The sequence below is a fragment of the Pipistrellus hanaki genome (genome assembly GCF_964339955.1).
Source record: "Pipistrellus hanaki genome assembly, chromosome: 19".
Taxonomy (NCBI): domain Eukaryota; kingdom Metazoa; phylum Chordata; class Mammalia; order Chiroptera; family Vespertilionidae; genus Pipistrellus; species Pipistrellus hanaki.
In genome coordinates this window covers 7,809,561-7,926,238 of record NC_140521.1, presented here as the reverse complement: position 1 = coordinate 7,926,238, position 116,678 = coordinate 7,809,561, and the positions used below count along the sequence as shown (strand labels likewise).

Here is a 116,678-nt window from a genome sequence, read left to right as displayed (position 1 = left end):
GGCGGCGGCGGCAGCTGCGCCGCCAAAGCCCGGGCCCGGCGGCCCCCCACCCCTCGCCCGCGCGCTCCCACACCGCTCCCCCCTCCCCGGGGGGAGAAGGCCTTTTAATTTATTTATTCTGCGGGGACCTGGGTGGGGGGCTCGGCGGGCGGGGCGGGGGTCTCCCCGGGCTCTGCCTCCCGCGGCCGAGGCTGCTGCCCGGGGAGCCGCGGCGGGCGTGCGCCTCGGGCCTCCACAACTGTCTCCAAACTGCCAAGGCCCCCGGGGGTGGGCGCGTGGGGGTTCGGGGGGGCACAGGGCTGGGGTTTTGGGGTGTAATTGTGTGTCTGGACGCTCGAGCTGCAGCGAGGGGGTGGGGGGAGGCAAGACGACGAGTTGCAATCGAGGTATCTCCGCTCCGGGCGGCTTCCTCTTCGGCCCGGCGACCCCCCTCCCCCCTCCCGGAGCGGCGCTCAGGGAGGGGAAACCGGGATTTTCACCAAATTAGCATTCCCGTGCCTGCCGGGGAGGATGCAGCCCTTCGCCTGGACCTGGCTGATACAACCTTTTTTTTTGCTCTTGTTTTTTATTTTTGGAGAGCCAGAGAGCCCTGTAATTGTCCAGAACACATGCTTCTCTTCTCTCTCTCCCCCACCACTCCACCCCCTTCTTCTTCCTCCTCCTCCTCCTCCCAGCCACCAGCGAGCGGAGAGAGTCCCCCCTTTTTTTGCATTTCTCTCTTCCTTCCCCTTTCTTTATTAAAGGTCCGGGAGAGGCGGCGGCCAATCAGCGCGCGGCTTCCATCTTGTGAGTCCGGCGCCGCGGCTCCCGGGCTGGGCGAGGGCGCGTTCGCGGCCCCCGCGGCCTCCCCGGTCGGGCGGGCCGGGGCCCGGAGCCGCCCCGCCGGGGCCCGGCGGGGGTGTATCTCATGTTGGGGCTCTTTTCGGGGTTCGTAATCCGGCCGTGGGGAGGTAATTGGCTGGAGCAGGGCGGCGGGGCGCGGCAGCCAATGGGCGCGCGGCTTCCATCGGGCTCGAGTTCTTAGACGCTGATCTCCAAACATCCTTCATCAGACACCAAGGAGAGGCCAACAGATGAGGGGAGCCATTTTTCTGCAATGGAATTAAATGGCCAAGTGGGTTTTTCCTTTGTTGCAAATGGGGGAGAGCGCTTTTCCTTTTGACTTCCACCGTCCAGGGCAGGACGCCTCACAGTGTTGTGTGTAGCATTGGTCAACAAGGCTAAAAGGACTCTCACAGTTGGAAGAATTGGAGAAGACGTTTCTAAAAAGATCTGGATTTTTCCTTTATGACTTGGAATCCATCTTTGTCTTGTGTAACTAGGTCATAGCACACCATTAATGTCAGCAGTTAACAGTTTTGAATTCCAAAAAAACTAAGTAAATGACATATTTAATTTCTTTTCCTCTTTTTTTTTTTTTTCTTCTTGGGTGGGTGGGTGGGGGGAGCTTGGAGCTGTCTTAATCTGTATTCTCTTAACTGAACAATAAATTTTTAAATATATATATATATAGTTTCCTCTATTAAACACTTAAACCTGGCCATCTTATTAACTCCTTTCTCTCTCTTTTTTTTAACAAGGTAATGTTTTAAATGTAATAGTTTTAGAACTAGCGAAATGGCAGCAACAAAATAACTGTAAGCAGTTGTTACTTTTTTTTAAGTTTTTTTAAAAACCTTTTACATTGTAAGTACCCAGTCCATTCTGTCCTTACGCCTTACGCAGTGCAGTTTTCATGTTCATGTTGCTGAGATATCCTTAATTTTCTGAGCCTTCGTCTGCATGTCTGTCTTTGTCGCTCTTGTCTAACAATAAGCCAGCTAAGAATGCTTTTAGACGATGTTGCTTTTTATCAAGCTAAGGCTTTAGCTTTTGAAGCGTTTGGAACTGTTTACAGCCATAAATGCCAGTCAGCTTTCTTCCCAGTAACATGGACACTCTCTCTGAAAATCGATCTGTTTGGAGGAAAACAGCTCTGGGTTTTTGTGTTTTGTTTTGTTTTTTCTTTCTGGTCTGGATGGAGGGGTGGGCGAGAGAAAGGGAAGACCTCTTTGTGTAGAGAGACGAAAAGCCGTCGCAGGAAACTAGATTAAAACTGGAAAACAAGTCCTGGCTGGTGCGAGCCAAACACCAACGTTTAACTCGTGGGTATTTGCTATGGAGGTTGGGACGGCCGCGTGTCTCTCTGCCTTTTGTTTGATTTGATTGTGTGTTTTCGCCTTTTGTCTCCTAATGACGGTCCCACCATGGCCACAGCCAGAGCAGTAAACAGTCCTCAGCGAAGCCGCCTTCTGCCAACCCAGCCCTGGGAAGGTCACCGCAGTGGAAGGAGCAGAACAGGCCATGAGAGTTAACTGACAGAAAGGTAACAACAACGAAAGGCACCACCATTGCCCCCAAGGTCCCCAACAGTCTCCCACAAAGCTATATTTCTTCCCCAGTAACAAATCTCCCAACCCTCCGCCCGCCCAGCTTGCTTTCCAGACTCCATGGCACCGGGCTGAACGGGTAAGTTATTAAAAAAAAAAAAAAAAAAAAAAAGTGCCTTTTGCCCCTTCGAGGAAATGTGTTTTTCGGAGCAGGCCAAAGGCTGCGAACGTGGGGGAGCCGAGGGGAGAGGGTGTGTGGCGCTTTCTGTGTCTGACAGCCGGGCCCGGGAGGGGTTGGGGGGCCGGGGAGGGCTCTGCTCTGCGGGCCCCGCGCCCCTTCCGCCCGGAGGCGGCTCCCCGGCGGCCTCGGGCCCCCATGCGGCCCCGCGTTTTCCTGGACCGGAGCCTCGGTGGGGAGGAGAGATGGAAGTGCTTTGGAGATGGGGGTCCCTCCGAAGACGAGGAGACGTCCCCGCCAGGCCCAGGGACCCTCTCCCCTTTGGGCTGGGGGGGGGGGGGTCTGGCACCCCGAAGCCGGCCCCCGCGCCCCGGGCGCGCCTGCGCTCGCTCAGCCAGAGGACAAAGGCCGGCGTCCATGTTGGCACCATGACGCAGCGCCTCGCCGCCTGCAGCCTGGGCCGCCGCCCCTCCTCCCTCCCTCCCTCCCTCCGACACGAGTTTATTTTCAGGTTCTGAGCCGGGCCTGGCGGCTCATGGCGGCCGCTCCGCTCTGCTCGTCCTTCCTCCTCCGGTGGCCGTTGCGCGCCCGGGGAGGCGGGGGTCCTTGGGCAGGGCCAGGCCCCGAAGGACGCGGAGGCCGTGTTTGGGGTCCCCCGGGGCCGGGGCTCCGGATCTCGCCTCCGCGGGGCGCGGCGCACAGCCCGGCGCCATTTCGCGCGCCGCCCGCGGCCGGGGCGGAGGCGGCCGCTGCGCGCCGGGCGGGGAGGGGGGAGGGGGGAGGAGGGAAAAGGAGGGGGGAGGAGGGAGAGGGAGGGGGGAGAGGGGCCCGGCGCGCCGCCGCCCACGCTCCAGGCCTCCGCCTCGGTGGCCGCCCCTGGCCAGGAGGCCTCGACGCCCAGCTCGGGCCGCGCAGCTGGCTCGCACCCCGCACCCGGGCCGGGGAGCCCCCGCGCGGGAGCCAGTAGCAAAGGGCCACGGGGCCCGATCGGGGCCTCGAGGCCGCCCCCGGGCTGCACCCCAGGGCCTCGGCGCCCGGGCCCGGCTCGCAAGGCGCCCTTGGATGGTGGAGCCCGAGGCGCAGGGGCCCCCTTTGGCGAGGGGCCCTCGTGGAAGCCACCGAGGCCTGATCTGGGCGCGCAGGGCACGCCCTCCCACCCGCGCTCCGGAGGCTGAGGCCGGGGGGGGGAGGCCTGGGAAAGCTGAGCTGGCTCTCCCCGGGGTCGCCCCCAGGCGCAGGGCTCCTGGGTAAACAGCTCCGGCCCTGGGGCTGGGGGAGGGGATGTGGCCGGGGCGGGCCTTTGGAAATGCAGATGAGTCGCCTCCTGCTGCTGGTCGCCCCGGGCTGAACCGGGTGACTCAGCCACACATTCCCCATCCCCCCACACACACACCCTTAACCATTCCGAGTAAGGCCGCCCGGCAGCTAGGCAGGGGGGAGAGGGGATACATGTGTAAGGATCCCCTGTCGCTCAGGAGGTCCTGTCCAGGTTGTGGCCGTCAGTTCCCTAACAAACCCTCCGGCTTCTCCCTCCCACCCCCCAGGCTCTTGGCCAGAGACGCGGTGCCCCCAGAACGGACCGTCCTCCTCTGGGCAGCAGGAGCGGGCCTAGTGTGGCACTGACAGTGCTCTCCTGAGGTAGGTGAGCCCTTTCCCAGCCTGCAGGGGAAGATCTGGGGTCTCTGGCCTGGAGCCCGGGAGGGCGGACCCCTCAAACCGGCCAGGCTGGTTCCGCAGCCCCTCCCCTGCACAGATGTGTAGGCGTGTGTGTGTGTGTGTGTGTGTGTGTGTGTGTGTGTGTGTGAGAGAGAGAGAGAGAGAGAGAGAGAGAGAGAGAGAGAGAGAGAAATGGGCGGCCTGCCCGGCCCATCCATCCCCGCCTGTCGAGCTCCTGTTGTCAGGAGTTCGGGGCTGGCAATTCTCTGCCGTATTTAGTGGCACCGGGGAGGCGCCCGGGCCAGGGTTTCCCCGCGGTGTTTGTGCTGGGGGGAGGGCCCTGGGTGCCTCTGAAACACTCCTCGGCTGCCAGGAAGCCCCGCCCTGCCCGGTCCCTTCCTTCCTGCCCCCCCAGCCGGGGCAGAGTGGGGTGACTCCGAGCTGGCCTCTCCTCCTGCCGGCCTGGCTGCCGGGGAGGGGAAGCACAGGCCCCAAGGCCTGGACGGCTTCCTGGAAGGGATTGCTTGCCTCTTCTGCTTCCCGGGAATTCCCACGATCTCCTTTGCCACCCAACACCCGAGCCAGCCCCGTGTCTAGCGTCCCACCAGCCGGCCAGCTGTTCACCTCTTGCCTAGCGCGGGCTGCGCAGTCCCTGGGCCCATCTGCGAAGTGGGGGTAGGTCGGCGGTCCTGGAACCGGCTCACCGCCCGGTCCCACAGCGGCACGGACTCTGGGCCTGTCCTCGAGTTTCCCATCCAGTAGGTGGGTCCCAAAACGTGCATTTCTAACACGTCCCGGGCTGGTGCCGACTCCACCAGGTGGGGACACGTTTGGAGAGCTTTTGGGGCCAGGTAACACCTGGGGTGTTGTGAGGATGAGACCCCGGTGCTTGGCATAGAGGCGCTGGCCTCGTAACACCGGCAGCTCTTCCCGATTCTCCCAACACGAGCTCCGTGCACGCCTGTGCCCATTTGCTTTGCCTCCGGGAGGCCCCACAGCTGGAGGCGGCGTGGCCCTTGATCCCGGCGCCTCCCCCAGGTGGTCTCTGGAAGGGGGTGGCTTTGATGAACCATTTGGGCCCAGGTGCCCGGCATGGAACTGCCTGCCCGCCCCTCCTCCCCCGTTTGGCTCCCCGCTTGGCTTCTGTGTCAGGTCAGCCCTGCCCACTCTCACACCCCCCACCCCTCGGCGTGCGGGCCGGCTGGTCTGAGGTCTGGGGGTGCCTGTCGGGCTGGACCGGAGGTTTTTGTCCTGCGCTTCTCGTGCTTCCTGGAGGGAGGCCCTAAGTCAGGCAGCTGCGGGCCTGGCTCTCCCCGTAGCTGGTGACCTTGGGCGCGTCTCCCGGGAAAACGACGGCGATGTGTGCCGAGAGGGGTGTTGGGAGGATTAAGTGCGATGGCGGGGGGCCGGCCCGGCTCGGAGGCCTCACACTGGTCGGCCTCCATTCCGATGTGGCCGGAGGGAGTGGAGCAGGAGGGAGTGGAGGCTGGCCGCCTTCCAGCTCCTCCCCCACCGGCCGCCCCGAGCACGTGGCCGCGCCTCCGGGCGGAGGGGAGGCTCCTGCAGGGAGCCGGGCGGGAGCCGGGTCCTTCCTCCTCCTGTGGTTTGAGTCCGGAGGGCGGCCTGCCCCCCTGCTCTATGGCCAGTCGTGATTTGGGGGAAAGGGGGTCGCGCCCCCCCCCCCCCCTGGAGTATAAGTTACCCAAGGTCAGGAGGTCACCGCCGGCACCAGGACCGGCTTCCAGGTGTCTGGACTAACAGCCAGCGCCTGTGTCCGCGGCACCCCCTGGCCCCAGCTGTCTGGGTTATTTTGGGCGCCCTCCTGTGCCAGCTGTCTGCTGGCATCACTCTGGGAGCCGGGAGAGCAGTCTGGTGGAAAGCAATCCGCGCGGTGCACTCGGCTCCCGGCCCCCGTGCCTCTCCGGCCCCGGATGCGCCGGTCCGGTCCGTCCGGTCCTCCGCTCGGGGCGGGGGTGCACCCCGCCCGCCTGCACCCGGCTCTCCCCGGGCTCTTTGTGAAAGCGGACGAACCCCTTCCCTCCCTCGGACCTCTGGTTTCCATTCAGTCCAGCTCCGTCCCTGAGGAGTCCGCTCCACTCTCAGCCCTCCCCCAGGGGCGCTCCGGTGTGGGGTCTCCACCTCTGCGGCCTCGGATTGTTAATGGGCTTGAACCCTCCCCCACGGGAGGGCCACAGCCAGTTCTTCCACTCCCCGCCCTGGGACCAATTAGGGAGCAATTAGGCGCTAACCTGTGGTCTGGGTGTGATTCTTGGAAGGGAGAGGTGTCCCCATGACCTGGAAGGATCCTCTCCGGGACACCTTCCCCCTGCTCCCATTTCTCCTCCGCCCCTTCCACGTTTTCTGTGTTCCCGCCCTCCCCACCCCCAGCGCCTCCTGTCATTGCTCCTCGCCCAGAGGACAGCCCGTCCCCGGTCACCCAGGGGGCGAAGGGCGGGCGCTGGCGACGGAGCCCGGAGGCCGCCAGACCTGCCTCTCTTACTCCCGGCCGCCCGCGTCCTGTCTCTTCCGGCCCCGCTGCCGGGAGCCCCGCGCGGACTCTGACCTTTTGGACCCTCTGGGTGGAGGCGGCCGCGTGGACTGCGGAGAGAGTCCCATTTCAAGGCCATCTGGGTCCGCCGCTGCCTCCAGCTGGCCTGTGCCCTTGGCAGGTCCCTGCTCCGCGGGGACCGGGGGTCTCCCCCAGTGAACCAGGAGGAGGAAGTGGGTGGGTAACCCTTTGAGCCGCTTCTGCGTCTCGGGAGGTTTTCTGGGGGAGCACTGGGTATGGCAGTGACTCTCCAGGGCACCCCCGGCCACCGCCCGTCTCTGGGACCTGAGAGGATAGTTGCGTCTGTGAAGGCTCCATGTCTTCAGCCTCAGGTGGAGTGGATGGCCCCTCTGGATTTTCTGAGGCTCCAGGGAAGTAGGCCCCACGGGCACGTCAGTAACCATCCTGCCCTGGGCTGGCCGAGTGAGTTCGCCCCACAAGTGCCACCTGGCCAGCTCCCCTTGGATGGAGTCTGCGGCAAGGAGCAGTTAAAAGTATCTTTCTTGTCTTCCTACACCTCTCCAGGAATTCCTGGTGAATAAGAGAAGAATGACATGGGTCCCCAGAACATCTCCCAGGTAAGGAAGCAGGGCCCCCCGGCTTGTGCGAGTGCCCAGCTCCTCAGCTGGCCTGCCCTGGCCCTGCCACCTCGGAGGAAGCCTGCGCAGCTGGCCTGGCTGCTGGGTATTTTTAGCTTCAGATCCAGCCCCTACACCACCCTGGAGCTGGGTCCAAATCAAACACGCTCCATGCTGGCTGGGGCTGGGTTCTGCCAGCCTCTTGGCCAGGCAGGGGTGGGTGGGCGGGCAGGCGGGCTGGGGCCAGTGTCAGCTGTTCTGCCTGGACCCAGACGGGGCTGGACAGACTCTCCCTTCCTCTCCCCTTCCTCTCAGCCTTGTGTACGTGGTGTGTTCTGTCATAAGTTAAAATTGCAGCCCCGTTTCTCAGACGGAAAGTGGAAACTGAGGAGTGAGGATTTTGAGGACAGCCGGGGGCCCTCCCACAGGCCTGTTTGCTGAGAGTGGGGTGACCTCTCTGCGGGAGTGCTCCCCCAGCCGCTCCCAGATGAGAGCGCATTCCTCCCCCGACTCTCCCAGGCCCTCCTCCCTACACCTAGGGTCCTTGCTTTAGGGTCACTGCTGCAGCAGGCCTGAGATGAGAAGGTTGCAAAGATATGTGGTTCTCCTTCCTTCCTTCCTTCAAAACCCTCTTCCATCCTCCCACGCCTCCTGTGGGCCTTTCTGACATGTGTCTGGACCTGGTCTGTTCTGCCAACTTCAGGCTGCCTCACCAGCCAGTCATAGCTCCTCTGAAGAGAGCCTGAGGGTCCAGCTTTGGCTGGGCCAGTTCAGGAGCCTTCTGTCCAGCGCCCCCTGCTTGAGCCTGACAGCTAGGCCCTCTGTGGGCTCACCCTGGTTACCTTGACAACAGCGTCTGGCCTCCATCCTCACTCCCCAGCCACTGCCAAACCTGCTGGGGTTTTCCAGCCACCGTGTATCTGCCCAGGCTGGGTACCCATCTGGCCTGCCCTCCCAACACTGCCAAGCTTAGTTCACGTACCAGCCAGCTCTCAACCTCCTCTGAGCTCCTTACAGGTGGGAACACAATTCCCTTCAATAAACTTGTATTGAAAAAAAAAAAAAAAATGAACGAGTTGCTGTAAATTTTTCTGAGGGTGCTTGACCCAGCTGATGCCACCAATAAGCTGAAACAGCTTTCACTTGCCTGCTCTTCCCAGCTCTGGCTCTTGGGGTTTCCACGGGCGGTCACTGCTGCCCTCTGGTGGTCAGACCCTGCCTTGCATCTGCTGGGGAAAAAAAAACCCGACCCTGCCTTTATGCAACTGCCAGGTTGGCAATTTCCTGCCTGAAGTAAAGTTTACCCCATCTTTGCTCAGACCTTGAAAGTTGGTAATCTTCAGGGTGGGGTAAGGGCAAGAAGATCCTGAGTCCTGCCAGTCCCTCTTGGAGGAAACTCCCAGAGGTCCTACCCCAGCTGGGAAGGCCCTGCTTGCTCACTTGGCCATGCCCCTAAACCTGCCTGCCACTCAACGGCTCCAGGGGTCCCCTGCCGCTCCTGCCAGCGGCCTGGCTTGTAAAGAGAAAGTCAGCCCAGGGTCGCAGGGAGGGACGGGATGGAGGACCGGTGATAGCAGCTACCCACCCCACAGTACCTGCACCTGGGGAAGAGCTCAACAAACAGCTGTTTTGGCCAGGGGGGGGAGGATTGGGAAGAGTCCTCGGGATGAAAGACGCGTGGCTGCTGGCTGCAAAACAAATTTCTGGGTGGAGGTAGGGGTTACCGGTCTCAAAGGATCCTGACCTTCCTCGACAGTGTCCGGCTTGGCTAATGCCTCCAGCCCCTGCTAGAAAGAGGTCCTCGCCCACGTAATGAGGGCACCTGTCGCCCAAGTTCAGGCGGTCGCCCGGCAGAGGGCGCCCGAAGTCTACTTTGCGCCCCTAGGGAGGTGGGGGGGAACCACTCTTCCCCACCGCCATCCCGCGTCTACACCGGAGACACAGCTCCCGTGCCAGCATCTCCCCCTGGCACCGCCGACCTGCCTCCTGTGGGGAAACAGCCTGAGGCGGGCCTGCCCCAGGCCCTCACCTGGCGCGGGCCAAAGCCGGGGGAGGGGGGGGGGGGTTCTCCCCAAGCCTGGAACCAAGGCTCCACAAACCGGGGTGCTGAGGCGTGGGGGCGACCCGCCAATCAAGGAGACCCTGTCCGTGCCGGCCAATCAAAGAGTTCCTGACAGAAGGCGGAGCCTGCCAATTAAGGGCGGCCCCCCCAGGAGAAGCGGCCGAAACGATGGGGTGTTGGCGGTGGTGGGCGCGCCGCGAGGAGCTGGGGAGCGGGCAGGAGCTGCGCTTGCGGCCGAGCCTCCCGCTTCTCGGCTTCCCTGCGCAGGAAGGGCGAATACCCCGAGCTCGTACCCTCGCCGGAAGGAAACTGAGGCCGCAGGGTCGGCCCGGGCGGCTGCCTGACGGAGGCGGTGCCGATGGGGGCGGGGCTTTCCATGACCACGCCCCCGTTCCATGACCACGCCCCCTCCGCGAGCCGAGCCCCGGCGCTCAGCCCCGCGCGCGCCGCCGCCAGTACCGCCGGCTCCGGGCCATGGACGCCCCGGCCCCCGCCGCCCCGGGCCCGGGGAGGAAGGAGCTGAAGATCGTGATCGTGGGCGACGGCGGCTGCGGCAAGACCTCGCTGCTCATGGTGTACAGCCGGGGCTCCTTCCCCGAGGTGCGGCCCGCGGGGGGTGGGGAAGGGGCGGCGCGCGGGGGTCCCCCCTGGGGGCGAGGGGCGGCCCTCCGCCTGCACCCGAGCCTGGGCCCTCAGTCCCCGGCGTCCTGCGTGCCCAGAGGCGGCTGCCACCCCGGGGCGCCCCCTCGGGAATTCCAGCGCCTAGCGGGGTGCGTATGGGGGAGTTCCGGGGGGTTGAGCCGGATGGGGTGAAGGTGGGAGGTGGGGACCCCGCCACCCCGCCGCTCTCGCTAAGGACCAGCCCTCCCCCTTCTCCCTCCGACAGCACTACGCCCCATCCGTGTTCGAGAAGTACACGGCCAGCGTCACGGTGGGCAACAAGGAGGTGATCCTGAACCTCTACGACACGGCCGGTGAGTGCGCCTGCGCGCCCGGGGGCCGAGGGTCCGGGCATCCCCGCCGCATCCCCGGCCGCGAGGCCCTGGCAGCCCATCACCCCTGGAGGCCGCGGGGTGGTGCTCACCGTCTGGCCGGGGTGGGGGTGCTGGTGGCATAGAGGACCCCAGTCAGGGCCCCGTCTGTATGTAAAAGGAGGGTATTTGGGCGAGATGAGCTCCTGGCCAGCACCCAGCACTGATGCTCTGAGAGCCCACGGCTTCCTTCCTCTCCTGTTTCTAGAACATCCCGGGTGCTACCTGCTGTGGGCTCCTAAGGCTCTGTGGGCTGCACGTTTGGGTGCCCTGAGGCTGGGCTGCATCTCAGGGTCCTATGCTTCCAGAATATTCTGGGCTGCAGATGAGAGCCTGTGACTCCCAAGATCCTCTGCTCCAGGGTCCCGTGGACCCAGGTTTTGACTCCCACGCTTCTGCTTCTGGGGTTCTGGGTTCTCCTCTGTGGAGCCTTCTAGGATTCTGTGCCTTCCCGGTTCCCTGGAAGGAACCGGGCGTCAGGGAACTGGGGGTGAGGTTCTGTCACCTGCAGCTCCTCGGGGGTTTGTGCTGCCCGCCTCCCTCCCTCCCCATCGGAGGCCTGCTGCTGGGGGATGGGCGGGAGGAGCACAGCCAGCGAGAGGGATTGAATGGCGCTGTTTGGGGAGGGGGGTGCCTGCCCTCAGGGAGTTTCCCTCTTTGCCTCTGGACTGAGTAAAACATGGGGAGCAAAGGGCAGGAGTGCCAGCCTCTGTGAGTCAGTGCTTAGTGACCTGCGGGGAGCCCCGTCATCAGGTGCCCCCTCCCCGAGGAAGTCTGGTGTGTGTGCGCGGTGCCGTCCGGCTGGCTGGCCTCGGATGGAGCCAAAACCCGGAGCTGCCTCCCTTGCCAAGCTGCCAGCAGCGTCTCTCATTCTACCAGGACCTGGAGGATAGGGCCGGCTGACCCAGCCCCAGCCCTCTCCTGGGTTCTGGTATTCCCCCCCTACCCCCCCTGGGGTGACCTCTAAGGACCTCCCCACCTTGTGGGATGAGGGCCCTGCGGGGCTGCCCCCAGAACGGGGATGTGCTTCGGAGGAATTCCCAGGGGTGTGGCCGCCAAGAGCAGTGAAGATCGCATGGTCTGGGGCCCTTGGCTTCACACGTTTCCACGCGGTGGGTGGGGCGCTGGTGGGACGGCAGAGCCCAGGGGAGCCTGTCTCTCCTCCCGCCTGCCCTCAGGCGTCTCCTCTCGGCCTCCCCACCCCTCCCTTCGCCCCTCGCAGGGGCCCCGCTGGCCTCGGTGGCCGCGACCGGAGGAGGATCCTCAGGGCCCTCGGCAGGGCGGGCTGTCGCGGGCAGGCCCCGGGGAGCTTCTGGGGGCGTTGAGAAAGGATCTGCTCTGATCCTTTCGGGAGGGAGGGCCGGGGGGAGCGGCGCCCGGCTCTCAGAGCGGCTGGGGGGCCTGACCTTTGCTGCGAGCAGCACCGGGCCGCCAGCCTCGCCTGCCTGCAGCCCCGACACCCTGAGACAGGAAGCTGCGGCGAGGTCTGAGTTTCCTGGCCGGGGAGGGGGAAGCGGGGGCGAGGTGGGAGGTGAAGACACCAGCCAGAGACCGAGCTGTCTGGGCCTCAGGCTGGGGCGTCACGAGATGGGGTGGGGGGACTGCCCGGGAGGTGGGGAGCCCGAGATGGAACCCAGGAAAGGTGTGGGGTGGACGGGGAATCAGACACAGAGGGGAGCCGCAGCGGCGGGTCCTCAGGCCCGTTTCTCGGCCGCGGGTGGTGCAGCCCGGCCCCGGCTGCTCCGGTCTCTGGGGAGGACCTGCAGGTGGCAGGCACGGGAGCACTCGTGAGAGAGGGTTCCCTTTCAGCAGCTTCCCCTTCTCGTGCTGCCTGCAGCCACCCCGCCCAACGCCCTGGCGGGAGCCGGGACCCACCTGCCCCGTGGGTGTCCTCCAGCCGATCCGGGGACCACCGAGGCCCGATGACTCCCTCTGCCTCCATCCAGCGCCACGCCCTAGACCCCCACCCAGAAAGTCCCCGCCGGCCACAGCCACCCTCCCGCCCACAAAGGAAGCACCCTCTCCTGAGCCTCACTTCCTCCCTGTCCCGCGGGCCTTTCCCCGCCCGAAACCACCACCTCCTTTCGCACAAAACTCGGGGCCTTTTTTTTTTTTTTTAACATCCGAGGCCCATCTGCGGAGGCCAGAGTGGGACACCTGTGTGCCCGTAGACAGGCGACTTGGCCCCTGTAAGCCTTGGCGTTACGGGGGGGGGGGGGGGGGGGGGAGTGCCGTCTTGTGGGTGGTGGGTCTTAAAGAGCCAGGGTTAGAACCCATTCCTCTCCCTCTCACGCCGCCTCCCCAGGACCCCGCTTCTATTTCGGGAGTAACAGCTCTCACCTTTGCCCAGCATAGCCCAGCCTACAAGCCCTTTACTTTCAGCACCAGGGGCAGCGTTACCACCCCCTTTTCCAGACAAGGAAACTGAGGCCCGGAGAGGGAAGGTGCCAAAGCCACGGAACAGGGGTCTGTGGGCACCTGGCCCTCCTGACTCATACGGGAGGTGTCTGTCTGGGACACCTGCCCCGCCCGAGGAGCGGGAGGGCAAAGTCTGTCGCCTGCGGAGTGGAGGCCCGCTCCGCGTCCTGCGGAAAGCCGAGCCGGGCACCGCTAAGCCAGGAAGGCAGCCCAGAGGAGGAGGAGGAGGAGGAGGAGGAGGAGGAGGAGGAGCTGGGATCGGGGCTGGCCACCCCTCCCCTCCCAGAATCCCTCTCTCCCTGAGATTCCTGTGCGGGGGAGCTCTCACCTCCCCTGGTCAGGGCTGGGGTTTGTCGGGTGAGGCCGGCTCCCTATCCTTTGGGGAAGGAGTGAGCGGGAGGGGCCCCGATAGTCCTCCCCGTGGTCTTCTGCGTTTCGGTCTCAGTTTCTGCGTCTGTGAAATGGGGTAGCAACAGCCCTGCCTTGTAGGATCCTGGTGAGGCATGATGAGTCAATGCAGGTGAAGGGCTCTGGCCTAGAGGACCATTGTTGTTGTTATTGTCAACAAGGCTCGCTGCTTCTCGCGCGTCCATTTCACAGATGAGGAGCCTGAGGTCCAGAGGTCAGTTCCAAGGCTGGGGAAGGCCTCCTGGGGGAACTGGTGCCGCTAGCAGGCAGCTGCCCTTGGGCTTGGGGGCTGAGTTGGTGCTCCAGCTCCCAGGGAGCCTGTCTCTGACCTTGAAACGTGCCCCCTCCGCCACGTGGTCTCCTAACAGGAAGAGCCCTCCCCGCCAGGCCCACTTCCCGGGGTGGCTGCTTAAATGGGCAGAGGCCGTGGAAGCGAGGTGCCCTGGCAAACATCTAAGCCTCGGGGTCATCACTGCACCTCGCTCACTCACTCACTCACTCGTCCATCTGCTCATTCATTCGCCAGGGGACTGAGCTCGCCAGCGTAGCACAGGCAGAGAAGGCCCCAGTCCTGGGGGGGGGGAGGGGGGGACGACAAAGCAAACAAACGAAAGCCCAGAAGGAAAAGAAAGCCACCACGGGGAAGGAGGCTGTTTCAGAGCGATTCTCTCGGAGGAGGGGCCCCTCTGCGGAGACCTGACGGAGAGGAGGGGCCGAGCCGTCTGCTCCCTGGGGAAGAGCCTCCGGGGGAGGTGACACCCAGGGCAGTGTCTGGGGGGGGGGGAGCCAGCTCGGCCTGACCTCCCCCCCAGCCCAGGGCCGTCGGACTGCTGCCCTCGTCCGCTGCCGGAACCCTCACGGCCGGATGCGGCGAACCTCCCAGCGCATCTCGGCCCTGGTCTCCACCTCCACGAGGTGAACAGCTCCAACCAGCCAGCACTGCCTGGGCACCTGCCGGGCACCAGGAACTATTGTAGTATTTAAGGACAGACGTGGGCCCTGCCCTCGGGGCGCCTCCAGTCCACGGGAGACGGGCAGTGCCCAGCACACACACACAGGGACAGGTGTGAACACACAGGGCGGTGCACTGGGCTCCAGGCAGGGTGAAGAGACGTGGGGACAGTAGGCCCCGTTTTGCCCCTGGGCTGTCCCAGCCGGGCGTCTGAGAGGGCGGGAGCGGGCGTGTCTGCACCACAATTACGAACCGCCTCATGCACGGTGGGGGCCGGGACCCATGTCTGCACAGAAGCAGGAAAGCGTGTCTGCGTTTTTTGCGGAAGGGACGCTGGATTTGGGGTTGCAGGAGCCGGGGCGGGGTCCTGGCTCGGTCACGGACACAGTGACCAGGGGTAGGCTAGTGCCTTCACTTCCCCGAACCTCAGCTTCTTCCTGTATCGGTGGGAACGCTCCCGAGTTCCCTGACCAGCTCGCCAGGTGATTTTGCTGTCAGTTTGTCTTAATCCTGTACAGTAGATAGAAGCACCCCGAAAAGGGCATGAGTGAGGTATTGGGGAGGGGGGTGGTATCACGTGGAAGCAGAGAGAAGGCGGAAGGAAATAATGTGGACGGTCAGTCCGAATGCTTGAAACGAAACGCTAGAAAGAAGACGGGGAGGAGACGAGGGAAAAGCGCTCCAGGAACGGGGAACAGCGAACGCAGAGGCTCTGAGGCCCGAGGGTTTCAGAGGCGGCCGCCCCGGCTGGACCTCCGGGCGGGAGGGGAGTGGAGGAGGGAGAGGAGGCCGGGGCCAGGGGAACCCAGGTCCCGGGACCACAGGAGAAGCTTGGGTTTTATTAAAGGGCCACAGGGAGCCACTGCAGGTGTTTCCGTCGGGAGAAGGCAGATCTTGGTGTTTAAGATCCACCCAGCGGCTGCGTGGGGCACGGGGCTCATTGAGGGGCGGCAGGGAGGGCAGGGGGGGTGCCGGGATGAGGACGGAGCCGTGCTGGGCACTAGAACATTCTGTGGCGACGGAAATGCTCTGTGCCTACGCTGTCTGTTACAGAAGCCACTGGCCCCGAGCGGCAGCCCATCCCTTGAAATGTAGCTAGTGGGATGGAGAGAGAACCTGCATTTTTAATGTTAAATAGCCCCCGGGGGCTAGAGGCTACCCTGTGGGACAGCAGAGGTCTAGTCAGGCATGCCCAGAGGTTAGACGCGGGGACAGTTTGGGACAGAGAGGGGCAGGCATGGGCTGGATGGCACGCTGGGCCGGCTCTCCATCGTCGTCCGCAGATTTACCCAGCTCTGTGGCGGTGCGCACAGGAGGGTCTGAGTGCGCCGGGCCCTGCCCGCCCCTCGCCCCTTCCCCAGTGTTGGGGGATTTCGGCTGAGTGACAGCACGGACAGTCCTCCTGGCCCGGCCGTAATGACTGTGGCAGCCATTCCCTGCAGAGCGGAGTGAGTGGGTGGGAGCGGTCGCTGTGCCCTGTGGTCAGTAGGCGGCCTGCTCAGTGGAGAGGCCACTTGTCTGGAGGGCCGTGGGCTGGAGGGAGGGGCGGCGGGGACTCCCAGGCCGGGCCGGGCCTCCGAGTCCTGGTCAGTGGGAGGAGGTCACCTCACCTCGTGCAGAGGGAGGCTGGGGGCTGCCGGTGAGCCTGAGAGGCCTCAGCCCGCACTGCGGGCGTTTTCCCAGAAGCCGGTGTGACAGCGGCTGCAGGACGCACGGGCAGACCTGCCTCTGGGCCCGGGAGGAAGAACCAGGGCACATTTGGTGACAGGAGCATGGCTAGTGGATCGGCTAGAGCCGTGGTCGGCAAACTGCAGCTCGAGAGCCACATGTGGCTCTTGGGCCCCTTGAGTGTGGCTCTTCTACAAAATACCACGGCCTGGGCGAGTCTATTTTGAAGAAGTGGCGTTAGAAGTTTAAGATATTTGGCTCTGGGGACTGACGAGTTTGCCGACCACCGGGCTGGAGCACAGCCTCGCCGCGGCTTCCCCGGGCTTGGCAGACGCACGGCCCGGCGGAGCGTCCTCAGAAAGCCGCAGGGGAACGACTCCCTCCGGGCGGGAGCCCAGCTGTGCGCCTGCCCCTCGTGGGGGTCAGGGTGTCTCCATGGAGATAGCACAGCGGGGGGCCCCACGTGAACAGTGCATCTGAGTAAGGGCCTTTCTGCGCTGTTATTTTACAATTTTTCTGTTTTAAATATGCATTTTAAAAAAAACCGCTTAACCAAAAGGTTACAGTTCAGTTCTGGTTGGGGCACATGCCCAGGTTGCCAGCTCGATCCCCAGTGTGAGGTATGCAGGAGGCAGCCGATCAATGACTCTCATCATTGATGTTTCTCTCTCTCTCTCTCTCTCTCTCTCTCTCTCTCTCTCTCTCTCTCTCTTCCTCTATTAAATAAGTAAAGATAGCCGAAACCGTTTTGGCTCAGTGGTAGAGCGTCAGTCTGCGGACTGAAAGGTCCCGGGTTCGATTCCTGTCAAGGGCATGTACCTTGGTTGCGGGCGCATCCCCAGTGGGGGGGGGTGTGCAAGAGGCAGCTGGTCGATGTTTCTCTCTCATCGACGTTTCTAGCTCTCTATCCCTCTCTCCTCCTCTCTGTAAAAAAATCAATAAAATATGTTTTATAAAAAAAAAAAAAAAAAAAAGTAAAAATATGTTAAACAAACAAAAAACCCACCGCTGCTCCAGCCCAGCCTTGGGGTGAGTCTGCTGTGCCCGGCGGGAGGGTGGAGGGGGTGGGAGGGAGGGGGCAGGTGTCCAGGTGGGAAGCTGGCCGTTAACTCCCCTCTTCCCAGCCCCGGCCGGAAGGCGGATGGATTTCACCGGAGGCCGCGCCTCGGGCTGGGGGCACCCCCCTCTCACTTCATTTCCGGGGGGTGACGTGACGTCAGCCCGGGCACAGGGCGGGGGGTAAGGTCGCTGGGAGGGGGGTGGCATTGCTCGGGCTCTTCAGCACTCACCTCGCCGGGCCCAGCTCTGGGCACTGCTGCGCCCTCTCTCCCCGCCGCCGTCCGTCCAGCGGGCGGCCACCCGCTCCACCGAACAGCCTGGAGCCCGCGCAGGTGTCGCTTGCCCGGCAGACCCCCGGCCCCCGGCCCCTCCGAGCCCAGGATGGGCGCCTCCCTGACGCTCCCCGCCCTCCGGTCGGTTTCAGGGCAGGAAGACTACGACCGGCTGCGGCCCCTGTCCTACCAGAACACCCACCTGGTGCTCATCTGCTACGACGTCATGAACCCCACCAGCTACGACAACGTCCTCATCAAGGTGAGGCCTGCCTCCCGGGTGGGGGCGGGGGCCTCGGCCCCAGCCCCGGCCCCAGCCCTGACGCCCAGCCTCCCTCCCCCCCACAGTGGTTCCCCGAGGTCACGCACTTCTGCCGGGGGACCCCCATGGTGCTCATTGGCTGCAAGACGGACCTGAGGAAGGACAAGGAGCAGCTGCGGAAGCTGCGGTCGGCCCAGCTGGAGCCCATCACCTACACGCAGGTGAGCTCGGGCCCTCCCTCCCCTCCCCCCTTTCCCCCCTCCCCTCCTCCCCCCCCCCACCAAGAGCCCGGCCCCGCACAGCTGTGGCTAAAGACGCCCAGGCCTGGGGCCTCTGCAGCGGGGGGCCTCAGTGGCCTTGTGCACATGGGAGCACACAGGATGCTAAGGATAACAGCTGTACCATACGGATAGCCCACACGTCCGAGCACTTCATTTACTCCTGTAACCCAGGGGCAGATACCGGCAGTGTTCCCCATTCTACGGGGGAAATAAATTGAGACCCAGAGAGGTTAAGGAGCTCGCCCAGGGTCACACAGCTAACCTGAAGTGAGGCTGGGGTGCCCGCCCAGTCTCTGTGGCTCCAGAGTCCTGTCCCACCTGCCGAGGGGACCCCAGGGGCGGGCCCTTGCTCGAAAGCAGCCTTCCCCTGCCTCGTGGGCGGCCCGGGGCTGCCCGAGGCCCCGGAGGATGGAGGGAACAGGAAGCAAACCTAATGAGGTCTCACAAAAGGGAATCGGCATGAATAAAAGGAGATGTTTTAGAAATTGACATTTTTTATTCCGAGGACAAGCTCCGCTGCCTGAATGGTGCTTTCCTGAGGGAGAGAGGTCTGGGGAGGAAGCCACTCTCCTCACAGGCCCAGCAGACAAGCCGCTCTCAGGATTCACCCCCGTGTCTGCCCGAGGTGGGAGGGCGGGAGGAGCAAGAGGGGCCCCGACAGCCAGCCCCAAGCCCACCAGGGGGTGTCAGGAGGCGCCGCGCCCAGGCCCAGCGTCTCATGCGGTCGCCCTCCCGCAGGGCCTGAGCACCTGCCGGCAGATGCGGGCGGCCCTCTACCTGGAATGTTCCGCCAAGTTCCGGGAGAACGTGGAGGACGTCTTCCGGGAGGCGGCCAAGGTGGCCCTCAGCGCCCTGAAGAAGGCGCAGCGGCAGAAACAGCCCCGGCTCTGCCTGCTGCTCTGAGCCCCTCCCCGGGCCCTGGGCCCTCAGGGCGGGACTGACAGCCCGGCCCGGCTTGTGTCTGGAGCCTGTGGCAAGGTCCTGAGGATGGCCTGGGACTTCCTCCTTTCCCAGCTGGGACGGTGACCGGGAGCTCGGAGCTGGGGCGCGCGTGCCGGGCTCCGTCCCTCTGCGCCCGGAACGGGCATTGGTCCCAGGACGCCGGCGTGCCCTCTGCACTCTCCCCCCGGCCACACGTGTCCCCCTTCTCACACCCAGTAGGTCCTCAAAGCCTGAGCTCCAAACAGCCGGCTGCACTGGTCCGGGGGCGGCTGCGGGTCTGGCGGCGCCTCGCGGCCCTGGGCTGGGGAGATAGGCAGGGCCGCATCCTCCCGCCGGCTTCCTGCCCGGAGCGCCGGGCCGGGCCGGGCCGGGCCTATCAGGAGAACGCAGCCCCGGACACGGACACGCACACGGGAATCGCATTCCCGCACCCCACCCACCAGAGGGCTTCAGCAGCAGCCTCTGGCCTGGCCGACGTCTTCCCAGATCTGGGAGCACGTGACCAGGGGAGAAGACTCGGAAAGCAGAGCAAACACCGTGGACCACCCATCCGACCCCTGCTCGGGGTCTCCTCACCCACAGCCCCCACTGCCGGGAACGCCAGGTGAAGTGCCAGCAGCTCCTGCTCCGGGGCAGGCCAGTCCTGAGCCCGGGCCCCTGTCTGCAGAAGGACAGCCCGGCCCACGGGGAGTCCTCTAGCGCCCCCTGCCCCTCACAGCCACCACGGCTGCCGGGATGGCCTCCTTCAAGATCGGACTTGACCGACCGACCCTCCAGCCGCAGATTCACGGAACTTCCTTTTGGAAGATCTGGGTTCAGGGACCCAGGAATTTTTTTTTAAAATGCCCCAGGGGATTCCAATGCCAGAGACTGACAGCTGCTTGGTCCTGAGCTCAGTCTGGAGCCAGGTGGGGTGATGGCTTCAGGTGGCCCCTGCTCCCCAGGCGCCACCTGCCCCCGTATCCCGTGGCCACTAAGCTGAGCTTCTCCGAAGTCACTTGCTGTGGAAAGACCTCTAAGCCAGCCCACCGCACCCACCTCGCTTCCCCGAGGCCCCGCCATGGGGACACACCAGACCGTTCAGACCAAGGCCCTGTGGTTCCAGCAGAGTCCAGGGCCTTGTGGACAAAGGAGGGTCTAGAACGGAGGTCAGCAAACGATGGCCTGTGAGCCCAATCCGGCCGCTGTGTGTTTTTGTAAATAAAGTTTTATTGGAACATAGTCATGCCCATTCATTGATGCGAGGGCTGCTTCTGCCCCACAGCTGCAGGCTCACGTCACTGTGACAGAGACCGTCGGGCCCTTCACAGGAAAAGGCTGCCGACGGGAGTCTAGGGCAAACCCAAGTTCTTACAGGGCCAGACGGGCGGCATGGAGAGGGGCGGAGGGCGGGGAGAGGAGGAGTGGTGGGGTCTGCAGCAAACTATTGTAGGAAGCAAGCACCACTCCGGGCAGGCAGCCAGCCAGGTGCGTGCTGTTCTGTGGGAATGCTGCCAGGTCTTTCCATTTACTTAGGGAAAGTCAAGACCAGGATTCTTATGTGGAGTCTTCCTGGGGGTGGATTCCATTTTTTAAAAGTGTAGCTAATTTAAAAATTTTTACCCCCCCCCCCCCCCCCCGAGGGCCACAGCATGGCCGTGGACACCAGTTATGAGCTCTGGTCGAAGAGGACCTGTAGGGAAGGCATTAAGGGCAGAGGAGGCTCAGGTGTGGGGGAAGGGGCAGAAAATTCCACCTAACCCACTGGCTTCTTCACCCTCCCCACCAACACAGACACCACCGTGTGACCTCCCGAAGGTGAGGTTGCTCAGACACCCCCCCCCCCCCCCCCCACACACACACACACACACTCCCGGTTTCTAGAACCTCTGAATAAGGGAGGCAGAGGGAGGGTCGGGTGACATTCGTGCCGGCTGAAGTCTCAGCCGGCGCTGAGAGTCCTGGTCTCACTCTTGAGTTCCCACGGCAAGAGCTCGGGAAGGTGGGCTGAGGGCTGAGGGCCAGGAAGTGTCCAGGAACGCCCTCAAACCACCCAAATGGTGCAAGGCTGGGGCGCCCTCTGGTGGTGACTCAGAAACGCTTCCCGCCTTGGGCCCAGCTGCTCCAGGGACCAAGAACCGCAGGCCCCAGGCAGGCGGGCCGCGTGCCCCAGGCGGCCAGCAGTCAGGGGACTCAGGAAGCACAAAGAGCACAAGGCACAACAGCGGTTCTCTGAGAACTTAAATACCCGCCCCGCAGAGGAGCGGAGGCTGGGAGGAGGTGGGAGCCAACAGCAGAAGCATGTGCCTGGGGAGGGAGTCCCCCCAGGGCCTGCCTTCCGCCCCCGCCTGGGCCTCTACGTGACAGGTCACACGTCCGACCTCAGGAGGGCTTCAAGTGCCAGGACTGGGACAGGGGGGCTCCCTGAGGCTCTGCCTCTCGCAGACTTACCCAGTCCGGCCGAGAGCAGCGGGGGCAGGGTTCTAGGGCGGCGGGAGGGCGCGGTGTTAAATACGTCATAAATAGGGAGGGGCGGCTAATACTGCTCGGACAGGCTGGGGTCACCTTCCTCGTGTCCAGTCGGGGACTGGGCCTTGGCCCTGCTCCCGGGGAGGCCCCTGGCCCCTGAGGTCACTGCGCCAGTGGCCACCGGCGCTGCTGAGGCGGCATCCGCGGCGAGGCCCCCGCGGTCTGAAAGTCCGGGGCTCGGGGGCCGGCCCCGGCTCACGGCGCCTTCACCTTGCTCCTGTTCTTCTGGAGCTTGGTGTGCACCACCTTGAGGGTGGTCAGGAAGTTGCCCAGGAAGAGGACCAGGAACGTGATCGCCAGCACAAACACCTGGCCCGGCAGGAGTCGGGAGGGAAGGAAGGACAGGCTGCACCAGCTCTCCCTGCTGGAGTGCCACCCGCCCAGACCGAGCCCTGGGCACAAGCCACCCCCAAGCCGCACGGCTGTGCAGGCGGAAGGCAGGCAGGCATCGGGGCCCTGGGTGAAGGGGCTGAGTCGTGGGGAGTGTTCAGTGGGGAGCCCTCCCTGAGGGGCTCCCAGGCCTCCCAGGGTCCCCTCGAGCCCCCCACGGCCTCCTGGGCCCGGCAGCAGAGCCCGGGCCCCATGGAGAGCAGAGGGGGCAGGCGGCTAAGGAAATAATTTCCCCCAGGACCACCCTCCCCCACTTCCCCAGGTCCACACTCACACACACACATACACACACACTCACATGCCAGCCCAGCCTTCCTAGTACCACCCGCACCACCCACACACACACACTTCCCCAGGACACACCTCTCTCTCTCTCACACACACACTCACACACACACACACACACTTCCCCAGGACACACCTCTCTCTCTCTCTCTCTCTCTCACACACTTCCCCAGGACACACCTCTCTCTCACACACACACTCACACACACACACAACTTCCCCAGGACACACCTCTCTCTCTCTCACACACACACACTCACACACACACACAACTTCCCCAGGACACACCTCTCTCTCTCTCACACACACACACACACACACACACACTTCCCCAGGACACACCTCTCTCTCACACACACACTCACACACACACACACACACTTCCCCAGGATACACTTCTCTCTCTCTCTCTCTCTCTCTCTCACACACACACACACACACACACACACACACACGCTGTCACACACACACCCCCATACCTGCCATTCTCGGCATTCCTCGTGGCCGGAGAGCTTGAAGAGCGTGACTGCGTTGTAGAGCTGCCAGAACTGCGGGCAGAGGGGGGCGGGGCACTGCTCAGTCCCGGTTCCCCGGACACCACGTGGGAAACCCCTGGGTGAGGGCCTGGCACCAGGACCCCAGCTTCTGGTAGCCACTGCCCTGAGACACGAACCCCCCAAATGAAACAGGGGCACCCTAAGCCAGAGCAGCCTGAGGGCCAGTTCTGGGCCCTGCCTTTGGGCTCCGGGGGCCCAGGGCCTGCCACGGCCTGGGAGCCCGGGAGGCCCAGCCCGGGGATGGCTGGTGGGTGGGGGAAGGAGGGAGAGGCTGCAGACACTGCGCTCCCGGAGGTCACCCAGACAGGGGACACCCACACACGGCAGGGTACTCACGTGGCCAAAGAACAGGAATGGCAGGAGGAAGGAGAGGCCCCGCCACATCCAGGACTGGAACCCCTCTGCGGAGGAGGAAGGGGGCGAGGCCTGTGTGAGGGACCCGGCCGCTCCTCGGCCCCACCACGCGCCCACCGCCTGGCCGTGCTGGGATCAGCGAGGCACAGACACACACAGTGCGGGGCCGGCCCTCAGCTTACAGGCACGAACCATCACACGAAATCACCCAGAGAGCCTGCAGAGCCTGTCCCGGGCCTGACTCCTCAGCCTCCGGTCACCAAGGACAAGGAGGCTGGACCACACGACGGAACGCTGAGGTGCCAGGGACTGTGCTTTAAAAATGTGCTTCATTTGCACTTTATAGTGGACTTTTATTTTTATTTTTTAAATGTATTTTATTGATTCTCTACAGAGAGGAAGGGAGAGGGACAGAGAGTTAGAAACATCGATGGGAGAGAAACATCGATCAGCTGCCTCCTGCACACTCCCTACTGGGTATGTGCCTGCAACCAAGGCACATGCCCTTGAACGGAATAGAATCTGGGACCCCTCAGTCCGCAGACCGACCCTCTATCCACTGAGCCAAACCCGTTTCGGCCAAAAACATATTTTTAAAAGCTGCACACACATTATCAATGTGTATATATGTATATGTTTTTATATTTATATGTAGACATATTACACACTGGTTATATATGTACAACAGCACTAGGCTAACATTTACATATATTTAATTATAAATCACAGGGGGGAAAAAACAAAACAGACATTTTAAGAGGCGAAGAGAGTAGCCAGCGCTGAGGGCACACTGCTGGTCTCACACTGTCACTGAAGCAGAATCCACAGCGCATTATGAAAAGCAGCTTGGGCAGAGGCCAGCAGCCCTGGCTGCATGTGTGGGAGGTGTGTGATGCCCTCAGGGGCACGTGCTCCCACGGAGGGGGATGAGGGTCAGATCTGGGGGAGCAGGCAGGGCCCAGCACGTGTCCCCCCGCCCCCCCCGGCCGGCTACGCACCCACGGTGAGGTCCAAGTGGTTCCTCTCCCCCAGCGCCCGCAGCCGGTAGAGGCAGCCCCTCTGGTAGTAATATTGCAGGAACTGGACGCAGCCTGCAGGGGGAGCACAGCGCGCGGAGGACGGAGCGACACTTCCACCGCAAAGGGGTGGGTCTTCAGGGCCCGGAGCGTCCAACCTTCTCCCGCCCACACCCCTCCCCCCCTCCCCCATAGAAACTTCCAGAGCTTTCCTAGGCGTGCATGGGGCACTCAAAAGAGGCTTGCACCGGGCTGGGAGCTGTGTGCGACGCCAGGTCAGCAAGAGACAGCTCCGTACAATGGGATGCTTGTACGAAGGAGGCGGGGAAAAGCCCATGGTAACTGTCTCCCAGGTTCTATGCAAAGCTGTATGCACAGAGGGAGCCGTGTCTGCGGGCTACCCATGATGCAGTACATATGCACATACGTCCTTGTGGGTAAAAATGGTAGAAAGGACACAGACCTTTCACCAGGGGTCACCCCTGGGGGCGGGACTGGACATGAGGTTCATTCTCAGCTTTTTTTTTTTTTTTTTGTATTTGTTGGTAAGCAGGGTTTTATTTAAAAATTAAGCTGTGTTTTTCTGAGCTGGCACTATGCACACGGCATAAAACTCGAAGGGCTCCCCGACCCCTGGGTCGGTGCATTGTATGTGAACCAGGGCTGTTCTTAAATGAGAAAAGAGAACTCTGTCTCCGTTTTAAGGAAAACAAAGTCAGTGCCCAGCCCCAGCGGGTTCTCAGAGGTGGTGATTGGCAGGGGGGGGAAGGGAGGCAGGGACGGGCTCCAGGGGGCAGTGGGGCAGGTGGTCCCTAGAGGCTGGGGTGGAGGGCAGGATGGAGCGGACCCGGGGCAGGTAGCTCCTTGGACTTCCAGGGCCTCCCCAGTGCCCGCCCCCCTCCAGGAAAGACACAGCCCTCTGGGGACGGGGCCTCCACAGGGAGCCCGCAGGGACCCGTGCCCTCCCCCGAGTGCAGGCAGGAGACACTCACTCTGAAATATGGAAAACGCTAAAAACTGACTGCGGAACTTCTGGTAGATCAGTCCGTTAGGCCTGCAGAGAGGAGGCGGAGGAGGTGAGGGCGCTGGGAAATCAGACATCCACCAGCCCATCGTGTTCCCGCCACCGCGAGAGAAGGTTTTACATTTAAACCCAAACCCCACTGTCTACGCCTCCTGCCACCGTGTCCCTGGGGGTCGAGTGTGGTTTTGAAGCCCAAGTTCCCACAGGTGTCCCCTCCCCTGGCCCCACTCCTCAGAGCCACAGCCTCGTCCGCCCAGCCTCGCCTCTGTCCCCTCTGCTCCAGCCTCACCCCGTCCCCTCTGCCCCAGCCCTGCCCCCGTCCCCTCTGCCCCAGCCCTGCCCCCGTCCCCTCTGCCCCAGCCCTGTCCCCGTCCCCTCTGCCCCAGCCCTGTCCCCGTCCCCTCTGCCCTAGCCTCACCCCGTCCCCTCTGCCCCAGCCCTGTCCCTGTCCCCTCTGCTCCAGCCTCACCCTGTCCCCTCTGCCCCAGCCTCACCCCTGTCCCCTCTGCCCCAGCTCTGCTCTCGTCCCCTATGCCCCAGCCTCACCCCTATCCCCTATGCCCCAGCCTTACCCCTGTCCCCTCTGCCCCAGCCTCACCCCTGTCCCCTATGCCCCAGCCTTACCCCTGTCCCCTCTGCCCCAGCCTCACCCGTTCCCTCTGCCCCAGCCCTGCCCCCGTACCCTCTGCCCCAGCCCTGTCCCCCTCTCCTCTGCCCCAGCCTCACCCTGTCCCCTCTGCCCCAGCCCTGTCCCCCTCCCCTCTGCCCCAGCCTCACCCCTGTCCCCTCTGCCCCAGCCCTGTCCCCGTCCCCTCTGCCCCAGCCTCACCCCTGTTCCCTATGCCCCAGCCCTGTCCCCGTCCCCTCTGCCCCAGCCCTGCCCCCCCTCCCCTCTGCCCCAGCTGGCAGGCAGAGGGTACGTTACCAGGAAAACTCCCGAGGGCTCCCTCCGCTGTAAGCTCACACTCTCCTTCTTGGCCCCGAAGTCAAGTCAGCCGAGGCCAGGGCCTTGGGAAGCAGGCTGGGCCCCTCCCCCACCACTAGTCCCCTCCACAGCCCCCCACCCCCCGGGGAGGGCCGGCGGCGGCGTGGGGCGGGCAGGGACACTCACCAGGTCAGCATCACTCCGGACAGGAAGGTGGACACGTAGTGATGCGACACCCACCAGCCTTTAATCCTCGGAGAGAACGAGAGAAGGGGACGCTCAGGCGGGGAGAGAGACGCAGGCCCCTCCCAGCTCCCCGCCTGTGTGGGGATGTGCTCGCCACCAAGGCACATGGCCTTGACTGGAATCGAACCTGGGACCCCTCAGTCCGCAGACCAACCTTTCAGTCCACTGAGCCAAACCGGTTTTGGCTAGACTTTTTAACTAAATCATCCTGCACCTGGCTTTCTCCTCTGGATCCCAGGCTGGCACCTACAGCCCTGTGGCTGGCTTGGTAAGCGCCACATGGCTTTTCAGGCCGTGGCTCTGCCCCAGTCCGTGCGGCTGCTCCTCGGCGGTCACTGCCAGCCTCGGTGCTGCCAAGACGCCCCACGGAAGCCCCTGGTGTGATGGCACACCCTCACCAGCGCCTGAAACCAAACTTTAAAATGCCTGCCCGACTTATTAGGTAAAAGTCGGTGTGCCGTTGAGATTTCCTTTTGCATTGTCCCAACAGGGGTTGAAGTGGCCTTAAAACCTCCCGACCAGAATGTAGACATAAGAGCAGGGGCTGGCTCTTCCTCACTCCTTCTGCTCTTTGCAGCCCCATCATAGTTCTGGGTGTAAATCGGGTGTCCAGACGATGGCCTGTGGGTCCCTCAAAGGTTAGTTATGGTGAAGGACAAGACTTTTTCCTTTATTCCTAGCATGAACAGCGCTAGGTAAACAGTAGGAACCAAATAAATGTTGAAATGCATGAAGTGACGCCCAGGAGGTGCAGCTGGGGAAAGCCACAGCTGGTCTGGATGCCGCCAGCCCAGAGGGGACAGGAGATGGCTGCAGGAGCCACGCGAGTTCCTGGGACGAGATGTCCATTCGCGTCTCAGTCCCGCCTCCCCCTCTCCGTGTCCCTGCCTGGCCTGTCAGAGTCCAGGAGGCCCCGGGCACCGGTTTTCTGATAGGAAAGGCGGTTGGCCACACCCTCAGACCTTTAGCTGGAAGGGCACCCAGGGAGCCTCTCTGGAACCTTCCCAGCTCTCTGCCCAGCCACACACAGGTCCTCGGGTCCTGGCAGGCCCCATGCTCCTTGGTCCCACTCTCCACCCTCTCCGGAGAAACGCCGTCTCCGCCTGGGAGTGGCCTGAGCAGACGCAGGCTCTGGGCGAGAAGCTGTGTGAGCAGCAGCTTTCCACGTCACAGCCTTTTCACTTCACGGCCCACAGCCCAGCGCTGACAGCTGCCACTCAGTGGCACCGGGAGAGGCCAGAGTCGCTTCTCCCCCGGCCCCATCGTCCACCCGCACAGCCCAGGGCTCTGGGCAGGTTCTGTGCCCGTGTGTGTTTACAGAACACTTTCACTGTGACACCGTTCACATCCATACAATGCACCCATTTAAAATATAGATTTGAAGTCCTGGCTGATTTGGCTCAGTGGATAGAGCGTCGGCCTGTGGACTGAAGGGTCTCGGGTTCGATTCCGGCCACGGGCACATGCTTGGGGTTGCTGGCTCGATTCCAAGTAATGTGTGTGCAGAAGGTAGCCGGTCAATGATTCTCTCTCATCATTGATGTCTCTCTCTCTCTCTCTCTCCCCTCTCCCTTCCTCTCTGAAATCAATAAAACTATATTTTAAAAATAAGATATAGATTCGCAGAGTGTGCTACTGTCCACAATCAGTTTTGGGACACGCTTGTCACCCAAGTAAGAAACCTGCACCAGTAGCTGTCACTATCTGAGCCGATCTGGACAGAAAGGATGCCTGAGGGCTGGCGGGCTTTTCACGAGCAAACAGCGGAGGCCCCAGGAAGCCGGAACGCAGGGACTCCAAGTCCTGGTGTCTGTGGACTGTGCCCAGGAGGGCCACAGCCCCCGGCAGGACACCTTGGCCACATCTGTGTGTGTGTGTGTGTGTGTGTGTGTGTGTGTGCGCGCGCGCGCGCAGAGGATGCCGCACCAGCCAGTATTCACCGGCAGGCCGTTTCTGTCATCTGGGCAGTTGGTGGAATGGTTTCCACATTGAGGACCCCTCCCTTGCCAGCTACTATGCCTTAAAAGCTTGTTAGAGCCAGGTGCCCAAGGGCTGGCTCGCCAGAAGAATGAATACGACCCCTGATTCATGATGTGTTCTGGCTCAGAACTAACTGCAGGAGGCATCTGCTGCTTTGCCTGTCAGTCACCCCCATTCCGGTGCCCGGCTTCAGCTTTCTTTCAGGAAACCAATTCACCACCACTTCCAGTCCGGATGCTTGAATGCAGCTGAGGAATATAACTTGGCACGTGACCCAGAGCCAGCCAATCTGGGCTCTGCACCACCACCCCCAAGCCACAGTGATTGGCTTAGGGATGAGCATGTGACCTGAGCCTAGCCAATCAGAAGTCTGTCTCAAGATTACAGCTAGATCTGCAGAGGAAAGGAACTCTGGGGTTGCTGATCCAATAGGATGCTGACCCCACTGCTGGGAACCAGTGCAGGGGACAACAGACTAAGGAGAAGGAGGAGGGACTGTTAACATTGAGCCCCTTTTTACCTCCTTGAACTATTTGTATGCTCCCATAAACCCCCTTCATGTTTATCCTATCAGGTGGTTTTCGATCATTTGCAAATCTGCCAGGGAAGCTGACCTGGTTATCGCACTAACTCAGCTAATGAGTTACTTCTCACATGGGAGGCATCAGACACAAAGCAAGGGTGGCTCCATCCCACGATGGCGGATTCCCCCACCTCTCTCGGCCTGCTTCCCTGACCATGCCTCTACCTCAGGACTCAAGTGCCACGGGGAGCAGGATGACAGAGGCTCAGTCACACCAAAACCGGGCACCACGTCTCCAGGAAGCCCGTATGGCTCAGCTCCACCTGTCCTAAGAGCACGGTAAGGCCCCCAGGGCCCTGCCTCATCACAGAGCTGGGTGGAATGCATTTCCACAAAGACCATGGGGCACTGATGGGGCAGCCACGCTGAGCGCCCGAGCTGACTCTGGGATGCTTCAGAGGTGAGAGAGGTAGAGCTCCCCCCACCTCCTTCTCACTGTGCTCTCTTAGCTACGGGTTTCGTAGCTATTCCCTGGGAAGGGGACCGAGTGTGAGGGGGCAGAGTGGACCCACACGCAAAGCTGTGCATTACAAGCTCAGCGACAACCCGTCCTGCTGTCCCATCAGAGCACGCGGTCCAGAGAAGCCCCGGAAAAGCCCCAGCTAAACGCGTCAGGCAAGCATTTAGGCTTGGCTACGGAACCTCACTTCCTCCTTTTGTCCCCTCCTATTCCCCTGGTGTGCCCCACGCTTGCAGGGACCTCCCCTCAGTCCTGCTCCCACCCACGGCTTATCCCGCTAGAAAAAGAGCTGACCAGAGTAACTTACTACAGCGTTAGTGACCGTCAGAGACACAGCATGCCCCGAACACTCTCACTAGGAGTCCGTCCGGGTCCGGAGGTGAGACTCCAAGCCTGACAGCTAGTCCGCAGCACAGGAAGATAATGAGTAACCAGGAAGCCCTGCCGAATGCCCTGGGCCATTTCCCCCCTACATGCTCCCTTGGCTCCCCTCCAACAGACCTAAAAGCAGAAAGCTACTCTTCACTAACATGAAGGCAAACTACGAATGTCACTGGGTAAGATTTTCTACTTCAGTGTTTCCCAAAGCATGGGGGGTGTATCACTGAGTTTTAGATGACATCTGAGTGTAACACTAGATCGAGCATGTCAAACTCATGCCTGCACTGATCAGTGGTTCTCAACCTTTCTAATGCCTCAACCTTTTAACACAGTTCTTCATGCGGTGGGAACCCCCAACCATAACATTATTTTCGTCGCTTCTTCATCACTGTGATTTTGATACTGTTATGAGTCGTAATATCTGTGTTTTCCGATGGTCTTAGGTGACCCTGCTAGTGGTTCTCAACCTGTGTGCTGCATCCCACAGGCTGAGAACTGATGCCGTAGAGCCTATAATTTTATGGTTGGGGGTCACCACAACATGAGGGACTGTATTAAAGGGCCGTGGCATCAGGAAGGTTGAGAACCACTGCACTAGATGATACTGAGTGATCTCTCTTTCCGTTCTCCTGATTAAGTCGAGGAGATGGTCTCAGTTAGAGGCTCGTCTATCTTTAATGCGTCTCAAGATCCGTTCGTCTCCCTTTCTACACATGAACACACACACACATAAGAGAGACCACAGGCCTCAGGCCCAGAGCCTTCAATCAATTAGACAATGAAAACAAAAAAAAAATATTTTTATACTACTTCCTCTTTCCTGTAATTGATGCTGGTTTTCCATGTAAAGTGGTGGAATAAAGTTTCCTTTTAAAACAAATATTTATTTAAGGAAAAACGAAACGAAAACGGAGAGACGGCTGATTTAGAATGTGGGAAAAGTGATGCCCTGACCGGCGTGGCTCAGTTGGTTGGGCGTCGTCGAGCGCACAGAAAGGCTGCAGGTTCGATTCCTGGTCGGGGCGCATGCCTGGGTTATGGGCTCGTGCAGGAGGCAGCTGATGAATGTCCCACTCTCAGATTGTTGTTTCTCTCTCCCCCTCTCCCTTCCTCTCTCTTTAAAAAGCAATTTAAAAATAAATTCAAAAATGTAATAAAAAATAAAACGTGGGAAAATGATCATCTAGGTTCTAGGACCTAGATTCTAGATGATACAAGGATATGGCAAACATGGCGCGGATGGGGCAGGAATGAGTGCAGTTTGAGAAACACCGATGTTTCTAACAGGCTACACGCTACAGGGCTGGATACTGAGGAGCCGCCGTTCCTGTCCTTACCTCGTGGCTCTCTGCTCAGGGGAAGCCCTGCTGAGAGACCACTGGGCAGAAAAGTGAGAAGGTGGCAAATGACTTGAGAGTTTGGCAGGTGCCCCGAGTTAAATACCCACTTCTGGCTGTACTTCAGAGCGCCTGGGAGGGAGGGACGGGGAGTTGCTCCTTTGTGTTTTGAGAAACGATAGGGACAAGAATGGTGTGCAGAGGATCACATGGCCACCCCAAAAAGGAATCAGAACGATGGAAAACAGGTCCTGAAGGCAGAAGGCAAGCCATGGATCTCAACTGAGTCCTGAGACGCCTCTCCCTACAGGGACCATCACTCCTGACACCAGAATCCACTCGTTTAGTGATCTCATCCCAGTTTTCCTGTGGGGAACCAGTCCCTCCTGACACTCAGCTTCTAGGCTTCCGGTGACAGCTAGAGGGGTGGGCAGGAGGCTCAAGCCCAGCCAGTCACAGAAGCGCAGCATTCTCTGGCTACAGCGATTGGTTCAGAGATGGGCACATGATCCAATGTACGCCAAGAGGACCCAGTGAGACACCTTGCAAGAGAGGAATGTGCCCCATTTTGCTGAGAATGCTAAAAATAAAGACGTGAGCTTGGAACTGATAACTCTACCTAGTACCTGAGAACAGACAACACAAGAAGGCAGAGGTGAGAGACAGAGAGAAAGTGGGTCCTGATGACACTGAGCACCTGGATTAAGCCTTACCTGAAGTCAGCCCCCAAAACCCTGTTTTTTTCTTTTCTTTTTTTTTTTTTAATATATATTTTATTGATTTTTCACAGAGAGGAAGAGAGAGGGTAGAGAGTTAGAAACATCGATCAGCTGCCTCCTGCACACCCCCCACTGGGGATGTGCCCGCAACCAAGGTACATGCCCTTGACCGGAATCGAACCTGGGACCTTTCAGTCCGCAGGCCGACGCTGTATCCACGGAGCCAAACCGGATTCGGCAAGGGCCTGTTTCTCAATATGAGAGAATACTGTCCTGTTATACTGAGTTGGGGTTTCTTGTAGACCAGAGACTGACCATGGCGGGTGAGGCCGCTGCGGTGGCGGGCACGGTTTTGCTCCTCCCCGGATCTGAAATGTCGGCGATCCCCAAGGAGGAAGGGAAGGCAGCCCAGGGTAACAGCCCTCCCCTGCCTCCCCTCCATGACAGAGTGCCCTCTGGCTGCCCCTCCATGACAGAGCGCCCTCTGGCTGCCCCCACGCCCCCCACAAAGCCAGGCCCCCAATTACCTCGAGCCGTTGCTGATGAGAATGCTCTCCCGAATCGTCAGGGTGCAGTAATACCACACGAGCAGGAAGTTAAAGACCTCGTCCGTGACCCTGTGTGGAGAAACAGCCGCCGAGGGGAGCAGGCGTGAGAACCAGGGACGGCTGTCCCAGCCCCACTGCTGGGAACAGAGAAGCAGGCCCAGGGCCGCTCACACCGGGTGCCTCCGGAACCCCCCGGTGCCCGCCTCTGAGGTGTCTCTCCCCCTAGAATGCTCATCCCCCCTGTTCAACTTCCCACCTGATTCCTACCTGCCCTGAAGGCTCTGGCTGAGGTCTCCCTCCCGCGCTGATCACCCAGCCCACGGCAACCTGTCTCCCTTCCACAGAAGGGCCTGTGGGTGGGGCACCCAGCGAGGAAGTGATGCGAAGGGGGCAAAGTAAGGAAAGAAACTCCTGCTCCCCGGATGCTCAGGATCCTGGGCTGTGATCCCTCCCCTGCCTTCCCTATCGTAGCGGGAAACAGCGGGGGCAATAAGGCCTGCCTGTGTGCCAGGTTACATCTGAATGGATAGGTGTACCTTGTCCAATCCTCACTTCCCTGGTGCCAGGGAGCTCCCGTTTTCCTCACTTTTCAAAAAAATATATTTTATTGATTTTTTTACAGATAGGAAGGAGAAGGATAGAGAGTTAGAAACATCGATGAGAGAGAAACATCCATCAGCTGCCTCCTGCACATACTGGGGATGTGCCCGCAACCAAGGTACATGCCCTTGACCGGAATCAAACATGGGACCCTTCAGTGCATAGGCCAACGCTCTAGCCACTGAGCCAAACCAGTAAGGGTTCTTTTTCTTCTTTTTTTTAAAAAAAAATATATATATATTATTGATTTTTTACAGAGAGGAAAAAATCAATAAAAAATTTTTATTGGCCAAAAACCGGTTTTGGCCAATAAAAATAATTTTTAAAAGAAGAAAAAGAGCCGAAACCGGTTTGGCTCAGTGGTAGACAGTTGGTCTGCGGACTGAAAGGTCCCAGGTTCGATTCCGGTCAAGGGTATGTACCTTGGTTGCAGGCACATCCCCGGTAAGGGGCGTGCAAGAGGCAGCTGGTCGATGTTTCTCTCATTGACGTTTCTAGCTCTCTATCCCTCTCCCTTCCTCTCTGTAAAAAAATCAATAAAATATATTTTAAAAAATAAAAATAAAAAATATTTTTATTGATTTCAGAGAGGAAGGGAGAGGGAGAGAGAGATAGAAACATCAATGATTGATTGGCTGCCTCCTGGATGCATCACACTGGGGATCCAGCCTGCAACCTGGGCACATGTCCTGACCAGGAATCAAACCGTGACCTCCTGGTTCACAGGTCGATGCTCAGCCACTGAGCCATGCCAGCCAGGCCTGTTATCCTCACTTTCTGTGAAGAAACCAAGGCCGGGCGAGGTTAAGTTATTCGTCAAAAGATAAGCACCAGGACCTCAGAGTATGGCCTTATTCGGAAACAGGGTCCTTGTAAATGTAATTAGTTCATAGGTGGTCACGCTGGGTCAGGGTGGGCCCTACATCCAACCACTGGTACCCTCCTAAGAAGGTCACGAGAGAGACTCAGAAAGACACGGGGAAGGAGGCCACGTGGCAAGACTGAGGCACAAGCCGAAACCGGTTTGGCTCAGTGGTAGAGCGTCGGTCTGCGGACTGAAGGGTCCCGGGTTCGATTCCGATCAGGGGCATGTACATTGGTTGCGGGCACATCTCCGGTAGGGGGTGTGCAAGAGGCAGCTGGTTGATGTTTCTCTCTCATCGACGTTTCTAGCTCTCTATCTCTCTCCCTTCCTCTCTGGAAAAATCAATAAAATATATTATAAAAAAAAAAAAAAAAAGACTGAGGCACAAGAGGCAGAGAACGGAGTGGAACAGCTTTAAGCCACGAAATGGAACGCCAGAGGTGGCCGGCGATGACCAGGAGCTGGAAGAGCAGGGAAGCACTCCGCCTGCAGGGGGAGCCTGCTCCCGCCCACTCCTCATTCCAGACTCCGGCCTCCAGACGGGAGAATATCCGTGTCTGTGGTTCCGAGGCACCAGCTTGTGGTGCTTGTTACGACACCCCTCGGAGAGGACGACAGAAAGGGGGTGGGGAGCGGCGGGAACATCCAGGCCCCGGTGAGCCTTGGAACTAACCGCACCGCACGCCGCAGGTCTGCCCTCGGAGGCCAGAGGTCCCAGCACAGGAACCTGGCGGCTCACGGAGAACTTTCACCCCCTTCCAGGGGGGCATGTGAGCTGGCGCGACGGAGGGTGCAGCCTTTGCCCTCCAGGGAAACGGGCCAGGCCCAGGCAGCGGGCAGGCGCGGGGCCAGGGCCTAAATGGGCCTTTGTTTTGGACGTTCAAGTGGCCAGACGAGCAAATGGACTCCCAGCCAAGCGTCTGCTAGGAAATAAACCCCGAACACCTGGGCCGAATATGAGAAAATAATGTGCTTGGCCGCCCGCCTCCCCCGGGGCAGAAACCCAGGCCACATGGAGACATGAAACCCCCCGGGCGGTGTGGCTTCAGCCCCTGGCCTTGTCCTCCATCACTGCTCGGGGTCACGTGCTGGACCGAGCCCTCCATGTACCATGTTCACATGTCGGCACTGGGGTCACCCTCCTTGTACAGACGGAGAGATGGAGGCCCCAGAGGGAACCTGCCTGTGGGAACAGCCAGTTAGTTTCAAAGCCACGAGCAAACCAAGGTTCTCTGTGACCTACTCCCTCTCTTTCTTTCCTTTCTTTTCTTTTCTTTTAAAAAAAATATATATTTTATTGATTTTTTTTTTTACAGAGAGGAAGGGAGAGAGATAGAGAGTTAGAAACGTCGATGAGAGAGAAACATCCACCAGCTGCCTCCTGCACACCCCCCACCGGGGATGTGCCCGCAACCAAGATACAAGCCCCCTGGCCGGAATCGAACTCGGGACCCTTCAGTCCGCAGACCGACAATCTACCACTGAGCCAAACCGGTTTCGGCTCTTTCCTTTCTTTTTGTTCCCTTCCTCTCTATTTTTGCAATTGAGATACAATTCACATACCATAAAATTCACCCTTCTAAAGCATACATTTGGTGGGGTTTTTTTGTGTGTGCATTCACAACGTTGCACACCCATCACTACTACCCAATGCCAGAACATTCTCGTCACTCCCAAAGAAATCCATACCTATCTGCAGTCCCTTCCCAATCCCCTTACCCCCGACAACACCTGGCATCCACTAATCTAGCTCAGTCTCTATGGATTTACCTGTTCTCAACACTTCACACAGATGGAATCATACACTATGTGCGACCTTTTGTGACCAGCTTCTTTCCCTTAACGTACAAATGGAGGTTTACGGTTTTCTTACGGAAAATCACGCGGTCATTAATAAATAACAACACAAGAATAAACTCTGTGTTTCACATGCTCACAACTGTAAACGCACGTTTGCCTCGCCCTGTAATGGTTTCCAGATTCACCTGTGCTATAGCCTGGGTCAGAACCTCATTTCCTTTCACGGCCAAACGCTATTCCATTGTGCAAACACGGCCAAACGGGGCTTTTTCCTGACTGCACACCAAGGCCTCTACAGCAGCCCGTTAGGAGATGTTACTGGAGGGACTACGGAGGACAGGACTGCTATTTCTCATGAGAAATGGCCCTTCTTGCCGAAACCAGTTTGGCTCAGTGGATAGAGCTTCTGCCTGCGGACTGAGAGGTCCCGGGTTCGATTCCGGTCAAGGGCATGTACCCCAGTAGGGGGTGTGCAAGAGACAGCTGATCGATGATTCTCTCTCATCGATGTTTCTAACTCTCTCGCTCCCTTCCTCTCTGTAAAAAAATCAATAAAATATATTTTAAAAAAATGGCCCTTCTCTATCGACACCTCATCACACCAACTCTGTGGATGCAGGAGGGACCCTGGGTCCCTCTCTCAGGTCCCCTCACCCCGGCGTGTCCCCCAGCGCCACGCTGCGTTACCTGTAGTGAAGGACGAACTGGCAGGCCACAGCCCCCAGGAGCAGGATGATGGTCAGGTAGAGCTTGAACTTCTCATACTCGTCCTTGTAGGCAAATCTATGGCAACAGACATGCCCGGGAGAGGTCACGTGACTATCGTGCCATGGATGGTAGCATGACTACCTCCCATTGGGGGCAGGACCCTTGCCCCACTGGATCCTTGACACACTGCCAACCACATCCCGTCAGGACCTTCCGATCCCACTGAAGGAGAGACTGGACCTTAAATGAATGGTGGCGTCAGTTAGGGAGCCAGACAAGGTCCCCTCCCCCCCAAAATGCCTCAGCTCTGCCCCCCTAGAAACTTGATAGCCTGCGGCTGGACACAACCGTCTGCTTCCCAGGAGAAAAAGGTCTGACGAGACGTGAAATGGAGCAGAGCCGTTTCTCACAGGAAACTGGCAGTCCTGTCTGCCCGACATAGGGGACCCATGAAGGAAGCCTTTCCCAGGGGGTCCGTCAGGGAGACCAGGAGCCAGAGCACCACCTATTAACGGTTTTCCCTTTATGCAAAAACCCAGCCTGGTCCCTTCGCTCCCGAACTGAAAGCACGATGCCTGGGCTCTGCAAAGCCAGCTGGGCGTCGGGGACACTTACTTGGCCTGGTTGCTGAGGAGGGTCACGCTTACGTTGCCGAGGACCAGATTCAAGTAGAGCCTGGAAGGAGAGACCTGTGAAGTCGCCATGTCCCCTAAAAGCCCTGGGTGCAGCCCCAACAGAAAATACTCCAACGTAACGGGCACGCGTTGAAAAGCCAGCGCAGAACATACGGTGCTAAACTCAGCGGCACAGTGGGCCTCACTTCGAGTGCGAATAATGATTAACTGGAGAACGGGGGGGACTGTGATACATGACAGTCATGACTGACCCTCATATTTCCCAGCTTCCCTTGCAACTAATGTGAGCATGTGACTAAGCTGCAGCCAATGAGGTGAAGGTATATGTACAATAGCTAGGTCAATTTAAAGCAGACTCTTTTTAAAATTAAGGCATAACCTTCAAAAGTACATCAGTCTTGCTCTGGCTGAGTAGCTCCATTGGTTAGAGCAGTGGTCAGCAAACCACGGCTCACGAGCCACATGCGGCTCTTTGGCCCCTTGAGTGTGGCTCGGCGATAGAACCACTTCTTCAAAAATAGACTCGCCCAGGCTAAAAACTGACTTCCGTGCATGAGCCACAAAGTTTCAATCGCACTGTATGTGCATGCCCACATGTGGTATTTTGTGGAAGAGCCACACTCAAGGGGCCAAAGAGCCGTATGTGGCTCTTGAGCTGCCGTTTTCCGACCACTGGGTTAGAGCATTGACCAGAGATGCCACGGGTGCAGGTTCAAAAACCCATCAGGGCATATTTTTTATAAGAATCAACCAATGAGCCAAAACCGGTTTGGCTCAGTGGACAGAGCGTCGGCCTGCGGACTGGAGGGTCCCAGGTTCAATTCCGGTCAAGGGCATGTACCGTGGTTGCAGGAGGCAGCTGGTTGATGTTTCTCTCTCATCAATGTTTCTAGCTCTCTATCTGTTTCCCTTCTCTCTCATCAATGTTTCTAGCTCTCTATCTGTTTCCCTTCCTCTCTGTAAAAAAATCAATTAAAAAATAAAATAAAATAAAAAGAATCAACCAATGAATGTATAAATAAGTGGAACAGCAAATTGGTGCTTCTTTCTCCCTCTCTCTTCCTCCCTCTCTCTAAAACTCAATTTTTAAAAAAAGTGCACAAGTCTTAAGCATACAACATGATGGATTTTTACATATTTATGCATCCCTGCAACCAACACACAGCTCAAAGGAAAAAACACTTCCAGCCCCAGAAGGGTCCCTCCCGGCCCCTCCCAGTCAGTCCTGACCTCAGTGTTCATGGAGGAAGCCTCTCTCTTCTCTTCCCTGCCCTCACTCCTGCCTCCCCTTCGCCCCCACGGCAACCTCAGCCCTCAGGGGAAGGTGAGAATGATGCAGACCAGGTGTCCTAGGCCTGGCTGCTGCCCCGGCGGCGGGTGGGGAGTGGGGGGGGGGGTGAGTTCCCAGCTCCTACCCGTTCTTCTTGGGCAGGTAGGCCTCCATGTCAAAGAAGATGTTCTGCCGCTCCTTGATGGTGACATCTAACTGCTGGACCAGCTCCGCCTCCGCCACACTGGCACGGCGCTTGTACCTGCGGGCAGAGGTGTGGGTGTGGGAGAAGCGGGGGGTTACCAGCCTGGAGGAGGAAACCTGGAAGCTCTGGCCACTCCCCTCCACTCTTCCTTCTCAATGTTTCTCTCAACCTCAGTCTCCACCTGCATTCCCTGGGACTGATGCAGGCTCCCTGCTAAGCCCTGTGACCTTGGGAATGTCTTTTAACCTCTGCCTTATTTTCCTTATCTAAAAAAATAGGAATAGCCGAAACCGGTTTGGCTCAGTGGTAGAGCGTCGGTCTGCGGACTGAAAGGTCCCGGGTTTTCTTCTGGGGAACTACCTGTCATCCTCTTCCCGCGCTCATGTGGTTTAAGTAGGGCTGTCCATTCCCAAGGTCCATACACTGAGCATATGACCTAGTCTTGCCTAACTAGTCTCGGTGGTTTGATTGGTTCAAAGATGGGCACGTGACCAATTCCAGCCAATGAGAACAGCTCCCAGGACTTGTGCTGAAAGACAATTCTCCTTAGGCTGGGGTGCCCAAGCCAGTAGGCAGAAAGGCTGCAGGGTATAAGCCTGGCACTGCTGGTTGGCCATCTCAGGGACCATGAGAGGATGGCCAGCCATAGAGTGAAGCCAATCTAGGGAAATGCAGAATTTAGAGGGGAAAAACAGATTCCTAAAAACAAACTTTGACCCCTGGGTCCTAAAGCCACTGCTGTTTTTTTTCCATTAAACTTTCCATTCTAGGCCCGGCTGGCATGGCTCAGTGATTGAGCGTCAACCTATGAACCAGGAGGTCACAGTTCAATTCCTGGTCAGGGCACATGACCCAGTTGTGAGCTCAATCCCCAGTGTGGAGTGTGCAGGAGGCAGCCTGTCAACAATTGTCTCTCATCATTGATGTGTGTGTGTGTGTGTGTGTGTGTGTGTGTGTCTCTCTCTCTCTCCCTCTCCCTCTTTTCTGAAATCAATAAAAATATATTTGAAATTTTTTTCCATTCTCTACCCAAGCCAGTGCTGAGCTGGGTTTCTGACCCTTAGAACCAGGGAGCTCTGAGTCGCAGCCCCGCCTACCTCTGGAGCGTGCGCTTCAGGTCCTTCAGGCGCGTCCTGTGCTTGCTGATGGAGCTGCTACATAAAGTCTGCAGCGAGGTCAGCTCCTCCAACTTCTGCCGGTAGATCCTGTGAGTTTCCTGAGGGATGGAGCAGCCGGGCAGGGCGCAGAAGAGAACACACACCAACAGGTCATTTTCCATTGTTTGTGTCAGAGGACATGACTGCAGAGCTTACAATTTGACAGCTAAGACGATACAAGCACAACTACCCAATTTGTGGCTTAGGCCGAAACCGGTTCGGCTCAGTGGACTGAAAGGTCCCAGGTTCAATTCCAGTCAAGGGCATGTGCCTTGGTTGCGGGCACATCCACAGTGGGGGGTGGGGGGGGGAGTGCAGGAGGCAGCTGATCGATGTTTCTAACTCTCTACCCCTCTCCCTTCCTCTCTGTAAAAAATCATTATATATATATATTTTTTTAAAATTGTGGCTTAGAAGACTGGGATTGGGGAAGGCGGCACAGCACAGCCCTGCGTATTAAGGAATTACTGTTGTGTTTTTTTCTTTCTTACCCAGGTCCCTTCCTTCCTAATGGCAATAGCAACTAGGTCTGACTTGGAAGGGCCACTTCTTGTCAATTCTTAGTCCAGATGGTTCCAGTAGAGCTGACTGTCCTCATTCCAAGAGTAGTCATGTGATCCAGGCCTGACCAATCAGTATCTTCCAACCCCTTGGCAACTGATTGGTTCAGAACATGGACACCAGGCTTAAATGGGCCAATGAGAGTCAGCCCTGGAACCCTGCTGGGAGTACTGGTGTAGAGATGTCCTCTTTGTCCTGGGTTTGCTAATCTGGTAGCAGGTACACACCTGCAGGGGTTGCTGAGTGGGGAGAGGCTGCCTAAGTATAAAGCCAAACAGGAAAACAGACCTGAGACTCAGTAAGAGACAGAATTCTCACAGCCTCAAACCAGCCCTTGGGTCACACCACGTCTGAGGGTGACACTGTTCCATGCTCTCGGTTACATGAATTCATAAATCCCTTTTCAGGGAGGCCGGTAGGAGTTGGGTTTCTGATCCTGGCCATGAAGAGAGTTCTTACCACATCAACTAAGGAAAGGTCATACCCCTTCCCTTAGAGCCAACCCTGCCCACCCCAGGCACAGTCCCTCCAATTAGAAATAGCCAGTCAGAGCCACAAGGCCGCTAGAAATACCAGAGACTTTGCCCCAAAGCCGGGAGAAAGGGACACAGTAACTTCTCGGCATCGCGGCCACAAGGCACCTCCCCCAGATAACGCCATATGCCGGGAAGCAAGCCCTCGCCTCTAATCTGATCATCTAAGACAAATAGTACCATTTGGAGAAACCCAGGTGAGGGGCAGGAACTATAACATTAAATGCAATAATCCAATGAACACATCTAAAGTGGCTGGAGGAGAAGTGCATTTATTAGAGGGAGAGAAAAAGGAGATGGTCTGACAGTGGGGCCGGAGCCTAACCTCCTGCCTGCCAAGAAGGTCCCTAAATACGCAGGGTAAGCCAGGAGATAATGGAGAAGTGAAGAGAATGAAGTGAGAAGATAGCAATTAGGGGCCACCTAAGCACGCTTTGGCTCCCAGACAAGAGGGCTCAGTCCCTCAGATTCAAACAGTATCCTAAGTTGCTCCTTGCTGGCCCCCCAGAGAGGAAAATCTTACCTCTATTTAACTATTTATTTATTTATTTATTTATTTATTTATTTATTATATTTTATTGATTTTTTTAGAGAGGAAGAGAGAGGGATAGAGAGTTAGAAACATCAATGAGAGAGAATCATCGACCAGCTGCCTCCTGCACACCCCCTACTGGGGATGTGCCCGAAACCAAGGTACATGCCCTTGAACCCGGAACCTTTCAGTCCGCAGGCCGATGCTCTATCCACTGAGCACAACCGGTTTCTGCTAACTTTTTATTTTTAAATAATTTCAAACTTGCAGAAGAATTCCGAGAAGCGTAGAAAGAACTCCCCTCTACCCTTCACCCAGATTCACCAACTGTTCGCATTACACCATATTTCCACATTTGCTTTACGCACCACCACCACCCTCGCCGTGTGTGTGTGTGTGTGTGTGTGTGTGTGTATGTGTGTGTGTGTGTGTGTGTGTTCTTTTTCAATATCAGGCATCAGGAATTTATAGGCCACAGACCAAATCCAGCCAAATCCAGATTTTTGTACAGGCAGTAAGCTAAAATGGATTTTCCTTGGTTGACACAGAAGAGTATTTTGTGACGTGAAAGTATACGAAATTTGAAATTTCAGTAGCCAGGATGGAGCCCAGCCACGCTCGTTCATTTGCATATTGTCTGGAAACTACCACAGCGGAGTGAGTAGTTAGACAGAGACCATATGGCCTGCAGAGCCTAGAGTCCTCACTACTTGGCTTTTGTGCCAAAAAAGTTTGCCTCCTCCATTTCTTTTAAAAAATATATATTTTGCCGGGACTGGTTTGGCTCAGTGGATAGAGCGTCGGCCTGCGGATTGAAGGGTCCCGGGTTCTATTCCAGTCAAGGGCATGTACCTTGGCTGCGGGCACATCCCCAGTGGGGGGTGTGCAAGAGGCAGCTAGTCGATGTTTCTCTCTCATCGACGTTTCTAACTCTCTGTCCCTCTCAATTCCTCTCTGTGTAAAATCAATAAAATATATTTAAAAAAAATAAATAAATAAAAAAAATAAAATAAATAAAAAATATATATTTTATTGATTTTTTACAGAGAGGAAGGGAGAAGGATAGTTAGAAACACCGATGAGAGAGAAACAGGGGTCAGCTGCCTCCTGCACACACCCGACCAGGGATGTAACGGCAACCGAAATACATGCCCTTGACTGGAATCGAACCTGGGACCCCTCAGTCTGCAGTCCGACGCTCTATCCACTGAGCTGAACCGGTCAGGGCAATGCCTCCTCCTCTTCTAACCATTTGGGAGTTAGCGACAGACAGACAACACGCCTCTTTGCTCCGCACTCCTTCACTGTGCATTTCCTAAGAAGGACGCCATTCTCTTACACCCTCAGTACAATGGTCAGATACAGACAATGCGACCTGGACACCACACCATGCCATGACCTCCCATCTTGCTAGCTGTCCACGGATGGCAGTCTCCCCCCAGATCCCAGACCCGACTCGGTCTCCTGCCTTGTACTGCTGCTCCCGTCGCTAGCCTCCTTCAGTCCAGCACAGCTAGACTCTGCCTTTCGTGACATCCACATTTTCTAAGGAACTGAGTCTCGCTCTGGGGAATGTCCCTCCGTCTGGGTGGGTCTGTCGTCTCTTCATGATTGGATCTGGGTGAAGCTGTTGGAGCCAGAATGCCACTCAAGTGACACCATGTCCTCCGTGTCTCCCATCCGGAGGGACACAGTGTCCGTGAGGTTAATGTTAACGGCTGAGAGGGGGGCGGGGCCACCTGCCTGCCCCCTTGCACAGCGACCAGCTTTCTATCTGTAGTTAATAAGAAGCCACCTGTAGAGAGACAGGCTGTACTTTATAGTCACTTTTGAATTCTTCAGTCCCAAAACAGCCATCCACTTACAACCAACATCTACTGTGGTCCAGTCAGGGGGTCTCCAGGGGAGGACAGGGGCCGAGACCCCCTGACTATATAGTCCTCAAGAAGGTGGGGCCATGGGGCTGAGTGTCCGGCCAACACCGGCTGCGGTTCCTGGAAGATAAGAGCCATGTGACCTCCTTGGCACTCTTTGGGGTTGGGTGCCACCGCCGGGAGATAAGACCAAGACTCCAACATCAGCAGCCAGATGCTTACCAGGCCCTCTTCAGCTTGAATTAATATTTAATTTCAAAGTAAAATGTGAAAACATTGCCCTTATAAAACATTAAACACCACCGTTATGGCTGGAGTCAGCTTCGAACCCATCCCTGTCCTTCTCCCCCATCCCCAGGAGTAACCACAGTTGCCAGGTTCGCCTAGACCTGTGGTCGGCAAACTGAGGCTCGAGAGCCACATGCGGCTCTTTAGCCCCTTGAGTTTTTAGCAAAGGCCAGCTTGGGTGTACCCTAATTAAGTTAATAACAAGGTACGTACCTATATAGTTTAAGTTTAAAAAATCTGGCTCTCAAAAGAAATTTCAATCGTCGTACTGTTGATATTTGGCTCTGTTGACTAATGAGTTTGCCGACCGCTGTTCTAGACCTTTTCCTATGTATTCCTCCAGACTGTTCTATGTATCTATATATTTCTATATTTTATATAGACCTATTTCTATACACATACACACGTATATGTGTGTGTGTGTGTATATATGTGTGTGTGTGTGTGTGATATATTGTATATATATATATATATATATATATATATATATATATGAAAAGCACTTGTGAAAACTAATTCTCCCTAATATTTATTCTCATTTGCTGCGTTTTAGCAACAGGACCCCACAGGCTTACAGCAGGCATGTGGCCTGCAGACGACATTTCTCGGCCTCTCTTGCAGCTGGAGGTCGCAGTATGACCAAGAGGCAGCCGGTGGGATGTGAGCAGAGTGACGTGCCGTGGTTCTGAATTACATTTTTATAAGGGACCGCTTGGCCTGCGCGCTCCCTGTCCCTGGCTGGCATATGGCAACCATGGGTCCTGTTACACTGAAACCAGAGCTGAGAGCGACAGGACACAAATAGCAAAGCCCCCTGTGCCTTCCCTCGCCAAACCAACGAGGATCCCACGTGACCCCGTCTGACGGGGCTTCCCAACCTGTAATGGTTTAAAAACGATCGCCCATCCTTTAGCAATTCTCACAAAGAGAGGTGGGGGTCTCTGTTCTCCCCCCTTAAATATACACTGAGTGGCCAGAGTATGATGATCTCTGAACACATAATAATCTGGTCACTCAATGTGTGTGTGTGTGTGTGTGTGTGTGTGTGTACCGTGTTTCCCCGAAAATAAGACATCCTCCGAAAATAAGACCTAGCGCATGGAAAGATAAGACATCCCCTGAAAATAAGACCTAGCGCAACTTTGGGAGAAAAAATTAATATAAGACACTGTCTTATTTTTGGGGAAACAGGGTGTGTGTGTATATGTGTGTGTGTGTGTGTGTGTGTGTGTGTGTGTGTATATATATATATATATATAGTTGTTGTTTTTTAGAGGCCTGGTGCATGAATTCGTGCATGGGTGGGGTCCGGCCAGCCTAGCCAGGGGGGAGGGGACACGGGTGGTTTGCCTGCTGGTCAAACTCCTGGTCAAGGGGACAATTTGCATATTAAGCCCTTTATTATATAGGATATACATTGAGTGGCCAGATTATTATCCGTTCAGAGATCATAATAATCTGGCCACTCAGTGTATGTAGGCTTGTGGCTGGCTTGACCACATAGCTCGGATAGTTCGATGTTAGATAGACAGAGAGATAGGGCCAAAGTGACACTCTGTAATTTCTGAGAACGTGTCGTAGAAAGACCTAAGCTTCTGTCTTACTCACTGAAACAGAAGCATATGTCTTAGAGCAAAAAGGTCAACCACCCTGAGGCCACCATGCCGTGTGGAAACCCTAACGCCACGGAGCCGGCACAGGCAGACACTCTGACAAACAGTCCTCCCTGGAGGGACAAACCTTCTCGTCATTCCAGCTCAGGCACACGGAGGCGGAGAAACCTCCCGATGACTCCAGCCCCAGCCACGTGAGCCACTGCTAGCTATGCAAGTCTCCCCAGCCACGGCCTCCGGGCATCACAGGGCACCGCCAAGCTATCCAGACTATGCCCTGTCTAAATTCCAGACTCGCCGACCCGTGAGCAAAAGAGCGATGACTGCTGTTTTCCGCAGGGACAGATAACCGGAATGCCACGCACCCTGGACCACACCTCCCTCTGGGCTGTTCCGTGAGAAAGAAAGAAGACACCTCACTTCAGCCTTTTCATGTGGGGATCTCTCTGTTATAACAGCATGGCTCAGAGTCTAACACACATACTTTTGGTTTTAAATATATATATAACAATATCAGAACATACACGATTCCACAACTTTCTTTTCTTACTCAATAGTATGCCTTGAAAATCTACCCACGTAAGAATACATTTACTTCATTTTCCTTTAGTGCTGTGCAGTGTTTGTTTGTTTTTAATAAATCTTTATTGTTCAGATTATTATAATTATAATTGTTTCTCCCCCCCACCCCATAACTCCCCTCCTCCTGGTCCCCACTCCACCCTCTGCCCTTACCTCCTCCCACCCCCTCCTGTCCTCATCCATAGGTATATGATTTTTGTCCAGTCTCTTCCCGTACCCAGACACCCCATTCCCCCTGAGAATTATCAATCCTCTCCCAGGGGCCATGCAGTTTTTCATGCTGTAGACACACAGCCGTTTACTTAAGCCACTCCCCTACTGCAGGTACTTAGGTTGTTTCCAGCCTCTGACTATAACCAACAACGCACCTTGCGCTGCCTCCCTGGGCACTCAGGCTAGTATCTCTCTGGGGAAGATTCTTTCTGGGGGAAAGAAACGGAATCGCTGAGTCAGAGGGTACAGGCTTGTTTTCAGTTTTAATAGATCTTGGCAAACCGCCCGCACAGTGGCCGCACCAATTTACCGTCCCACCCACAGCCTATGACAGTTGTCCGCATCTCACCAACTCTCAATGCTACCCGCATGTATGTTTAAACAAATTCAATAGGTTTTTATTGACTTTAGGGAGGCAGCAAGGGAGGGGGAGAGAGAGAAAAACAAAACAAAACACAAAACGCCAATGAGAGAAAGAAACATCAATCAGCTTCCTCCTGCAGGCCCCGTGCTAGGGATTGAGCCTGAAACCTGGGCATGCTCTGTGACGGGGAATCGAACCGATGACGTCTGGGTGCACTGGACATGGCTCAACCAAATAAGCCACACTGGCCAGGCACAAAGCTGTCTTTTTTTTTCTTCTTCTTCTTCTTCTTTTTTTTTTTTTTTTTTTTTTTTAAATATATTTTATTGATTTTGTACAGAGAGGAAGGGAGAGAGACAGAGAGTCAGAAACATCGATGAGAGAGAGGCATCGATCAGCTGCCTCCTGCACAACCCCCACTGGGGATATGCCCGCAACCAAGGTACATGCCCTTGACCGGAATCGAACCCGGGACCCTTCAGTCCCCAAGCCGACGCTCTATCCATTGAGCCAAACCGGTCCCGGCTTCTTCTTTTTTAAAAAAAAAAAATATATATTTTATTGATTTTTTACAGAGAGGAAGAGAGAAGGATAGAGAGTTAGAAACATCGATGAGAGAGAATCATCGATCAGCTGCCTCTTGCACACCAACTCCTGGGGATGTGCCCGCAACCAAGGTACATGCCCTTGACCGGAATTGAACCCGGGACCTTTCAGTTCGCAGGCCGACGCTCTATCCACTGAGCCAAACCTATCCACTGAGCCAAACCGGTTTTGGCTTTCTTCTTTTTTTTTTTCTCATTTTTTTTATTAAGGTATTATATGTGTACAAAGCTGTCTCTCGATGCACTGTCCATGGGTGCTTCTGGGATGTGGGGGCAATACAATTCCGGCCTTCCCTTGGGGTCCTTAGCTGCCCTCGCACATGATGGTATCTCCAACGGCCCCTGATGGGACCTGTGCTTTGAGATCCTTTTCCAGGGGCAGATGAACCACACCGAGGCAATATAACCCGCCTGTGGCCTCAAATGGAACTGGTTGCCAGATGGAGACCTTCTGTTGTGTTTGCCAACCGGCCAGCTCGGCCCCCTTCTGGGTAACGTCCCCACAGTTTCTTTGGAGACTCAGTCCATGAGATCTGCCTAGGTGTGGGGTTGACCCTGCCCCCCGGGCTCCAGAGAATAGAACACAGGCCTCGCCTGTCAGACCATCAGCCTCCCAATCCAGCTGGCTGATTCAGGGAGGGCCATTTAGAACCAAGGAGACTCAGTCGTAGGGCTTTTATCAGAAAAGAGACTCGTTTTTTTGTACCGGTTTTGAAGGCAGGAGGATGTAAGCCCAAAGTGAATGGGGTTGTCCTGCTGAGAATGAACCCGAGAGAGAGGAAAACAGGATAGAAAGGTAGACAGATGAAGGCTGAATCCTGATGATTTAACTTGGGCCCCTGAATCAGACTCTACCTGAAGGCAATTCACCTTTGACTTTCCAATTATAGAGTAAGTAAAACATCTTCTGTTTTGTTCTGTTTAGCTTTGCCAATGGTTTGAGTGTCTTCATTTCAGAGGCGCGTGTGACAATCTAGATTAAGATGACAAAGAACCCAGCTTCCCTTCCGGGCAAGGTTAATCACACAAGGTAAGAGGAGAAGCCACAAATCCTGGGCTCGTTATTATCGAGCGCTTGCCCAGGACACTGTCATCTTCAAGATGCCAAAAGCAAGGACTTGGAGCCTGGTTGAATGAATCCTTCATTAAGCCAGTAACTAGTCACCCAAAAAAATGCAGACCATTGAACAACCATATTGGATAGTTTTCTACCAAGCTAAGAACCTAAACTACTATTTTTTTAAACAACTTTATTGAGGTGCAATTTATATACCATAAAATTCACTCATTTTAAGTGCACAATTCAGTGATTTAACAAGTTGTACAACCATTGCCACATCCCGTTTTTATTTTTCATTGATTTCAGAGAGGAAGGGAGAAGGAGAGAGAGATAAAAACATCAATGATGAGAGAGAATCATTGATTGGCTGCCTCCTGCATGCCCGAAATCTGGGCATATGCCTGACCGGGAATCAAACCGTGACCTCCTGGTTCTTAGATCGATGCTCAGCTGCTGAGCCATGTCTGCCAGGCACCACATCCAGTTTTCGAACACCTCATCATCCAATAAGATCTTACGATCTATCAGCACTCACTCCCCACTCTCCCCCTCCCACCAGTTCTTGGCCACCTCTCACCTGCCTTCTATCCCTATAGATCAATATTTTCTGGATATTTCCTATAAATAGAATCCTACAACATGTGAGTTTTGTGTCTGGCTTCTTTTGGTTAGCATAACTTTTTGAGGTCTGTTTACATGTGTAGCATGTCTACTCGGCAATACAGATTTGGTATAGATTTACCACATTTGTTTATCTATTCACCAGTTGTTGGACATTAGGTTATTTCCACTTTTTTTTTTTTTTTTTTGCCTCTGGTGAATAATGTCACCGTGAGGATTATGTTCGAGGGTTTGTGTTGACATAGACTTTCATTTCTCTCGGGTAGATACCTAGGAATGGAACTGCTGGGTCACATGGTAAATGTATGTGTCACATTCAAAGGACACGCCACACTGCCAAACCACTACTTATTCTTATTTTATTTTTTATTTTTATTTTAATATATTTTTATTGATTTTTTACAGAGAGGAAGGGAGAGAGATAGAGAGCTAGAAACATCGATAAGAGAGAAACACCGACCGGCCGCCTCCTGCACACCCCCCACCGGGGATGTGCCGGCAACCAACGTACATGCCCCTGACCGTAATCGAACCTGGGACCTTTCAGTCCACAGACCGACACTCTACCACTGAGCCAAACCGGTTTCGGCTACTTATTCTTATTTCTAAATGTGGCAGCAGTGGAGTGGAACATGGGAGACACTCCACAAAAACCAGGAGTCAGTTCTCTGCACACGTCGCAGGGAACTCCGGCTTATTAAGAGGTGATTGACTCTCACCTCAAGTCACTACCCCCAAAACAGCTCCGAGTGCTGGGGCGCCAGAGCGGACAGGCAGCTGTGGAAGAAGGGACCCGAGCCGCAGCACAGTAAGTCTCAACTCCTTGTTTGTTTTTACCACCAGTGTTTTTATTTTCCTTCACGAGACCACCCCTTCCCTATTCGTATTTCATGTGGTTTAAAGTAGCACTGATTCCAGTGTGAGCTCCAGGTGTAGACATGTAACCAAGGCTTTGCCAATCAATGCCCCACTGACTGGTAAAGGATAATCACATGACTTAAGTCCAGCCAATGAGAATCAGCCCTGGGACTCTTACTGGAATTACTGGGGGAAAGATGCATCTGGGTTTTTTGTGGGGTTTTGTTTTTTTGTTTTTTCCCCCTCAGGTTTGCTAAGTAGATGGTAGATGTCAGCCCGGAGCCGCCAGTGGTCATCTTTACCACAAAAAGGGAGATGCAAATCGCCTCCTAAGAATAAAGATGACAACGAGGAGACAGACAAGACACACTCACAGAGACATCATTGGAGCCCCGGATCCAGCCTTGCCTGAAGCTGTTTGTCACTGGACTTTGCAATACATGACCAATAAACCCCTTTTTTGGCTTAAACCAGTAGAATCGGGTTTCTGTCACTTGCAACTAAGAGTTCTGACTAGCCCTAACTGGTTTGGCTCAGTGGCTAGAGCGTTGGCCTGCGGAGTGAAGGGTCCCAGGTTCGATTCTGGTCAAGGGCATGTACCTTGGTTGCAGGCACATCCCAGTGGAGGGTGTGCAGGAGGCAGCTGATCGATGCTTCTTTCTCATCGATGTTTCTAACTCTCTCTCTCTCCCTCTCCCTTCCTCTCTGTAAAAAAATTAATGGAATATATATATATATATATTTTTTAAAGTTTTATTCTAGAGCTAAGCATCTCAAGAAGGGTTCAGAGTCCACTATGTTAGGAACCCAGAAAATATCTGACATACAGAATGCAGACTCTGGTGTTCAACAACCTGGGTTTGAATCCTGGCTCCAGCACTTACAAGCCATGAAACGTTGTGTAACTTACTGTTCTCTGTAAATTGGTGATAATCCCTACTTCTTAGGGATTTAATGAAATAATACTATTTTCCTGCTTACAACCTGCCCCACCCTCATGTCTATTCCATACACAGCAGCTAGAGGGATGCCCATTTCATTGGTAGTAAGAGCCAAAATCTTTTATTATTAATTTAAAAATATATTTTATTGATTTTTTTATAGAGAAGAAGAGAGAGGGATAGAGAGTTAGAAACATTGATGAGAAAGAATCATCGATCAGCTGCCTCTTGCACACCCCCCTACTGGGGATGTGCCCACAACCACAGTACATGCCCTTGACCGGAATCGAACCTGGGACCTTTCAGTCCACAGGCCGACACTCTATCCACTGAGCCAAACTAGTTTCAGCAACATTTTTTTAAAAAATATTTTTATTGATTTCAGAGAGGAAAGCAGAGGGAGAGAGAGATAGAAGCATCAATGATGAAAGAGAATTATTGATCGGCTGCCTCCTGCACACCCCCATCAGGGATTGAGCTGGGAACCCAGGCATGTGCCCTTGACCGGAATCGAACCCGGACCTTTCAGTCTGCAGGCCTACGCTCTATCCACTGAGCGAAACTGGCTAGGGCAAAAGCCAAAATCTTTACAAAGGTCTACCTACTATGAGGTCAAGCTTAGGGAAAGAGCCCTGGCTGGTTTTGCTCAATGAATAGAGCGTCGGCCTGCAGGCTGAAGGGTCCCAGGTTGGATTCTGGTCAAAGGCACATGCTCAGGTTGCAGGTTCAATCCCCAGTGGGGAGTGCAGGAGGCAGTTGATCAATGATTCTCTTCATTGATGTTTCTCTCTCTCTTCCTCTTCCTTCCTCTCTGAAAAAAAATAAAAGTTTAGGGAAAAACTGCTTCTAGCTATCTCCTTCCTTGTTGGGAGGGGCAAGGTCAGGTTTCCAGTGATGTAAGGCAAAGCAGGAAAGGCTTATTACATTAAACCACCTGCCACCGTGTCGGTAAGTGACCTTTTGTGGTCACACCACCAGCCACAGGGCCACGCTCAATTTACCAGCAAGGCTGAAATCCCAAACAGCTAAAAACAAAATAACCATGGCGACCTGACCTTGCCCCAGAGGCCAGTGAGGCCCCACAATCAAAAGAAATCAGATCTTTTCCTCTGGAAATTCCCAGAGATTATGACATTTTCGGGGGAGGGAGAAATTCTAAAGACCTTTCAAATCCTCTAGGGCCTGAGCTAAGTTTCTTCTTTCCTTCCCTTCAAGTGTAAATGGGAAGAAAAGGTAAAAACCCAGTGATAGTCTACATTGCCCCAAGAAAGGAAACCAGAGAGATACAAGCATGAAATCCATGAATCCCAGATTCCGAGGTGGATTAGGAAAATTAAGATTGCTGAAACCGGTCTGGCTCAAGATAGATCGAGATTTTCTGGTGAAAAAAAAAAAAAAAAAAAAGAAGAAAAAATCTTTCTAGTTCCCCTCTGTCCACCTGCCTACCTGCTGTACCCCTCTTATTCCCTAATAAAATGCCTCATCTGAAAGTCTGTCCAGAACATACACAATGACAAGGTGCACCCTACTTATTACACATGTACTTCCAGAGACTCATCCCAGGAGTTCAGAGCTCTCCCATTTAATGACAGAGAGGGGCCTCCCCACACAAGGACATACATGTGAAGTAAACATTTTTTTTTATTTTTAAAAATATATTTTATTGATTTTCCACAGAGAGGAAGGGAGAGGAGAGGGATAGAGAGCTAGAAACATCCATGAGAGAAACATCGACCAGCCGCCTCCTGCACACCCCCTAAAACCAGGGGATGTGCCCACAACCAAGGCACATGCCCCTGACCGGAATCGAACCTGGGACCCTTCAGTCCGCAGATCCACGCTCTATCCACTGAGCCAAACCGGTTTCGGCTGAAGTGAACATTGAGAGAACTAAGCTCCAGCTCCAGCTGTGTCACTAAGAAGCTGTGTGACCCCGGTTACGTTAGCATGCCCACGCTGCAGTGTCCTCATCTATGAACGGAAGACGCAGTGTTTTCCACCTCCAGCCCTCCAGGGGACTCCGTGGCCTTCCCTCCATCACTGACCTCTGATCCAGAAGCTGCCACCCAAGCCTGCGGCCAGCAGGGGTGAGAGCAGCCACACAACCTGTCACCCAAATGCCTCCGTGTGCATTGGGGCCAGGGCAAGGGCTGGGGCAAGGGTGATGCCTCCTGTCATGGATGCTCCCCCTTCCCCAAGTGCACTCCGCGCCTGGCGGCTGAAGGACTAAGCAGGGACGGCACAGTTTCCACCAGGTGAGCCCTTCTGCAAACCCTGTGGCACCCAGGGACGAAATCCGGCACTAATGCCCAGTGCCTCCCTGTCCCTCACACACCTGACCCCCAGAGACACCACATAAGAACACAGCAAATCAAACTGTCTCCTTTGCAACCTCTGCCTGCCAAGACCTGCTGTCTAATTGCTGTTAATTGCCATTAATCACATCGCTCTGAAGTGTGAAGGCTCCTCCTTCTCCCGGGCGGAGGCAGGACAAGGGGAAGGAAGGGTGAACAACAAGAGCTCCACACAGCGAACCTCTCCTCCACTCCTGCCCCTGACACCCCCTCCAAGTGGTTCCAAGGCTGGAATGACACCAGAGCCCAGTAGGACGAAGCATTAAGAAGTGGCTGAGTGCTGCCAAAACCGGTTTGGCTCAGTGGATAGAGCATCGGCCTGCGGACTGAAAGGTCCCAGGTTCGATTCCGGTCAAGGGCATGTACCTTGGTTGCGGGCACATCCCCAGTAGGGGGTGTGCAGGAGGCAGCTGATCGATGTTTCTCTCTCATCAATGTTTCTAACTCTCTGTCCCTCTCTCTTCCTCTCTGTAAAAAAATCAATAAAATATATTTAAAAAAAAAAAAAAGAAGAAGAAGTGGCTGAGTTTCTACAAGGGCAGTGGAGCCACAAGGGTCCCCAGGGAGTTGGGTGGGACCCGAGCCCCAGACCTGAAGGAGAAGGGCACCAACCCACACACACGCTGGACAAGCCAAGAAAGGGATACCGCTCTGGTTCTGGGTACCTTACCCTCTGCTCATGCCTAAAACTGTCCCGTCTCTCCAGCACCCCTCTCTCTGGTCATCCGGACCTGCTGCCTCCGGTCTAGGAGGACTCATTACAGATACCCTTGGCAATCCCTGCTCCCCTCCTCTGGACACTGGGAGAGGCCAGCCAACTGCAGACAGAAGCGACATGCTTCGGGGGGAATGCCGTTGCTCAGGCTGAGGACAAGGAGGGGTGCGCAGAGATGGGAGATGGGACCCCGGGCAAGCAGAGCTAACTCTGAGAAAAGAGGCACAAGAGGGTAGCTGCAGGGGAGCAGCCCCATCTCCAAAAATGGTCCAGGAGTCCCCCTTGGCCAACCCCGAGGTTTCTTGGGCATCTCCTCTGAGACTCAGGAACAAATCCCCCTGTCTGGACCTCAAGGCCACAAAGCCATTCTCTCAAGGGGCCTCCCTTGCCTCCTCCGCCCCCACCCCACAGGCTCTGGGCCAGAAGGGTGAGGGAGGCACCCCAGCTGTCAGAACTGACAGATGCCGAAGTCAGCCTGCAGCAGCGCCTCAGAAGCACCGACACCGGAGCCCGAAGGCAGAGAACAGGGAACCCTGGTCCCAAAGCAGAGCCGATGAGTTCAAGGTGAACGTCTCCCAAGCACATCTTCCCGGCAGAGCTGCAGCGGAGGGCTGCTCCCCAGGACAGAGGGGCAGCTGAGCTGCCAAAAGCCGAAGGGTGGTGGGGTCAGGGGAGACCCCTGAGGAGGTGGGGGCTGGGCTGTTCCGAGTCCCAGCACAGACCTGTCCCCGCAGGCCTCCTCCCTACAGGGACACGCCTGGAACTTCCCCCCAGAGGCCACGGACCAACTTTCTGCAGAGACGGAGGTGCTCGGTGCGAGGGACCAGGAATGGAGGCTTTGCCCGGGCGCCCCAGGCGGGTGAAGATCTGAGGTGCTGGGAGACGGAAGGGGGCTGGTCCATGCGGACCACCGGCCTCCAGGGCCTGGCCTGGGGCACCCCTGGGCCCTGAGGGTGCTCACCCCCCGGGCTGGGGGTGGGGGAAGCAGGAAGGGGAAGGCACTGCACCCCAGGTAGCCGCGCTGAGGGGCCAGGTGGCCCGGCCTTACCTGCAGTTCCTGGAATTCCCCCTCCAGCTCGTGCCACTCGCGCTCGCAGCGCTCCAGCTGGCCGGACATGGTGCAGCGGCGAGGGGCGGCGGGCCCGCAGCACCCCACGGCCGCGCGCTCGCTGGCCGCCTTCAGAGGCACCAGCTGTTCCTGCGCAGCCGGAGCCACGCGCGCGCCTGACGTCACAGCCCCGCCCCGGCGCCCGCCCCGCCCCCTCGCCGGGAGGCGGGCCCGCGCATGCGCAAACACCTCCCCTGGCTCCGCCCTCCGCGGGCCGCGGGCTGGTCCGGGACGCCTAGAGCTTGGCGGGTCCTAGCCTGATCTGCCTCGGGCCCCTAGTGGGGCGGGATGAGTTTGCGCCTCCAGGATCTCTCTTGTAGTTGGGGCTGGGGGACTTGTTCGCAGGTTGCATTTGCAGAACTTATTTTATTTAGATGAACTAGATTGTGTTTATTTGGAGTGCCTAGGGGTCGAGGGGGAGAGGGGCGGTTTAGGGGATGTGAAAGCACGCCATCCCTTAGCATTACCTGGTCTGAGCCAAAGCCAACAGCCTGGAATGCTAGCACTGGCACTGCCTAGCCGTCAAGGTCGCCGAGCAGGGCGGGGAAGCACAGAGAAGGCCCTGCCATCTCACATTGTCATTATGTACTGCAGCTAATAACATCCTAGATTCCTGCCCTGACTCTGGGTGACTATCTTGACAGCTGTTTCTGTCGTTCAAATAACCACCAGCGCCTCCAAGCTAACTGAATCCAATTCCCCCTCCCCCTCAAGATCTGTTCCTGCCTAGCTCTCCAGTCGCATCTCTTATCTCACCCCCATCTCGAGCCACTGTTTTTTTCTCTTCCTGCTCTTGCATTACTGGATGCCAAGAGCCAGTCTCTAAAAAGAGCACCTTCCCCAGGAGAAGTGAAAATTCCAGGGTCTTAGGCTCTGGCCCGGTAGCTCAGTTGGTTAGAGCATCATCCAGGTACACAAAGCATGTGGGCCCATCCTGGGTGAGGACACACACAAGAATCAAATAATGAATGCATAAACAAGTGGAACAACAAAGAAAAGTCCAGGTGCATTTCCTTCATCTGCTTCCCATAGATGCCCTTGCTCAAAATAGTCCCAAAGATTGTAACAAGCAATTTGTGTAAAGACGTTTATAGCAGCACTTTCCAATCAGCCACACACTGAAAATATCCCAAGTGCCCACAACAGGGAGATGGTTAAGAAGCCGCATCCTGTCCATTTCATGTAATACTATATGGCTCTTTAAATGATCATTATGGGAACTAAAGGGAACTAAATGCATGCCTGTAAACAGGTACATGAAATCATGGTAAGTAAAAAAACAGAACCCCAAATAATCAGTATGTATACTAATTAAAGTTATACAATCATTGGTGTACCCTGAAAAAGATTGGGCGAATTGAGTGTAACAGAAAAAGTCAATCAGGTCAATTGATGGGATTCTTATTTTCTGAAATGTTGTGCAGGTGTTTGAAATTTTAAACCCGTTTTGCTGTTCGTGGATGCAGAATGTATTGGAAACAGCGAGCATTATCAAATTTCACTTGCTTAATGTTTGCTCTTCAGGTATCAAGATGTCCTTTCTGTCCTTATTCAGCTATTTGCTTTACTGGACCTATCTGGGGCTAGATGGGGCTGTGTGATTTATTTGGCCCAGTCAGACAGACCTGAGCTCAAATCTCAGTTCTACCACCTGCTGAGCACAGGATCCTGAGAACCTAACTCACCTCCGTAAGCTGGGAGTCACTGGGGGGGGGGGGGGGGGGGGTGAGTCGTTGTGAGGATTAAATGCAATGAATGCTGTAAAGTGTCTGGCAAAATGTAAGCACTGACTTTTTATGTTTGGAAATATAATTTATTTAGGGGTATTTTTAGGTTTAAAAAACAAAACAAAACAAAAAAAAAAACCCCGCCTAAAGAGTAAAGTACCCAGCTACTCTTCAGTTTCCCCTGATGTTGACAGTATCCATAATTTCTTCAAAACGAAATTAACATAGGTGTATTCCTAGCAACTAAGCTCCCGACTTTATTCAGATTTTACTCTGCTCATCATCAAACTTTCCACTTATTTCTATGAGCATGAACTCATATTTTTCTATGTTAGTGGGTTATAATCCATTATTACAGTTATTCATTTTGATACTCACACAGTCACTGAGATCCACTTCAATCTGGCTTCTATGTCCTTTTCATAGGTCCCCATTATTTATAAAAATATATTTTGATTGATTTCATAGAGGAAAGGAGAGGGAGAGATATAAACATCAATGATGAGAGAGAATCATTGCTTGGCTGCCTCCTGTATACCCCACACTGGGGATCAAGCCTGCAATTCAGACATGTGCCCTAACAGGGAATCTAACCATGACCTCCTGGTTCAGAGGTCCATGCTCAATCAATGAGCCATGCCACCCAGGCCCCCATCATTTTTTGAGGAGCACTTCCTCACATTTTTTACACCAAACACATCTTACACCTTCCCTGCTCCAACTCTGGAATCAGCCGCTTGTCCTTCTTAGTTCCTTTTAGCAAAGACTGGTATTCGGACGCCAAGTCCTGGGCACTTGATGTGTGTTTTCACCACCATGGGTGTCATCACTCCTGGCTCTCTTAGGGGACAGATCTAGAGACTATGCTTATGGATATATGTACACATATATTTGTGCACATTTACACCTTTATTTATATCTATAAATACTTAAAGCCATGATGTCACACCAATATGCAATTCCAAGCCACAGATTTCATTCTAGTTTTTCCTCCCTTTCCCATATGCACAGCTCACCTCTTCAACAGTGAGAAACCTGGCTCCTATTATGCTTAATATATTTACTCATCCGATCAGTCCTCCCCATATATAACCAACCTCCCACTGCAACCACCATCCTCTTCCTGTCGTGATGCCTGCCCACCTTGCCCCAAATAAATGATATGAAAGGGATGATGAACAACCCTTTTCTTGCCTTGGTGTCCAGATTAAAATGGCTTTTTGAGTCATTAAAATTTCCCCAACCTCCAATGGCCCATAAGCAATAAGACATAAGTGGAAGTGCTTGGTAAAGATTTAGAATTGAATACTTCCTAATCCAGCTCCAAAGTCATCTAACAATACTTGGGAAATGTATTTATTACTGGACACCTCTGCTTTCCTCATTTCTCATAGACACAGAAAAGCTCTATATGCTGGGCTCTGGCATCCTATTATTTTGAAGGCCCTCTGACAAACAACAGGGAGGAAACACCAATGTCTATGTTTTTCTTTTTGTTCCCTGCATTTGAAGAATTAGATTTGACAGTTTCCCCTCAATAAAGTTGTATTTACCAGGTTCTTTTGTATGATGGCCCGTTTTGGAGAAAAATTGTAGGTGGTGGGAAATGCACCAAAATGTTTTCCAATGACCAGATGAAATGTTGGCTGCTTTCCATGTTTTTTTATTTATTTATTTTATTTTATTTTTTATTTTATTTTATCTTAACTGCCATTTTATTCCCATCCAGGCGGAGGGGCAATGTAGAAGGGGCTCTGTTCTGAGTGCGCAGACCAGGAGTGTGGAAGGGCCACCAATGCCGTTGTTTTGAAGTTAGCCTGTCAGACATCGGGATGGAAACATAACTGGGTGGTTTCCGCAGGGCTATAAGATGCTGAGCAAAAGGTTGCCAATTTGTAGGATGTAATCAAGTCTGCTTAGCTTCGCCTCCAATGCCGCAGAGTCCTGAGAACGAGGCTCATTTCCTTATGCCCTGAGATTTGTTCAAGTTGCTTTTCATGCCCGTTTCACTGGAAGTAGGCCCGCAGGGCCTCGGCTTCTACTGCCATTTCCTCCTCCGATCTCCACAGGGCTGGGGAGTCTGCCTCCTCTTTGTCATGTTTCTGGAGCTCATCGTAGACGCTGTCATTCCTGTGGAAGTCTCCAGCCTTTCTGGGCAGAACATGGATGTGAACATGCTTCACGGTCTGTCCGGCTTCGGGGCCATCCTGCATGGCAAAAGTAAGAGAAGTCCCCTGGAAATGCTTTTCCACCGCCGCGCCGACCCGCTGGGTTGCCTGAAACAGATCAGCCACTTCATCGGGACGCAGATCTCGGAAACGCTCCACTGGCCGGAGGGGGCACACCAGGACGTGTCCTGGGACCACAGGTTTCCTGTTCACGAGGGCGAAGGACAGTTCTGTCCGGAGAAACACCACAGAGGGCTTGATGAGATGCTGGCCGAATCTGAATGACATGTTCTCTTCGGTTGAAATCTGTAGGTCCAAGTTCTGCTTTCTGCCTCCGCCTTGGCCTTTTTTTTTAACTGAGAGATTCAATGTTGTTTCATTGCGCCACCTGCTGGCCACTCTTCATAATTTCTGTTTCTTCCAACAAAGGGTAAAAAGAAACATTCTTAACAAATATTCCTTTAAAAAAAAGTTTTTATTCATTTCAGAGAAATGAATGGAGAAACATCCATGATGAGAATCATTGATCAGCTGCCTCCTGCACGCCCCCTACAGGGGATGGAGCCCAAAATCCAGGCATGTGCCCTTGGCCAGAATTGAACCTGGGACCCTTCAGTCCATAGGCTGATGCTCTATCCACTGAGCCAAGCTGGCTAGGGCATAAAGTTTACCCTTTAAAAAGTGAATTTTAGCTGAAACCTGTTTGGCTCAGTGGATAGAGCGTCGGCCTGCAGACTGAAAGGTCCCAGGTTGGGTTCTAGTCAAGGGCATGTACCTTGGTTGCGTACATCCCCACTGGGGATGTGGGGGGTGTGAAGAGGCAGCTGATCCAATGATTCTCTCTCATCGGTGTTTCTAACTCTCTATCCCTCTCTCTTCCTCTCTGTAAAAAAATCAATAAAAAATATTTTTTTAAAAAGTGAATTTTATGCCTTTTTGTTTTTGTTATTGTTAATCCTCACCCAAGGGTATTTTTCCATTGATTTTTAGGGAGAGTGGAAATGAGAAGGGAAGACAAACACTAATATGAAAGAAACACATCGATTGGTTGCTTCCTACACGAACCCTGACTAGGGAACTGGCCAGGGAGGAGCCTGCAAACTAGGTATGTACCCTTAACCTGAACTGAACCCGGGATCCTTTGGTCTGCAGGCTGTTGTTCTATCCACTAAGCCAGTGGTTGGCAAACTTTGGCTCTCAAGCCATGTGCGGCTCTTTGGCCCCTTGCGTGTGGCCCTTCCACAAAATACCATGTGTGGAGACACACGAAAAGTGCAATTGAAACTTCGTGGCCTGTGCGCAGAAGTCGGTTTTCGGCTCTCAAAAGAAATTTCAGTTGTTGTACTGTTGATATTTGGCTCTGTTGACTAATGAGTTTGCTGACCACTGCACTAAGCCAAATCGGCTAAGGCTATGATAGGTGACTTTTTAAAAAATATATTTTTAAAATTGATTTCAGAGAGAGAGTTAGAAACATCAATGATGAGAATCATTGATCATCTGCCTCCTGCAAGCCCCCTACTGGCGATAGAACCCAAACCTGGGTATGTGCCCTGACCAGGAATCAAACTGTGATCTCTAGGTTCATATGTCAACGCTCAACCACTGAGCCACACCAGCCAGGCATAGGTGACTTACCTTACTTAATAAATTTGTTTTAAATAATAGGTATTGCCCCTAGCCGGTTTGGCTCAGTGGATAGAACTTCAGCCTGCGGACTGAAGGGTCCCAGGTTCAATTCTGATCCAGGGCATGTACCTTGGTTGCAGGCTCAATCCCATGTGGGGTGTGCAGGAGGCAGCCCATCGATGATTCTCTCTCATCACTGATGTTTCTCTCTCTCTCCCCCTCTCCCTTCCTCTCTGAAATCAATAAAAATACATCTCAAAATAATTATAACAATAATATGTATTTGAGTGGTTACTATGTGTCAAGCACCATGCTAGGTACTGGATTACAATAACGGGCAAAGCTAGATAGGGTGCGTAGTGTTAAATATCGCATCACACAAAAGATATTAAAGAATCTTTAAAGGGAAAACAATGTCTGACTAATAACACAAGACTTCCCAATTATTTCCACCCAGGAGAATTTTGTGATGGTGAAACACAGCTCCAAATTCCATCTCTCAGTTTAAGGAATTATAGAGATTGATGCTGGGGCCCCCACATCCCAGCATAAGGGTAACTAACAAGTAAATACAGAATGGGAAAGATGAAAACATATCGTTACATATATGTTTAATTTTTGTGTTTTTTATTTTGGGAAATCTCAAAAGAAGGGAAGGAAGGGTGGGAAGAGGAAAGGAAAATAATTTTTGTGAAACATGCATGCAGAACAGTGCAAAAACATTATGTACAGTTTAACAAACAATTAGGAGGTGAACATCTATGTGACTATGCCCAGGCTGCCCCATCAGAAGCCTCACACATGCTGGTTCCCAACTGAACTCCTTCCTTCCCCACAGAGGTAACCACAATCCTAATTTTTATGGTAATTTATTTGCTTTTCATTGTAGTTCTACCACTTAGGTTTGCATCCCTATATAACATGGATTTGCTTTTCCTAGTCTAGAACTTTTAGAAATAAAATGATACTGTATTTCTTGGTTGATTGGTTCCTTTTCATGCCTGTCTTCTTTGCACTAAATATTATGATTTTAAGTCATATCCATGTGACTATAATTTGTTTGCTTTCACTGCTGTGACATTCTATTGTATGAACAGTACACAAATGATACTCCCAGGCTATCACTGATAGAAAACCAGGGAGTTTCTTATTTGAGATTTTTTTTTCTTCCCCGAGTTAATAACTGTTTATTAGGATTCAAGGTTCTGAACAAGGTAGGAAGCAGTGGCAAGAGGGATCGGGTAGGGGGACGAGGAGGGAATGCCAGGCCTGGCTAGCTGGGCCACTGCCACAAGTCAAACGGGAGCCCCGGGCGGGAAGGGCTCTGGAGAAGGGGGCCTGGGGTCAGCGAATGGCGTATCGCACGTAGGGGACCTCGACATCCTCGCCGCTCTCGTCGTTGCAGCACAGCTCAAGCACCAGTGCCCGCACATGGCGGCCCAGCTTTCGCTTCGACACACGGCTCACGATCTCGGTCATCGGTTGATCCAACCGCTCCTTGAGCTTGGCGGCTGGCATGAAGAAGGAATAGAGCATAGACACGCCCTGGGACAGCATGGTGATCTCCAATTTATGCTCGCTCTTGAAGTAGTCAAGGAACTGCTTGAGGGTCATCTCCTCACCATTAGGCTGCAGCCCCTGTACCTCAAAGCGATCCCACAACGTCCACTCTTGGGCATAGTACTGGTGACGGGGTGCGGGCAGGGGCTCAGAGAAAGCGAAGAAAGGCAGGGCCAAGTTGAGGAAACCATTCTTATAGGAGTCCAGCTTTCGGTGCCCCTGAACCACCTTGTACAGCTCCAGGCACACGAGGCCAACCACGGCTGCTGTGGTTGTGGCGATGGCCGGGATGATTTTCCCTGCAATCAGCTTGCTCTTGTGCCGGTCGGCGGCGGGAATGTCATAGTTCTCTGCCCGGAGGTTGGATGCAGCCACAATGAAATCGATGTGGAAGTTGGTGTCGTCATCCTTCTCAAAGTCGATGGGGTACATCTTGAACCCAGGGAGCTTTTCTGGACTGGGCAGTGTGGCCTTGAGCTCCTCTAGACGGCTGTCATCAACAGAGGCGCTGGAGCTCTGCAGCTCCTGGTCAGAGACGTGGATCTTGACGCCGGACTTAGGGGTGAACTCGGGGACCTGAACGGACTGTAAGAGCGTGGCCACGGCAGCTCGGTCCTGAGAGCCTCCCAGGCCGTAGGTCTGGGCGAACAGGTTAGCGGCAGCCATCACGTAGTCCAGATGCAGGGGGTTGTTGACATCAAAGGTGAGCGGGTGCGGACATCGTTTGGGCCCAGACCAGAAGGGGGCTCCTGAGCTTGTGAGCTGGTCAGGAGGGAAGTTGTGCAGCAGCTGCCGGATGTTGTTAGAGTACTGGGTGTGCCAGTGGTGGCAGGCCCAAGTCACACAGTCGGCCCAGGTCTGTGGCCGCTGCAGCAACAGGCTGCGCTGCAAGGCTTCCAGCACCTCCAAGGGTTGGGTGCCCGCCAGTCGCAGGGTCCGCTCCACAAACTTGGGGTCTGTGAGGTATTGGTTGACGTTTTCTGCCGGCTGCTTGAAGAGGCCTTCAAACTCATCTCGAGCCCACTGCAGGGTGTGCTCGATGGCGTTGGGGAAGTTCTTCAGGGTGCAGATGGGGATGGACTTCTCAGGTGGGTCCTGGCTGGAGCTGTACGACTCTGTCAGGAAGGGGATCACCACCTGCACGTTGCCCTTGGTGCCCAGCGTGCCCGACTCCAGCAGTGGCTTCCGGTAGTACACACAACGGCGGTCCATGTACATACGGGCATCCACGTTGTCTAGGGCATTGGCCACCCCATCCAGGTTTTGGAAGAAATCGTCGTCATAGATGCGCTCCGTGTCAGGGCCCACACGGTTCTGGTGGCTGGTCACCCGGATGTGCGGATTCATCTGGCGCACAGCCGCAGCAGCGGTGTCAGACTTCAACTTCGTAACATCCCAGGGCCGGAACAGAAACTGTCTGTTCAGATTTGACTTCTCAATGGTGTCCATGTCTGTGACGACAATTTCTCCGCCGTCCCCACAGCCCAACCCAATCATGGCGAAGTTCTTAAGCAGCTCACAGCCAATGGCTCCTGCACCCACCAGGAAGTACTTCTGCTTGCTCAGTTTCTCTTGCATGTCTGAGCCAAATACAGCCACCTGCCCGTCATAGCGGTTCTGGCGCGGGATGCACTTGTCCTCTGTGAGGGCCCCTTTATCCTCAGGGAGACACTCCAGAGCATCAAAGTACAGCCACTGCATGATGGGCATAAACTTCCCAGAGCAGGCCTTCATGACCTCTTGGGCAGCCAGGCCCCCAATGAAGGCATTGATGGGTGCCAGGTCCCCAGCAGCCACGTATGCCAGCTTCCGGATGAGGTCCTCGTCCAGACTCTCCTGCTGCACTGCTGGCAGGGCTCGAGCATTCACGGCCTGCGCTAAGGCCACCAGCTCTGTGGCATCCGCCTCATTGTGGGGCCGAGGGGGCTGGCCGTGCTGAGCACAGAACTGGTGAAGGGCCTGGAAGCCAATGTGCAGCTGAGCAGGCCGGGAAAACTTGGCGAAGTCCGTCATCACGAAGTCGGGCTCCACCAGGGAGGCCAGCAAAGATTTAAAGCTGATCTTCTTAGGTACTTTGACCTGACTGACGATACCGCCACGGATATAGTCAGAGAAGTTGGAGGTGTCACAGATGCTGAAGGAGTAAGGACCCAGGACTTTGATCTCCATGGGCTGACTTCCATTGAGCTCAACCATGCCCTGTACTTCTGAAAAGCAGACAAAATCGCCACTCTCAAACCCGTGCCGGGCCTCGTCCAGGCAGGTGACCACACCAGGGTTGTCCCTGGTAATCATAGAAACCATAGCGCTGAGGGGCTGCTCCCCGTTGGAATCGGTGAGGACCATTTCCTCTCCAAAGTCGCAGAAGAGCTGCCCAAACAGGCCTCGTGTGTCTGCCACCACCAGCTTGATGCCACGACTGTGACAGAACTCACCCACCAGCAGCTGGTCTTCCAGGGGGCTGTTGGTGAGGACCACCACCTGAAAGCCGCTCAGGAAGTCCTCAACGAGGGGGCCGGTGTAGGCACTGACAGGCACGTAGCTGTTGAGCTCAGCGAGGCGGGGCTGGGAGACCTCAGCCCGATTTTTGCCAATGTCCTCCTCCCGCAGGTAGAACTGGGAGGAGAGGTCAGCCCACTGGGCGGTGCCTTGGTCATGCAGGGTGACAGCCTTGACCCCGCCGAGGATGATGTTTTTGGCGATCTCCACGCCCAGACCCCGAAGGCCTGATACCAGTACGCTGGAGGTCTGCAGCCGTTTCATTGCATCATGGCCCAACACGTAGAGCTGCCGGGAGTAGAGGCCCTCATCTATGTCTGCTTCGTTGCCGTTCTTTGCCATTCCGTTGGTTGGCACCGAGGACGCTTCAGACAGCACAGAGTGGGCAGAGGAACAGTTAGAACCCGGCTTCGGATCAGGCCCGGACACGCGACGTTTCTTGGACAGCGGCGAGCTGGACATCAATGCCGGTTCCCCAGGTCGCACCGCCGCCAACTCCTCTAGGAGCCGAAACCGAGCTCGGCCGCCACCCTCCTTGTCGTCTTCCCCGCTGTCTGGGCCGCTAAGAGTCGCCGCCGTCGCCGCCGGTGCCGCCTTCTCCTTCCCTGGCTGCAGTGGCTGTGCTCGTCCCTGCCACCTCCTTTAACTCAGCAGCTGACACAGATCTTATTTGGGATTTTTAAAAAATATTTTTTTATTGATTTCAGAGAGGAAGGAAGAGGGAGAAAGAGATAAAAACATCAATGATGAGAATCATTGATTGGTTGCCTCCTGCATGCCTCACATTGGGGATGAAGCCTGCAACCTGGGCAAGTGCCCTAACCAGGAATTGAACCGTGACCTCCTGGTTCATAGGTTGATGCTCAATCACTGAGCCACACCGGTCGTGCTAAAAAATATATTTCTTGGTTTGGTGGCTCAATTGGTTCGAGAGTTGTTCCGATATCCCAAGGTTGTGGGTTTGATCCCCCATGAGGGCATATATAAGAATCAACCAATGAATGCATAACAAATGGGAAAACAAATCAGTGTTTCTCTATCTCTCTCAAATCAATACGTCTTTTAAAAAGAAAAGTATATTGCATATGATTGGTGATTTTTTTTTAAAGAGTCTAAGTAGGTTTTCATGAAATCTGCTACAGAGCTATTTGAAATGGGGAGGTAAGTGCCACCTGCCAGAATAGGCACTTCAAGAATTTACCAACTAAAAAAAAAAAAAAAAAAGAATTTACCAACTGCTCAGTGCCTCTCAGCTCTCCACACTGACAACAGAATAGGCATCACCATTTATACATTTTCCACACACCTCCAATGTGAATAGTTGCTGTTTACGATATGCTTTCACAAAGAATATCTCATTTAATCCTCAGAACAATCCCAAAAGGTAAATGTTACTAATGTATATTGTAGAGATGAGGCGACTGAGATTCAGAGTAATGCCTATCTGGTTTATCAGTAAATTACAGTGCGGGAGAGGGGGGGGGGGGGGGCTTGTACCTCGGCACATTTCTTGTCATCATAGAAGGAACCTGACAGGGTGCTTTGTTGTAAAAGACTCATTGTAAGCAAATCAATAGAGCACTGTATACACCCTGGGCAGTGTCCTTCCTACCTCTTCAGGGGGGAGCTTGTTAGGGACGTTCCCAATGACTCTGAAAACACTGCATGAATAGACTTGCTCCCTGCTGCCATTGTGGTGAGGAGAGCATTCCTGAGTTACCCGCTGATCTCAGAGGGAGGAAGAGACCCTTGGGACAGAGCTGCCCAGCCAAGGGCCAGCAATCAGCCAAACTGCAAAGGAGTGAGCTAAAAGAATGTTTATTGCTATCTGCCTTCAGAATAGGGGGCTGTCAATTTTATTGCAAAAGCTCACTGACCATCTGGGATAAGGGATGAATTTGTTATTCAGAACCCTTCCTTGGAATGGCACCTAGGATTATGAAATTTCCTTATTGGTGATTTCTATTTAGGGCCTGCTATGGTCTGAATGTTTGTGGCTCCCCGCCCCCACCCCCACCCATTCAAACGTTGGAATCCCAATTCCTAATGTGATGGTATCAGATGAGGCATTTGGGAAGTGATTAGGCCATGCGGGTAGAGCCCTCATGAAGGTGATGAGTGCTCTTATAAAAGAGACCCCACAGCCGAAACCGGTTTGGCTCAGTGGTAGAGCGTCGGTCTGCGGACTGAAAGGTCCCAGGTTCGATTCCGGTCAGGGGCATGTACATTGGTTACGGGCATATCCCCGGTAGGGGGTGTGCAAGAGGCAGCTGGTCAATGTTTCTCTCTCATCGACGTTTCTAGCTCTCTATCTCTCTCCCTGCCTCTCTGTAAAAAATCAATAAAATATATATTTAAAAAAATAATAAATTAATTAATTAATTAAAAAAAGAGACCCCCACAGCTCTAACCTTCGGCCAACCACGCTGGCACCCTGACCTTGGAATTTCAGCCTTCAGGACTGTGAGATATAAATTTTTGTTGTGTACAAGCTACCAGAAGCAAGTAAAGCAGGGCCTAACATTTTGAATAATGAAGAGACCCATATTATTTGCAACACAATCTCAATTTCATTCACTATACAGAAGTGCAATTACTGTTGTCAGATAAATGTATTTATAAATAACAGAGAATCGCCCTAACCAGTTTGGCTCAGTGGATGGAGTCCCCTGCGGACTGAAAGGTCCCAGGTTCGATTCCGGTCAGGGGCATGTGCCTTGGTTGTGGGCACATTCCCGGTGGGGAGTGTGCAAGAGGCAGCTGATTAATGTTTCTCTCCCATCAATGTTTCTAACTTTCTATCCTTCTCCCTTCCTCTCTGTAAAAAAATCAATAAAATTAAAACATAAATAAATAAATAAATAACAGAGAATCTTTGGCCTGCAAAGCCAGGGGGGAAAAAAAAAAAAAAAAGTAAAAAGTTTACTACTTGAGCCAAAACCGGTTTGGCTCAGGGGATAAAAGCATTGGCCTGCGGACTGAAGGGTCCCGGGTTCGATTCCATCAAGGGCATATACTGTGGTTGTGGGCACAACCCCAATGGGGGGTGTACAGGAGGCAGCTGATCAATGTTTCTCTCTCATTGATGTTTCTAACTATCCCTCTCTCTTCCAGTCTGTAAAAAATCAATAAAATATATTAAAAAAAAAAAGTTTACTACTTGACAGAAAAGGTATGCCCAATTATAACTCACTTCCTGACTTGGGAATGGATCACTTTTCCTGGATAAAAAGGAAGCTAACACATTTGGAGATCTGCCCTCAAGGAGGAAACGGAGGAGGGGTGTTGAATTTCAGTAGCAACCGACAGTGTCCACCACCATTGCCACCCATTCTCCCAGCCCATGTTATATGGCCCAGGACCAGTGTGAGGCACAGGACAAAGCCAATACTAATCAGATACAGTGACAATATCACAGCAGAAAATTAAGGTTACAGAAAGGGCCCTCGTCAGGTTCAAAAGGTTGGGCAAATCTATTATCTTGTTACCTCTTTTGTCATCTTTTGAAGAGCCATAGACAATAAAATTGTCCTTTATTCATTCACCCCTTTATTCACAAGTTATATATTAAGAACTTGTTGGGAACTGGCTCAGTGGATAGAGTGTCGGCCTGCGGACTGAAAGGTCCCGGGTTCAATTCCGGTGAAGGGCATGTACTTTAGTTGTGGGCACATCCCCAGTAGGCGTGTGCAGGAGGCAGCTGATTGAATCTGACTCAAGGTGTCAGCAGCGGTAGTTCCCTGTGAGGGAGAAATCTGTTCTATGACTCTCTCCTAGCTTCTAGGGGTCTGTCTGAAATCTTTAGTTCTTTAGCTTGTGGTAGCATCTCTCCAATTAAAAAATATATATATATATTTTTTTTTTGTTTGTTTGTTTGTTTTGTTTTGTTTTTTTTATTGCCCTAGCCGGTTTGGCTCAGTGGACAGAGTGTCAGCCTGCAGACCAAAGGGTCCCAAGTTCGATTCCGGTCAAGGGTACATACCTTGGTTGCAGGCTCCTCCCTGACCAGGCCCTGGTCAGGACTCATAAGGTTCATAGGTCAATGCTCTACCACTGAGCTATGCAGGCTGGGCATCACTCCAATCTTTATGTGGCATTCTTGTGTCTCTGTCTCTGTGTCCAGATTTTCCCTTTTCATAAGGACACCAGTCCTATGAGATTAGGATCCACTCTAATGACCTCATCACCTGCAAAAACTCAACTATTTCTAAATAAGGTGACACTCACAGGTACCGAGGTTAGGACTTTAACATATTTAGGGGGAACACAATTCAAGTCAAAGCAGGAACTTGTTTTGAGGCTACGAGGCCATGACAGACTTAAACTTGGGCTTACAGGAATGGGGGAGGGGGGCAAGAAAAAAAAATAGGAAAAAAAGAGAAAATAGAAGAGAAGAGATGAAAGAGTAGGATTAGTATAGAGAAAACAAAGACAGAAAACTTGCAGGAGGGAAGCAGGACCAACTGCATAATTTGTAAGATTGTACAAAATGAAAATTAAGAATTTCCAAATGGTGCCGGGACCGGTATGGCTCAGTGGATAGAGCGTCGGCTTGGGAACTGAAGGGTCCCGGGTTCGATTCTGGTCAAGGGCATGTACCTTGGTTGTGGGCACATCCCCAGTAAAGGAGCGTGCAAGAGGCAGCTGATCGATGACTCTCTCTCATCGATGTTTCTAACTCTCTATCTCTCTCCCTTCCTCTCTGTACAAAATCAATAAAATATATTTTTTTAAAAAATAATGGAAGATTTAAAAAAAAAAAAAATTTCCAAATGGTGATGATAGCAGAGCATTAAACCAAGCCCAGCGCCCTTTTATTTATTTATTGGCCTTATTTTTTTGTTTTTAATATATTTTTATTGATTTCAGAGAAAAAAGGAGAGGGAGATAGAAACATCCATGAGAGAGAATCACTGATTGGCTGCCTCCTGCATGCTCCCCCACTGGGGATCGAGCCTGCATGCGCCCTGACCAGGAATCAAACCATGAACTCCTAGTTCATAGGTCAACCCTCAACCACTGAGCCATGCTAGCTGTGCAAGCTCAAGGCCCTTCTTAGAACAAGGCCCTGTGTGAGGTCCCTGTAGACAGGATTGTACTAACTCATGTATTTTGAGTCCACTTAAGGATTTCCTTTTTTGTTTTCATTATTTTTCAATGCTCTATGAGGTACCTGTGAAACAGTCATTTTTGTAACAGCAGGCTCATTCTTGGCTTAGGTTCCTGCTAAGATCCTATCTCTCAAGGAGAAAACAGCCTAAGGAGATGGTGGCTACAAACAAGAAAAGCTTTTCTCCTTAACTCTACAGAATGTTCGAGCAACTTTCTCAGAACACCAAAGAATCACCTTTCCTTTCCTTTCAGAGTTTTAGGTCCTTAATTAGGATATAACTAATTTTTAAAAATATATTTTATTGATTTTTTTCAGAGAGGAAGAGAGAGGGATAGAGAGTTAGAAACATCGATGAGAGACAAACATCAATCAGCTGCCTCCTGCACACCTTCTACTGGGGATGTGCCCACAACCTGGTCACCGGAATGGAAACCAGGACTTTTCAGTCCACAGGCCAACACTCTATCCACTGAGCCAAACTGGCTAGGGCTCTTTATTGAGTCTTGAAGCCTTCTAGAAATGTAAGAATTCATGGGGAAAAGAAAATTTGGGAAAAAGCTTATTTTTAAAATATATATATATATATATATATATATATATATATATATATATATATATATATATTTTACTTATTTTTTTTTTTTTACAGAGAGGAAGGGAGAGGGGTAGAGAGCTAGAAGAGCAACCAGCTGCCTCCTGCACACCCCCCACCGGGGACGCGCCCGCAACCAATGTACATGCCCCCGACCGGGATCGAACCTGGGACCCTCCAGTCCGCAGGCCGATGCTCTATCCACTGAGCCAAACCGGTTCCGGCTGGGGAAAAGCTTCTTTCCACTGTAACAATAACCCTGTAGCCGAAACCGGTTTGGCTCAGTGGACAGAGCGTTGGCCTGCAGACTGAAAGAATAACCCTGTAAAACTTTAAAAATGTTTTTATCTGAGAGAGAGAAGGGAGAAGAATCATTATCGACGAGAGAGAAACATCCATTAAAACCCCAGCATGTGCCCTGGCCGGAACCCAACCCGTGACCTCGCGACGACACGCCATCCACCGAGCCACACTGGCCAGGCTTGCAAAACTTTTTAAATGTGGAAGTTCTCGGTGTTCATATTCTAAGTCCAGCTTTAAGTAATTTTAAAGGCAGGGCGTTTGGGTCAAACTCCTAAATTCAGCTTCCCCCTCAGGTACACTTACCTCCGTCAGGTTTCCTCCCTTCGCCCTTTCCTCTTTGGCACGTGACCCCTCCCACTTCCGGCTAGGGGCTCCCAGAGCGCAAGCGCAACTCCGGGAACCCTTCTTCAATCTCGCGATCTATGTGCAGAAGGGGCGTGGCTGGGCAATGCGCGGGAGAATGCAGGTCCACCAAACTCACGCGACCGTCTCCACCCACCTAAGTAGGCGGGCGGAGCCCAGACGCGCCTCAGGGCTCAGGCGGCGCACGCGCACTGAGGACAGGAACGCCGCGAGAAAGAACAAGGGGCGACTTTACGCATGCTCATGTAAATGAAGCAAGAGGCTTTTACGTCAGCGTCAGAACCCGCCTCCTTCCTCTCCTCACCTGCCTCAGACTTTTAAAGGGCCAGATCCCCTTTTTCAAAGAATAACTTTTTTAAAAATTAAGCATTTCTTTAAAAAAAAAGTAAGCACTTTTTGAGAGCCCACTACATGCCAGGCCCAACTTGTGTGCCTTTTCCAATTGTTCCTTTTGTGATCATTGTAATCATTACGTTATTTTTTGCATAAATTTCTCCCCTTTACCCTAGTTGTACCATTCCTTTGGAGACAATAATTTAAAATGGGAGGCAAAGACCACTTTCTGGGCAGGTCTTCCTAGGTCAAGAGGCTTGAAATTGAATCCTGATTTCGCCACTTTCATGCTCTTTTACTCCAGATATGGTACTATCAAATCTGTGAACCTAACAGTTTGCTAATAATTTAAAATAAAATTTGTTTTCAGTTACAATTGACATTTAGAATTATTTTATATTACTTTCAGGTATACAACATAGCAGTTAGACATTTTTTTAAAAATATATTTTATTGATTTTGTACAGAGAGGAAGGGAGAGAGATAGAGAGTTAGAAACATCGATGAGAGAGAGTCATCGATCAGCTGCCTCTTGCACACCGCCTACTGGGGATGTGCCCGCAACCAAGGTACATGCCCTTGACCGGAATCGAACTCGGGACTCTTCAGTCCCCAAGCCGATGCTCTATCCACTGAGCCAAACCGGTCTCGGCAGCAGTTAGACATTTATATAACTTATGAAGTGATCCCCCATAAAGTCTAGTGCCCACCTGGCATCATACATATTACAATACTAGAGGCCTGGTATTTGTGCACCAGTGGAGTCCCTCAGCCTGGCTGCGGGATTGGGCAGAAACCAGCTCTCTGACATCCCCCAGATTGTGAGAATGCACAGGCCAAGCTGAGGGACCCCACCAGTGCACCATCTGGGTGGGGAGGGACATAAGGGGATGACCAGCTGGGGAGGGACCACTGGAGGGCTCCAAGAGGTGTCAGGCCCATCTTGCTCAGTCCCCATTGGCAGGACCCACATAACTGTTGGAGCGTCTGCCCCCTGATGGTCAATGCATGTCGTCACAGAGAGTGGTTGAGCATCCTTAGTATATCATTAACATATTACACTTTGATTGGTTGAACAGTCAATCGGTCAACTGGACACTTAGCATATTAGACTTTTATTATATAGGATTTATTATATTATATAGGATTACTGACTATATTTCCTATGCAGTACTTTACATCCCTGTGGCTATTTTATGAGTTTGCTGATTTTTAAAATGCTGATAAGGTTCCTACTTACCTCAAAGGATTATTGTGAAAAGTATATATATTTTAAAAGTAGCCGAAACCGGTTTGGCTCAGTGGATAGAGTGTCGGCTTGCGGACTAAAAGTATGTATGTTAGCAATACTATGCCTTACACCAGCTATCTATTAAAGTAAAGTAGTCATGAAGTTAAATTATTTAATCCAAAAATTGTTTATAGTTCCTGTAACATAGCTCTGGATGATACTTCAGGAGGAAATACTTAATTACCAGGGCGGCTAGCGTGTATAATAGTGCCTATTTTCCCACAGTGTTGTCAATATCACAGCCCTTCGTTTTACACATTTTCCCTTGTCTAGACAGTATGTAAGGGTATGGTTACTTCAACACCCTTTAATTGCTAGTGAGGCTCTGCATTTTTCCTTCAGATGGTTTATTATCTATTTAATTGCCTAACAACTATTTTCAAACACTGTCATTTCCACTGGCTTATCCCTGTAGACATTATGTTAGGGTCTGACATAACATTTTTCTGAACAATTAAAAAGGGGGGGGGGGAGAGGATTTGGGTGAAGAGAGAAAATTAAAAGGAACATCCCTACGGAAGGGATAGAGACTAGAGGACAGGGGTCTTTGAAGCAGTGCGTCCCCCTAGCTGGTTTGGTTCAGTGGATAGAGCATTAGCCTGCGGACTGAAATCCTCTCTGAAATCAATGAAAATATATTTTGAAAAATAAAAATATATGGTAAAAAATAAAAAAGAAGCAACGTGTCCAGTAGAATTTGCTATGATAAAGGAAATAATTTGTATCTCTGCTGTTCCTATAGGAGTCAGCAGCTACATATATCTTCTGAATACTTGGAACCTGGCTAGTGTGACTGAGGAATTGAATTTTGGTCTCATTAAATTTATTTATTTTTAACATTTTTTAAATTGGTTTCAGAGAGGAAGGGAGAGGGAGGGAGAGATAGGAACATCAACAATGAGTGAGAATCAGTGATCAACTGCCTTCAGCACACCCTCCACTGACTGGGGATAAAGCTCACAACCCACCCAGCCATGTGCCCTGACTGACAATAGAACCGTGACCTCCCGGTTCATAGGTTGACACTCAACCACTGAGCTATGCCGGCTGGGCGGTTTTATTAAATTTAAACAGCCATCTTATTGATGGCATAACCCCAGAGATTAGGAGAGAAAGGAGGTAAAAAGGGGTGTGCATAGTCATTCTGAAGTGGTCTTATAAATATGAAGGGACTCAAATTTAGATTTTTGGTATTTTCCCAATGAGACAGTCCTAGACAAGGGTGTGTTCAGTTTGCAAATATCTATCAAGCTATATACACTGATGATATTTCCACTTTTCCATGTGTATTTTACATTCAATGAAAATTTAAGCCCTGACCAATTTGGCTCAGTAGATAGAGCATCGGCCTGCGACTGAAAGGTCCCAGGTTCGATTTTGGTCAAGGGCATGTACCTTGGTTGTGGGCACATCCCTGGTAGGGGGTGTGCAGGAGGCAGCTGGTCGATGTCTCTCTCTCATCGATGTTTCTAGCTCTCTATCTCTCCTTTCTTCTCTGTAAAAAATCAATATATTTTTTAAAAAAAGAAAATTTAAACTATATTTGCCATACTTTGTGTTACACTCTTTAAGCGTTTTTGGCTCAGGGGATAGAGCGTTGGCCTGCAGACTGAAGGGTCCCAAGTTCGATTCCAGTCAAGGGCACATGCCTGGGTTGCAGGCTCGATCCCCAGTAGGAGCCGTGCTGGAGACAGCCGATCAATATTCTCTTTCATCATATATATATCCCTTCTTCTCTGAAATCAATTAAAAAATATACATTTTTCTGATTTTTTATTTAAGCGAAGTCTCCAAAAATAGAAGTGGGCTGTGACTAGCTTTGGACACATGAGAGCCCCTAGAGGGCGCTCATTCTGCATCAGAGACTTGAAGGCTTCATTTCGAGAATTCACATACCACACATTCATTCCTTTAAAGTGCAAATTCAATGTCTAGTCTGTTCAGAATTGTGTAACCACCACCACAGTCAGTTTTAAAATATTTTCATCGTTGCAAAAGGAAACTCTCTGCCTATACCCTTCCTAACTCCTCCCAGTCCTCCTCTCCAAGCAACCACTAATTTATTTTCTGTCTCTAAAGATTTGCCTTTTCTGGATATTTTTTATAAGAGTAATCATATAAAAATGTGACCTTTTGTGTCTAGCTTCTTTCACTTAGCATGTTTTCACAGTTTATTCATGTTGTAGCATACATCTCTATTTCATTCCTTTTTATGGCTGAATAATATTCCACTGTATGATCTAACTGGTTTGGCTCAGTGGATAGAGCGTCGGCCTGCAGACTGAAGGATCCCAGGTTCGATTCCGGTCAACCTTAGTTTTGGGCACATCCCCAGTGGAGGGTGTGCAGGAGGCAGCTGATCGATGTTTCTCTCTCATTGATGTTTCTAACTCTCTATCCCTTTCTCTTTCTCTCTGTAAAAAAAATCAATAAAATATATTTTTAAAATATTCCATTGTATGGATAGACGCATTGTGTTTATCCATCCATCTTTTGACTAATACATAGAACTCCTTTCACCCAACGTGCAAACAAGGCCCCTGAGAAGAACCCAGCCAAATTCTAAGCATTCAAATCTGGCAAGTAATTATCAAAAGAGTAGTTAGGACAGGGGCCTTCAAGCTTGGTGCTCCTGACACTTCAGTATTCAACAGCTGCCAGTCCACAGCAACTACTCAGGAGTTTGTGAATAATGGTAGCAGATTCTGACTCGAGAAGAAAAAGAATCCCATAGATTTGTGACCTGCCCTTCCAGCTGGCCTGCAGATAAGCCTTCACCTGCCCCAAATGCTTCTCTTGGGGACAGTCCTGCCTTCCCCTGAACCAGGGTCTAATGAGGGACTGTGGGAGGACTGAGCCTTGTGACTGTGTCTTTGCCTGGTGTTGGAAAGAGACGATTTTAGGCTACGGGGCGCCATTCACCAGGCAGCAGAGCAGCTCTGGACAAAGCCATGAGCCAAGGGACAGTTTGACCTACTTGGCGGGGCATGCTGGCCAGGTACTTAAGGAGGAAGGCAAAGGTCTTGAGAACTGTCACAGAGTGTCAGCAGCATGACTGGCCAGGGGTGACTTTGGACCCTAGCTAGGCTACTCCGGATTTAGGGATTGTAATTCAGAAAGAGCCAACTAATTTCAGTGATATAAGAGGCAGCCATTTTGCACTATGAATATGAGAACAATGAGGGAGAGAGAATGAGATAGAGCTAGAAATAGAGATAGAGAGAGATAGAGGGGGATGATTGCCCTGCTGTTGACAGCTTTCCAAACGCTTGTATCCTTAATAAATTTCCTTTATTGGGTAGTATGAGATGGTGTCTCTACTTGCAACCAAAAGACCGTTGGATAAAGCAAGAAGATACACTGTGCAAGTTCTGTGTCCTTTAGTTACTACCCACTGAGGGAGAGGCACACACTCAGCAAATTAACTATAAATGATGTGGAAAGTATAGAAATCAGAGCAAAATTCTCATTCCACCTGAAGTGAAGAGCAAGCAATGAAGGAGCACCCACTGGAGCAAAAATGACACTTCAACAAATACTATATGAAATCAGTGAAACCAGGTCCCCAGAACAGGTATATTTGTTAAGACAAAGTAGAACAGAGGTTACCAGGAGCTGGGGGAGAGAGGAATGGGAAGTTGTTGTTTAATGGGTACAAGAATTTTAGTTTGGGCCTGGCTAATGTGGCTCAGTGGTTGAGCCTCGACCTATGAGCCAGGAGGGCACATGCCTGGGTTATGGGATGGATCCCCAGTGAGGGGCATGCATGAGGCAGCCAATCAATGATTCTCTCTCATCATTGATGTTTTAATCTCTCTCTCCCTCTCCCTTCCTCTCTGAAATAATATATATATATGTGTATATATGTGTATATATATATATATATATATATATATATATATTTTATTTTTTTTTAAGGATTTTAGTTTGGGATGATGAAATGTTCTTAAAAAGGATACTGTGAATGATAGCACACTATTGTGGATATACTTAATACCACTGAGCCTTTACCCTTAAAAATAATTAAAATGGATGTATATATATATATATATATTCACAATAAACAAAAAACAAATCACAAAAAGAAAAAATTACACCCAAGTTCAACCAGTCTTGAAGTCGGGGCCTTCAGACTCAAGTGTCAACCAATCCCTGTCTATGGGACACGCAGCACGGGTGTCAGTTTCCAGACGCGTCCAGTTCTTTGCCGGAACAGAGGAGCGGCTGCAGGGGCTCAGAGCTGCAGGTGGAAGAAGAAGCCGCTCGGCCCCTAGCAGGCTGCTATCGGGAGGAAAAGAAGTCTTGGCTGAGGGCACAGAGGAGGCAAAGGCCCTGAGGCGGGAACATGCCAGGGGCGATGTTCCAGGAAGCAAGTGTGTGTAGGGCAGGAGCAGAGGGAAAGGGGGCACTGAGTAGGGGACAAAGTCAGAGAGGACAGGGAGGGAGGTGGGCAGATGAAGCAGGGCTTTCACTAGGGCTCTGGCTTCTGCTCTGAGTGACTGGGGCGGGGTGTGTGTGTGTGTGTGTGTGTGTGTGTGTGTGTGTGTGTGTGTGGCGGAGAGACAGGAAAAAGATGTGAGCTGAGTTGACTCGGGCCTACCTGTGTCCAAGTAACATGTACGCATCTTCCAGGGTTAGAGGGGGTATAAAACCTTCCTCGGACTCTCAGAGGCGGCTAGCAAACCCCCACAAGACTAAGAACCCGTGTGGCGCCAAAACTGGTTTGGCTCAGTGGATAGAGTCCCAGGTTCGATTCCGGCCAAGGGGGCATGCCCCTTGATTGCGGGCACATCCCCAGTAGGGGGTGTGCAGGAGGCAGCTGGTCGGTGTTTCTCTCATTGATGTTTCTAACTCTCTCTCTCTCTCCCTTCCTCTGTATAAAGAATCAATAAAATATATTTTAAAAAGAAAAAGAACCCGTGTGGCCTTGGTTTTGCCACTGTATCTTGGCAGAGCCGCCTTTAACCCTTTCCTGCCTGTTTCCGGCCTTGCATTTGCCCTGGGAACCCCAGGCAGGAGAGGGGCAGGCTCCCTCCTCCCGCCCCTGCACCCCTTCGGCCACCAGGCGGGTGCACCTGCCGGCACCCCACTTCCCCGGGACCCCAGGACTCCCCTCCCGGCCGCGGAGGACCCGCCCCGCCCCCCTCGCGCGGCCCGGCAGGAAGGGGCGGTGCCTGCCGGCGGGCTGTGCTGTAGCCCCGCGTTGCCATAGCGACCCTGGCCGGGGCCTGGGACCCGGGACCCCGCAGCGCGCTCTGCCAACTGCGATTGAGGCGGAGGCGGTGACACCCCATCCCGCCCAGGGGGGACCCCGGGTCCAGGCTCCGCCGCCGCCGGGCAGGTGAGCGCCGGGGCAGAGGACGCAGGGGGTGCCGGGCGGTGTCTCTGGACGGTCCCCTAGTCTTCCCAGGCCAAGTTTCTAGCCTTAAGGGCCAGCATGTGGACTGGTCATGCTGGGTATGAAATATGTGACCGTCACCTCCGGCCCCGGGGCAGCTTCTTTCCGACGTCATCACAAACGCAACTGCTCGACTGGTTTCCCTGGTTCCCAAGTAATTGTGCCATCAGACCCCCTCCCCCTCGAACCTCCCCCTCCCTCCAGGGGGGTCCCTGGAGAAGCAAGGGAGGAGACAGCCGAGGGTCAGTCCAGCACAAAAGAATCCCCTCCGAGGGCAACTCACCTGCCCCAGGGACTCAGGACACACATGAGTCACCCGACTTGAGCTCAGACAGTGCCTCCCGGGAAAGCCCCAGAGCCCTGGCAGAGCTGGAGGCACTCTGAGCCCCTGATGTCCCTCACCCTCTGTGCCAGCGCCCTCTGGCCCCGCCGAAGCAGCCAACATGCCTATCTCCAAGTGCCCACCCAAGTCCCAGCCCCCGTGGAAGGAATGGGACCAAAAGGCCCAGAAGAATGGCCTGAGACACCAGGTCCATGCTGTCAATGGTGACCGCTACGTGGGCGAGTGGAAGGACAACATGAAACATGGTGAGTAGGGGACCTCCAGGGGCTCAGGTGGGGGGTCTGAGCCAAGGAAATGGGGTGCAGAACTCATGGAGGACACGAGATATGTCCCTGAGGCTCCTCCACGGGGTGAATGCTGACCTGGACCAGCCAGGGACCTCCACATGGAAAGGAACTCAGCCCTGACTTCAGCTGCGAGAAAGTCTCAGGGACCAGTAGGGCCGCCCAAAGCAGTCTGGAGACATCAGCCCCAGGCACAGCTGGGGCTCAGGAGTCACCAGCTCTGTCCCACCCTCCTGGGCTAAGCCTTCGGCTGGCTGGCTAGCGGGAGGAAAAGGCAGAGGCCGGAAATCAGCTTGCAGTTGGCATGCTGGTCTTCAAACTCAGCCCTGATGTGGATTCTGAGCAACAGGTGGTAAAGGAGGACCCCTCCCTTCCCTCAAGTAGCTGGGGCTCAGACGTTAACTGCATTGGGCTCTGGGTCTAACCAGCAGGGGGGGCACAGGAGTCCTGTGATACAAATGAAGACCTGAAGGCAAAAAAAAAAAAAAAAAGAAAAAGTTTTCATTTTAAAAAGTGGCATGACTTTTCATTCCAGTCTTGCAATTCCAGATTCTTAACCCCTATTTTCTCCCCCTTACCTGCATTGAATGAGGTGGAGTCCATAAACCTGGGTGAGAATCTTAGTTCCACCAACTATGACCTTGAGTGACCACCAACCCATTCAGGGCCTCAGTTCCCCTACCTGTAAAATGGAAATAAAGCTTATCTGTGAAGATAAGAGATGACATCTATCAAGCATGGAACCCAAGGTCTGTGCAAAAGGGAAAGGGTGTATGAAGAGGCTTATAATTTTATTTTTAAAATAAGTTTTTTTTTATTGGTTTTTACAGATATAGGAAGAGAGAGGGATAGAGAGATAGAAATATGGATGAGAAACATCATCCATCTCCATCGGCTGCCTCCTGCACATCCCCTGCTGGGGATCATGGAGCCCACAACTGGGCATGTGCCCTGACTGGGAATCGAACCCAGGACCCTTCAGTCTGCAGGCTGATGCTCTATCCACTGAGCCAAACCGGTTTCGGCAAGGCTTGTAATTTTATTTTATTTTTAAATTATTTTTTAAAATATATTTTATTGATTTTACACAGAGGAATTGAGAGGGACAGAGAGTTAGAAACCTCGATTGAGAGAGAAACACTGACCAGCTGCCTCTTGCACACCGCCCACTGGGGATGTGCCACAACCAAGGTACATGCCCTTGACCAGAATTGAATCCGGGACCTTTCAGTCCGCACACCGACGCTCTATCCACTGAGCCAAACCAGTTTTGGCAAGGCTTGTAATTTTAAATGGGATAGTATGGGTAGGCCTCATTAAGAAAATGAGATTTGAGCAAAGACTTGCAGGAGATAGGGAATGAGCGGATATTTGGGGAAGAAAATTCCAGGCCAGGGAACAAGCAGGTGCAAAGGTCTGGAGACAGAAGTGTACCTGGTGGGTTCCAGGAACAGTATGGAGGCCATCGCAGTTGGAGGGCAGTCTGAAGGATGGGAGTGGAGGACACAGAAGGGGTTGGAGTAGTAGAAGATGGGTCTCCAGGTGTGTTCAGGGGAACTAGTGAAATGTGCAGAACATGTTCCAGAAACTGTCCATGAAAAAAATCCCAAATCTGTCCAGCCAGTGTGGTTCAGTGGTTGAGCATCGACCATACACCAGGAGGTTGCAGGCTCCATCCCAGACAAGGCACATGCCCAGAAAGGGGCGTGCAGGAGGCAGCCAATTGATCTTTCTCATCAATGTTTCTATTATTTTCTCTCTCTCCCTTTCTCTCTAACACCAATAAAAAACATTTTTTTTTTAAATCCCAAACCCTAAGAAAGGTTTTTAAAGTTTATTTTGAGACAAGCATTTTGAGGTTAGTCCTGGAAGCAAAATCTCAAGGAATTGAGATAATGCTCCTGAGAACAGTTGTTTTGCAGCTATTTTAGATGTTAGAATCAAAGGAGAAGACATAAGGTGGGCACATGAAATCCACAGGTGGCAGATTAAGGAGAAAGCAAAGCAGGGAAATCTCTAAAACTGGATAAAAAGTAAAATAGAGAAATACATACTTTTTTTTTTTTTTTTTTTTTTTACATTGGTGGTTACAGGAGAGTTAATATTTCACATGCATAGTTTACAGAGGTATGTGGGCAAAGATAATAATGAAGAACGTTGTAGTTGTCTTGCCCCATATCGGGTTCTGAAGATAATTTTGATATTTTATTTTATTTATTTATTTTAAATATATTTTATTGATTTTTTTATAGAGAGAGGAAGGGAGAGGGAGAGAGAGCTAGAAACATTGATGAGAGAGAAACATCGACCAGCTGCCTCCTGCACACCCCCTACCAGGAATGTGCTCGCAATCAAGGTACATGCCCTTGACCGGAATCGAACCTGGGACCTTTCAATCCACAGGCCGATGCTCTATCCACTGAGCCCAACCGGCTAGGGCTGATTTTTAAAAAATTTTTTTTTAATGATTGAAACATCCCTTGCGGTTACTTCTAGCTATGGAATTTGCCACGCTTGCCAAGGTAGCCCCTTTTGGTTCACAAAACCCAGTTGTTACTTGGGGTTTGCTATGTCAATCTGGCTTCAAGGCAAAGGGCTGGAGAACCAACGTTTGTATTATAGAAATGGAACTTTCTGGGGGTTTTTATGGGCGCTGGTGGTCTAGAGACGAGGCACAGACCCTGTCCCAGTCCCCCAGAACCACCAAGTCTAGGGGCACATGAGGCCCAGGCAGACCCAGCCAACTGCCCCCCACCCTCATGATGGCCGTGTCTGCAGTGTTGGCCCATCTGTATGTCACCAGGAAAAGGAACACAGATCTGGAAGAAGAAAGGGACCATCTATGAGGGGGACTGGAAGTTTGGGAAGCGAGATGGCTATGGCACCCTCAGCCGTCCTGACAAAGAGAAAGGAAAGTACAGGAAAGTATATTCGGGCTGGTGGAAAGGCGATAAGAAATCGGTGAGTGGTTCCCATCATGCCCTGGGATGTGGGCCAGGCTGAAAGCATGTTCCGTGTGTGTGTGTGTGTGTGTGTGTGTGTGTGTGTGTGTGTGTAGGGGGAAGAGCCAGAGAGGCCTGGGAGAATAGGGGGTGGATGGATTTGAGGAGGAAAAGGGGTACTGTGTCGGTAGGAGAAGGAAGGGGTGGGGGAATCCTTACGGGTTCTCAGAACAAAACCCAGGAAACAGGAAGGCGGAGGAGAGACCCAGGGAGGAGCCTGTGAAATCCTGTGGCTGCAAGAAGCCAGCCCATAGCCTGAAGAACTCTCCTCCTTCTTCTCCCCGACTCATTTCCTGGCTTTCTTTTCCCTGGACGGCCCTTTCTGAGAATCCCCCTTCTGTTGGGCCAGGATAAGAAGAGGGTAGGAAGAGTGGGAGCAAGAAAGCTGAGGTCACACCCTTAGTCACCTGACAAGAGAGGAAGGTCCCACTTCCCAGGGGTAGAAGTGAGCCAGAGGCATGTTCTCACCATAAACATCAATATCCTCACCAGAGGCCATGGAAACAGATAAAAATATATTATTACTATTGCACAACTGCTACTGCAATCCTGGAAAATGATATTATACTTGAGCTAACTCTCACATCATGTTCATCATCATCATCATCATCATCATCATCATCATCATCCTTATTTTCCTGATGAGGAAACAAGCTCAGAGGTGAAGTGCCTTGCTCAGGGTCATACTGCTGGCAAGTGGTGGAGCCCAGGATTTCTTGACCTCTGCTTTCAAATTGTTTACTGGCCAGTGATGAGAGAAGCGTTAGGATAGACTCTATCCGATAGAGTCCAGAGGAACATCATGGAGCATTCACAGGAGGCTTCCCTGTTGGAATTCACACACACACACACACACACACACACACACACACAAAATAAATAAATAAAAAAGCAAAGAGTTAACCAGGGAGAAATAAAGGAGAAGGGGAAGTAGCAAAGGAGGCAGAAGTAACGAAAGGAAGGATATGTCAGCAAGGTGTGTGTGCCCACAGGGGTGGGAGTAAGGGGAGGCAGGAAGGGGTGGGCCTCGATCAGGATTTGGAGGGAGGCTTAACCCAGCCTCCTCAGATGTGATCTGCATGCAGGAAGGCCACGCTCCTGTGATTGAATGCTGAGTATGGTGTTGATACTCATTTTCATTGGGAGGAAAATCCATGGCTTTGATCTGATGTTCAGAGGCATCTGTGACTTTGAATGGGATCAAGTCAGAGTTGGGGCAAAGATAATCAGATGGGAGATGGAGAGATCCTCCTAGTTGCTGTATGTTGGATTCACGAGGGCAGGGAGGATGGGAGAGTGGAGGAAGGGGAGAGTGGGGAGGGGAGAAAGGACCGTGGGGCTGCATAAAGGCGGTAGCAGAGGGACAGAGGGACATGGACAGCCTGGAGTGATTTTTCCAGACGGGATGTAGGGCCCAGAGAGCAAGGAAGGAAGAAGCCCAGGTGCGTGGTGGTTTGGGTGCCAGGGAGGATGGCGCGGGGCGTCGTGAACAGGGACACCCTGTGCTTTCAGGGCTATGGGATCCAGTTTTACGGACCCAACGAGTACTACGAAGGTGAGTGGTGTAGCGACCAGCGCTGCGGGTGGGGCCGCATGTACTACAGCAATGGTGACATCTACGAGGGCCAATGGTGGAACGACAAGCCGGACGGGGAGGGCATGCAGCGCCTGAGTGAGTGCCCCGCCCCGAAACGCCCCGCCCCAACGGCCTGCTGGCCACGCCCACAGGACCACGCCCCGACCTGGTCACCAGGCCCCGCCCCTGCCCTCAGGGCCGCATTCCTCTGGGTCCTGAGTAACCCAGACCCCATCAGGCCACGCCCCTGCAATACCCCAAAAGCACCACTCCAGTGTGGATTAAGGTGCATGACAGGACCAGATCCCTGCCCTCAGGGAGCTTAATACTCTAAAAGGAGAGCCTAACAATAAATACGAGCAATTAAGACATTTTCTGATGTTCATAACAATCATAGCTACACCTGTACGGTACTGAAATAATTCAATTTTCGCCACGATTCTATAACAACAGGTGCTCTTATCCTGACTCTACAAATAAAAGGAGGCACAGAGAGGTTAAAGTTACTAGGTCAAGGTCATGCAGTTGTGACATGCAAAAGTGCTAAAGGAATTCCCCTTAAATTCACCACCATCAGATGAGAAGCTGAATTGACTCCCCATGAAGAACATGGACTCCTGGGATGGACAGGCCTTGGTTTTAAGTCTTGCCTCTGTCACTTCCTAGCTCTGTGACCTTGAGCAAGTCAGTCAAACTCCTTGAGCTTTGCAAGCTCCATCTGTAAAATGGAGTCCTTCATCCTTCATAGCATTGTTTGGGAGGAGTGACGTCAGAAACAGGCAAGGAACCAGGTACAGAGTAAGTGCTGCAAAAAAACACTACCGATTCATATTATAGCAATATATATATATATATATATATATATATATATATATATATATATATATATATATATATATATATATATTATAAGTAGGAAACCATGTGGCTTGTTCAAGTAAGTAGTGGAGGCAAGATGTGAAACAGGTCTGATGTTTATAGGTCAGTTGTCCCAGACCCCACCCCATCTACCAGCCCAGATCATTCTAATCAACTTAGTTTTGTTCTGGCTTCCTGGTGGGCCTGGTGCCTGGCCTGGAGTGGCAGAAGGCCAGCCAGGCCTGCTCTGCCCTTTCTCCCAGAGAACGGGAACCGCTATGAGGGCTACTGGCAGGGAGGTCTGAAGAACGGGCCGGGGCGATTCTTCCACCTGGACCACGGTCAGCTATTTGAAGGCTTCTGGGTGGACAACATAGCCAAGTGTGGCACCATGACTGACTTCGGCCGAGATGAGGCTCCGGAGCCTACCCAGTTCCCCATTCCTCAGGTGGGCAGCTCTCCTCAGTGCCCTGTGACCACACCCAGACAGAGACAGAGACAAACAGCTCCACCGCCTCCTACCACACCCAACCTGGTCTGATCCGGCCCAGTCCAACCAGGGAACAGACAAGGTTTTGTTTTCAGTCAGGGTATCTCCAGGGAGGCAGGTAGCACCTCACCAGGCAGACAGCACCCCCAAAAGCAGGCGGCGCCTCAGAAAACTGGCACTCCGGGACTTCCGTGCTCCTCAAACCCATCCCTGCTGTTTTCCCCCAGGTCGAAGTTGTAGATCCCGACGGTGTGCTGGAGGAAGCCTTGGCCATGGTCAAGAAGAAAGAGGAGCCCAGTGAAGCAGGAACCAAGAGGTCACGGTTAGATTCCCCAATCCAAGCACATGCCCGGGGTTGGGTTGCAGGCTCGATCCCCATTAGGGCGTGTGCAGGAGGCAGCTGATCAATGATTCTCATCACTAATGTTTCTCTCCCTCTCCCTTCCTCTTTCTGAAATCCATAAAAACATCTTTTTTTTTTTTTTAATAAAAAGAAGAAGAACAAGGAGACCGATACCAGGTGAGAGGGTGGGCACACAGGTCACCCTCTATGTGGGTCAGGCAGCCCCTGGCGTCTCCTTTGGGGGAGGGGTTCCTCCCCTTCAAAACCCATTTCATTGAAGCCCAGTCCATTCCAGTCCTGCCCAAATCCTCCCATTTGTACCCTGGGCTTACTGGGAGGAATGCTGCTTGGAGGACTTCTTTTGCCCCAGACCTCTGCTTGTCCAGTGGGTCCATCCAGTCCTTGCCCCTCCTGCTGTGGGTATTAGGTTTGAGGAGAGGGCACTGGTACAGTGTCTTTGAAACACCAGCTCCCACCCCGCCTTCGCCCCTGCAGAGACTCTCAGAGCTTCAGGAGAAAATCAAGTCCGCATCATCCAACTGCTCAAACCGGTGGAGGAGTGAGTGGTGACTCCGGGCACACCTTTGGCATCCACAGAGAGCACCTCATCCTCCCAGCACTGGATCCTCCTTTGTCAATAGGGGCCAGTGCTTCTCTCCCCAGCTGGCCTTGGGGGCCCTCTTGTTACAGCTTTTATTCTAGGCCGCTATCCCTGAGTGCAGGAGAATAAAGGAGTACGTGGTGGCATTCGCCTGGGCCTGTGATGTGAGGTTTGGGGGGCAGGAGAGCCCCAGGAGGGATTTCAGGTAGAGAAGAGGGAAGAGGGCTCTGGCCTGCATGGGTTGACCCTAGAGGGGAGAGAGAAGAGGTGTCTCCCAGCCTCTGAGCTCTGAGATGCTCCGGAGAGAGAAAGCCTGCATCTGTTCACATTGGTCACTAAGATTTGGGGTTAAACCTGACCCAGCTTCGTCGTCTAACACAGGGGCTTGGACTTGAGGATCCTGTGGGAGCTTTAAAAGCTATAGAAGGCCACATTCTCATCTGTCTGGGGTAAGGCCTGGGCCTTCAAAAAGCTTCCCCAGGTGGCTTCAATGTGCAGCAGGGGCCAAGAACTCCCGACTTACTGGATGTGTGACCCTTAGCCAGGGACCTCCAGGCTTCAGCTATAAAATGGGACTTAGGAGATCTCACAGGGGTGTTGTGAGGATTTGCTAACAGATGTGAGCATAATGAACAACATGTATTGAGGTTAATTGTGAAGCAGATACCTGGGAAGGGCTTTGCATCACTCATCTAGACAACATTCCTGCGCGATAAGAGACTCTTACATAATGAGTAGGAACACGAGCTCTGCAGGCAGATTGCCTGGGTGTGAGTCCAGCGTGATTTATTAGCTGTGTGTTCCTGGGTACACCACCCAACCTCTCTATTCCCCAGGTTTCCTCTTCTCTGATATGGGAAATAACGGTACTCACCCCCCAGGGCTGTTGTGGTTACTGTGAAGATCAAGTAAGGCAGCCCATCTCCTTCCCCGGGGACATCTGGCACGTCCCAAGACATTTTTGGTTGTGAGAACTGGCAAGAATGCCACTGGCACTTAATGGGTAGAGACTGGGGATCCTGCTAACCATGCTACAGTGTAAACTCTACAAAAGAATGACTCAGCCCATCCTCAACAGTGTAGCCCCGAAATACCATGATATATGTACAGGCCTCACCAAGCACCTGACACATAGTAAAGGCTCAATAAATGTTCACTGACACTGTCAAGTTTCTCTCTGCCTCTAAATCATAAACAGGGTGGCCTGACCCAAGGCATGGTGCCTCTGACGCCAGGAAGCTGAGCCTGGCAGCCTTGGGGCACAGAATTAACAGAGAGCACCCACTTGGGTGCCAGGTCCTATGCCGACAGCTCTTCCATGACCCCTCATCAACCTGTGAGGTGTCCTGCTATTATTGCCATTTTTGTTGTTGTTGTTAATCCTCATAGGGAGAGTGGAAGAGAGGGAAAGACAGAGAGAAACATGGATGTGAAAGAAACACATTGATTGGTTGCCTCCTGCATGAGCCCTGATCAGGGCCTGGGCTGGGGAGGAACCTGCAACCAAGATATGTGCCCTTGACTGGAATTGAACCCAGGACCCTTTGGTCCACAGGCTGACGCTCTACCCAATGAGCCAAACCAGCTAGGGCTATTCGTGCCATTTTAGAGTTGGAACTGAGGTCCAGGGAGGTTTCCAAGTCACCACGTTTAAGTTGATTGTACTTAAATAGAGGCCTATCTGCTCTTAAGGTAAAGAACAGTGGTGAAGTGTGCAGGCTACCATTTTTTTCAGAAAAAGCAGAAGTGTGTGCTGGTTTATGTATAACTCTCTCTACATGGGAAATAAAGTGAATTGGCAACAATGGTTGTCTTGCCCCCTGGCTGGTGTGGCTCAATCGGTGGAGCATCCTGACATGTACCAAAAGATCAACTATTCAACTCCCAGACGAGGTGTGTAGGGAGGTAACCAATCAATGTTTCTCTCTTACATTGATGTTTCTCTCTCACCCTCCTTCCTTCCTCTCTAAAGTCAATTTAAAAAAATCCTATATAATAAAACCCTAACATGCAAATGGACTGAACAGCAGAACCACCAGTCATTATGATGCGCACTGACCACCAGGGGGCAGACGCTCTACGCAGGAGCTGCCCCCTGGTGTTCAGTGCACTCCCATAGGAGAGCAGCTCACCCAGAAGCCAGGCTCATGGCTGGCAAGCGCAGTGGCCAGAGCCTCTTCCTCCTCCTCAACAGCGCTAAGGAGCAGAGAGCGGGTGGGCAGTAAGGAGTGAGGGGTCCCAGGCTGCGAGAGGGCACAGGTTGGATTGGGGGACACCTGGCCCCCCTTCCTCTTCATGCACAAATTTTGTGTACTGGGCCTCTAATATATATAGTCATTATCTCTGGGTAGACTTGGGAACCTGGGAACAGGGAAGGGAAACATTTCACTGTGTATCTGGAATCATGTGAATGTATTATCTATTCAAAATATGAATAAAATTGAAATCAAAGAGACTGTGTTCCTACCAGCATTTCCATAAATTGCCTGGAGTTAAAAATACAGAATCAGACACACCTAGGGATGGACTTGGGTATCTGCATTTTACAAGCCAAATCTGGTGATTCTTGAGTTCAGGCAAGTTTAGGAAAAAAAACAAGACTACAGTCATCCTTCCCCGCTCAGCCCACAAAGCTGCTGCTGGCCAAGTTCAAGTCTGCACAGGACAAGAACTAGGGCCACCCTTTCCCCCAACCAACTTTCACTTTAGTCAGAGCACTCTGTATTTGTAAAACCACTTTCTGAGACAGAGCCCTCAAATGCAAAGACCCGTGGAGGCCAGGCAGGTAGCGCAGATGAAGATGGCCTGGTGTGGGAAAAGAGGGAGCAGTGGGGACTGTGGCAAACAGGTCCTGAGGAAGAGGGTGACTACAACTCACCTCTGCTCGTCACTGCTCGACAAAAAGGTGAGGCCGGTGCTACTGCCGATCTCCTCACTTCTTAAGCAAAGTCAGAATCCGCCCATGGGGATGCCCAAGACCTCCCAGCTTCGAATTCTGACCAATTACTTAACCTCTTGGGGCACCAATTTTGTCATCTGCAAAAGGGAGACAAATACGCCTGCCCAAATGCACAACCCGATTGTAAAAATGACAAAAATACCAGAAAAAACAGACTGAGGCAACATTCTTCAAACAACAGATCTGGTCGTTTCAAAACTGTCCGTGTCTCAAGGACAAAGAGAGGCTGTTCCAACTACATGTAACACCCTGATCCTGGATGTAAAAACCACTGCTAGAAAGGACATGATTGAGACAAGTGGGAAAGTGAACACGAAGGTTCCATTAGGTTGTATGGCATCAACGTCAGGTTTCCTGAATTGTGTGGTCATGTAGGAGATAATATCCTTGGTTTTAGGAGGAAGTATTTAAGCATGAAGGGTCACCGTATCTGCAATCAACGCATATGGCTCAAGGGCAAAAACACAGCGACTCTCGTCATTTCACCATTTCTGTATTTGTGAACCTGCCTACTTACTGAGGTGGAGTAAGGAAACCCTCTGCCTTGTTTCAGCTCTCATGGTCTACTGAGTGCCAGGTTTTTTTGTTGATTTCACCACTTAAAGTGGTTCTCAAGCATAGCGTCCCTGAGTGCAGGAAGGCTGTGACGGGCCTTACCTACCTGTGTCAGGTGTAAGCGTCATTCATGCTTCAACGAGTGATGCTTCTGTTGGCCTGAATTCAATGTCAATAAAGTCAACAATATATATTCAGTAAAATGTCTTTAGATAGAAACATACATAAAACCAGTTGACAAAAAAATATTGTGACCAGAGGCTCGCAGGAACCCAGGCCCATATTTCCCAGAGAAGCGGTGGTTCAGTACCCGCTCACTCAGCGTTCGCGGTGATTTTACAGAACAGAACTGAGAACAACAAGGACTGACCGCATATATATATTTCAGTTACTGTTCAATCAACTTTTTGGTAGGTTTAAAATTTCTCAAAATGTTGAAGAAAAAAAAATAATCTGTTTAGAGGCTCACCTGATTGGAGCACCAGGAGAAATGACACCAGGCAGCCCAGGCCCAACAAACACAGACACGAGAGGCATCCCTTATGAGTATATTTATGTGTTCACACACACTCGCACACACTCGACGCTGAACAGGGAGGGGGAGGTCACGACAGAAAGGACAGGAAGCATCCAGATGGCACTGGCATGGGCGGGGAGGAGGGACAAAGGGAGCATTTGTCCTGGCTCTGGCTCCCATGGGTGGCCTCCTGACAGGAGGCGAACCTGGAGCTGGAAGAACAGGAAGGGCTTCTTCTCCTAGAGGAAAGTTTCAAAGTGCAGTAATTCCTCTTTTAAAAAAAGAGCTTCTTCCCTCCACTTCTGTCCCCTGACGAAAGCTCGCACCCTATGCAGGCTGCCCTTGAGGCTGGGGCAGAACAAGGTCATGGGGAAGGGCATAAGGCCAAAGCTAGGAAGTGCCCAGGCCCGGGAGGGCTTAGGCATAGTGGCTGCCTGGTGTCAGGGGGTGGTCTCCTCTGTGGTCCAGCTGGTCCTGCAAGCGGGCGAACTCAGCCAGCTCGTTGAGCTCCTGGAACTGTCGGTCCGTCTTATGGCTGACCAGTGAGCGGTAGAAGTGGACAGCAAACACAATGAAGACCAGGCCGAAGGGGACCATGATGGTGGTTGAGGCGATGGCGGCGGCCTGGCCTGGGGTGATGCCGCCCGTGCCACCACTGCTGTCATTGGAGCCGCCTGGGGGCTTATTAGTGGGCCGGGGCTGGCCCGGCTGCCTCTTGAGGGGCAAGAACTTGACCCAGCAGAGCAGCACCACCTCAGCCAGGAAGAGCAGCGTGCCGATGACAGTGGAGAAGGCCCAGGCCAGCTCGATGTGGCGATGCATGCGCTCGTGGGGTGACTCCTTGACGGAGTTGAGGTTGTGCACGTTGCTCACTGCCTCGATGTTGGGCAGGATGCAGGTGCTGATCATCAGCGCAAACAGGTGCACGGCCACTAGCACCGTCGTGCAGGCACTGAAGGCGATGAGCAGTCCCGGCGGGTAGTCATGGTCAGCATCCAGCTGCACCTCCACCATCGCCACCTGAGGGTAGGGGAGAGGCAGGCTGAGCACCAGGATAGTCACGGCCCACCGAGGCTTTCCTCCTGTCAAACCCTGCGGCCCTGGGAAAGGCACTAGGCCTCTCTGAGCCTCAGTTTCCACATTTGTATAATGGAGATCATAAGACCCATCCACCTGGGCAGAAAGTACAGGTAAAGAAAGCAGGCTTAGCCGTAGCCAGTTTGTCTCAGTGGATAAAGCTTCAGCCTGTGGACTGAAAGGTCCCAGGTTTGATTCCGGTCAAGGGCATGTACCTTGGTTGTGGGCACATCCCCAGTAGGAGGTGTGCAGGAGGCAGCTGATTGATGTTTCTCTCATCAATGTTTCTAATTCTCTATCCCTCTCCCTTCCTCTCGGAAATAAATAAATAAATAAATAAATAAAACATAAAAAAAATAAATAATAATAATAATAATAATAATAAAAAGCTGGCTTATGCCCTGGCCAGTTTGGCTCAGTGGACAGAGCGTAGGCTTTCGGACTCAAGGGTCCCAAGTTTGATTCCAGTCAAGGGCATGTATCTTGAATGCGGGCACATCCCCAGTAGGGGGTGTGCAGGAGGCAGCTTATTGATGTTTCTAACTCTCTCTCCCTCTTCCTTCCTCTCTGTAAAAAATCAATAAAATATATTTTTTTTTAAAAAGAAAAGAAAGGCTTGGAGCCCAGGCCGCCAGGATTTGAATCTACCAATAGCTACATGCCCTTGGAAAAGTCCCTGAATCTCTGAGCCTCAACTTTCTAATTTGTACAACAGGAACATCATATTAATTCACAGGATTATTTTTAACAATTAAACGAGAGCTCCCATAGCAAACGCCTCCCAAATGGCAACTGCTGGTCTTACCACCCAGCCAGGTATTAAAAACCAACCACCACAAAAGGTTAAAATGGTTTTATGCATATCTTACTATGATAAAAAATTTGCATTGAAATAATAAAAATAAAAAGCACCCCGCCCCCCCACCTTCCCTCTTGGCCCCACACTCCCATTCTCAAGCAGACGGGTGAGGATGGAGATGAAGGCCCTCCCAGGCCATGCCCAGGCCCTTTCTGAGAATGCAGTGCACCAACCAACCAGGAACCACGGGAGGCTTCCCAGAAGAGGCGGGCTCTAGTGGGGTGCAGTGCGACAGCCCTGGGGCCATCTACACCCCAGGCCCCAGCTCAGGGCTCCAAGGCTGACGCACTAGCTACTGCCCAGTTCCTGGAGACCTATGGATCTTGGGTCACCGGGGGCATGTTCTGGGTCTGCCACCTGCAGCTTTTCACCTGGACCTTGCAAATCACCCCCAAGTAAAGGAGCCAGCTCATTAGATCCGAGCCGGGAGCAGCAGGTGCTGGGCACACGGCCAGGGCCTGCCTGCCGGGCCTGGAGCAGTGAGCACCAATGGCAATACCACTAAGGACAGTGACCCTTCGTGAGGTGTCCACTACGTACGTACCAGGCTCAGAGGGGGGGTGTGTGTGTGTCTGATGCTAAAATGTGTCCACCAGCCCCACCCCAGCCTGCCCTGACCTTTCCTTACTCCTGGGGAGTGTAGTGGGCTCCTCCTTCCCCTCCAGCTCTTCTTCTGCTTGTAATGCCTGGCCTACTTTGCTTTCATGTCTTGTTCCTCTAAACACTTCCTGGGGCCCGGAAAGGCAGGGTGGGGCAGTGGTTAGGGGCACAGGCTCTGCAGCCAAGCAGACTGCCTTTGAACCCTGACTCTCTACCTTTTATTAGGCTGTGACTCTGGCAAGTTCCTCCAATTTTCTGGGCCTTGGTTTAGAAGCGTCACCCCCAAACCCACTGTCTCTGTAAGAAATCCTCTGAGGTTTCTCTCCTCCAGCTCTGGGAGGATGTACAATCCAGAGGCCACCTGGGGTCCAGCCCCTTCAAGAAGCTGGTGACGGAAGTGGACACCCTCCTTAGAAGGCCCAGGTTTATATATCCGTAGGACTTTTCAGACAAACTCAGTGGGATTCATAGATCCTCGCTCTGTAATTCCCACAAGGGAGGACTGTATGAACTTTTCAGTGCAGGAGCTTATAAAAGGTTTCAAGTTCCTATAAAGCTGGGGCAGTGCCATTAGGATTTTGGTCGTTTTTAAGACCATGGGTGGCCTAATGTCAACCCTGAAATTTTAGTACATGTGGTTGAGGGCTATGGGGCATCGGAGCAGGCCACCAGGGCACGGCGAATTAAAGGCCACTTCCGGAGGCTGCGTGGCCTCTGTCCCCAGGGTTGCCCACATGGGAAAAGGGGGGCACGCACCCTCCAGCAGAGGGTGCCTCTTGCCACCTCCCCACCCCCAGCACTTCCTCTTCCTCTTTTTGCCTGCTGCCCCGGCATCTGAAACCAGAGAAGGGACAAGCAGGAGAGCCTGCTGCTTGGCTGCCCCAGGTCCACTGGCTACTTCTTCACTCACTGGAAATGTCCAGACCCATGAGGTCATCAGGCCCTGAGCTGGACCCTGGGGGCATAAGAGGGTGGTGGTATATACAAGTCATGCTCCCGTACTTGATATCCCCCTGAGTATATAGCCATTAAGAGTGAATTGGCCCTTCCACTTGTTCTTAGAAGACCTGGCATATAATAAGCTTAATAAGGTGTCAATGATTATTGGCAACATCCTTATGAAAGCCTTGTGGAAAGGGAGTCACGGGAGCATTTCCCTCATAGGGTTAGGCTGCTATAGACTGAATGTTTACATCATCCCCTCTAAATTCATACGTTGCAACCCAAACCCCTAATGTGATGATGTTAGGAGGTGGAGCCCCAGGATGGGTTAGTGCCCTTACAAAAGAGGCTTCGGAGACTCCCTGGCCTTCCACCATGTGAGGGCACAGTGAGAAGATGGTGTCCATGAACCAGGAATATCGAATTTACAAGGGCCCTGATTTTGGACTTTAGAGCTGTGAGAAATACATGTAGGTTGTTTATAAGCCACCCAGCCTGTGATATTCTTTTAAATCTTTTTTTAAAATTTTATTGATATTTCACAGAGAGGAAGGGAGAGAGATAGAGAGCTAGAAACGTCGATGAGAGAGAAACATCGACCCGCTGCCTCTTGCACACCCCCTACTGGGGATGTGCCCGCAACCAATGCACATGCCCTTGACCGGAATCGAACCTGGGACCTTTCAGTCTGCAGACCAACGCTCTACCACTGAGCCAAACCGGCTTCGGCAAGCCTGTGGTATTTTGTTTTAACAGCCCAGGAGGACTAAGACTAAGGATTAAATGAGTTTACTTATTAAATATAAGTATTTAACACAGGGCCAGCCCACAGGAGGTGCTCAATCAATCTCAGTTATAAAGAAAACTGCCTGGCTTGCAGTGGGAGAGAAATAGTCCCTGGACACCCTGGGCTCAGGCTGGAGAGAGCTGACCCCACATGCCAATGTTCTACCCCGTGGGGTGGGAGAGGGCAGGACTCCCATTGTGGGCCTTGTGTGCCCCAGCTACAATCTCTGGGCACAGCAGAAAGTGAGTCCCAAACCACACCCGGACAAATGGCCACACCAGCAGGACAGAGACCACCCTCTGTAGATCATCTGCAACAACCCCAGGCCTCAGGGCTGGATGCAGACACAGCTGGCCCGGGGACACCAGAACTGGCTAGCCCTCCCCGCCCCGCTTCCCGTTCGTGGGCCAAGGAGAGGCTGGGAGGCTCAGTCTGTGACACTGGGCCCTCGGAGGAAGAGGAAGGGGCCCGAGGCCCTGCTCCGGAAGAAACCCCATCACCTTTGCCGGACCCTACAATTCCTGGAACTTCGACCTCGCAGGCTGGCTGTCTGGATCGTTCCCACAGCGGGGATCGAGTTCTGTGCCCCGGGGCTGCATAAAGGAACGTTTGGCATGGAAAATGTTCACAGGAATCAAGCCACTGCTTTTTCCAGGATGCTTCCCGCCTGGGAAATCTCCTCATGCGAAGGGAGCGTAAAAATCACAGGGGCCTCATGAACCTGGCAGGAGACTCCCAGGGCCCCGGATGAGTCCGGAGCAGCGATAGATCAGATTGCAAGCAGCTTCATAAGGTAATTATAGATGGAGCGCTGGGCGAGTTAACCCAAAATAAACAGCTCCCATCCAGTCCCGGGCCTGTTTGAACTTGGCCACAGGGCTCCGGAACGGAGTGGAAGGGTGAGAGACGGCCAGCCCCACCTCACAGTGGTCCATGGACTCCCCACACATGTGGGATCGGGACACTGAGATGCCAGTTTTCAAGCATGAGCCAAGAGGGTCATGTGATTCTGGAAGGTAGGGCCTGGTTGGCTTTGCCAGAGTCTGCTCCTATGCCTGAATACCAACCACCTCTCCTCACTCTGGCTAGGCTCCATAGAGACCCTGGCCACCCGGCGCCTGGCAGTCCAGGCCATTCCGAGGCAGCCCTCCTACGCCTGGCTGACCCTAGCGCCCACAGCCAGGACACAGGACACTCCTTTTCCAGGCCTGGGCTTCTCTCACTTTGAGGAGGGTGGGTGGCTGCAGCCTGGAACAAGAAAGCTGCCAAGCCACAGTCACCCAGGCTCACTCGGAGCTGTCTGAGCCTGCCGGTCCCACCTCAGATGCAAACCATCTATTAAGAGAGGGCTGAGAAAAAAAAGAAAAAAAGAGAGAGAGAGCAAGCTGAGGTCCAGTCCAGCAGTTTACAAACTCTTCTGACCACCACCTCCAGAACTCCCAAGTGTTTCTATAAATAGAAACACACACATTTATAACAGAAACTGAAGTTCCAACAAACAATACATCCCTAAAAGCCCCAGCAAGGTCTATTCTTACAACACAGGGTGCATGCTGCTACTTTCTATTTCATTCCATTAAAAAAAAAAAAGGGGGGGGGGGGGAATGCTGCTTGCAACTCACTAAATTTATGCCATAAACCACAGATTGGGGGATTCGGGGGAGAGAAGAGGCCCTGACGTTCTCTTTCATCTAGCTAATTCCGACTGCTTCAGGTTTTACCTTCCATGTCACCACTATTCCATGGCCTCCCAGGTGAGGACAGGGCCGTTCATTCATTCATGGGAACATTTCTTGAGAACCTACGATGTGCCTGGAAGGTCTTACGGCTCTGCTGGAAAGAAAGCAGGAAGTCAAGGAGCCAATTCCCTTCCCCAGGGAGGAAGACAGGCACCGAGCATTTGGGCAAATACGTATTTTCAGGCCGTGATAAGCATCCCTCATCAATGCGCCTCCAGCACCACACTTTACTGAGCATGGCCTGAAGATGTAATGACACACCATGTTTCCTCCACTCCCCTCTATTTATCTCTGTGCCTCCAGCACCCAGCACTGGGCCTGCCCCTTTAGATGCTTCAGGTAAAGAATGGTGAAGAAATAAAAGGAGGCAAGACCTGACCTTCAGGTATTTTAACCCAGTGTGTCTGACAGACTAGTCTATGTAACCCACTGGGAACCAGAAGACCATCTCAGAACTTCTAATAAACTTCTTACTTAGCTCATTCCTTTCAACTTCAACATTGTATTTTTATGTATGCTTTATTAGAATGCGTATCACACATAAGATGTAACACACATAAACATATGTATATACATAAGCATATGAATACTGAGGCTAGTACTAACAATTTTTAAAAATATACATATTTTCTTATTTCAGAGAGGGAGGGAGAGAGTGATAGAAATATCAATGATGTCAGAGAGTCATTGATTGGTTGCTTCCTGTATGCCCCCTCCTGGGAATCGAGCCCACAACCCAGGCATGAACCCTTGACCAGAATCAAACCTGGGACCCTTCAGTCCACAGGCCGATGCTCTATCCACTGAGCCAAACCTACTGGGGCTAGTACTAACAATTTTTAAAAAATATTTTTTATTGATTTTTTTTACAGAGAGGAAGGGAGAGGGATAGAGAGCTAGAAGCATCAATGGAAAAAGAAACATCGATCAGCTGCAACCAAGGTACATGCCCTTGACTGGAATTGAACCTGGGACCCCTCAGTCCGCAGGCCAATGCTCTATCCACTGAGCCAAACCTGCAATTTTTTGAGCAAAGTGTGAACTAAAAACTTGGAGACCATCACTGAGACCAGGAGATGGCAAACTGTGGCCTGTAGACTACAATTTTTGAAAATAAAGTTTTATTGGCAGGCACACCCATTCATTTACTATCAACTAAGCTAAAATGGCAGAATTCAGTAGGTACCACTGAGATTGCATGGCCTGTAAAGTCAAAAATATTTACTATCTGGCCCTTTATAGAAAAAGTTGGCCGACTCCTGGGTTAAACCAAAGAGGGCTGTCCAATCATAGTCCCAGGAGAGTCTCCTCTGAAGAAAAGCTCGTGTTCCTATCAGGTTGAGACATCCCTTCTGGAGAGCAGAAGTCCCACCAGAGAGAAAACAGCTGCCTTTTGTTTAAACTTTCTCAGTTCTATTTCTCCAAGTCCTTCCACTTCCGCACTGATTTTCATAGCGCCCCCCTTGGGAACCCTAGAGTCCTTCACCAGGCCTGGACCCAGGAACTAGCCAGCAGAGGTCAAAACAGACAACTACTGAAAATTCCAGAAATGTGCCACAGGCACTTGTAAACTTTTATAAAAGGCTTCTTAGCTAGGCAGGGCACATCACCCCCTCCGGGCATTCAGCAAAATTCCATTTACACACAGCCCGGAGTGCAGAACCGGACATCTGGAAGACTTCAATGGCCCAGTTATCAGCTAGCTAGAGGGATGTAGAGAGAGTGTAGCTGAACAGAAAGATCAGGGTTTGAATTTTACTAGCTGGGTGATCATAAGCTCTATGAGCCTTCGTTTTCCTACCTACATAGATTTAAAGCTGTTCTGAGGATTAAATAAGACCAAAGAGAAAGGTCCAGGCACATGGCTGGTGTTCAGCAAATAGTAATATCATCAACATTATTCTAGAATTCACCCTGTAACTCTTCTGCTCCAAAACCTTCTATGGCTCCCTATTGCCTATACTAGAGTTCAAACTCTCTAAGTAGCCAGTTAAGATCCTGCACCATCTTACATAGCCAAATTCACCTTTCTCTACTATTTTCTTCCTTTCTTTTTTTTTCTTAAATATATTTTTTTATTGATTTTAGAGAGGAAGGGAGAGGGAGAGATAGAAACATGAATGATGAGAGAGAATCAATGATTGGCTGCCTCTTGCATGCCCCCTACTGGGGATTGAGCCCACAACCCAGGCATGTGCCCCTGACGGGAATCACACCTGGGACCTTTCAGTCCACAGCCCGACGCTCTATCCACGGAACCAAACCGGCTAGGGCTTCCTCTACTACTTTCCACACACCAACTCCAGCTCTGCCTTGCCCCGAGACCCTGTAACACTTTCTCCGATCAGAGTGTTCTTCCCCAAGCCACCCTCAAGGTTTAGCTGGTATTACATTCTTCCAAAAACAGTTATCCTAGTAAAAGCAGTCCCAACACCAGGAGAACAAGGGTGAGCAAGATTCCTGGGTACCCGGGCCAGATATATTCTAAGTGATTTGCAGATACAGATGCTCCTCAACTTACAATGGGATTACATCCCAATAAGTCAATTTCAAGTTGAAAATATCACAAATCAAAAACTGCATTTAATACACTTAACCTACCGAACATCATAGCTTAGACTAGCCTACCATACACGTGCTCAGAATTGGACAATATCATCTAATGCAAAGCCTATTTTATAACAAAGTGTTGAATACCTCATGTAATTTGTTATCCATATCAAATTATTTTGCACCATCATAAAGTCGAAAACTCTGTTCAATCAAACCACTTTAAGTGTACTAATTTAGTGACTCCTCACCCCACCCCATGAGGTTGGTACTACCCTGTTTCCCCGAAAATAAGACAGTGTCTTATATTAATTTTTTCTCCCAAAGTTGTGCGAGATCTTATTTTCAGGGGATGTCTTATCTTTCCATGCGCTAGGTCTTATTTTCGAAGGATGTCTTATTTTCGGGGAAACACGGTACCACTACCCCCATTTTACAGAGGAGGAAACTGAGGCCCAGAGACATTAAGTGACTTCCCCAGGATCTCACAGTCGTTAAGTGGAAGAGCTGGGATTTGAACCTAAGATGGCTGGTTCTTACTTTGAGTCCCATAGCAATGACACTACACCACGGACACAAGCTTCTGCAGCTTATCGGCCAGGTAACCTCAGGCAAGCCATTCAACCTTCCCTAGGCTGTGTGAAGACCACAGACATGGTACTAGTACAATACTTAGCACAAGGTCAGGCCTCTTACAAGAGCCTAAGCAACCATAGCAATGATCGCTACTAGTAATGAGCACTATGAGAAGGGATAGTAATTTCTTACTCATCTCCATGCCCCCTGGATTCTGAACATGTCGAAGAGGCTCCCTGTCTTATGATTTGAGCCCCACCTCCCAACTCATTTTCACAGAAATTCCAAGCAACTTCTGAACCCATTCTGGAACCTGGGAACAAAAGGGTGCTGGCGGGCAGAGAACCTGAGGAGGAAGATAATCCAAAAATAATTGATCCCAGGTCGTGGAAAGCATTTTGTTTACGGCAGCAGGCTGACCTTCCCAATTATCTTCTGCTTAGGCTAACGTTACAGCCTGCCCTCCCCGCAAAACCAAGATTGCCACGTGTGCTCGCCACAATCCTTTAAGTGACGGAGCCGGGCCGAGGCTGGCAGCCTCTCCCTGAGAGATAAACCGAGGCACAGATGGCCTGAATCACAGCCCCTGTGGGTGCCTGTGGCTCCAGAGCACCTGCAGGATGCGGATCCTGCGCTACATCCAGGCCCCCTTGGGCAGAGTCTGGATGCTGAGCTCAGACAAGGCCTGTTCTTTCTAGAAATGCCATCAGGAGCGGGAATCTCGTCTGCAGACTAGAGGGTCCAGTTAAGATGTACATACATCATCACATCATCAGATGCTGAAAATTCTTCAATCTGGCATGTAATGGACCCTCAGGCAAGTGGCAGGGAGAGGAATGTGCTCCGTCTATACATAAGAGAAAACGGGCCCCAAAGAGGAAAGCCGCTTGTCTGAGGTCCCATGGCCTGTCCGGCCTACCTCCCCAGCACAGGAGGACACCTGGCCAGGCCCTCCCACCCACTGGGGAGGGGGGAGGTCTCTCAATCCCTCCATCTCAACCTGGAGACTCGGTGAGCCTGGCACCCCTGATAGCTCTATCCCTGGGGACCAAAGGTCACAGTAGCTCCTCTACTTGTCCAGGTCTCTAGGAAGGAAGCCCGAGGGGGGCAGGCAGTTGATAGTGCTGACTCACAGGAAAGGGAGAGTAGTCCAGGAAACTCACTCACGATGTTTCCATGGTGCTAGGCTGTGTGGCACCCCTTCCCCTCAGAGGCTCCCTCACAAGGCGGGGTGTCTGTGGTGGAGGTGGGGTGCAGGCAGACTTGCCCTGCTGAGTGCTTTTTTTTGCCATCCCAATCCCATCTCTGCCATAGATTTCCAGGCACATGGCAAACACAGTTACCCTCTGGTCACTGCTCCCCCAGAATGGAGGCTGTCATGGGATTCAGCCCTTTCCTGCTGGCAGAACTTGGGGGGGGGAAATTCCACCAACAGAGCCAGGAAGTCTTTGCCTCCCAGACCTGGGAAAATAAAGGTCCCCAAGAGATAGTCTGGGTGAGCCAAGGCCCACCCAATGCCACTGCCTGACCCTGCCTCCTACTTCCCCCGCAGTTTTTAGTAAGAGGAAGAGGGAGGTGACATTTGTTTGGAAAGCCTGCTCCCTTGAGAGGAAGAAAGCACTGGAGAAGGCGGGAGAGTTATCTATCACCCATTGATCCTCACTTTTCCTGGAGTGGGAAAGGGGCCTGGGCAACTGTGAATTTATGACCGCAAGAAAAAGGGGAACAGGAATCCCACTATCTTCAGAGCACTACCGGAAAGAGCTGATAATCGCTGGTGTCACTCCCTTCCCCAAAACTGTAAAAGTCTATTTTGCTTAAAAAAAAAAAATCCTTTTCTGGCCCTAGCCGAGTAGCTCAGTTGGTTAGAATGTGGTCCCGATACTTGGGTTCAATCCCGTCAGGGCACTTACAAGAAGCAACCAACAAAAGCATAAATGGAACAACAAAATTGATGTTTCTCTCTTTCTCAAATCAGTAAACACACACTTATACACACACACAAACTTTAAAAATAAAAATGGCCTGCTCTGTTTCTCATTCTCTAGGAGGTCTGGTTCTATACCTGACTGGGCATTAATCAGAGCTCCATACACACAAATGACAAAAGTGCCCAAGAGAGTTCTGGGTGCCAGCCAACCTGGGTTCAAATCCCCCGCCAGCAGACTGGCTGAATGGCCGTGGGAAGTCCCATGACAAAGTCACCTCAAAGGGTGGTGAAGGAGTTAGTGTAGAAGTGAGGGAACCCCACACAATGCCATGGACATAGTGAGTGCTTGGCAAATGTCGGCTCTTCTTACAATCTTCAGGCAAAGGCAGAGACTAGTCTCCTGGAATCTGGCACTGATAAAGAAGAATTTCATCACATCAGCCTAAACTAAAAAATAGAGTGCCACTCCCTTATACGTTCTCTCCCTCCCTCTCCCTTTCTCTCTCCTTCTCCTTCAATTAATTCTTAAAAGTCAGAGAAACTACATCGCTTCTCGGCCTTCGCTAAAATCAAGTGAAGTCAGAGAAACTTGAGTGGCTCCTTCGTGCACCAACTCAGAAATCAAGAGAGGGAGATGCTTGAGGTCACACAGGCAGCAAGTGGCGGAGCTCAGAGACCTCTTCCCACCCTCATCACGGGCCGTTGCACCGGGGCTGGCTGCGCCCTGTGCCCAGATCAGAGCTTCTAAAAGTTCAGGCTCCACGGTCGTGGCCCACTTGTTTTGCAGAACGCTGGGAGAGTACCAGACACACTCCCTTCCCGAGAAAACACAAAGGGCGCAGCCACTCCCTCCCTCAAGGCTAAAGGCTGAGCTCACTCTCGGACAAGCAGCAGCGGCTCCGCTGTGTGTGTGTGTGGGGGGGGGGGGGGGAACCCCTATGCATGCAGGCAGATAATCAAGAAGTGTTCGGCAGCACCCAGCCCTGGGAGATTCCAAGATTCCAGGCCAGAAGGCATCCCAGGGGCCACCTCTCTGCCCGGCCAGCGGCTTCACCTACCCCACCCCTTTCTCACTACAACGCAGCCCTGCACGGGGAGAGGAGAACGGTGCATGCCTACCCCCGAAGTCCAGAAAGAGCCCATTCACGGGAACATTTCCCTCCCTCCTCCCACACAGCCACCCAGTGACTCAGGGGCAAGTTGCTGGAGAAGAAACTGAGAGCGGCGGAGTGGCTGTCAAACCCCCGCCCGAGGCTCTAGGCAAAGGCGGTAGGAGTAAGGGTGCCAGGAAATCCCCTTCACTAACGAGGTGAGAAAAGAACGTGGCCAATACCTCTGGCCTCAAGTGTAAGGACGGGCGAGAAAGTGAGAAGGTGAGGCGGGGGTGAAGAACGAGAGAACTCGGGGGTTCGTCTCCTTCTCCCCACCTCCAGACACCTGCTCCCAAGGAGACCAGACGCCTGCTGCCCTTCCTTTCCGCTCCTCCCCACCCCCTCCCACAGATGCGGGACGGTGGGTGCTCTTGCAGACCTACTTCGAGGATCCTGCTGCTTCCCCCTCCTTGCTGCATCCAACTTGCCCATCTAAAGGCACCTGAGCCCCCAGCCCCAACTCTGGACATTTGCAGGACGCCCGATCGCCCACATCAGGTGTCCCTTGCCGCCACCTCACCTCCCGTCCACGACAGCCTTCCTCTCACCCTCACCCGCCCGGACCGCCGCCCCGTGGGCCCCGTCGTCCGGGCTGCGGGCGGGCGGGAGCCGCCAGGGCAGGGGAGAGGGGGCAGGGCAGGGCAGGGCAGGGCGGCCCGCGCTCACCATGGCGAAGCCGGAGAGCAGAGCCGAAGTCCGGCTGGAGGCTTTGAGCTTGGCGCGACTCAAGTAGAGCTTGCGCCAGGACAGCGCCTGCATCGAGTGCTCGTTGAGGCTCATCACCTCGGAGTAACTCTGGCTGATCCAGTCCGGGTAGGTGACGGCGGGCGGCGGCGGCGGCGGCGACCCTGGGGGCTCCCCGTCCCCGCTCCGGCGGCGGCTCCGGTGGCTGCCGCTGGTGGTGCTGCAGCCGCTGAGGGGAAGCTCGGGACTGTTGTTGCTCGGGGGCGGGGCGGCCTCCGGATGCATGGAGCACGCTGCAAAGGCGCGGGCCGGCCCGGGCGCCAGCGGAGGCAGCGGCCCCCACACCCTCCCGCCGCACCTCCGCCTCCGCCTCCGGCAGCCGCCGCCGCCTGTCCTTCGCGCGCGGGTCTGGCCTGACGCGATCGGCCGGCCGCCGAGGACGCAGAGGAGGGCGACCAGCAGCGGCCGCCCCAGCCCGCACGCACGCAGCGCCACCGCGAGCAAAATCACGGGCGGCTGCGACGCAAGCTTGCGCCCGAGCCAGCGTCCCAGATCCCCCCGCAGCCCGGACCCTCGGCGCGCGCCGCGATTGGCTGACGCCTCCGGCTCATTTGCATGTGCCCGCCCACCAACCAGCCCTCCCGCCCACGACGGGTGGGCGGTGTCTGCGCGAGTCACGTGACTCTCCTCCGACGGCGCCGCCCACACAGTCCCTGGCGCGAAGCCGCGAGCGCCCGCGCCTCTTCCTGGAAGGGCCGCCGGTCCCCGGGCCCCGCCGGGCTCCGGCGGCCGGCGCCTCCGCCCTCCTCAGCTGCTCCGATGGCCCTACTCCAGGACTTCGGACTCCTCGGTCGAGTCGCCTGAGGTCAACCTCTGGGCGGTTCCTGAGGCCCGTTTTCCTCTTGGAACAAGGTAGCTCAAAGTCTGCAGGAAAAAGCAGGCTGAGACCTAGAGTTCATTCTGTATTGATGGACCGTCTACTGAATGCCAACACTGTCCTAGGCCCTGAGTGAGGGTAGGGGGATGATGAACCAAGTGGGAAAGATCCACTGCCCTCGTGGAGCGTTCAATTCGAGTTGCGGAGACATGCCAAGAAGTAAATGATAATAGTTTAGAAGGTAATACATGTATAGAAAAAAATAAAGCAGAGTAAAGGGGGTGGACGGGGCTGCAATTTTAAATTTAGAATGCTCTGGGTAGAGATTTTTTTTTTTTAAAGTCTTTTTTTGTCCAGTTCGTTCACTTACAGTTCACCAGCGTCTGACACAAGACACAAAGTAGGCCGCGCCGGCACCCTGTAACACATCCAGTTCAACAGATGTTCATTAAGTGCGAGGCTGAAGATTCCAGGAAAACGATCACTTGCATGGAATTTTATATTTTAGTGGGGAGAACAAGGCAGTAAACACACAAAATAGGTTCACACTTTTTAAAAATATCTATTATATTGATTTTCTACAGAGAGAAAGGGAGAGGGATAGAGAGCTAGAAACGTCAATGAGAGAGAAACATCGACCAGCTGCCTCCTGCACACCCCCTTCTGGGGATGTGCCCGCAACCAAGGTACATGCCCTTGACCGGAATCGAACCTGGGACTTTTCAGTCCTCAGACCGACGCTCTATCCATTGAGCCAAACCGGTTTCAGCAGGTTCACACTTTTCTTGCTTGGTCATAGTTGAGCTGAGATCTGAACCAGCAATGTGAAGAACCAGGGACCTGTATTCCAGAGGGAAAGGAACAGCAAGTGCAAAGACCCCGCATCAGCCGGAGCCATGAGGAGGCCAATTTAGCTGCAGGATAGTGGGGGACAGAGGTGAGGTGGGAGTAAAATACTGGGCTGAGAGCTGTCCCCTAGGATGTCAGCTCCAGGAAGGCAGGATCCTTATTTGTCGAATTCTTACCCCCAGCATCTGGAATATCACTCGGTACACATGGCGCTCAGTAAATATTTCTTGCAAGTGTAGGAGAGATGGGAATGAGTGGCCTTCCAGGTCAGCCGAGTGAAATGTAACTGTTGTCACCACTAGAGAGCGCCCCTCCACTCACCTAGGGATAAAACGGAAGCACCCCTTCCCAAAAAAAGAAAAGTCTTAGGAGATTCCCCCAGAGACCTTTCAGTTTTTAGGAACTCTAGGATAGAGAACTTGAAACTTGAAATCTCATCCCTCTGGACTTGTTTCTTTGGCGGCCGTTGTACTTGTTCCTCCCTCCACTCACCACCTGTGTCTCAGCTCCAGTATCACCTCCAGAGAGAGCCCCTCCCCTGGTGTGTTATTCCCTTTAGAGCTCTGGTCACTACAGTATCTGGAATCACCTCGATTATGTACTGACCAGTTTGTCCGTGCCGTCCACTGCCCTGCAGATGAGTGTTCTGACTTCAGAGTTCACGTGTGTTTAAATTTTGCTACCACCCAAGGGCCCCTCACAGGGTCTGGCACACCACAGACCCCCCCATAGAAAATGTGTAATGAATGAAATCATGAAATGGTCTTGGTTGGAAGAAACCCCAGCTCAGAGTTGGTACACGCAGCATTTGGAGTCTGATGGGGCCTGAGGGGGGCCAGTTGGTCTAAAAGGGGAAGAGCTGGAAGCTGGGAGGAGAGATTTGCTGATTAAGGAGAACAGAAGGATGGGAGCTCAGTAGGGTTTTGGGGGGTGGGGGTTGGGGTGAGGGAACTCAGTAAGGAGTTTGGGGGTGGGGGTGGGACCAGGTTTCCTTTCTCCTGCTCCTCTATCATGCCCATCCCCCCTCCTTTGAATTTTCCGGGGTTTCTGCACAGAGCAAAAATAAGTAATAATAAAAGTGCCATCCAGATGTGAGGGGAACCTGTCTCTCGACCTAGGGTCCTAAAATCCAGAAAGGCCCATGGGGTTAGTAGCTTTCCCCCACCATATTAGAGCCAGGTGTGACCAGGAGATGGGCAACCCATTCCGAACACCTATTTAGCAGATGGAGAAACTGAGGCTCCGGAGAGAAAGCACCTTGTGAGAGGACACCAGAGTAGCCAGCGAAGAATCATATTTGGAACCCAGGGTGCCTATCCCTGAAGTGCCTCCAAGTATCCTGTGTGTCTCTCCCTAGTGGCCAGGAGGTGTACTCTCAGCCTTTTGGGGTTTATATCCCGAAACCAAATTGAATTTTTCAATCAACTGTACATGAGGGTATAGTAAAGATCCAACTGAAAGGGCTGTTACAACCAGCTACACCACTTTGCCCAATGGACACAGCCCAGGGCTGGTCAGACCATCATATAGGGGGAAAAATAATTAGCATTTACTTAAGTAGTACCTACCAATGACAGGCACTATTTTAAGCCCTTTATTATTAGATAATTTATATAAATATATAACAAAATATATTTAAATAGAAGTATATATTTTTTATAAGATGCCCACCTTCCATTCTATTTTATTTTTATTTTGGGAGAAGAAACATCTCTTTGTTGTTCCACTTATTCATGAATACATTGGCTGATTTTTTAAAATTTTTTATTGATTTAGAGAGAAAGGGAGAGGGATAGACAGATAGAAACATCAATGATGAGAATCATTGATCAGCTGCCTCTGGCTCGCCCCCGCACTGGGAGTCTGCAACCCAGGCATGTGCCCTCGGCCAGAATCAAACTGGAACCCTCAGCCCGCAGGCCGATGCTCTATCCACTGAGCCAAACTGGCTAGTGCCATTGGTTGATTCTTGTATATGCCCTGACCGGGGTTCAAACCCGAGAAACCTTGGTGTATCGGGATGACACACTAACCAACTGAGCTACTTACTCAGCCAGGGCTAAATAGAAGTACTGTATATATTATATATTCATATTATATATTAAATTATCTTACTTATTATTATTTCATTGTATTGAGTATATTACATAACAGCCAGAAATTTCTTACAACCACCCATGGTGTTACTGTTACTATAATAGAGATGAGAAAACTGGACAGAGCCAGTAAGTAGTAGTACAGGACATTAAAACATTAACCACCACCAGAGTCACCACCTCCTCTGCATCAGAATCTCCACAGAGGTTTTTGTTAAAATGCAAGTCACTAAAACCCACCCAAGCAATTTATTTTTAGCAAGGTCTTCTAGTAAAGTTTGAAACTGAACCAGAGGAGCTTGCATTTTTAACCCTTTTTAGTATTTTACAGTGATTCAGGTTCGTTGTTCCCATGGCCACTCAGCTGTAGTGTGACTTTAACTTCTCTGAGCTCCCAATCCTTTGAGCAAAAATGGAGACCTTACAAATACCTATTTCTGGACCCTGAATTTGGACACCCAGTCACCCACCTCAGGCAGATTTTTAGGAGAGGCAAACCTGGTGCCCAAGTGAAGAGGAACCCTCCCCCACTTCCTGCCCAAGTAAGACCTCAAAGAAGTCATCACTTGCACTTCAATTCAAAAAGAGAGCATTTTGCCAGCGCCCGACATTGTCCTGTGGCTTGCCTCTGTTTACTCCCTTCCCCACCCATGCCTCCCCTCTGACTGCTCTGAGACTCGAAATCCCTAAGTTAATAATAATAAAAAGAGCCGCCATTTCTTGAGCTCTTGTCTTTATAGAACAGACCTCCCCATTCCTGGGCTCCTCAGTCGCATGCTTCCCCCGGGTCAGAAGCCTTTGCTGGGTCTGTGGCTTCGTGCCCGTGCCTTTTATGGTTAGTGTTTTTTGTGTCCTGGTGAGAAGTCTTTGCCAACCTCAAGGTCATGAAGGTCTTCACCTATGTTTTAAAACATGGATTTACAGAGAGAACTGTGCTTGTATGTTCAGGTATATGATCCCATCCACTGATTTTTGAGTGAAGTAGGTTTCTCCATTGAAGTGCTTGTACATTTTTGAAAAAATTGAAATGTCTCAATAATGGATTTGGAAAACTTTGTACCAATAAAAAAGAATGTAAATTTTCTCAAAAAAAAAAAAAAAAGTAATTTTCTGGACTCTATTATAATCCATTGCTCTACATGTCTTTTTTTCCCCCTGCCAAATCCATTATCTTGATTACTCTAGCTTTAAAATAACTCTTGAAGTCAAGTAGATGAAATCATTGCATCTCTTAAAGGGGTGGGGTGTCAGTAGAATTAAACATCTTCCCTTAGCAAAACAGGACCACTGGGTCATACTGTAGAGACTGAGCACCTGAGGTCAGGGAGGACAGTTGGGGGTTGAATGGTGTCCCCCAAAAGACACGTTCAAATCCTAACTCCCAGCACTTCAGAATGTGATCTTATTTGTAGACAGGGTTTTTATAGAGATAACAAAGTTGAAATTAAGGTCATGTGTGCCCTAATCCAGTATAACCAAGTGCTTATAAAAAAGGGAAATTTGGACACAGACCTGTCCAGAGAGAAGAGAGTGTGAAGAGACACGGGGAGCTGGTTTGGCTCAGTGGATAGAGTGATGACCTGAGGACTGAAAGGTCCCAGGTTTGATTCTGGTCAATGGCATGTACCTTGGTTGTGGGCACATCCCCAGTAGGAGGTGTGCAGGAGGCAACTGATCAATGTTTCTCTCTATCCCTCTCCCTTCCTCTGTGTAAAAAAATAAACTATATATATATATATATATATATATATATATATATATAAAAGGTGCACAGACTTTGGAACTCGGCCTACCTGAGTTAGAATCCCAGCTTTGTTCATTTAGAACTGTGTCACTCTGGGCTAGCAACCCAGCCTCTCTGAGCCCCATCTGTCAAATGGGAACGGTAGTGGGACTTGGCAGAAAGGGTTACTATGAGTGTCCCGTGAGAGCACATTTGTCTGGCAATTGGCACAGTGCTCAGTAAATGGCGGGTAGTATTTTCCCTCTGTGAGATGTTCTGTGCTCAGTGAAAGGAGTGTATCTCATTCCAAACCTAAGGAATTAGCTAATTCTAAATCCAATGAATAGGCTATTTACAAAAGGCAGAATATCAGTGAGAATCCAACTAGGGAAAACATACCAGAATAGAGGAATTTGCAGAGACTTGCTTCAGAGGTAAGGGAAGAACTACGGAAGAAGGCAAGTTGGAGGGTGACTCACCTGCAGGTTCGCAATAACAAGAGGGTGAGCACCACTCCTGGGTTGGAGGGACAGAAGGAGGAGGTGTTTCTGGCACCTAGGAAGGACTGGCGTCACCAGATAGAAGCTGGACCCACAGTGGGCCTGTTGGTGAGAGATGGAGACTCAGTAAATATGGCTGCTGTTGGAAATACTACCCAAGACAGAGAGAGGGAGAAATATCCTGGCTTCTCCCTTCCTCCCGCCCACCAAGCTCCTTCCACGGCCTCCCATTAGTGGATCTCTGCAGGAAGCTAGTTGATTGACAGCCTGTAGGGATTGGGCTCCCTGTGATACAAAGCAGAGGGAGGGCAAGGAATGGTTTTGAGGACAAAGAAGCCCAGGCCCAAACCTGGCGAGCTGGGGTTACGTTTAATCTCTCCAAGCCACAGACACCCCATCTAGAAAAAGGGGCTCATGGTGTATGAGTATATACTACTCATGGAACAGTAGATCCAGTTCCATAGAACAGTTCAACCCAGTGCCTGGCACGTAGGAGAGAGCTCCTTGTAAATGTGAATGAAGGATGAGGGGAGGGAAGAGGACAGAGGCCCGGGAATAAACTCAAGGTGCAAAGGCGGTGCTGCTGGTGGTATTTTTATCTCGGAGACCTGCCCATCTGTCCTCTCTCTGTTCTGAGCTGGTGATTCTGTCAGTCTCCTTTTAGAAACCCTGAGTCAGGGCTGACCACACCGAGTTGGGGGCCGTTGGGAGTTTGGTCTCCACGCTCCTTCCAAACAGGTTTCAAATCCACCGGATTTTTATTTAGCGCCTCTGCCTTCCCACGGCTGCCAAATTTCCCTCGCCTCCTCCGTCCCGGGGCCGAGTCGTCTCCAGACTCTCTCTTTGTATAATTAAAAAGAAAAATAGAACAGCCGATGTTGCCAAACATGTATTTAAAGTGACACCCGGAGTCCAGGAAGTGAAAAATAAAAACGTTTAAGGTTTAGATTAAAAGGCTCTGTGCTCAGCTGTCTCCTGACCCTGGGCCTCCTTTAATCCCTTGGCCTGGTTTGTAAAAGCCTTTTAACTCCAGGCATTTATTTCCCAGAGAACTAATCGCACAAAAATGCCCAGCCTCCCAGGAATCGCCTGTCAAGTGCAATGCGGTTCTATGAGGCCCCTGGGGAGGCGGGGAGATTGGGGTGCTGACCACCCTAGGAGCCACCCTGAATCCTTACTTTCCTTCCCCCTGCCCTTCCCCCACCACATCTAATCCATTAAAAAAAAAACAAAAAAAAAACCACAAACAAACAGTTGAATGTAGCCCTTAACATTTGCTTAAAATCTGTACCTTCTTCCCAGCATCCTCTTCCATCTTCTCCAGGCCCAGAAAAACCTGCTCCCTGGTGTCTCTGCTTCCAAAGGCTTTGCGTCTGAGTTAGAATAAAATCCAAGCTCCTGCCTGGCCAGTGTGGCTCAGTGGTTGATCTTCGATCTATGAACCAGGAGGCCACGGTTAGATTTCTGGTCAGGACACGTGCCTGAGTTGTGGGCTCGATTCCTAGTGTGGGGCATGTCTGAGGCAGCTGATCCATGATTCTCATCATTGATATTTCTATTCCCCTCCCCTCCTTTCTTCTCTGAAATAAAAAAATATGTATTTTAAAAAACTAAGCTCCTTACCTATGATGGGAAAGCCTTATCTGATCTAGCCCCTTTCTATCTCTCTAACAGCATTACACCCCCCACTGCAAATAGCATAGGAGCTACTTGCTTTTCATTGTTCTTTCCAATGAGTGGAAAGAACAGGCCAAATCCTCAAGGCCTCTGCACACGTTGTTCCCACTGTTTAAAAGCCCTCCCCTCTGCCCTAGCTGGTTTGGCTCAGTGGATAGAGCGTCAGCTTGCGGACTGAAGGGTCCCAGGTTCAGTTCCTGCCAAGGGCACATGTCTGGATTGTAGGCTCAATCCCCAGACAGGAGGGCAACAGGCTGGTCCTAATCCTGAGGCTGCCAGGGAGCTGGGCACCTCCGGCAGGCTGCCCACCCTCCCATTTGGCCTGACTTTTCCAGCTGAAAAGGATTTGATTCTTCCTCTTTGGTACGACCTCTTATAAAAATTCAGACAATGCATAGAAATTGTTAAAGCCTAAAATCCTTACCATAGTCACAAGGCTTTGCCTGATCTGACACTTCCTTTCCTCCTTCCTTCCTCCTCCTTCCTCCTCCTGCTTCTATTTTAAATTGTGGTAAAATATACATAACAGTTTACCATTTTAACCTTTTTAAAGTGTACAGTTCAGTGGCATTAATTACAATCACCTTGTGGTGTAACCATCACCACCATCTTTCTTAATATAATTTACTCATTTATTCATTAGCTTATATTGAGATCTAATATTTAATAATCAGTTTGTTTAGAACATTTACAGAGATAACTTTGAAAATATACAGATTATTTTGGTAATAAATGGCTTATACTGTGAGCACGTGTAAAACATAAAGAATATTATGCAGTTGTAAGCTTTAAAAATAAGAAATAAACATGTAAATGAGCCCAGCAGGTATGGCCCAGTGGTTGAGCGTCAACCTATGAACTAGACAGTGTTTCCCAAACATATGTGTACCCCTTCTATAATTTTCGTAACCCTGAGTACTCCTTGTACTCATGAGAATGTAGAATTAGGCGCAGCTAAGCACGGTGCAGTGCATACCCCCACCAAACTCTTCCCGTATCCCTGGGGGTACACGTACCACACTTTGGGAAACACTGAACCAGGAAGTCACAGTTCAATTCCCTGTCAGGTTACATGCCCAGGTTGCAGGCTCAATCCCCAATGTGGGGTGTGCAGGAGGCAGCAGATCAATGATTCTCTCTCATCATTGGTGTTTCTATCTTTTCCTCTACCTTCCTCTCTGAAATCAATAAAAATATTTTTTTAAAGTTACAGAGTTGGGTGGTGCTGATAGTTGCACAACAATTTGAATGTACTTAATGCCACTGAACTGTAGACCTGAATGCTTAAAATGGTAAATCCTATTATGTATATGTATACATATATATATAGCCACAATTTAAAACAGTGCTCAATTCAACAGTACATTTACTAAAATTGGAACAATACATAGAATATTAGCATGGCCCCTACACAAGGACAATGTGTAAGTTTGTGAAGCATTTCATAAAAAAGAACAACAGCAACAACAAAAATCCTTTTCTTCCCCAAAGTCACTATTATCCTCAGGTTTTTTGGTTTGTTTGTTTTGTTTTAATATGTGTTTTTAAAAATCCTCACCCGAGAATATTTTTCCACTTATTTTCAGAGAGAGTGGGAGAGAGAGGGAAAGACAAAAATATCAATGTGAGCGAAACACAGTGATTGGTGGCCTCCTGCACGAGCCCTGGCCAGGGCCCAGGGGGGAGAGGAGACTCCAAGCCAGGTATGTGCCCTTGACAGGAATTGAACCCGGGACCCTTTGGTCTGAAGGCCTACGCTCTATCCACCGAGCCAAACCGGCTAGGGCCACTTTATTTTACTTTTAAGAATTAAATCCTTATTGTTGAAAGCATAGCATATGTTTCTGTCCCCCCCCCTCCCCCCACCAAGTACCCTCGTATTGACTCACCTTCTTTCCCTGCCTCAGTCCCCCCGTTCCTCACTCTTGCTTCCCCAGTGTAGCTACACCGCACAAACTTCTGATTCGCTCTCTGCTTCCTGAGGAACCCAAGAAAGACCTCTGCTGCTGTCTCTCCACTCTCCTGTTGATGGACATTGAGGTGGTTTCACATTTTTTGAGATTGCACACGGTGCAACTAGGACAACATCCTTGTTCGTGCTTCCTGGCGTACTTGTGTTTTTGTAGAATGTTCCTAGCTATGGAACTGCTGGGTAATAGGTTGCAGACGCCTTTAGCTTCACCAGATATTACCCGATTGATTCCCAAAGTGACCACTTATATTTTTCCAGTTTATTTCACCTTAACCCCTGCCTTCAACTCACTGGATTGGTTTGGGTCATCTGGGTCTTCTTTCAGTTCCTGTAGCACATGTCGTCCCTTTCCTCCCCCCTCCTCACAACTCCCCTTCATGAGGCGTCTGCATCTGTTCTTTTTTCTGCTGAGAACACTTTCCCCACGTGGCCTGGCTGAGACCTCCTCTTTCCATAGAGATCAGCCAGCTCAGTGCCTCCCTTCTCTGGAACAGCTCCCCCAGCTTCCTCCTCAGCCCCAGACCAGGACACCCCCCTCCCCCCCCTGCCCGTTTTATAGATCTCCTAGTCTCATACACCTCTCTGCTGGGATACACTTAGCAGTTGCAATGTGTCGCCTATCTGTGCAACTACTGGAACAAGGTCTAGTCCCCCTTAAGTGCACTAACCTAAAAGTAGTCACCTCCATGTTTAAGTTCACTAAGTTTACTGCCACATCTCCAGCACCGAACACCGTGCCTGGCACCCAGTAGGCAGTTGATATTATTCTAATCGCTATGTTACTAGTATGTTATGTTCTTACTCATAATCGAGTTCAGCGTGCCATTTTTTCCAGCATGTTAAACATGAATTAGCATCTACTGGGAGCTAAGATCATGACAGTGAAAAGAAACACAGTGTCTTTCCTTGAAGAACTCACAGATAAAGGTCAGTAAACATTACTGAGCTGGCTGGAGCCTGACATGTTTTCAGTGCTTAGCAACTGCGGCATTAACTCAGAAGTCACCTCTAGGCTGAGTCTTACTCTTAACGTGTAACCATGGCTATTGTGTATTGAACACTTACTATGTGCCTGGCATTCTACTGGGTGCCTTTCATGTGCCATCTTATCCTATCCCACATCTTGCCAGGGAAATGCTGTCATCACCTCCATTTTACAGATTAGGAACATGAAGTCACTTGTTCCAAATCAGGGAACTAGTAAATAGGGCAGGCAGCATTCCTCAGCCAGAGCTCCTAACCCCCTGTTATGGTGCTGATTTTCTCCTACCCCAGTTACACTCCTTTCAGGTTCCAGAGGCTGAGTTCTTAATCACAATGGTAAAATTAGTGATATCTACCATGATGGGGCACTTACTGAATATGAATCACTTTGCTTCCATCCATTCATCCAGTCAACAAATATTTACTGGGAACCTACCATGTGCCATGCTATGTGTGAGGGGCTGGGGAAATAGTGGAGAACAAAACAGAATAAAACACCTGCTTTGTGTTGTTGATACCCTAGTGTGAGGAGGGGAAAAAAACCGTATATATGATAGTGATCAGTGCTACAGAGAAAATGAAAACAGAAACAGGAACTATGGAGTAGGATGGCTGGGGTTTCCGAGATCTCATTTCATTTGATCAACAAGCTATTATTTTTCCCATCGATAATGAGATTCAGAGGTGAAGACGCCTCCTCACAGGCACACAACTCATAGGCTGAGAAGTCAGGGCTCAGAAAGGACCACGAATCCCATCGCTGCCAATCACTTAAAAAAAGAAAAAATATATATAAATATATCCCCCCAACCATTTTGGCTTAGTGGATAGAGTGTCAACTCGCAGACTAAAGAAAGGGTCCTGGTTTTGATTCTGGTCAAGGGCATGTACCTTGCTTTTGGGCTCCATCCCCAGTAGGGGCCCTGCAGGAGGCAGCTGGTAGATGTTTCTCTCTCATTGATGTTTCTAACTCTCTATCCCTCTCTTCCTCTCATTTTACAGGAAGGAGGAGGGATAGAGAGATAGAAACATCAATGATGAATCATTGATTGGCTGCCTCCTCCATACCCCACACTAGGGATCGACCCTGCAACTGGGGTATGTGCCTTAACCGGGAATTGAACTGTGACTTCCTGGTTCATAGGTTGATGCTCAATCACTGAGCCATGACAGCTGGGCATGCCAATCACTTTTTGTTGTGTGCCTACTGAGTGCCTAGTATCATGGTGGAGATGAAAGGAATGCCAACAGTTTCCCAAGAGTTTAAGCTCGGACAGGCAGGTAAGTAGACCCAGGTGACTGGAGGGTTCAGACAGCTGAATGTAGTGTCCATGCTGTGCCCAGGGCAGACATTAGGTGTGATTGCCTATGGGAGATGCTGAGGCTGGAGTCCAGGCTTAGGTAGACAAATCAATTGCAGAGACCAGGAGCAGAAGACTAAGGCCCCATAGGCCCTTTGGATGTTGGTGATTCACAGGCCCACCAGTCCCTGCCCTGTCCCCATAGCTAGCTCTACCGCCCTTCCCCTTTGCACCCTAGGTCTCCAGCCCTCCAGGCCATCAAGCATGAAGAAAGTGGCTAGGGACCAAGTGATAAGCTCTGGCCCCACCCTGAAGCCCATGCACAAGCAAATAGCTGCTTCCTCTTCTCCTCATGCTGCATCAGCTGCTTGGGGGACCTCCCAGATAGGGGGCTCTGGGGTGATGCCAGCTGATCCCTTGCCCCACATGGCCCCAGGACTCAGTTTCTGCCCAGCAGATCACATGAACTCGGGAGGCCACCTGGGACCAGGGGAGGAGAGCCTGAGCTGTGGAGCTACAGCGGATAGAGCACCACCTCCCTCAGGCAGGCTGCCTTGTGGCACTTCAAGAGGACCTCTTAGAACATTTGCATGTTCTTCAAAGAAGGGCACTTTTAGGTGTAGCTGATCAAGCTGGAAATAGACATATTTTGGAGTTTGAGGAATTCATTCATTCAATAAATGTTTGTTGAGTATGTTTTATGAGCCCAGCCCTAGGGGCTGAGGATAGACAGTAGACAAGACCAAGGTCAGTCTTCTCAGGGACTTTTCCTTTTTTTTCTAATGATTGATTGATTGATCTGAGACAGAGATTTGCTCCATTTATTTAAACATTCGCTGGTTGATTCCTGTTATGTGCCCTGAAAGGGGATGGAACCTGCAAACCCTTGGTGTAAGCGGGTGATACTCTAACCTAGCGGTTGCCAACCAGTGGTCCAAGGACCAGTCTAACCTACTGAGCTACCCGACCAAGGCAGAGACTTTTCCTTTTAATAGACAGACATTAGACTATTAACGCACGAGTATTATAATTGTGAGAAATATTCTAAATGAGAAGGGGTTTTTGTGCTTGTGTAAACTGGGCAAACTGGCTGGCTGTTGAATTTCTAAGGCCACGTCAGACATGTCTCCCTTCGGACTGGGGGATAAGAGTCCAACCTCCGGCTCTTTTCGAAACATCCTCACCTCACCAGGGCGACAGAGGCCTCCTCCTCTGCCGCGAATAGGTGCCGAGGGGCCAAGAGGAGGGTTTCCTATAAACGCTGCTCTGTGGACGAATCTAGAAGGCACTCGGTACATAATTGGCGAATTATTGTTGTTTCAGGGTGGGATAAAAAGCCACTGGCTCCATTAGCAGCAGCTGAGTGGCTCGCTGGGTAAGAAGAAACCTCTGCACGGTTAATTCTCAGATTTCTGGGAAAAGGAGGAATTTGGGGACTAGGGGAGGCACCATAGGGATGCTGGACTTCCATGAGACACATCCTTTTAGGGTAGGTGCTGAGACCATGCAAGTTAGAAGATGCATCAAGGGAAGGAGACAGGTGGGTGCGGGAGCGGGGGTGGGGGTGTCCCTGCCCTCCCCTAGCTCACAGTCTGGTGAGAGCAAAGGCAGCAATGCGATGACGTGATAAGCATTATGAGGGGGCAGGACAGAGAAGGCAGCTGAGTTAATTGTAGGAAGATAAGAGTTCTGGAGAGGGGGAGGGCAGGCGGGAGAAAGCGCGCGGGGCGGAGGAATCAGCATATGCAAAAGCCTGGGGGCGAGAAAACAACTTCAAAGAGCTTAAGGAGCTCTGGAAGGTCGGACTGACTGGGGAGAGGAAGGATGTTGGGGAGAAAAGCAGGGCCATTCCACCCTTTCAGCCTTCTCCCTGTGGGGGAAAACTATTTCCCCAACCCACAACCGGTTAGGGTTAGGAAGTCCAGGAGGCGGCCTTAATTTTAATGGAGAGCCATCGTTTACTGACCACCACGTTATAGAACACGGACTCATACAATCCTCATATGTGACTCCCATTTTACAGAGGGCACAGCTGAGCCTGGGTGCCTGGTCTAAGGTCGCACAGCTCGCGACGTTGGGCAGTTTAAATGTTGCTTTATGCAAATGCTTCTGTCCTAGCAGTTCCTCTTACATGAGGTAATGCATGTGAAAGCTTTTTTGTAATAGAGCCATGTAAACACGAGGCGTTATTAGTTTTCGGTCTGCTCTGCAGCATCCGGGGAGCCCAGGAAGAGGCAGTCGTGAAAGCCAAAAGGCCCAAGGGCCTCTCTTAAAATCCCCCCCGAGTCTTTGCTAGTTCCCTCTTTGGGGCACCTCCAGATATTATCTTCTGCCAAATAGAAAGTTTCTCAGAAGTTGCAACACGTGGGAGGGTAAAAAAAATTAAAAAACCAGCACCAACAACTACAAAAACTCCCGCAGCAGCCTGCACACAAAGAGTCCCAGTTTTGAACAAAGGGCAGGGTGAGACCCAAAAGTGAATGCTGACACATCCTCTCTCCAGCTGTGAACCGGGGGTCTGAGGGCTGCGGCAAAGGTCATCCGTCTCCGCATCTCTGGGCAGGAAATGCAATTCAATCCTCTCGGTGACTGATGGCTCTGCAAGATTAATGGAATCATCCCCAGCCCTGGACTCTCTACTGACAGCACAAAAAGTGAATCAAACCCCCGCCCCCCTTTTCCCCCTTTCCTCTTACTAAGCCAGGTTCGCTGATTCCTCGTTTTAAAAGTTCAAAACTTTTCTCCCGGAAATTTGTCCCCAGGTGTCCCTTTGCAGGGTGAAACTCGGCCTTTTGGGGTGAGATTCTGAAGGTCTGGGACCTTTCTAGGCTTTTCCTCTGTCCCTACTTCATCGTTCCAAATAAAAATTAATGTAAAGGGGGCAGGACCGTCCCCGAGAGGGTTAACTGCCAGCCCTGCTGTCCGGCCCTTGGGGATTGGCAGCCAATGACCACTTAGCACGATGAAGTAATTCCTGGATTTTGATTTCCATTGGGTAGCATGCTTGTCCATCAATCCAAAGATGCAAGTTTTGAAAGTATCTTTGAACTTTTATGACTAGCTTCCTGGCATTAACCCTTTAATAAACTCACCTGTTATTTCCAACTGTCCTTCCAAAGCTCACACAGGAAGAGAGATTAGAAAAATGCAGAACTCTAGACATCAACTTGTCTTCTCCAATGACCACAGCTCTATGTAATTCTGATCTTTCCTACCCTGAGACTTCAATCTACAAGGTACT

General features: G+C 52.3%; 6 protein-coding genes and 1 long non-coding RNA gene across 27 annotated transcripts; 2 read left to right on the top strand and 5 right to left on the bottom strand.

Annotated features, from left to right (window-relative positions):
* Positions 1-2,324: 2,324 nt before the first annotated feature.
* Positions 2,325-19,905, top strand: RHOF (ras homolog family member F, filopodia associated). 4 transcript variants are annotated; one of them, XM_084868105.1, is made up of 7 exons: positions 2,325-2,365; positions 4,092-4,185; positions 7,277-7,329; positions 10,278-10,365; positions 17,352-17,461; positions 17,548-17,682; positions 18,481-19,905. In XM_084868105.1, exons 3-7 carry the CDS (start codon positions 7,306-7,308, stop codon positions 18,643-18,645), a joined length of 522 nt encoding a protein of 173 aa, XP_084724231.1. In that variant the 5' UTR covers positions 2,325-2,365; positions 4,092-4,185; positions 7,277-7,305; the 3' UTR covers positions 18,646-19,905. The 4 variants fall into 4 exon arrangements, with proteins under 4 accessions (XP_084724231.1, XP_084724229.1, XP_084724230.1 ...); XM_084868103.1 differs by lacking the exon at positions 2,325-2,365 and adding an exon at positions 9,659-9,991 and having other exon boundaries at positions 4,112-4,185; XM_084868104.1 differs by lacking the exons at positions 2,325-2,365; positions 4,092-4,185 and adding an exon at positions 4,745-4,878.
* On the bottom strand, positions 19,872-54,192 carry TMEM120B (transmembrane protein 120B). Of its 5 annotated transcripts, XM_084868097.1 has the most exons (13): positions 54,000-54,192; positions 39,178-39,296; positions 38,021-38,137; positions 36,586-36,645; positions 35,950-36,045; positions 31,977-32,066; positions 25,930-25,995; positions 24,787-24,848; positions 23,777-23,869; positions 22,761-22,825; positions 22,299-22,415; positions 22,002-22,082; positions 21,510-21,967 (listed from the first exon to the last, which is right to left on the bottom strand). In XM_084868097.1, exons 1-13 carry the CDS (start codon positions 54,066-54,068, stop codon positions 21,680-21,682), a joined length of 1,323 nt encoding a protein of 440 aa, XP_084724223.1. In that variant the 5' UTR covers positions 54,069-54,192; the 3' UTR covers positions 21,510-21,679. The 5 variants fall into 5 exon arrangements, with proteins under 5 accessions (XP_084724225.1, XP_084724223.1, XP_084724224.1 ...); XM_084868099.1 differs by lacking the exons at positions 21,510-21,967; positions 22,002-22,082 and adding an exon at positions 19,872-21,501 and having other exon boundaries at positions 22,347-22,415; positions 54,000-54,191; XM_084868098.1 differs by having other exon boundaries at positions 21,849-22,082.
* A 1,604-nt stretch (positions 54,193-55,796) lies between these two features.
* LOC311613768 (bis(5'-adenosyl)-triphosphatase) lies at positions 55,797-70,057 on the bottom strand. 2 transcript variants are annotated; one of them, XM_084868094.1, is made up of 2 exons: positions 69,954-70,057; positions 55,797-58,371 (listed from the first exon to the last, which is right to left on the bottom strand). In XM_084868094.1, the coding sequence occupies exon 2, from the start codon at positions 58,240-58,242 to the stop codon at positions 57,793-57,795; it is 450 nt and encodes a 149-aa protein (XP_084724220.1). In that variant the 5' UTR covers positions 58,243-58,371; positions 69,954-70,057; the 3' UTR covers positions 55,797-57,792. The 2 variants fall into 2 exon arrangements, with proteins under 2 accessions (XP_084724220.1, XP_084724221.1); XM_084868095.1 differs by having other exon boundaries at positions 55,797-58,365; positions 69,954-70,000.
* Positions 60,180-70,053, bottom strand: LOC311613744 (ubiquitin-like modifier-activating enzyme 1). Its single transcript, XM_084868028.1, has 2 exons — positions 69,954-70,053; positions 60,180-64,307 (listed from the first exon to the last, which is right to left on the bottom strand). The coding sequence occupies exon 2, from the start codon at positions 64,102-64,104 to the stop codon at positions 60,928-60,930; it is 3,177 nt and encodes a 1,058-aa protein (XP_084724154.1). The 5' UTR covers positions 64,105-64,307; positions 69,954-70,053; the 3' UTR covers positions 60,180-60,927.
* Positions 70,058-76,805: 6,748 nt separating the features above from the next.
* Positions 76,806-85,844, top strand: MORN3 (MORN repeat containing 3). Of its 13 annotated transcripts, none has more exons than XM_084868061.1 (8): positions 76,806-76,978; positions 77,450-77,623; positions 80,466-80,623; positions 82,177-82,336; positions 83,362-83,546; positions 83,816-83,910; positions 84,086-84,108; positions 84,427-85,844. In XM_084868061.1, exons 2-8 carry the CDS (start codon positions 77,479-77,481, stop codon positions 84,492-84,494), a joined length of 834 nt encoding a protein of 277 aa, XP_084724187.1. In that variant the 5' UTR covers positions 76,806-76,978; positions 77,450-77,478; the 3' UTR covers positions 84,495-85,844. The 13 variants fall into 13 exon arrangements, with proteins under 13 accessions (XP_084724187.1, XP_084724186.1, XP_084724185.1 ...); XM_084868060.1 differs by having other exon boundaries at positions 84,083-84,108; XM_084868059.1 differs by having other exon boundaries at positions 76,806-77,189; positions 82,177-82,219; positions 84,083-84,108.
* A 2,738-nt stretch (positions 85,845-88,582) lies between these two features.
* LOC311613766 (calcium release-activated calcium channel protein 1) lies at positions 88,583-102,006 on the bottom strand. Its single transcript, XM_084868092.1, has 2 exons — positions 101,441-102,006; positions 88,583-89,583 (listed from the first exon to the last, which is right to left on the bottom strand). Exons 1-2 carry the CDS (start codon positions 101,741-101,743, stop codon positions 88,981-88,983), a joined length of 906 nt encoding a protein of 301 aa, XP_084724218.1. The 5' UTR covers positions 101,744-102,006; the 3' UTR covers positions 88,583-88,980.
* Positions 102,007-102,948: 942 nt separating this feature from the next.
* On the bottom strand, positions 102,949-111,191 carry LOC311613770. The gene is made up of 4 exons (XR_014793513.1): positions 111,070-111,191; positions 108,795-108,938; positions 107,483-107,605; positions 102,949-103,175 (listed from the first exon to the last, which is right to left on the bottom strand). It is a non-coding gene; the product is annotated as an uncharacterized lncRNA (long non-coding RNA).
* Positions 111,192-116,678: the final 5,487 nt, after the last annotated feature.

Coding starts and splice junctions, on each gene's coding strand:
- RHOF (XM_084868103.1), top strand. CDS start 9,866: ATGGACGCCCCGGCCCCCGCCGCCCCGGGCCCGGGGAGGAAGGAGCTG. Junction 10,366..17,351: donor GAACCTCTACGACACGGCCG/GTGAGTGCGCCT, acceptor GGTCGGTTTCAG/GGCAGGAAGACTACGACCGG. Junction 17,462..17,547: donor ACGACAACGTCCTCATCAAG/GTGAGGCCTGCC, acceptor TCCCCCCCACAG/TGGTTCCCCGAGGTCACGCA.
- TMEM120B (XM_084868097.1), bottom strand. CDS start 54,068: ATGTCCGGCCAGCTGGAGCGCTGCGAGCGCGAGTGGCACGAGCTGGAG. Junction 38,138..39,177: donor CTGAAGCGCACGCTCCAGAG/GTAGGCGGGGCT, acceptor CTCTGCCCGCAG/GTACAAGCGCCGTGCCAGTG. Junction 32,067..35,949: donor CAGTTCGTCCTTCACTACAG/GTAACGCAGCGT, acceptor TTCTCCACACAG/GGTCACGGACGAGGTCTTTA.
- LOC311613768 (XM_084868094.1), bottom strand. CDS start 58,242: ATGTCATTCAGATTCGGCCAGCATCTCATCAAGCCCTCTGTGGTGTTT.
- LOC311613744 (XM_084868028.1), bottom strand. CDS start 64,104: ATGTCCAGCTCGCCGCTGTCCAAGAAACGTCGCGTGTCCGGGCCTGAT.
- MORN3 (XM_084868057.1), top strand. CDS start 77,075: ATGTGGACTGGTCATGCTGGGTATGAAATATGTGACCGTCACCTCCGG. Junction 77,624..80,465: donor GAAGGACAACATGAAACATG/GTGAGTAGGGGA, acceptor GTATGTCACCAG/GAAAAGGAACACAGATCTGG. Junction 82,337..83,361: donor GGAGGGCATGCAGCGCCTGA/GTGAGTGCCCCG, acceptor CCTTTCTCCCAG/AGAACGGGAACCGCTATGAG.
- LOC311613766 (XM_084868092.1), bottom strand. CDS start 101,743: ATGCATCCGGAGGCCGCCCCGCCCCCGAGCAACAACAGTCCCGAGCTT. Junction 89,584..101,440: donor TGCTCTCCGGCTTCGCCATG/GTGAGCGCGGGC, acceptor CCCTACCCTCAG/GTGGCGATGGTGGAGGTGCA.